This window comes from Acanthopagrus latus, chromosome 13, assembly GCF_904848185.1.
Source record: "Acanthopagrus latus isolate v.2019 chromosome 13, fAcaLat1.1, whole genome shotgun sequence".
NCBI classification, from domain to species: domain Eukaryota; kingdom Metazoa; phylum Chordata; class Actinopteri; order Spariformes; family Sparidae; genus Acanthopagrus; species Acanthopagrus latus.
Genome location: NC_051051.1, coordinates 18,679,507 through 18,823,685, shown reverse-complemented (window position 1 = coordinate 18,823,685; position 144,179 = coordinate 18,679,507). Strand labels below are relative to the sequence as shown.

The 144,179-nt window shown below is 39.9% G+C and overlaps 4 protein-coding genes and 1 long non-coding RNA gene across 22 annotated transcripts in view; 4 read left to right on the top strand and 1 right to left on the bottom strand.

The window, feature by feature from the left end:
* The window catches only part of picalma (phosphatidylinositol binding clathrin assembly protein a), a 58,545-nt gene extending 53,549 nt beyond the window's left edge, over positions 1 to 4,996 (bottom strand). For 13 of the 14 annotated variants that reach the window (XR_005078462.1, XR_005078464.1, XR_005078466.1 and 10 more), the window contains exons 1-2: positions 4,879 to 4,996; positions 4,458 to 4,698 (exon numbers count right to left, since the gene is read on the bottom strand). Coding sequence is in view for 2 of the 14 variants with exons in the window: in XM_037118923.1 (XP_036974818.1) it covers positions 4,458 to 4,587 (130 nt within the window). In the remaining 12 variants the exon portion in view is untranslated. Of the gene's footprint in view, positions 1 to 4,457; positions 4,699 to 4,805 lie in introns of all 14 variants that reach the window. The other variant, XR_005078463.1, reaches the window with a different exon arrangement.
* A 1,612-nt stretch (positions 4,997 to 6,608) lies between these two features.
* Positions 6,609 to 9,205, top strand: LOC119031492 (putative nuclease HARBI1). 3 transcript variants are annotated; one of them, XM_037120011.1, is made up of 5 exons: positions 6,609 to 6,683; positions 6,788 to 7,184; positions 7,262 to 7,321; positions 7,717 to 7,786; positions 8,752 to 9,205. In XM_037120011.1, the coding sequence occupies exons 3-5, from the start codon at positions 7,289 to 7,291 to the stop codon at positions 9,093 to 9,095; spliced, it is 447 nt and encodes a 148-aa protein (XP_036975906.1). In that variant the 5' UTR covers positions 6,609 to 6,683; positions 6,788 to 7,184; positions 7,262 to 7,288; the 3' UTR covers positions 9,096 to 9,205. The 3 variants fall into 3 exon arrangements, with proteins under 3 accessions (XP_036975906.1, XP_036975907.1, XP_036975905.1); XM_037120012.1 differs by having other exon boundaries at positions 6,610 to 6,989; positions 7,072 to 7,184; XM_037120010.1 differs by having other exon boundaries at positions 6,610 to 7,184.
* A 32,848-nt stretch (positions 9,206 to 42,053) lies between these two features.
* On the top strand, positions 42,054 to 52,461 carry zpld1a (zona pellucida-like domain containing 1a). Its single transcript, XM_037119819.1, has 11 exons — positions 42,054 to 42,303; positions 42,804 to 42,917; positions 43,125 to 43,345; positions 43,952 to 44,133; positions 45,236 to 45,308; positions 45,586 to 45,683; positions 46,987 to 47,067; positions 47,169 to 47,340; positions 48,466 to 48,568; positions 48,918 to 48,947; positions 51,221 to 52,461. Exons 2-11 carry the CDS (start codon positions 42,812 to 42,814, stop codon positions 51,394 to 51,396), a joined length of 1,242 nt encoding a protein of 413 aa, XP_036975714.1. The 5' UTR covers positions 42,054 to 42,303; positions 42,804 to 42,811; the 3' UTR covers positions 51,397 to 52,461.
* An 18,089-nt stretch (positions 52,462 to 70,550) lies between these two features.
* Positions 70,551 to 143,315, top strand: alcama (activated leukocyte cell adhesion molecule a). 3 transcript variants are annotated; one of them, XM_037119290.1, is made up of 16 exons: positions 70,551 to 70,899; positions 101,007 to 101,113; positions 104,848 to 105,067; positions 106,130 to 106,194; positions 111,771 to 111,858; positions 112,272 to 112,442; positions 120,120 to 120,244; positions 121,606 to 121,738; positions 122,850 to 122,962; positions 123,638 to 123,761; positions 124,429 to 124,550; positions 125,872 to 126,001; positions 128,125 to 128,151; positions 129,716 to 129,830; positions 131,156 to 131,274; positions 140,410 to 143,315. In XM_037119290.1, the coding sequence occupies exons 1-15, from the start codon at positions 70,842 to 70,844 to the stop codon at positions 131,238 to 131,240; spliced, it is 1,683 nt and encodes a 560-aa protein (XP_036975185.1). In that variant the 5' UTR covers positions 70,551 to 70,841; the 3' UTR covers positions 131,241 to 131,274; positions 140,410 to 143,315. The 3 variants fall into 3 exon arrangements, with proteins under 3 accessions (XP_036975185.1, XP_036975186.1, XP_036975184.1); XM_037119291.1 differs by lacking the exon at positions 140,410 to 143,315 and adding an exon at positions 132,114 to 133,053; XM_037119289.1 differs by having other exon boundaries at positions 70,552 to 70,899; positions 140,407 to 143,315.
* Positions 90,844 to 94,724, top strand: LOC119031098. Its single transcript, XR_005078525.1, has 2 exons — positions 90,844 to 92,557; positions 92,738 to 94,724. It is a non-coding gene; the product is annotated as an uncharacterized LOC119031098 (long non-coding RNA).
* Positions 143,316 to 144,179: the final 864 nt, after the last annotated feature.

Sequence of the window (144,179 nt, the reverse complement as noted above, 5' to 3'; positions counted from 1 at the left end):
TCTCAATGAGGTACCTGTAGTTTTAGAATTCACTCTGTCCTGCTGACAAGAATCAACCTGCTTATTCGGATTAACATTACAATGCATCTGAATATGGCAAGTTTTTCCTCACTCGAATCAAGGGTCTAAGACTTGTTTTTTTTAGACTTTAGACATTTATTTATCTCACAATGGGGATTTTTACTCGTAACAATAGCAGGTGAACAGACATACAGACATACAATAAGTACAGGATTTGGAATGCTAAAGGAATACTATAAAAGATTTGAATAAGAGAGAAAGATAAAATATAATAAAATAAAAATATAGAAAGGACAATATTTTATGTGTATTGTATATACAGGAGGAAAAAAATCTATGGTTCCAGTGCATCTGTTACATTGATTAAGTGATTTACAATAACTGCTTGATTTTGGTTATTCAGGCTTTCTTTCACACTGAACTTTTGGTGGGTGAATTTGCTGCACGCTTATCAAGTGCAACACATGAAGAAGTCAACAACTTCTTGGTAACAAAATCAGACAAACTAAATATCAAAATTAATTTTCTGAGTGATACGAGAACAAATGATACAGGGATTGACGTCGACTATCCGCCATTTATGTAATCTGGTTGTTTTCTTCCCAAAAGTCATGAATAGAGGCTTGCTGGGAAATTTGTTTGACCAATGACCTTGCTTGCTCCCTGTTGCGTTAACAACCAAGAGATGTGCATCAACAACAGATCAAGATGAAAGTGAGATCAAATGAAAACATCAAATAGTAAACAGAGGTGCTGAAAATCTTAGAAAGAAAGTGAGGCAAGCATCAGAGGCTCAGGTTTCCTAATACAAAAAAAGAACAGTTTGGCCATCATGATCTTCAAGTGACCCACGGCCCGTTGTTCTGAACCCTTTATTTGATCTGAGTATAAAATACAAGCGTGAAGTAACAGTTTAACACCAACGAGGAAAAGGGTTATATAAAGCTGCTAGGTTGACGTTCATGCTGGAGGCTGATGCATTTGGAACTTGCAACCCAGTTTGTTAATGTTAACGAATGATAGAAAGGTAGGGCTGGTGAAGAGAAAAGATGGGCCGGGGTAAGCAAGAGCGTCTGATAGGTCCAATAATGCACAGCCCACTGGGATTTGTCCCAATGTACTATATAGCCAGTACACCACTGTATGAAGAAAAAAAACTGCATGGACAAAGAATTATAAAACTTCTTTGAGACCTGTAAAAGGTCACCCGGCAACATCTTTTAACCATCTTGTTATCTTGTTTTCCCTTTTCAATTAAGAAAAAACATGCATATAGCACATATAATTTTTAATACTCAACTGATAGTGGTATATCTGGGTAATAAGCTCGCTCAAATGTTATTGGACTACAGGCTTAAAATGGGTAGAACTTTGGAAGGGTCACCTGAACTATACACACCATTTTGGTGTCACAGCTAGTGTGTCGCAAGGTCTCTAGTTCTACCTGATGTCTTAGAGTGGACAGCAATAATTGAAACTGGGACTTTAAATAAATGTGGTCAGGGTCATGGGTTTAAAGTGGGGAAGTTAGACCCTTCTCAACTTCTTTGCTCCCCAACCTCCACCACCCTTGCTCGGTCCACAAACCCATCCTTGAACTTGTCCTTTATTGTGCTCTATAACTATATATTCGTAAAGTTTGTGACTGGATCATGCAGTCAATTTACGCGGTATTTCCTCTACCTGTCAAAACACAGGTAGGTGAGTCCTCAAAGTCAAATCAGCATATGGGACCTGGAAACAGTATGTCACCCCTCTTCCACTGTCACATACTGTTCCTCACCATCTTATGGTGATTCTTTACTGACCAGACAGCACCATGAAAGTACAGGATGGACTCAGAAACTCAAACATGACTCAAGGGTCAGCAAGGTTGTGTCAACTCAACCATACACTAAAAGAGAATCAGAGCATTTACATGCACAGCTTAGTCGGATTACAGCCATAGTTCGACTATGCTACTCAATCGGGCAACTCGTATATCCTAGCATACATGCCGGTGAGAAAATCGGATTGTTGGGCCGGAGCACGTCATACCCTGGTACGCTAGGTGGCGCTGTACCCATTTCAACTAGTGGTAATAGAGACACCTCCGGCTGACCTCTTTACTTCACCAGCTGCCAGAGAGCGAGGAGAAGCTACATCTTTGTACACTTCGTATATGGTGTTAACACAAACTAGATGCACAATGGCGCTCTTTCTTGCAGTGATTTCGGAGGAAAAACACCGTCGCTGCCGTCCGTCTACTTCCGGCTCACGGCCCCAGGGAAAAAAAATCTCACGCCTGCGCAGAACACAAAATCCTATCCGATCCGCTGAAATGTATACATGCAGGAGTAATGCGACTATCAATCTAATAATCTGGGTGCTTTAATTCAACTATGAGAAGTCCGATCCGGTCCTATTTTAGTCAGACTAAGGTGTATACATGCATCTTAAAGATCCGATCATAGTCGGACTAACCCAGTAATTTAGTTTTCTTGAGTGTCATGTAAACGCACTGAATGACTGTTGAAGTCAATGTAGCTTGATACCTATATTAACAACAGTTCAATAAAGAAATAACTCTATTCTGACAGGTGACAACATTGATCTGTTTGCAGCCCTGCTGAATACTAATTTTGCTGTGTTCCTGATAAAACACTATGACAAGTCCACAAAACCACATCCACTTCCTAAAATAAGAGCACACTCAACAGGCACTGAAAGTGTTGGCCCAGACAGAACACTGACCCAAGCTTTATGTTATGTACTTCTCTATCATACACCTTCTAATACAAACACAGCTCACTTATGTGCAGCCTCGGTATGTGTCATTAATCAAATCAAACAATTTAAATATAAAATTGGGAGTCAAAGGCAGATGATTCAAAAAGGAATAGAGCTATGGTTATGACTTATTTTAAAATAAATTTAGTTTAATTCTGGAAATCACAGCCTAGTTTTGGAGTTATGGTTACCTGATCCATTGTACATAAAAACAGAGTAAGATCCGAGCAATACCAGCTATTGTATTTTCGTTGGAACTTAACTTTAAATAACTACATGATAATTTCACAGGCATTACAAGTCAGCCATTCCAGCTATCCAAATTAAAGCTGCTGTATGTGTTCTTGCCATTTTAGCCAGCATCTCCTCTCTCTAGCAGTTGCTCACCACATAATTGCAGAGCGGTTATCGCCAGATATAGCAGCAAACAGGAGGATCCTGCTTTCTGCACATTCACAAGCAGACAAGACCACCTCTTTATGAAATTTTCTCTCCTAATTGGATAAAATGGGTAAGGATACCAGAAAGATCTTTGCTTTTTTTTTTTTTTTTTTTTTTTTACCAAATGAGCAAGAGGTGTCAAAACATGTGTAACTGACCAAACATTCTTTAACAGTGATTACTGTTGGAACACATAGATGTAAAGATTTTTCTTTACATACATACATACACACACACACACATACATATACATATATATATATATATATATATATATATATATATATATATATATATATATATATATACACATATATACATACATATATATATACACATATATACATACATAGATATACATACATATATATATACACATATATACATACATATATATATACACATATATATACACATACATACATATATATACATACATACATACATACATACATACATACATACATATACATACATATATATATATATACATACATATATACATATATATATATACATACATATATATACACATATATATATATATATATATATATATATATATATATATATATATATATATATATACATACACATACACATACATACATACATACATATACACACACACATATTATATATATATATATATATATATATATATATATATATATATATATATATATATATATATATATAAAAATTGTCACTCACAGCTGCTTTAAGTATTCGCTGCAAATGGTTAATTCTTGTTTTGACATTAGCCACTCTCTCTAGTGCTTCCTTGTCAAGTGTTTCAGACTCTAGTTAAACTAATTAGGGATATATCATGCCCAGGTAATTAATATAGATGTATATAGAAAGTAATTACACATCTTAATAGGAGAAAAGTGTTAAAGCCAACATGTAAAAACGAACTGGCATTAACTCGATTCAACGACGTTGTAGCCTAAGCCCATACGGTTGTCAAAATGCTTGTCAGTTGTAAGTTAGCCTTGCTACCATGTGAGCGAAATGGGCGACTGAATTCCAATTGAAACGCGTATATTGGTTGTAATAGAGGACTACCCCAGTATGTCCAAGATACCATAACGTTAACGTTAGATGTAACGTTAGGTGCAGGCCTCTTAGCCTAAACCACAGTATTCGGATTCCTATGTTAACGGAGATGCCGAGAAAATAACAATTATACCGCTATACCAATCACCAATAAATGTGATACTTACAATCCAAGTGTTTCTTTTTTGGCCCCATTATTTCATGCGTGGTCGCCTTGCACACAGTTTTCGAAATCGCCGACCCGGTGACACTGTGCTGAGCGGCGGTTATCCTGTCAGTAATGCTCTGCCCAGACATCCTGTATCGGGTCAAATATACGGTTACCCTCTGGGAAACGTTTCCAAATCCAGCGGAACAGCCTGGGGTAAGTGGACGGTGTCTTCAAAGACTCTGTGCCACCTGACAATACTGGAGACAAGACAGAGACACAATAAATAATTAGACGACGGCAGGCGGTAGTTACATTTCGCTTGTTGTCTGGCTAGCTTGTAACCAATGGAGATAAAGTCACCCACACAACTTCGGTAAAAGACACCAACTGGACCAGCAACACGAACCATCTACATGTCGAGACTGTAACATACGAACCTGGTCTTTAAATCGATCCCTCACGTCTACAATCTCTTCTCCTCCTCCCGTGCCAGTCTTTCTCACATTCTGTGGCTACACAGCGTCAAAAAATACATGTTGCTTCCGGAAACAAAATTTCACAATAAAAGCTACAATTGAGTGACATTTAAGAGAAGCAAGAACTGACAGTGAAATATTAACATGACGCCCCTTCCCAGTCCACCCGACTGTGTTATTTTCACATATTAAAAGTCAGGTACATTTCACTTTTAGAAAGTGCTACAATGAGTAAACACCGATATGTATAACTGTATTTTGTTTATTATGTAGGTTATGTAGTCTATGTTTTCACAAGCGTGATGTTGTTGGACTGCTACAAATTCAGAGTCAAGATGGTCAACCCTTCATTTGTGTTTTCCATCTCGTCATCTTATCTGGTTTTAACACCGAGCATTTCAAACGAGTAACTGTGGGATAATTACGGTCGACCCTTTATTTTGGAGTCTATTACATCACTTCCGGAAATGTCGTGATTAATTGTGTTTTACTTAAACGGCCCGGTCTCGCTTTCTTTGGTTCCCACGCTGAACTCCGTCCAATTTTTTTCTACAGCGCCTCCCCCCGCTGGGTTTAAATGATCGTTTAAATGGACTGAGTGTTTTGGAGGAAAATGGCGGGCCTGTTTCCTGGCCAGTTCTGACTACTCATAAGTTTTGCACATAATGCACCATTAGTGCATAAGGACCATATCCTTGCTGTGAGGTTTGTTATGGGCCACATCTCCCCTTTACCTATTCCTAGACTCACATAATATGTGCCTTTGACAATAGACTCCTGACTACTTATTGACTTCAGCGACAGATGATTGTGGTTAAGTTTGATGATGTAATGAGTGGTAATTACAAATCCAAAGACAGTTTGCCAAGCAGGCTTCAGTCATTACAGAAGTTTACAGAAACACCCACATCCCGTAAGATCTGAAAGCGATGGAGTTAAATATCATGAGACACATTTATTAGTCTGTACAGTCTTCAGTTCTTAATTATGCCATCGCAGCCTGAAACTCTACACAGGTGATCTGTGATTTCATAGATCAACCTCAATTTTACATGCATTTTCACGTAAATCAGCTTCATGTCAGTTTGCTGCTATTTATAAATGATCTGAGCAGACCTGTCACCCTAGATTAATATATGGAAAACATTCATGGGCAAAGAAAAGGAAAGAAGTAGAAGACAATGGTTGTTTTTTTTTTTTTAAATGATTGATCTAAATCCTCATATCCCACTTATCACAAGGTTTTGTATTATTAAATATTTTACAGGCCGATTGAAATTAATCAAATATTAACAATTATTTATTGTGTGCAGTTTATAATATGCATGTGGGCTATTTAATCTCCAAACCAGCCGCACAGCATGACTTCTGTTGACAGAACCTTCAATATCAGACAAATAAGATCCAAATCTCTCAGCAAAAATACAGAGTTCTATAAAAAAAAACGTTGTTAAGACAACATCTAAACCAGCTGTTAGATCAGGGGCCCGTTTCAGAAAGCAGGTTTAGCGAAAACTGAGTAAGTTAACCCTGAGATGAGGGAAACTCTGGTTTTTTGGTTTCACAAAGCCAGTTTAGCGTAACTCTGAGTCAGTTGCCCGGGCAACACTAACCTGCTCGCTGGCAGGTTTGCTTCAGCTAACCCCGAGTTTTCCCTGCTCTTAGGTTGAAGTCTGTAGACTGAAGGCAGTGGCAGACATGGCATGTCTGTTTCTCGAGGAGCCAGTTGATGTCGACGTGCAAATACTCCGCAGAAATCTCCATCGGTAGACGATCCCTGATTGGATGTTTTATCATTCCCTGATGAGTACCTGTTTGAGTCTTTCCATTTCTCTGCACCATCAATAACATATCTAAATAATATTCTCAGCCCTCACATCACTAACTTGACACATCGTGGAAATACTCTCAGTTCCAAGCATTGGTGATGCAGAGCATGTGTCCAAGGCAACTGTCTGTCAGGCTGTCAGAAATGTGACAGTGGAACTGGAAAGGCTACTATACAAGTTTGTATATGTTCCCAAGTCACAGACCCACCAGACATCTCAAGGAAATGTTCCACAGAATTGCAGGTGTCAGTGTAAGCAATAATTAATGTAATGTCATAAGGCTTTGAGACTCGAAGCAGTAATCAGTCAATCTGATATATTTTAGGGTTTCCAGGTGTGATTGGCTGCATTGATGGCACTCACATTCCCATCATAGCACCTTCAATAAATGAAGGAGATTATGTGAATAGGCGATCTGTCCACAGCATCAAGGCACAGGTAAGCCTAAATAGTAGCTTTTAACATTCCAAATGAAATAATACAGCTACTGCAGCTAACTGCTCTCCACTGTGAAGATCGTGATGCAGCCTACATGATCAACAATGTGGAAGCAAAGAGTGATAGACTTGCCTGTGGTGAGTTTAAATACAGGTTTCCTGTCATTGCAACTGAAATATTAAAGGTCCCATATTATACTGTTTTTCATCAATTTCACACAGCTGTCAGAGGTCCAACAGCTCTGTATTTGATATGCATTGCCCCAAACCCATCTGTAGTCCTGAATTTTAGCTGTCTAAAAGTCGCTCTACAGAGCTCTATTCAGAGCAGTCTGTTGCTGTGCCTGCACCTTTAAATGCTAATGAGCTCTATATGTCAAGGCCCACTTGGAGAGCCCCACCTCTATGCCACTCTCAGGGAGAGGATGCCCCTTGCATGAGCAGTAGCATGCACTAATGTTTTCGTGGGATGTATGTATGTATCGCTATGGCTCACGGAGATTTTTTCGTTCAACCATACCATTTTGACCTAGAATGGGACCCAGAAGGAGAAGCTCCTGAAGAAGTACAGACTCTGCGGCTGCAGCAGGACATTTAAGAATGGTTAGTGTGTCTGCATAATGTTAGTTTGTTTGTATGTGTTGTCACATGTACAACCATGAAGCTAATGGCTAACAGCTAGCAAAAGCTGTGTTTATCTCCAACACAGTCTCCAAACTCTTAGACACTGTTAGCATCATCTCTGTCTCCAGTCTGCACATGTTTCCAGACTCTTTACTGTGACAACCAAGCTCCATTGTAATATCATTAACTTTAAACTCACTTCAAACTCCACTACATAGCGGACCAAAGCAGAACTAACTAGTTAACCGATTTCCAGCTGACTTCACCAGACTCGTAGGCAACTTTAAATACTATTAAACCGTGGCAACGCTTCTCAGTGGCTCGGGTGCAGTTGCTGGGTCCGGTATGGTTGGGACTGATCCTTTTCTGAGGGTCATTGCCAGCTTTGCACTGATCCTCGTTACTGAAGCAGTCTGATGTGAAGCGATTAGCACACACACACACACACACACACACAAGCTAACACGAACTGTAGCCGGCACGTTGTCTTAAAATATGAAACACAACCACTGTCTCTTCTGTTGTTCTGCAGCTGGGGCAAAATATAAGCACTTATGTTGATTTTTACAACCAACAACAGAGCTATTTGTGTGTCTAGCTTTGAGCAACAACATTGTGAAACACTGCTGTGTCACTGCTGGACACACCGAACTTCACCTCAGGGATGAGCGCCCCCCTCTCAGATATCTCCTATCACCGCGCAGAGGAGGTCAGCCTATGATGATGACTCCTTTCTTTACGTAACAAAAGGAGCAGATTCTGAACAGCCTGTAGGAGCGCCGTGTTACCAGTGGGTGGGCTGCAGAGATCATGCAGGAATCACTTGTTTTCCTCATTGTGGGAGCTGGCAGGCTCAGGGAGGACCAGCTTATATATGGAGAGACCAGATAAAATGTGTTTTTTTATGATATGGGACCTTTAAACTGTATCTTGTATTTTCATAGGAGAGTTCGATGATTACTTACTTGGAGACAGAGGGTACTGCTGCCAGCCCCATCTGCTGACCCCTTACCCTGACCCTGAGCCTGGCCCACAGCAACGCTATAACGTAGCTCACTGCAGGACACGAGCCAGGGTGGAGATGACCATTGGGGTGTTCAAGGCGCGATTCCAGGGCCTTTGTAGGCCCAGGGTCACCCCAGAAAGGGTTTGTGACATCATAGTGGCATGTGTAATCCTACACAACATTGCCACAATCAGAGGGGAACAATGTCCTACTCTTTTCCCTGATGATCCAGACAATAATCCTAACCCCCCTGCTGATGCACGAGATGGAAGAGCTGTTTGAGACATGATATGCTTCAGTCATTTCTAACTGACCCATCACCTCCCCAGTGTCAAAGAAAGACAGTATGCCTCATATTTTATGATCATGTTGTACAGATAATCTTTTGTTGTTGAAACAATTAAAAGTCATCCACCTGTGAGAAACAGCAAGATTCTCCCAGTGCATCTCCTGGCACCCACTCAGCAGATCAGAAATGCAAGAATAATATAAACACAGGGAAAATATAACATGATAGTGTCACAGTCTGGCTCAGAAACTGGACAAAAATGGGAGAACACATGAGGGGTTGCAGGATAACAATAATTTATTTACAAAATAACTGTACAAATGGTACAAATGTTGTAAATCTGCAAACTAAGGAAAATGAAGAATAATACAAACTAGACAATTCCCAGCCGGGAAATCGCGAGAGTGGGGTGTGCACCCCGTGACGAGACAAAGAGCGAGAGAGCAAGAGAGAGAGAGCCTAAATTTGTGTGGAAAAGTGCTTTTCAATGCAACACTGTGTGTGTGTGTGTGTCTGTGTGTCTGTCTGTCTCTGCGTATCTGTCTGTCTGCGTGTGTGCGTGGTTCTCTGTGTGTCTCTATGTGTGCGTCTCTCACTCTCTCTGTTGGCCAAGCTGATCTCGGTTGCAACGGGGTTGGTTGTTGCTCGGCTGTAGCAACAGTGACTGAGACAGCTGATTTCTGAGTGGTTTCAGCCTGACATCTAGGACGTCAAACTAGTGCTATATTTTCAAAATCATACATGATATCGGCAATTTTTTTTCACATTCAAGCTAGAAAGGCCTTAAAGAACACAGTCACCAAGTTTTGTGGTCCTCAGAAATGCGGTAATAGGGTGCAGTTTCGAAAATCCTCTTCCCGATTTACATGGGATTGAATGGAGCAGCTGAGAGCTGCTCTTGTCGGTTAGAGGCAGATAATTCAAAAACCGTAAATCCTACCGATAAAGTAGACACATTGGGGGAGAGAAGACAAGTGCGGCTACAACTCTGGAAAATATCACTGTTTTTGAGCATAATTTGTGGCTGGGCTCGTGATGTAAAGAGAACATTTCTGAGCATTTTTTTGAGTCTCCGCCACTCTGTCAGTTGGTCTCCTGCACTCTGCTGCAGGAACATTCCGCCATACACAATCATTGAAAACCCTGAATTTTTCCAAAATCACTCACCGTCATTCAAGGGTCACTGTTCAAAAACTATACATCGAAGGAAAAAAGTTAAACTACAACTCAAATAGCCAGGACTTGTGCTTAGATTTTAAAGTTTGAATGGTGTTTCTAGGTGAATGTTTGCCAGAGCAGGAGATGTTTGAAAAACGTGGCAGATTTGGTGAGCACAGCCCACTAATGAATGAACTAAGAGCTCAGCCAGCATCTGGCCTGCAGTTAGGCGGGCCCTAAGCAGAAGGCCAGCATCAGGGTGGAGGGAGGGAGAAGACTGGTAGCTCCTCAGATTTAAAAGTTAGGCTTCACCAGGCCCTTGGTGTAAGCCAATCAGCAGCCAGCTCTGCTTCCTCTCTGGAACCAGCCTGGAACACAATAATAAAGAGACACCCGGTGCCCTGGTGGAACTCATCAAAATTATAATAAATAAAGGCTTGAAATATCTCACTTTGCATGTAATGAGTCTATATAATATCTTAGTTTTACCTTTTAAGTTGAATTACTGAAATAAATGAACTTTTGCATGATATTCTAATTTTTTGAGTTTCACCTGTATTCAGACAGGACAACGAGTGAAAAAGCACTAGTGGATTATGCACCGGAGTTGAGATAGATTTAGTGTTGTAGTGCCCACACCAGGGCCAGTGCTTCCTTCTCGATTACAGAGTAATTCAACTGATAAGTGTTGAATTTTCGGGAGAAGTAGCTCACAGGACGCTGAACATCATTACGGTCAGATTAGACACAGCACTGGCTCCATGATCACTCGCATCCACCTGCAGTTCAAATGGACGCTCCAAACAGGGGGCTGCAAGGACAGGGGTGGCACACAGGAGACTCTTAAGGCCCCCACACACCACCCAGACGTCCAACTCCCTTATCCGACCACTCTCCGATCACTCTGTTGCCTCTTCGGCAGAAACACACTTCGACATGTTGCTACTGCACACTGCCAATCAGAGAGTCTCTCCAAACGCTTCAGACGTCCGACGGTTGGGCCGGTGTGTTCCTGCCTTTAACATTGTTAAACGCCTGTTGGCAAGAAGTTGACCAGAAATATTTGGCTTGGGCCTTTAACAGATCCGTCAGAAGAGCCATCACTGCAGAAAAGTTTCTACATAAACTGGTCAAACTGTCAAAGAGTTGGCGAATCTGGACATGGTTTCTCCAGGTGTTACTATGGACTACCACGTCACCCAGATACACTGTACAGCCCTCCACACCACCCACAATGGTGTTCATTAAATGCTGAAATGTTGCAGGGAGTCCCAAAACTCATAACTGAGTAAGAGAACAGACCAAAATTGTAATAAATGGTGATATCACTCTAGCACGTGGAGTCAAGAGAACCTGCCAGTATCCCTTTGGCAAATCAAACTTGCTAACAAAGCGGGCGGAAACGACACGATCCACACAATCTTTAATCCGAGAAAGTGGGTATGCATCAGGCTTTGTTAGATGTTGTTAATCTTTTGATAGTCTGTACAAAACCTGGGACTTTTGTCAGCTTTATCCACGATTAAACAGGGCAAAGCCCAGCCAGATGATGAAGGCTGGGCAATGTCGTTGTCAAGCATATATCTAACCTCAGACTCTCATTACTTGTTGCTTCTGTACTGACACTAGAAAAGTTGCCGGATGGGCTCAGCCTCCACAACGTCAAAATCATGTTCTATGAGTGTTGTGCGAGAAGGGACATCACCAAACAGACACAGATATCCTCTGATGAGAGTTCAGCAGAGCGCTGAGGAGAGTGCCCACACACAGACTCAAGATTAGAGAGAGTTTCAGAGTTCTTCAGCTGACCCCGCAATCTACATTCATCCAGAGCTACCACCCCATCATCATCATCATCATCATCATCATCATCATCATCATCATCATCCAGTACAACCACATCACCAGACAAATACCCTCTCACAGTATCCACCATTAGCGCAGGGCTAGCACTTGGCTGCACACTCCCCCCTACCACAGAGGAATGTGCCCCCCACGAGAAATAGAGTTTTAACAGATTTACATGGCACACTTGAGTTTTCCGTCTACGGCCTGGAGTCTTTATCAAGTAGTTCAAAGCAGACAGCTTACGGAGTACAGTGAATGGACCAAGAAACTTTGCCTGAAACGTGGAACTCACAACAGGAGTTCGGTTCAGCTTTTCAGTCATATAGTCGTTTCATCTTGACCTGAGAGAAGGCCAGCAGTTTCCTAGCCTCCTGCCCAGCCAAGTACAACTGATGCCAGAAACCATTAACATAGTCAAGGAACCTCACAGAATCACAGAGCAACGCTAACGGCCCATGCACATTATGCCCAAACAGCAATTCATTTGGGCTAAAGCCCATGCTCTCCTGAACAACCTCTCTGCTAGCTAACAGGAGCCAGGGTGACCCCTCCTCCCAGTCACCTCCCAGTTGAACACAATAGTTGTGCAACAAAGTCTTCAAGGTCTGGTGAAACTGCTCTAAAGCGCCTTGACTCTCCGTGTGGTATGCAGAGGATTGACTTTATTGGACACGGTGCTGTTGCAACACCTGTGAAAACATCTTGGAAGAGAAGTTCGAGCCACGGTCACTCTATAACCTTTGGAATACCAAAGATGGAAATTAATTGTGTAAGGGCCTTAACCACGGACTTGGTCTTAATGACATGCAAGGGATAAGCGGCAGGATACTTCTTGCTCTGACACATCACGGTCAGCAAATACTTACTGCCTGACTTAGAACTAGCCAATGGGCCAACACAATCTGCTATTAGATGATCAAACGGCTGTTCTGCGGCTGGAATAGGAGAAAGAGGAGCCAGACTAATGGTCTGATTGGGCTTCCCTGTCATCTGACAGGTGTGACAGGTCTTAATGTACACAGACACATCCCGTTTCAAACAGGGCCAAAAGAAATATCTCTATGCTCTCGTATGTTTTACGAACACCAAGGTGTCCAGACTAATCATGTGATGTTTTCAGAACTTCCTGTCGAAACTTCTCAGGAACCACGATCTGGAAAACAGGATCACCAAGAAAGTCGTGCCCATGAGGCACCCATTTCATTACTAACAGCCCGTCCTTCAACAGGTACCCCTTCAGGGCACTCTCTCCATCAAGCTCTGACAGCACTTGATCAAAGTACTCGCCAAGCATTGGATCAACTTGCTGTTCAGATGCTAGGTCACTGCAGGAGACAAAGAACTAGGAACAGGCACAGGAGACCCCACATTCAACTTGATCACACACTCCTCAACCTCTAATTTAGGCTGATCTTTACTCATGGCGTGAGTGACTGCACATGCTGAAAACACATCTGGAAAACACTGAGCATTCTTATCAGGCATGTTGGAAATAGGGGAAGCAGTTACTACTAATGCTGGTAACACATTGCTACCAGCTAAATGGTTACCCAACGTCAATGCAGGGCGAACACCCATAGTGACTTCCCCTTTAACAAACCCACAGTCCAGAATCAGCTTGTGCATAGGCACAGGTAAAGCATTCAATCCCATACCACCATACCAAGTATCCTATCCCCAGTATCCGAATACTGGGAAAATGGTGATACATAGCCATCAGACAAAAAAGCTGAAAAATCTGGACATTCTGGACTGAAATCATTCACCACCTGCTGAAAAGGAGAAACACAGAGAGAGGCACAGCGAGATGCACAAGGACAAGTAGAGGAAGAAACTGGCTTCACACAGGGAGCATCAACTTTAGCTGGGTTAACTACTGGTGCTTCAACAGGTGCAGCAGCCATAACAGGTTTTGCATGTCCAAATGGCCCAACCTTTGCTTTAAATTGTTAGGACACTCTGCCTTGTAATGTCCTCTGTATTTACAGTAGTTAAATATTTTATCATAAGAGTTCTGAACAGGCCTGTGGTCAATATGCTTACCAGGATGAGATGTTTATTTGCAGGGAAGGTCTGACTGGAATCCCCTTAATAGTTGTGATGTTGTTGTGAGTTGTGACAAAATTTTTGGCACCCAACGTGGGGCCCCAATATCTGTTGCTCTTTCCACATCAACGGACCTGAAGACCTTGCAAGGTGGAGGTAAAAACTCCTGAAAAGACCTCCACCACGGGGCTCCTAAAGCCTTGTTTGGACAGGGAGGCCAGGTCCCCTGGAGAGTGGGACAGTGACGGGGCTAACCAAAGAGGGGAGACGGACCAGCCAAGTAAACACTGAGTCGGGGACTCAAATCATCAAAAGGGTAAGAAATAACAATTTCTAATAAATAAAGCAAGTCAGGGATCTCTTAGATTTAGGGCAGGAACCCTAAAGTATCTGTCTTTGGAAGGACAAGGCTTAAACTAATCCCTCAGGGCTGAGAAACCAAAAGGACGTCAGGGTCAGGGACTCATAAGGAAAAGAAATTGAAAGACCGGTAAAATAGAATGAAATAAAATAGAGCAAAAAAAGAGGGCTCAAATAAAAATCTGAATAAAAATTGAGATAAATTAAAAAAAAAGGATTAAAATGGGAAATTGTAGTAGTTGTTATAAATGATGTTGTGAACCTGACGAGGTTCAATATAAAGGAGATGTAAAACAAATGGTCCAATAGATAAGCTGCTCTTAAAACTTGTCCAGAGTTTCGTGGAGGCACAGGATAATGTAAAATATATTTCAGAAAGAAGTAGGGGTTTGGAGGAAAGTTGCAGACTGAAGAATGCAAAGAATTGGTAGAAAAGAGAGAGGCAAAGTCAAAGGTAAGTAAGAAAAGGCAGAAGAAAGAAGGTTACACATAGGCAAAGGCATGGTTGGATGAGGCAGATGCAAGACAGAAAGGAATGCAGAAGCAGAAAGTAAAGGAAGTGAGACAACGTAAAGAAGAAATTGAGAAAAGAGAGGTTGAAGAAAGGGAAAGAAAGAAAAAGGAAAAGGAAAAAAATCAGGAATCAGGAAGTAATAAACTTTATCCTGGTTTGTACTCCAAATGAGATAATGGCAAAAAAGTGGCATGACTTTTTTAAACCTTCTGTCATGCCTATAATCTCTCTGCCAAAGAAGTCAGTGAATTTTGATATAGAAGAAGAAATGTATCCGCTGACAGAAATGCTGGAGGCAGAAAGTATACTAAGGTGCACTGTAAAGCAAAATTGGTGTTTGATTAGGGGAACATGGGACCCATTCCGCAACAATGGCACCATACCGCACGGGGACGCGCAATGGACTGTCCGAGTAGATGTTTTGATTTAAAGAATAATAATTCATTTTCAGGGAAAAGCAAATTATAGCAAAATAGTACGGTGTGTACAGAATGCAGATGAAGGTGTGTTGATTTACCTGAAGATAGTGTTTGTAGCAAACAGCGGTATGCAACAGGATAATGTTGAAAATGGTCCCTACAATATGCAGCTAAACAACACATTCCTGAATGGAATGAGGCCAGAGATCTCACAGCTTGTAAGGAAGCACCTAATTGGTGTTTGAACAGCTGGGATACAAGCTATGACTGACCATGCAGTACATGCAGAGAATGTACTGAAAGAAAAGAAAGAAGGAACAAAAAAGGCAAGTGAAGTGTTTGTCATGAATGATGATGATGAGGAGGAAAATTATGCTAATGCATTTACTGATATGTATTTCTTCAAACCTGTGATGCAAGAAATGGTTTTACGACTAGTGTTCTAACACAGCCATTTGGTCGAAAACAGCGACCTATTGCATTTTATTCATCTAAACTTGATAACATCACAAAAGCTATGCCACCTTGTTTGCAGGCAGTACAGGCAGCTGCACTCAAAGTGCAGAGTTCTGCTTCTATAGTGTTATTTCACCCATTGACACTCATGGTGTCACATGCGGTCTCAGCACTTCTAATGCAGAACAAGATAGTTTTTATGTCACCAGCAATACATCTTAGTTGTATGACTATTTTACTGTCGTAGCCACATCTCACTATAAAGAGATGCACAACACTAAACCCATCAACCTTGCTGCCAAATGAAACAGATGGAATAGCACATGATTGTGTTGGAGAAACTAGTGCTAGAGTACAACCAAGACCAGATCTTACTGATGTTGTCACGTCGGGGTAAAGGGGAAAACTATGGAAGGAGAGGGTGGACCCAAAAACAGTTACACACGGGAGTCAAAGATAACGTGGAACAAAAAGCGAGCTTTAATAAAGCAAAAGCCGAAAACAAGAAAAAGCCAAGGCAGGCAAAACGGGACAAAAAGCAAAGTAACAACTGAAACAACCAGGCAAAGTAGCAACTTAACAGCAAGACAAAGTACAAAGAAAAAATCAAAGTTCAACTTAAACATGAAAATCTTGAAACCAAAACATACCAAACTGGGGCAGGAGCATGGGCAGGAGCATGGACAGGAGCACGAACAAGAACATGGACAAGAGCATGAACAGGAGCGTGGACAAGAGACAGAAAACAGCAAACAGAAAGCAATAATGACACTAATGACATGACGAGGCACAGGTGAGGAGAGAGGAGGAAGGAAGCCAGGTGTGATAATGAGGGGGAGGAGCACAGAGGAAGAGACCAGGAGGGAACAAGACAACAGACAGAGGGAGCCAGAGGGGAGAACATAGGAGAAACTTAAAGGACACATGAGGGCATGGAAAATCAGACACATGACACACAAGACATGGAAAAACACAACACAAGACATGATACAAGGACGTAAATCAAATACAAGAAACCAAAAAAAAACAGATACAAGAACAAACAAAAACCGAAGTCATGACAGATGTACCACTTAATACAGCTGATATTGTGATGTTTGTAGATGGCTCATGTAAGAAGAATCCGGACGGAACATATGTAGCTGGATATGCCGTAGTAACATCCGACAAGGTTTTAAAGTCAAGTTCCTTACATTCGCATTTCTCTGCACAAGAAGCAGAACTTGTTGCTCTTATAGAGACATGCAAATTAGGGAAAAATAAAGATATCACTGTTTACACAGATAGCCAGTATGCATTCTCAACACTTAACATTTTTTGCCCAACAGTGGAAAAATAGAGGTATGGTAATGTCCACGGGAAAACCTATTATACATGAAGATCTCATTTTGCAGCTATTGGATGCCATTCAACTGCCAAGAAAAGTTGCAATATGCAAGTGTGCTGCACATGCTTCAGGTAAAGATTTCATTTCAATGGGGAATAAAAAAGCAGACGAGGAAGCAAAATGAGCTGCTGCCTCTTTTCAATCCAACTCAGGTTCCATTGTAGCTATCATCCACAGTCAGCAGGACTGGTGGAAAGAAACAATGGAACTATTAAAGCAAAACTAAGAAAGGCTATGGAGGAAAAAGGGAAAAGTTGGGTAACATGTCTACCAGGTGGAGCATTAAGCCTACACATTCAACCCAACAGTACAGGATTATCACCATTTCAAATATTATATGGAAGACCATTCAGTAGCGTTAATAGATACAAAGGGAGATGATACAGGATTGACTGAAACAATTGGTGACTATATGTCAAAAATGATGAAGAACAAGAGTGCTATGTCTACAGTATCTCCTCCAAAGTCCTGAAGCAAAAGAATTGGTCAGCTCCACGTTGGGTAGGACCCTTTCATGTACTACTGTCTACACCTACAGCAGTCCGTATAGCTGAAAGACATACGTGGATCCATCTCACACATTGCAAAAGAGCACAAATACCACTGTCAGACTCAAGTAGAAGCATTCACCATGCCGGAATTAAAATTATGTGTAATAACTCTTTTATGTGTGACCACAATTGCATTCCTTATCTCAAATTTAGTGACACAAGGTCAGGTACATGATAAAATGAGGGAAAGAGCTATAGGAACACAATCCAGATGGGACACTAGAAGAGGTGCAGTCATAATATAATGTACTGAAGGGAAAAACTGCATTGCTCAGATTGACGCATGTCAGATTTTTCCCTGCTCAGGCCAACACTCTGACTGGCTTGGGTCAAAAAATATATTTGTGTTAACACAGTTGCATGCACCGCATATAGAAGTGTGTGGGGTAAAACTGTTAACAGGTATGGGTGTAGATGTGAGAAGTGGAATTTAGTAATTGCTAATACAGGAACACAGGATTGGGGATACAATTCGAGATCTGAATTTAAAAACCGACTGACAATTATCAAGATGATGCCAGACACTTGTAAATTAAACTCCTGCAATCCTGTAATAATAAGACTCAAGGCTCCAAAGCACACTGACAACGGAACATATGTGTTGGGATCATGGGTAAGTGGAACAAACCCAGTTGGGATATATCATATAACAGTGTCCCCAAACCTGATTAATCAGACAATATCTGTAATGGCTACACTAACCACACCGACTTCGATGAAAAATAATCCTGTAAAATATGTAGACATAAAAAACATAAAGGAAACGTATGCCCTAGAAACAGGATTCACAGATTCAAATGTATTGTTAAAATGGATTGTTCACACAGCCCGAAACAGCAAGTTTTCCTCCACCAGCTGTCTAGCCTGTGCAGCAGCCAGGCCGGGGTTAGGTACAGTGCCTTTTCCCCTTAATCCAGATAATGATCCGAAAGGTTTTCGCTGCATGCTAGATTTATACAAATCAGATACAAACTGCACCACTTTGAAACTTTTGTTCCCACCAGTGTCACCACAGATTAAACCACCTTGGTTTACTCCATACACTGGAAATTACACCTGCTTGACACGAAGCAAAGGTACCGTGTCAGTAGGGATGTTGACAACCTGTAAAACCATTATTGATGTAAGTAAGGGTGAGAACAGTGTCACTGATGGTGTGGTGAATGATCAAATCATGGCCAGAGCTGACGTATGGTGGTTCTGTGGAGGTAAAACACTCAGCAAAATTACCAACTGACTTGAAGGGAACTTGTGCCATGGTACAGTTACTAATGCAGACATACATTTTACCATATGACATCATGATATTGGAGAAAGTGAAGACACATAATTCACATATTACAAAGAGAAAAGCACCAGCAGGATCATTTGATGGTAAAATTTATATAGATGCAGTTGATGTTCCTCGAGGTGTTCCAGATGAATTTAAAGCCAGAAATCAGGTTGCTGCAGGGTTTGAATCATTCCTAGCTTGGTGGGTAACTATTAATAAAAATGTGGATTGGATAAATTATGTGTATTATAATCAACAAAGATTTCTGAATTTTACAAAGGAGGCAATTGGGGGCATACATCAACAGTTAGATAAGACTAGTTTAATGGCATGGCAGAATAGGATGGCATTAGACATGTTGTTGGCTAAAAGAGGAGGAGTATGTAGAATGTTTGGAGCTGTGTGTTGTACATTTATTCCTAATAATACAGCACCGGATGGCAGCATCACTAAGGCATTGGATGGATTAACCTCCCTATCTGCCGAGTTAGCTGAAAATTCTGGTTTCAATGATCCTCTGACAGGATGGCTTCAGGACAATTTTGAAAAATGGGCAGATTCTATAACAGCTATGATGTTATCTGTAGCTGTAATGATTGCCATTCTAACCATTTGTGGATGTTGTTTTATCCCCTGTTTGAGAGGACTGTTACAGAGACTCATTGACACTGCTGTGACCAAAACAACGATGCTGTATGAAAGGGTCCCCACCACCGATGACTACCGGGAGGACTATAAGGATGCAACACAAAAAAAATGTTATATTTGATATGACAGATGATGATTTATATGGTAACCTGTTTGACGAAGATAAGGACACCACAGTTTAAGGGATAATTGCTGTTTATGTGTTTATTACACTGATTATGATGATACTACACAAAATCTAACTGATGTTGTAGTCTTCTGAATTGGCCGACTAGAGCCACTGAGGAGAAAAATACTCACAGCTTTTGTATATATTGAAAGTGACCCCTTTTCATTTATTCTTTTTATGTGTAAGTGATAGTTTTGTTAGGTAGGGATAGGTACGCAGCCAAGCCCGAGGGGTTGACTAGCTTGGTGAGGACATTTATGTTTTGTTTTGGGGTAACAATGTAATCAAGATGTTTTTGAATTGGAGTACCTGTGTGTGGTTGCCGGGGCAGCGGAACCGTGAGAGAGTTTCCCTATCTAGAAAGATAATGGATAATTAGAGTGTATTGAACTGCCTGATAGGGTTTTCGCTCTCACACTCTACAACATTTTTTATAATTATGCTTGAAATCAGCATAAACAGGAGGGATATGTGGTAGAAATTTTGTACTTAAAACAAAGATGTGAACTGTCTTACACAGGAATGTTCAGTGTAGCTGTTTAACATGACCTGTAACTTGTGACCTTGTTTTAGGCCATTTTATTACCTATATGTGTGAGTGACCACTGGAGCTTATCCCTTCCTTCTCTGTGAAGTATTCCTTTAAGTGCAGGTCATGAATTAGGAACTATTGTAGTGAAAAACACACCCACAGAGAGGGATAAATACCATTACTTTTCTCTTCACATATTGAGTCTTCACTTTGTAACAGACCTGCGTGTTGCTCTGGGAATGCCCCCCTTGTACAAGATTAAAACCTTGTTTGAACCTTGAGCTGATTCTGATCTCCTTCCTCCAGTTCTAAATTATCACAGAATTATTTTAATCGTCACCTCGTTTATTGGCAGGGATGGACTGACTGAATTCTCCTTTATAGTCACCTCTGGTTCTGTACTCATGCTCACGATGTACCAAAGCATACTCGGCTAGCAAACTTGGCAGCTTCAAGGGCAGTTTCACCTTATGTTCATTTATGTAGGTAGCTATATGACTAGGAACAGAGTTTTTGAATTACTCCAATAGAATTAAATCACACAGTGCCTCATAACTATGAACTTCAAGTGAAGAACACCACCTATTAAAGTGAGTTGTAATATCTCTGGCAAACTCCATATGAGTCTGCTTACCAGACTGCTCCCGACTCCTAAATTTTAAATGGTAAGCTTCAGGGACCAATTCATAGGCTTTCAACACAGCCTTTTTAACAGATGTATAAACCCTGCTTTCAGCTACCATGAGTGCAGAATAAACCTCCTGGGCTCTCCCAGTCAGTGTACATTGGAGTAATAATGTGCGTTAAACATCAGACCAGCGCCTACTGTCTGCAACATGCTCAAACAGGGAAAAGAAGGTGTCTGGATCATGTTCAGAAAACCTAGAAACCAATTTCAAATAATCCTCCTGAACTATCCAAAGTTGCAGCAGCTGTGCCTGAACTTGAAGCAGCGCCTCCCACTTTAGATTTAAACTCTCCATTTAAATTCTCTTCATGTTGTTCATCATACGCTTATCACCAACATCAACCTCTTAGTGTGCAGCAAGTTCTACAACTTCTTCAGCTCATCCTTCTCGTTCGTTCACTGATTCCTCTCTTGGCGTTCTCATTCTGTCAATCACTCGTTTTTGGCTAACCGGCTTTAGCGGTTAGCTGTTAACTGTTATGTTATCTAAAAGTACACATAATTATGAAGTTGTAGCTTTGTATTATCCTTGAACTACAGTGTTATGTTTACTGTTGGCGCGATCGTTTGAGAACGAGGAGCTGAGAACTGAGCTTTACCTTATTCACTGCTGAATGATGTTGTACCGGAAGTGCGACTGAACGAACGAACAAATGAACTACATGAACGAGTCATCCTACCGAATTGACCAACAGGAACTGAATCTAAACATCGAACGATGAAATCCACCTCTATTTTCACAGTTCTACTTAGTGTTATAGTAGGTTGTGGGTCAATGCTGAACATCTTACTGAGGTAAGCTGTATTGTGGAGGTTGATGGACCCTCTTCTTCATTGTAATTTCCAGCATTGCTCTGTTAGAGAGAAAGAAGCTGCAAGTTGCATTGTGGAACAACAATATCTGTTATAGCAGAAGGCTCCAGGAGACAGATTACACCACCAGTAACTGGTAGAAGAAGATTAGTCAGTCAATGATTCCCCAGAAAAGTGCGCCACTTTGCACCTCCAGGGCGGCTGTGGCTCAGCAAGTAGAGCAGGTTGACAAGTGATTGGAAGATCGCTGGTTCAAATCCCGGCTCCGGGCAAGGCTGAGCTACATGTCGAAGTGTCTTTGAGCGAGATACTGAACCCCACATTGCTCATCTGTGAGGGCCCTACAATGAGGTGGAGACTTGTCCAGGGAGTACCCTTGCGCTTCCTGCATTCTGCCTTCTCTGCCAAAGTAAGCCCACATCAGCTGATCATGTTCGTCCTGTGGGCTCACTTTTGACCAATGACGTTCCTCCCTGTGTGCTCACTTTTGACCAATCAAATTCCTTCCCGCTGTGGCTTGCATTTAGGCCCGCCGCTCTCGCGATCCTTCTCTCTCTATGACAACCCGTCTCTGCTTTGGTAAGTAGTGTATTACTCTGCTATTGAACGTAAACTTTTAAGGTTTTCGACAGTAAATAAAGAGAAAAAGGTGTCGCTGAAGTTAAGGGAATTGTACATACCTGTGGTTTTTAGAATATACTTTTTTTGTCTCTTTGGGGAAAATCTGTTTAAGCATGGTCAGCTATATCCCTCAGGACCCCTTTTCATCTCCCTGCCTGTGCTGAATGCAAAACTACCACACATGCTCTGGTATATTCTACATTTTTTGATATTTCAGACAAAAAATGTCAATATGGTCACAGCTGGGGGGAGGAGGGCCCCTGGTTTCCCTTATTGTTTTGTTTGAAATCACAACCTAAGTTTATATATTGTATTTTATTACATATCAGAGTAACTTAATACTATTACAACATACTTCAGAACTTTAAGTTCTTGTCGGATTGGAAGAATTAAAATTGTATACTTTTTAGTGTGTCTGACGGAGTTGACACAAATACAGCTCTGAAGGGAAACGTTTATTTGTTAAAAATGCATTATTATGTAGAACCTGTTCCTTTACATGGTTAAATAGCTAAGACCTTTCTCTGCAGAAACATATAACTATAATTAATATAGTGTGCATTTAAAAAAAACCAGACTGGCAAGGAACTGACTCCAGTGCTCCAGAACCCAGAGGAGGAGGACAGGCTGGTGGAGGAAGTCAATGATGAGGACTTCCAAGTTGAGAGCTTTGTTGAAGAGAGCATGGAGGACATCATAGTTCCTGTACTGTATGAGGATGACCCCCCCCCCGTGCTCTGTAGAGCAGGCCCTCATCGTTAATGAGTCCTCAGGCCTCTCATCCTCCGCCGTCTCCACCTCAGCCTTCTTCTCCTCCGCCTTCTTCACATCTGCCTTCCCCACCTCCACCCTCTTCTCCTCAGGCCCCTGCATCACCTGCTGATGTGCCGTCCAGCAGTATGTCTGACGAGGCTTGAGTAAGACACTTTAACAACTATTTCAATCCAATCTCAACGACATTTTATTTCACATATATTACTATTAATCAATTGATTTACTAGGGAGCAGTGATTGGACCGGATGGGATCGCTCGGTGGGACAAAGTCCAAGATCTCGCTGTTTACCTGGTGGATCTCCATGAGGCTTCTTACTTCACTGACCTACAGGTGACCCAGATCGTCCAGCTGTGGACAGCTCTCCTTGAGGTTGACAAGCAGCGTGTCAACTATCAGTCTCGCCATCAGGTGCCCTGACAAGTGGCCGCTTTAAGGCTCCGAAGCGGTCTGGAGTCACACCGGGTGTGGAGAGTGTCAAACTCTGCTTGATAGGACATCCTGGGGGTCCTGCACAGTGGCCCAGCACCAGCCGCTTGGTTGAGGCAATATGCACCAAGCAAGAAGTCTGGAGTCTCCACCTCAGATGGTCAAAAATCCTTGGCAACTACCACCACATCTGGGAGCTGGTGCTCAACACTCCAAGGCTTATGGCGGAGACCACGCTCCAGCTCTTTGAGCTAAATCAGAGGACACTCATTCAGTGGCAGGTCAGGCACATTATTTGGCAGCACTCATGTATCCCCTGGAATGCCTTCAAATACCGAGGGTACTAGTTCCCCCATTGAGAACCACTGATCTAACACAAATGATCTTCTCTCAGGTTTCAACGGAGGCAGAAGACCCAGGAGATGAGTGTCCTCTTCCAGGGAATGACTCCAACTCACAAGACTCCCGTGGCACCCGACCAGCTTCCGGCCCCGAAGGAGACACTGGAGCTCCTTCCTCCAACATCTGGCCCACAGCACCAGTTTGTCCTCCCTCCTAATCTGGAGGGACAGGCTCCCGTCCCGCGGCCAGGCAGACGGCCTGCTGCTGCCACCAGGGAGCGCCCCATTGCACCCACCCCCACCGCACCAGGCACTGCACAGCCCATGTCAGCTCATTTAGGGAACTTAGTCCTGAACCCTGACAACATGCTGTCACTGGTGCTGGCAGCTCCTGGTGTCTCAACACCCAGTGCAGGCCCGGCTCAGCTTGGTTCTGCACTGGGTGCTACTGTGTCTCACTTCACAGAGAGAAACAGACGACGGCAGGCCCTTGAGGAGGAGAGTGGAGTGCCCAAGAGGAGGTATGTCAGAGGAGTGGCATATAACACGTGTGGCAAGTGTGGACAGCCAAAAACCAAGGACTTTGGCCATAGCCGTCATGGCAGCACCACCTTTTGTCCACAGGCCTCACAAGGGAAATCTCTGGAGGAGTGGCTGAAGGAACAGAGAGCACCAAAATAGATTGTGAACTTGTGTATATAGTGTATATATTGTGTGTTTGAGTACAGTTCCCCAATATAGTGTCTAACAAAAGTGGGTGCATCCCCCACATTTATAAAAAAAAACAAAAAAACCCCATAAATTACTCTTGGGACAACACTATAGAAATGACACTTTGATATAGTAGTAGTCAGTGTACAGCTTGTATAACAGTTGGCAACAAAAGTAAGTACACATGTCTAAATTGTGCCCAAAGTGTCAATATTAAGTGTGATCACCATTATTAACTAGCACTGCCTTCACCCTCCAGGACATGGACTTCACCAGAGCTGCACAGGTTGCTGCTGGAGTCCTCTCTCTCTCTCTCTTTCTCCTCCATGATGACGTCACAGAGCAGGTGGACGTTGGACACCTTGCTGTCCTCCACCGTCTGCTGCAGGGTGCTTCACAGGTGCTCCACTGGGTCTAGGTCTGAAGACTCACCATCACCTTCACCTTCAGCTTCCCCAGCAAGGCAGTTGTCATCTTGGAGGTGTGTTTGGGGTTGTTATCGTGCCCTGCGGCCTAGTTTCTAAAGGTGGTGCGGCGGGAGGGGACATGCTCTGCTTCAGAATGTCACAGTTACAGATTCATGTTTCCCTCAGTGAAGTGCAGCTCAGTGCTGTGCCCAGACCATGATGCTACAACCACCATGCTTCACTGTAGGCAAGACACAGTTGTCTTGGTACTCCTCATCAGGCTGTTGCCACACATACTGGACACTATCTGATCCACCTAGTTAGCTAATTTAGTACATTTTTTAGTAAACAGGTCAGTAAACAGATTATTTTTGTTAGGTTAGTAAACAGATCAGATGGTGTCCAGTGTGTGTGGCAACAGCCTGATGAGTGCTGGCAGCACTGAGCTGCAGTTTATCAAAAATGTGAGGGATGCACCCTCTTTTGTGAGATTTTATATATATATATATATATATATATATATATATATATATATATATATATATATATATATATATATATATATATATATATGTATATATATATATATAGTGTGTGTGTGTGTTCTTTTCAATATTTATTTTAGATCTTGTGTTCATTAAATCTTATTGTACCAACATTTATGACCCAGTGTGTCCATCATTTAAAAAAAAACTCACAATGTTTTATTTGCTGATGATTAATAACAAACACAACTCAAAATAGTTTTAACTTTAATGCGCTGCTCCACAGGCGCAATAATCTCACCCTTATCCTGCTATGTGAGTATGTCACCCAGGCTTTGCCTTGGCCGGCAGGTCGCAGGTACGAATCCAGCTCACGGCGAGGTGCACGGCGGATGACTCGGTTAAAATACGCCAGAAATATCCATATAGAGATACAGGAGACACTGTCTATGATATTTCACTATTCGATCATTCCCCCGTGCTTTTTGTGTGTCTTTTCCTTTGCGTGAGGGAGCGTAAAAATTGGCCCCCTGCCTTTGCGCGGAAAGGGATAAGCGGTTATGGACAATGACATGACATGAAATGACTTTGCACCTCCCATCAGACTCTGTGTCACCTTGACATAGATTGATATCTGAGAGCAACAACAGCCAGTTACAGAGAACAAGAAAAATCAGTGTGCCAAGTTGTGTCTGTGATGAATGGATGGCCATTACTGGGCTAACACTAGAAAAAGGATGAATGTACATATGCCATTCATTTGAATAACTTATGTAGGGCCTTGTGTCCTGGGGCGTGGCTGGCTCTGATGAGCTCCCCTTAGAGATGCCCTAAGCAATAGGTCACCCACTGTTCTGACTGAGGGCCATCTCTTCAGCCTCTGTGAGCAGTGGTGGTGGTGGACCGCCACCTGTTTAGCGGGCCTCATCCTTTTTTGTGTTGGCTATACTGGAGGTCAAATTTGAACATATCCAGAAAACACAAATTTGGAGACATGCATGTACAACAGGCATTTAGGTGTGGCTTTCATATCGACAATATTAAATACTGGCAGCGATGGGTTGGCTGAAGATTTGGCCTTTTCTTTCTTTAGGGGATTTCCCTAATTACTTAAATATCACTATTACAGCCGCTGAATGTTGTTTAATGAGGGCAGGCTAAACAACACCACAATTTCTTGTGATTAAATGATACCTTACCTGTTCATCTTTAGTTGCAAAATCTAGTTTAGTTCCAAGTCCATTTTGTGTCTGTTGGGCTGCACCTGTGCGCTCAAACACACAATTTTTTGCCACAAGCTCTTGCTATTTTGCTGCTGCCGCAGTATTTTTTTTTCTTTTCTGCATATGTGGTCATTAATATTTCCAACTCCACTGGGGAGAAACAGGAGGGTCAAGGCTTTTTTTCACCTGTTGCCATGGTGGATCATGTTATCTGCATTGATGAGGACTTTCTATATCTTCAAGCACGAGCTTCACTCAGGGTAACCTTGACTCAGAGTTGATTGAACTAATTGTTAACACCTGTTCTGAAACTGAAAACTCTGAGTTTGTCAGCTCAGAGCTGGTCAACCTAGAGTTCAGGTTTTGACAAAGAGTTTGTTAAACTTGCTTCCTGAAACATGCCCCCGGTGACAGCGAGGCATTGGCAGTCAGTGGAGAGCAACTACAGCTCCTGGCTCCAAATCCTGAAGCCGCCTTGATCCAATCAGATTACAGTTGCCCACGTGTGCATGATGTAAGAACAACTTGGCAATCAAAGTTGCATCTTATTTCACTTATTGGTAATTTCCTCACTCCTCACTTGAACTGGAAGTTGTTCCTCTCTGTTATCTTATAGGCTGACCCAGTGCTCTTACTTTGAGCATGCCCCCTTAGTTATTGATTGGATGCTGCAGGGGGTCAGACTGATCCGATAGGTCACAACAGACCTAGTTAAGACAACTAGTTAAGACAACAGATGTGTCACCATTAAGTTTTATATCTAGTTTGTTTTCTGTTTCAGCAGCGAAAATGTGTCCATCTGACAGTAGGAGAACAAAAGGACCACAAACAAATTTCTTAATTTATTAGCTACATTTGTCTTTTCATGGTCTGTTTTAAACACATCAGGTTGATCATTCCTGAGCATCGGCTTTTATACGTTACATCATTTCAGGTTTCACTCAAACATTTAGCCAAGAAATAGCTTCCAGTGTTCAAAAGACACCATAATTACTTTCTTAGTTATTAAATGATGATTTCACAGAGTATCACCAAATACAGGAAAATGACCAATAAATATATAAACACGTTCTGCCAGTTGAAATGGTTCCTGTGCCTCTGAGCAGGACACAGGACACATTACACAACCCTACAGACTGCAGCTTGTTCTTCATGCACAGCTGTTTGTTAAACAGGTAAGAGACGAAAAAAAATTACAGCCGCAATTTGAACTTTAAGGTTGTTGGTTCACAAAGAAAATCCTGAAAAAGTTGAATGTGTTTACAGAAGCTAGATTTGTATGAAAATGAATAATCACGATATAAGCAGGTGCATCACATCCCAACATGGCCAATGAGTGATAAAACTGAGAACAGAAACTGAAATCAAAACACAACAGCAAAGCAGATGCAGATCCAGCCTTTAGAGTTTCTCCAGAAATGAGCCTTTGAAAAACTAAAGAGAACGCCTGTCCACTTCAAAGATATTTTAACAGGTATAAATGACATGACTGGTAATAATGTAGGGCACAGACCACAGCTGAAATAATATGTACTAACTGCAAAATAAATTACATCTTTATTATAAGCCATCTGTTGATCAAGTTCATCACAATCTAATTTTCAAGCGTGGGTCTAAACTATATTCACTATAACTTTAATCATGTAAACACACACACAAAAATTGCATTTTTTACATAAATTCATATGATGTCTCTACAGCTGTTAAGGCAGACTGCCAGCTGGATCCAGCTATGATCAGAAATGGATGTGGCTTCAGTTGAAGCTGCAGAGGAAAGGATGTCTTAAAACAGATTTCCTCGGTCCTCTCTCCTCACGTTGTGTCCTCCAAGCACAAATATGAGAACTGGGATTGCCTGCAAATGGTGGACAGGTACGACTTCCATTTCAAGCAGGGAGCGACAAATAAGAGACATGAAAATTACCCCATGACTCCTCAGTTGGCGGAACGGAAGATGCAGGAAAAGACACAATTGAGAGAAACATGGGAACAATTGAGGCAAAATGAGAGGGACCTTAAGAGCATTGGGATCTATAAAGTGATTGGCACAGCCTGCAAGATGGCGGACAGGAACGACTTCCTGGCCGCCATTTTGGAAGGAGGAGCAAGCAAACAACAAGAGAATTGAGAAGCACCTTTTGCCTCACCAGCCAAGAATTCACGGAGAGACACGAGAAAACCATGGGAGGAGAGAGGACTGAGGAAGTGTGTATTTTTTTGCTGAAGAGACAACAGGAAACAGGGGGAGTGACATGAAGCAAAGGGCTCCAGACTGGGACTCCAACCCAAGACAGCTGCAGCAAGGACAAAGTCTCTGTACATGGGATGTCCGCTCTACCAACTGAACTATAGCTGGGAAATTAGGTGTCCTTTCCAAAATTTTAAAATGCAGAGATATGAGACAGGAAGTCAGGGAGTTAAGGGAGGGAGGGAAGATCCTTGGACAAGAGCCACACTTTTTGACCCAGGGCATAGGTAGGAGCTGGTGCACTGCATCTGTCTGCCATGTGTTAGTTCCGTGCAGCTGAACGGAGGGTTGTCTGCCAAACCTGGTGACACCTCTGCAGGTATTCCAGGACAGACGGAACTGCCACATCAGCTTCCTGCTTAGGAAACAAGGGAGGCTGGAAGTTGACACAATGTAAATAAGGATCCTGTCGAGCCTGAAGACATGGACTAGTAGTTAAGCGGTCTTTAAAGCAAGATGGGGAATCGGGTAGAGCAACAAAAATGTACAGCTTTAGAGAACCTGTCCACAATAGTGCATATAGCTGTGTTACCTTCAGAGGGAGGCTGTGCTGTGGGCACAGACGGACCAGGAAGAGAGACTTCTTGGTGTCAGTGAAGGCCATGATGTGGACCACCAAAAATGGATGAGGAATATGGTTCTTTGGAAACCCAGCTGACATGCCAGTTTGTATGAGTGCCCCCACTAGAGCACTTGGGACCTGGCAGATACCATGACAAACATACGGCTGGGTGGGTGTGTTGCGCCGTAAGGATTGAGCGCTCCCCATCCCAAAAGTGAGATGGTCTTGTCGAAGTGGCTAACTTGTCCTAAATATTATCCACTAATCCCTGTAGAAACATACCCTAAGTTCTGCCTCATCCCACCCACTCTGCCACATATTCTGAAATTTATGGCAAAGTTAGCTACAGAGTCTGTCTCATTTAGATACAGTATCTCCTTACCCTGCACAGGTAGGTTGAATATTTTTAGCAGTTCAGCTGAGAACAGGGGATATGACTGACAAAAAAGTACCTGTGATTTAGAGGCAGCTACTGCACACTGAGAGGCTCTATCACACAATAAGCTTTGAACAAAAGCAATTTTAGCTCCATTATCAGTGGAGTAAATGCAGGACTGCTGGTCAAAGACTAATGAACAATGGTGTAAAAATTGCTCACTACATCCTAACTCACTAGAAAAAACTAGTTGGAATGGAGATGAATGGCTCACGTGACGAAGAAGGAACAGCCATGGTTGCAGGTAAGGGTGCAGCAGGTAGGGTTGAGGGGTTGGTTTCAGAAGCAACATGGGATACTTGAGTGCACACCTGGTCCATGCAGCCTCCCAGTAGAGTAACGCTGGAGGTTAAGCCACAAGGTGCATCCATTGCTTTCTGCAGGGTCTGTTCATGGTGTCTAACCATGTCTCCTTGAGATGTGATGGCATGGCAGGTGTTCGGTCTCTGCTGGGTCCATGTGGCCATATTATTCTGTTTTTTTCCTTAGGACCCAAATGCAGAGATCAATGGAAGGAAGTCAGGGAGTTAAGGATTTTATTTTGCAATTGAGTTGTCTAGAGGGAAATGACACTTTATAGTCACAATACAGGACAGAATATTCTAGCACTGGTGCAGTGGAGAAACCAGGGTAATATAGCTAGAGGATGATGAGCTAATGAGAGAGAGGTGCACCTCTCTGCTGCTGGAGACACCATTGGCACACCCACTGACACACACAGGGAAATTAATTAAATATAGATCAAATTAAAGGGATAAATATATGTAGATTATCCCTTAATATAAAATAAATGCATCAATCTTCACACTCATTCATCAACAGATTCCATTGCTTCAATCAAATCAGAGACCTTGCTATATTTGGTAGAGTACCTATCTAGAGCAGGTATTTACAAAATAATCTATTAATGTTGTCCATGGTTTAAAAGAATTACTCAATTATTTTCCTGTTCCAGAGAAAGAAAACCCATTATATTAAGAAATCACAGCTAGTGAAAGAGTATGATAAGGGTTGCCAGATTCTAAATTGTTAAATGTATGTGTTTCACATACCTAGATCTCTATTTAAGAAAATAGGAGGGTAATTCCTTTTGCAGTGTGATTTCAAGGTAACTAAGATTCCTGTCCACAAACAAATCCTCCAATGTTGGAAAATTATATTTACCCATAACTTTTCTCCCTGTGAATCTACTTTATTGATGGTGATTACATTTGATAGAAAATCAATGGAGTGTTCGGAATGAGAAAAGTCATTGTGTATGGGTATCATATATCAGATGGAAGCCTTTTCCATAGATAAACCACATTTCAAATGATTTTAAAAATCCATCCGGTCACTGACTTTCTTCAAAAGTTTCAAATTTGAAGAAAACCTGAGTATTTTGTGAGGCGGCTGATGAAACTTTGGACACATGACGTGTTTTTCTCTTGCCCTGTGTCCAAAGGCTTCTGGTCCAATTGCATTACTTGCTGTCACTCAAAATCAAAATCCTCTTTATATGGATACTTTAGGTTCATCTGAATCTAATTTGGATAACATGATCGTTTTCATGGGTGAATATCATTTTCACTGTAGTAAGTAGAGCTATTTTAAGCCTTCTTTTGTATGGTTTATGAACAATTGTTGTTTTGATAAATGTCTCCTTGAATGCTGCCCCTAAATTTTCTTTCTTGTCTAGCCTTTATGCTTTAGCCTAGTGAATTTCAATAAATACCCCCTTTTTTGTTCTTTTTTATTCTGTTTGGTTTATGTGATCTCTTTCTTTTCATTTACACTGGCAACATTTGTATGGTACTGTATTGATGTTTCTTCCCCTACGAGGGGTCTGTGTGTTTTCTTGTCATTAAAAAAAAAAGAAAAAAAAAGATGTCCTTTCCTCTGCATGGTCATATGAAGCACAGCTGGATCAGCTGTCCCACCAGTAGTTTATCTGATATTAATCACAATGTTTAGTTTTATGACCTGGACCACCAAATCCACAGATTTTCCATACTGTCAATTGATATACCGTATCTGTGCATTACCAAACCTGTGTTTGCAATTTAAAATGTTGCTGCTGCATGGAGTAGCCCCCTTTCAGAAGGGTTCTCTGTTTTGGCCCCATGCAAAGCAACAAAAGGATCCTGTGACACAGGCTGTTATTTCTAGGTACATTAGAAAAAATTAGGTAGAGTACATGTTTGTACTTATGGCTCATGGTACAAAGCTGGAGAAAAGGTAAAAAACAAAAAACAAAAAAAAAACCCTACTTGATGCCTTAAAAGCGGCTCAGCTGTTGGCTCCTATTCTTTTCACATTCAATCGCTGGCTCCTCCATACTGAATACTCTCATTTCCGCGTCATCATTGACAGTTGGTGTAACACAGAGGACATCTAGTGGTCAACATTTGTGAACATGGACTGCATGCACAGTAGACTTCAGCAATAAATGTAATATTTTGTTTGATGAATTTCATATTTTTTGTTTTTTTTATTCACTTAACCAAAATTATTGTATTGTGCATCTCTCCTAATGATCACACTCAGCTTAGCTACTTTTTTTTTTGATGCAGTTCAAAATATTGCTCAGAATATTCAAACTGCTGCCTGAACATCATATTCTGTGACATTCCTGGAGTCTGTGGTAAATGCTGCCATTGTAGCGGCAATCTATTTATATTATACTATTATTATCATTACATTGCCACCTGAGGGAATTTGAGGTATTTCCAACTGTTCGCTGTGCAAAAAGATGAGGTCTGCAATGACGTATGAGTTTACCGTTTAAATGAATGCGGAGAAAAACAATTTGAAGAAAGCCAGCAGAGGAGTGACTAAACTGAAACGTGTCAATATGACGGAACCAAAAAAAAAAACTAACGTTAAGGTTTAACAGAAAAACATCTCCGACGAACACACACAAACGAACGTGCGGTTGAAAAACTGTGTGCCTCCGTAACTCCAATTCCCTGCACCTATGCACCGGTGACTCCCATATATAGACATCGGCTGTGGGCAGCATCCTTCAAGGACCCATCCTTCGCCGCCAGCAAAGGCACGGTCCTTCAGAGAGACCTGCAGGCCGCATCATTATTAGCTAGCTAACAGTTTGGGGTCATTAACATACCGATACATTATGTTAATGCTGACATATACCGCTGAGTATAGAATTGATTGATACATTTGCCGTCTCCCCAATAAACTATAATAATTAAATAATAATTATTTTAAACTCCTACAAAAAAAAAAGATGCTAAATGTGTATTGTAAGCACTATTCATACATAAAATATTAAGTAAATGAATATGAACCCACCCGTGATTGTCTGTCTTCGGCTCCTGATTCATACTTTCAGCTTGAATTAACATGAAATGATTAGGTTTAAATTTCAATTTTTTGTGCTTAATCTATTCACAGTTATAAAATGAATGACATAAATTATCTATTTTTTGTATTATAGTTAATGCTTCTTCATGTTCTACCTAGGAGAACTAACATTGCCTCTTTCTGTCTTCTTAGGTCCACATGTGAGTTCTGACTTTAAAGTCAGAATTCTGAGAATAACGTCAGAATTCTGAGAAAAAAAGTCAGAATTCTAAGAAAAAAGTCAACATTCTGACTTTAAAGTCAGAACTTAAAAAACAAAAAAAAGAAAAAAGTCACATGTAGCCCTAATCCTCTTCTGTATTTCCTCTATTTTCTCTATTTCCCCAAATGACCGAAAAGGGGTGATGTGCCACAATGGCTGGTAGAAGAGAATTTCTACCAACCACCACTCTTCTCAATCTTCTTTTGTGTAACATTTGTCTTAGTTTAAAAAGAAAAAGAAGAAAATAAAACAACAATACAATGTCATGCAAAATGTTTATTTAAAATTATTACTTACGGTTATTCATTTTTAATTCTCTGTAACAGAAAAAGTACCATTTTTTTTCTGAGTTTTAACTTAACTCAGTGTGTGTGCAAATTCCAAAACTCCACTCAAGCAGCAGTGCACTGTAGAATCATTTTAACACTTTAACACTTTTAACACAGGGATCACTTTGTTTGACTCTTTCATCTGGAATAGGCATCTTACATTTTACAAGAGTTTTGCAGTTAAGAAAAAAAATTCAAATGTCATCCGCTGCATGTCACAGCAACATGGACTGCAAGGAATGTGATTGTGGTGGGGCTAATAACAGGGATTGTGACCTGTAGTTTCCCCAATCAAAACACTACACTCTTCATCTATTGCAGCCACTCCTGACCAACTGGCTGCTCACTCCTCCTCTATTTAATGCGAGAGAGAGTGCATAGGCTGAATGCCTACAACCATAAAATTTACTTATAACACCAGAGGCTGGTTGGTGGATGACTTGAAAGCAAGTGATTCTACTGTAGCTCATTCCATTTCAGCGACAGCTTGCTTGTTTAAAATGTTCACCACAAATTATAAGTTCAACATTATAAAACATTGCCAGGAAAGATCATAAAGATACCAGATCACACTGGAGTGGAGCTTCAAAAAACATCTAGATGAAATTGTTTACAGATCAGTGTTTTATGTAGATTATGCACAATGGAATTTTCCTACCATAGGGGGACTTCAAGCTTGAAATATCACCTCCTTTTAAGGTTTAGAATGTCCATTTATTCATTTATTCATTCATCTAACACAGTCCATTTGCATTGAAATATTTTTAAATATTTGCAAATGTGATAAGATTGTAAACTTGTAATCTACTTGACAGCCCTAAAATAAAGATTACTTACTTTCTGGATCTTAATTTACAGGTAATTTCTTGTAACAAGTAAGAAATGTTGCATTTATGCCACCAAACCAATCAAAACGTGATATACGAGACATATGTAACAAAAATATTAATTCATATTATCTCCATGTTGTAGTTACTTTCAGCATATTTAACTGTAGTTTATTTCCTGCAACAGCTATATTGCTCAGGCAGAGAATGCACTCTCCTGTGTAGTGGTATTTGTCATCTATACAATGGCCTTGTCACCAGAGAGGACAGGCTTATACATGGATACTCTCTGAGGGACAGTGAAAATGATGCAAAGACTTGGGTACTTGTATGCTTGCCAAGTGATGACATTTTAGCCAACAAAAGGTGAAAGTTTTGCCCTTTCATTTAGTCAAAGATGCTAAATTATTTCTTTGCCAGTCAAACTGGTAAAGAAGCTCAGTTTGATGGCACCCAGTCTAGATTGATTTCACAGCAGATAAAGGATCCTCAGATCTTTAACTGCTGAGAGAGGTCATCACTACTTTTATCACATTTGAACAAAATGCAGGGGGTCTGATAAATGAGAAGACTGTCTGTGACCTAACTCAAAGTACATATTGCTGGCGAAATCAATCGTAATTATACATTTGACCTACAATATGATCTTATTATATACAGAAACTTAATTGAGGAATAGAACAGATCTGTCTGAACTATGTCTTACACCTTATACAAGATCTCCCATGTGATACACAGGAAAGGATCTAACATACAGTGCAAGATATTTACACACATATATATTTACACATACATACTTTTGAATTTTTCAGAAGGCTTTAAGGTTTGTCCCTCCTCAAGTGTGCAAAAAGCTTCAAAATTTGGAGGTCTGAGAGGGCCAAATCAGAAGTTCATTGTATCCTTCCATTCATTCATTCATTCATTCATTCATTTATTCATTTACAATCTCATGCTATATTTTTCTTGTATCTTTTAAAATTGAAAGAAAACAAAATTGAATTTACTCCTTTATTGTCAGGATACTCTTTCTCACCCAGCCTGGCCTGAGGTTGGGTCTGACCCAGATTAAGCTCAATATTCCATCTAGTTTGGTATTCTGGGGAGCACCAATAAACAGGATCATTTGGGTGATATTCTCTGAAAGAAGGCAGTGCTAGGTCTCTGTTTTACTTGTTAAGAGTGAGTAGCTTAAATTTTACATTGCCACAATGCTCCAAAGTTGTATTAACTTTGGGGAGTGTTAAATGTGGATTTTGGAGTTAGATTATAATAACATCTGCAAAAAGTCCTGTTATATGTTAAAAAAAAAATATATATATATATATATATTACACATATTAAATGTTTCATCTAACAGCTTGAGCAAGGGCTCTATGGGAATTGCAAAAAGGCAGTAGCTAAGGTAGCAGCCCTGGCGAGTATGTCTAAACACCTGTCAGATGGCCATTGATATGTCTACATATGGATATCATACCCTGGACTCAGCTGGATCATAGGTCTCCTCTGTTTTACTATCTCCTCTTATCTGAATTTCTGTAAATTTTTATGCATCTTCAATTGGATCTTTTCTGTTTTAATCGTGTGCCCTCTTCCAGGTCACCACTTCCTGCTCAGTCGTCTCATGGATCCACACATTTAACATGTATTATATAATTATATGTATCAAATTTTCTGTCAATATGATTTTTCAAACTGTGATTTTGTTGATATGTTTGCATGCGGCATGTATTCCATGTCTAAGGACAGAGGATGTCGTTCACTGTGCAGAGTGTAAAGCCCACTGAGGCAATGTGATTATGATTTGGGGATATGTAAATACAACTGATTTGGTTTGATTTGATATTAATTCTGGCAGTTAGGTCTTTGTACAACGTTTGTAAGCACCTAACAAATTGATGACAAAAGCCCATCCTCTCTAGCACTTTATACAGAAAAGGCCACCCATCTCTGTCCAAAGCCTTTTTAGATCTGCACTTGCGGCACACTCACACTTGGCCCAGTTGCTCCATACCATGCAGAAGCACTATTGTCTCTCCTCCCCAGTCTCCCTCTGCCCTGCATCCACAGCTGCACCCATGCCTGAGCACAGTTATCTCTTGTAAATAAATCATCACATTGTAGTGCAGTCGCATCACAATGGAGAACAACTAAGAGAACATGACGAACTGGACATCGGGGGTCAAGCGTGCTTGGGTACGATAAGGATTGCCTAGTGTGACTGTGCCCTTAGATGTTGTTTATTAGCCAGTTCTATGATGTGTAGTATTTGTCAGATGTCATCCTTTGTGAAACTTTGATAAACACTGTCTGGTCTTTTTTAAGACACGTAGAAAGTGTTTGATTCTTTTGGACATTATTGATGTGAATAGTTTATAATCCGCATTCAATATGAAAATTGGGATAAGATTCACAACATTCTTTATTTTTACCTTTCTTTGGATGACTGATATCACTGCCTCTTTCCAGGACAGTGGGACCATGGCTTGAGTGTCCAATTTAAAGTATTTAACGATGAAGGAGTGTGCTCTACTTTAAATATTTTGTACCATTCATTTTGGAACCCATTGCTCCCAGGGCATATGTTTGTTTTTAGTTTGGAGAGTGCAGTGTATAATTCCTTCTTTGTGATAGGTGCAATTAACTCAGCATTTTGGCAGGCTCAGGCTGAGAGTATTAAGTACCATAGCAATCTTTGAGGACTATATGAATTTCTTCTGGTTCGTAGGCTATTTTGTTAGTTACTGGGTCTTGGATTTTATGTTTTGTAATTTTAAATTGCTGTGCCCTGAGGTGTCTTTGTAAAAGTGTCGTCTCCTTAATTAACATATTGAGGTCTAAGGAATTTATATCTACTTGTACTGTACTGTATTGATAAAGAAGTTAAGAATCATATTCCAATCTCCACCACAATTTAAAATTCCTTCACTTTCAGAGACTGTATGTAAGATGAAGATTTTAAGAACTTTCTGGAGGGATGTATACGTTGACTAACGTGACCAGGATGTTGTCTATGATCTCTTCAGTCATTTTTGTAAATGCCCTCTCTCTATTCTATATTAAATCAAAGTAAATGTAATTTTCTTGTTTCAACTTGTGTCCCATAAAATGACTTGTGTTTTATCCTTTTTAATTTTAGCTATATTGCTGCTCAACTGTTACCCCATTGGTGGTTTGAGGGTGAATCCCCTTGCTAGGAGAATGCCCTGGTTAAAGGATATGTAGAGAGTCAAAAAACAATAACTACCAACAAAAGGCCGATTTTTAAAGCACTTATTATTTTTATAGTCTCAGAATATTCACAGTCAAACTGGGTCACGTAGATCCCCTAGTTACATTTGCTCCATGCTTCCCCTATGAAACCCCAACCTCTCTGGGCCCCAGCCAGCTCTCCCATGGCCCTCAAAGTTGTGTTTCCAGTCTACTCCCTTCCGTGGATGACTCGGGTTTTTCCATGGAGAATCTACGTCTCTTCAGCTCCTGCTGCACCTCATGTGCACTGTTATATGTTTTGGTCCCTGTTTCCAATGGATTCGCATACCCATGTAAGGTGTTTATCCTGCTGTATTCTCTGCGCTTCTTGACTATCTCAGTTGCATAGACATGATTGAAAAAGAGGAGTTCTCTGCTCCAAATATCATCTATTTGGTTGTGAATTTAGCCATGTGTTTCAGTTTGATAAAGGTTATGAATTTCATTGTCTTCTGTTGTATTCTGTTTAGTTGCCCTTAAAGGAATACGCCACCCCTAGGTGAAATTGAGTCACTCCACGCAGTCCCTAGAGTTGGATGAGTGAGCGAAAGCGTTTTTTAGCCGACCCAGCCATTGTCCTAATCTAGAAACGCCGCGGTTAGCTTTAGTTTAGCATAGTCGCTGTAATCCGGCGTGTCCAGCTAGCATGTCGTTGCAAAAGTGAATCAAATAACTCAAGATTTGTTTTGTAATTATTTCTCGTGACCTATACATTCATATCGAGTACACATATAAATGCAAATTAACACGAAGGGATTTACTAGACCAATTTATATCTGGAACTATTTGCGGCCGCAGCACAGGCAAAGCACCACTACCACGCGACCTGAAACCTGAGACCAGCACCCGAAAACCCTCAACTTCCGTCCATACACTGACAGCACGCAGCACCACAACTTCCAGCGTTAGTGTTAAAATGGTTATTTGCTGTGTGAAGGGCTGCGATAACAGGCAGAGGACGTACACGAACATAATGTTTCACAGAATCCCAAAACCAGTGGAACGAAGAAATCTTTGGCTTGCTGTCCTCGGCATTCCTCCAACAACACCAGCAGATAAAATAAATCAATATCGTGTTTGCGATGAGCATTTTATACCGGACTGCAGGATGGATCATTGCTGAGAAGTCGTCGGTAGCAGTGACACAAGTGCGGTCACGCTCCTCTTCGGGAGCGTTGCTCACCATCGACGGCAGTATTTTATCCCACTCTGCACAGCACAAACACTCCATTTCTGGCACACAACCAATCAGAGAATCCAATGGCTCAGACATCCGACGGCCCTCCTCCTCAGGCTTCGCATGCTCAGTCGGAGCCGACAATGACCGCATGGCTACGAAAGCTTCCGACGCAGCTGAACACACCAAACATATTTGTTATCGACCTCGTCCGAGTCTCTCCAAACGCTTCAGATGTTCAACGGTTGGGCCGGTGTGCTCCTGTCTTTACCCATGAACCATCTTATTTTGCCCACCAGATGTCCCTATTTTCCCTGTTTGTATATTGTACCTCATGGTTTTAAGGAGGTTTGTTTAAGGTTAAATGTTTTCCTTTCAATTTAAATAGGTCTGTGCTAGTATTGTGCACACTGAATGGAGAATTTATTGTAATGTAAAATTTATGTATGTGTACTTGGAATAAAAAAAAAAGAATGGACTGATCAGACAGCCTTGTATTGCTGCAGGAATTGAAGTGCCAAGAGGACCAGAGGGCAGTTAATGTGTATTACTTTCTGCTGTAGGAGCAACAATAAATGCAGGAAAACAAGTCTGTGAGTCATCTCTTTTCATGCCCTATCCACACCTGTTCACAGTGTCTATTGTCACAGTGACTATTTTTACTAATTCAAGGGATGAGGTGAAGATGTATTTAGCTATTTAGTCTATAAACCTATAGGTTGAAATTAAAAAAAAAAAAAACAGGATCATAAAACAAAATTATGGAGGGAACTTGTCTTCAGTATATCTGTCACACTTAACCCTGACTGTCATCAGCCCACTCCCAGAGTCCATCTCATTTCAACAGACAAGGAATAAATATATATGATAGGCCATCCTTGATCAGATTGTGGTTTTAAAGTCCTTACAGTACAAACTGTTTGGCAGGTAACGGCCATCTCAATGTCAAATCCCTGGTGTAATCTGGGGTGTTTTCCTGTAGAAGTCTATCACCATCTCCTTTGTCCTGCTGGCATTTATATGAAGATGGTTGAGCTCATGCTAGTCAACAAAGTCTTTTCTTGTTTTCTTTGGAAAATGCATCCACCCATTGCTGGGAAAATAATGACAGCTGCCAGTTGCTTTGTTCAGAGTAGTGTAAAACTTCAACACTGATTAAACAAGATGTTGGCTCACCCACTAAGTTATTCAGAAACCATAAAAGATTTTCATGCTTTTGCCAATAGATGGTATACTGTCAGTGAATCCATATATTTTACAGCATGGCCGGTCATTAAAACACCACAAGTGGCTAATAGGAAGCTATGCATGTTGTGGTGTGATGTGGTTTTACAATGTCAGACAATCTGTTCATGCAAGGTGATGACAAGTTCCAAAATGATGTCTTTAGCCTCCATGGTTGCCATGTGCTATGGATCCAATCCAACTAACTGGCATATAGAGTGATGAAATGAGTTCTGGATAAGTGAGATCCTGGGACACTCTAGATGGCTGTCAGTCTGCAGTGAAGTGGTGCATGATTTCCAGTTTTTGGCCAAGATTCTTGTAATTACAATTCATGTAGATTAGCAAAGTCTTTGGAAATAAGAAGTTGCCATTCACCAGCTCTCAGTTCTATAAAACCTCTCCCCAAGAATCTAGGATCAGACAAGAAACATGACTGGATGTCTTAAGCTACGAAGGGTCATTACTGTCAAGGATTTGGCGTTAGCAGCTTCAACAAGATTCTTATACAGGAGGACACAGTTGGACCAAGGGGATCACAAACCTTGCTGAAACACCCTTGAACAATGGATTTAAAATAAAATCATAGTGACTGCTGAAGCTGTGAAAAACTGATGAACACCAAAGATACTTTTAATCCAGTGAGACAAGGTAAGGGCTGATTACACCCAATCAAGTATAATCAGGTGAATCCTGGCAAAGTACAAAATTGAGTGTCAAATACACATAGGCTGTTTTCGAGACGAGATATCATTCATTCGCTGATAATGCAATACAGGACAGATTGTGAACCTTCCACAGAGGTAAACCTCTACTGAGGCTTTTGTGAAATTATCTTAGTGATGTGCAGAGATGTGTAGAGATGTGTAGAAAAAAAAATATCCATGCTTTTTCACAGAGGAGAAAAAACAAGTGCCTTTAGTTTTTCCATTACACCTAAGTGTGCTCAAAACTGCCTCTGCAATGTCCATTCCATCTCATGTTCAGTATTCACAGGATCCCTGTTTGGCTTCTGTCTGGTTCACACTGTGGCAAGTTTGTCACATATACGGCTGTCCATATGGAAAATGGGACAGTGAGGAGAAGCTAATCTCTTGAAACTCCATGCACTTTGCTTCCTTTCTCTTTGCTCTCTTTATGTGTCCTGTAACCAGCAATCAAAGTTTGGGGGTCAGGTAGGAGGCCGGCAGCAGCTCGCAGCCCAACCAACAGATTGCCTGCTGCTGTGCTGACTGAGGGCTGCTTCAACAAAGCATGAAGAGTGTGGATTCCCGGGGCCAAGGGTCCGTGGGCTCTGCACTCCCCGACCGGCCTTGGGAGAAAGGAATGGCTCAGTCAGCAGGCCAGGGCCACTGGAGCGATGAAAAGATAATTCTCCCCCCCACTGCTGCTGGACCTCATGCAGCGTCAAATCATTTGTGAGCAGTGACACGGCTAGATAGGACCAAAAGGATATGAGTGGGAAACTTCAAAACCTGCTCATGTTTCTGCGATCGTGAAAGGATTTGTATAACACATTCAGATTTGATGGACTTTCCCATGTTCACTCTGGACAGCCCTTTTTTGTTGACATGTTCAAATAATGAATCTCTTATGTGTAGGATCCCTTTTTCCCCCCCTGCTCCTGAGTCCTGTTTCTAGTTGTCAGGTAGTGATGCTGTGCAGACCATTCCATCGTCTGTCCCAAGCTTATGGAGAACCGCTGACTTGCTGGCTTCCAGGAACCAGGGTGAGTTGTTCTAGATCACGTAGAGCAATGCTCTGCCTTTTTAGATGCTAACTTCAGACTTTGTGCAATTACCCCTTTAATTTCGCTGTTTGGTCGGGACTAAGACTCTGTATCAGTGGCTGATGGTGGTGATAAGAGGTTTTCACAGGACAATGAAGTGTGCACACAGTGAAAAGTCACAGCACATGATCCAGCATTGTTTGTAGTTTGATGCCAAAGTTGAAGGTATCCAAACATAATTCAGTGTGACATTTGTCAGTTTTGATTCTGTTTGCAAGCATATGAAAGATATTCCTCTGAAATCAAAACTGTAACAAGATAGCTGAAATGTTCTGGGAAAATCCTCTTGTCACATTAGCATAGAATGTCTGTGATTTTTCTCAGCAAAGCTAATTTCATTTGTGATGAATCACACTTTCTGTATTCCGCAGTCTTAAAGATGATGTTTTGTGCATAAAATGGATTTCTTTAATTAAGTGCAAATTCTTGCTCTGTTTCAGGTGCTGAAATGGAACATATACTTTTGATTTTTTTACTGTTTAGTAAGATCTTATCAGTTGGAGCTCAATTCAATGGATACAACTGTGACGCCAATTTTCATAGCCGCTTCCCGGGTAAGGGACTCAAAGAAACTGACACACATTCACACTTTCTTTAAATGAATTACTGGATAGCATTTAAATGACATTATCTTTTTAACACAATCTGCATTTATCTACATATAATAATTACAATATTACATCACTGGAGATTTGGACTATCTTGTGCCTTGTTTTATGTCCATGTCCACCTTTCTGTGTTTGTGTGTGTATCTGTTGCAGCGGAGAGGGATATCAGCGTGTACTGCGGGGTGCAGACCATCACCCTCAAGATCAATTTCTGTCCTGTCCTATTTTCTGGCTACACCGACACTGACCTTGCCCTCAATGGTCGCCACGGAGATGCTCACTGCCGGGGATTCATCAATAACAACACCTTTCCCACTGTTGTAATCTTTAGTATCAGCCTGGCCACGCTAGAGTCTTGCGGCAATTCCCTCGTGGTAAGAAGAATGGTAATGGGTATCACTGATTGATTTAAAGATTTGTCAGCATTATTGTCAGCATCACTGACACTGCACACAGTTCATGATGGAGTTGGATTTGTTGCTTAAACAGGAAATGTTGTTAAGGTAATAAAATAACTGAGAAAATATCATGTAAACTGTAAGGTTTGCACTATGATTCAGAAATGAGGCATGCATCAAAGAAACTTCCTATTGAAAACTTTGTCATAGAATGACCCATAGTTTTCAATGACTCTGCAATTCTATTTTTATGCTAACTAATAAAAGGCCAAGCAAATACAAACAGAAGTAGAAAACTTGGCAGGATGATGAATAAAAAAACTCTTCTTAGAATGTTTTATAGGGACTTAAAAGGGAATCTTCGCTGAGTGAGCTATCGCTTGCCAATGTTTTTGCTGAGTCTTAAGCCAGATGGAACAGGACAGTTCCTGAAGGGGCCTGTTCTCAGTTATGGAGTGATTAAGCTATGGATTATTGAGGTATAGTTGTGTGCTATTTATGGCTGATGCTATCAACCCCTGTGTCTGTCATGGGTTGGTGAGGGAGCAGAAGTGTTACCTACACTGATGATGTTTGCTGCAGGTCTCCACAGCTCAAGGACCAAATGCTTACGGGAACCTGTCACTTGTTCAGATTGGAAACATATCAGGTTATATCGACACACCGGATCCCCCCACCATCATCAGCTACCTGCCAGGTCTGTTGTACAAGTTCAGCTGCAGTTACCCACTGGAATACCTTGTCAACAACACACAGCTGGCCTCGTAAGTGTCACTGACATTATCATTTCCACATGAAATGATTTAAATATGCTCTAATATGGTGTAAATGGTACTAATGGTAACACATTATAATAAGTTTAATTAATAAATAGCACATTTAGTTTTAATTAAATGTTATTAATTGTTATTTCACTGTTAAGAAACATTTACCATAAGAAAAATGTATTCAGCAGTTGTAAAGGTTTATAAATATCAGTTGAATCTTTATAATGACCATCCAGACAATGTTTATGGATAAACTACACAGTATTTGCTGTTGCAAGTTTAATCAATTGTTTTAATACATGGTTTATAAAGCATTTAATTGTTTGTTAATGCTGTAATAACTTGACTAAAGTTTGAATTAACTATAAATGTACAATTTATTAATGACAGTTATTATAAAGTGTTGCTTAACTAATTGTTGGTTGTTTTTGCTTTAAAAGTCTTACACTGAAAAAAGTCATGGAGCTACATCGTGAATACTGATATACAAGAGGATGTACAAAATGCCACCATTAATAAGTACAACATATGGACCAGCTGACAAAACACTGAAGTATAAAATCACTATTAGTATATTCAGATTGCATTCAGAGACAGCATCACCACAACAAATGGTAACAAATTTTAACCAGTATTAAAACGTTTACATTCTCAGCTTCACATTGATTTTCAGAGCTATTAATTCATACTATTCATCATATTTCATAAGTTATTTTGCCTCATGTATGTCAAACTTGAAATATAAAACTAGCAACAGATGATCTGATGGGAGAAAAAAAAGTTTTTCAAATGAGCAAATTTGGTTGTGAAAATAGAAATTTTTGATCATGAATTCAAAGTTTAAGATTATAAAAGCTCATCTAGACTGAAGAATGTAAATCAGATATTGAGTAATACACAATGTATACCAACCATATACAGTAGCTGAATTAACCAAAGTGAGAGATTGAATTTAGGTATGGTTTCAATATGTAGCAAGTTTGTTCTTATTTATTAATATTGTTAATATTAGTGAGAACGAAAACTGATTTGTCAGCATCAGGCAAATATCACTGTAATTGCCTTTCCAGGTTTGACCTATGCTTTATCTTTACTGAAGGTCAGCAGCTGCGATCTCAGTGAAGGACAGCAATGGTACTTTCATCAGCACATTGAATCTACTGCTTTACAATGTAAGTTCACGTCAGTCCTTTCGTTTTGCTGCATTTGGGAGCTGAGGCTGCTGTAGTGGACAAAGCAACATACCAGAGTTATATTTAGTCAGCATGCATCAAAAGTATTAGAAGCTCTGCAATTATGTGAAGTTAATCTGCACTTTTCATTCATTTAATTCTGCTGATTTCTGAGAATGGTTATATATGTCTGAGACAGGGAAGATACCATGATATTGGTGGATTCATGGACTTAAGTGAAACAGAAATACTGACTCATACTCATGTTTATGCGCAGGACTCATCATACATTCAGCAGCTGTCCATCCCCATGGCAGGACTGACCCTAAAGACACGGGTGTTTGCAGCTGTAAAAGCTTCTAACCTGGATAGGAGGTACTTAATCAACATCTTGACATTCAGTACAAGTGAACCACCAGCAGACTGTATTCACCTTATACCAAACTGCAGGTCTTAATACAGATCACTCAATAGAGTGAGCAACCACATAACTGTAACTTTCTTCTGCCAAATTGTTGGATGTACAGAATAAACACATATCTGTAAATGATGGATGGAGAAGGGAAAAATTCTGTGGTCAAAACTTCAAAAATGTAATGAAGAACCACTTTGAGCCACTATGTTAGACTTTAAGAATGACTTTTTAATTGAAAACAAAACTACAAAAAAAACTGGCTGCATATGAGTGTGAGCTTTGAAATCAGCATGATCTGTATGTTCTCATCAGAAGGCTTATGCTGTTGACAGTCATTTTGTTGATCTGAGGAGGATTGTTACGAGCCGATGATCCTATTGATGATATACAAAGGACAAAACTGCACCATGTAAATGCCTAGTCTTAAGTCTGAACTTGCTTTGATCTTTTGACATTTTTTTCTTATACCTTACCTCATGAGTTCTGACAAAGTTACCTAAATACTAACAAATAGTGAATATGCATGACGATCACATAGTACAATAAATGGCTGTTCTTTGCAATGTTTGAAAAAAACATTCATGACACATTACATGAAACTTGAAATTCCTGTTTCATAATATGGCTTGTGAATACTGTTTCTCTGGTTACCAAACTGATCAAATGTACTCTGTCTGTTACAAATGTCATTACATTCTGTGATTCTTCAGGGATTCCATGACCAGTGGCAACACTTTTCACATTTATGACTTGTCTGGGCAATTACACTTTGTTATTGCTTGAAAAAAAACAAAAACTTTTGACCTTCTTCAGTCAGATAGACAAATCTCCTTCTGTTTTGAACATGACTTTGGGAAGTCCTTTGTCTTGTGGTCATTGGATCTTCCCTGTGGGGTTCATGTTGGGTAGGAGAGGGCCTGAAGGGAGGGTGTTAACAAATACACTATACACATTTTGGGTGCCTTTTGGCTCATTGTTTATCTTACCACAATCTTACCTCCTTAGTCACCACAATAAATTAACACAGTTGATGCCAGCGACCAACCCTGTCTCCCAAAAATTAAGTTAGGGAACATAATGCTGGCAGCAATTACATTCCCCATCAAAACATAATCAGGAAAACAAATTAGCTGTAGACACATGTCATTTCTGGGAGACAGGGTTGTAATGTCACATTATAGTTCTGTCTGTTGAAAACACAAAAATAATTTTGGTGAAAAGGGTTGCTGAATTCTGGATTTACTAATCTTTAATGTTAAATAGATGGAACATTCTAATGGACTACTGCTATACCACGCCCTCTGGAAACCCTAATGATGACCTACGCTATGATCTTTTTTTTAGGTAACTTCAATATGAAAACAAATCTAAGATTTTGTTTAGTTCTAATATTTATCTTGCTCTCCTTTCTAATAGTACTTTCTAATTTTTCCTCTCTGAGCCAGCTGTGAAAAAGACCCACAGACCACCGTCTTTGAAAATGGGAAGAGCCAAATGGGCCGCTTTGCCTTTGAAGTATTTCGCTTTGTAAAGCACAAGAACCAGAAGATGTCCACCGTCTTCCTGCACTGTGTCACTAAGCTGTGTCGAGCAGATGACTGTCCAATGCTTATGCCAGTGAGACATACAAAGGGCACTTTCACACATATCACAAACAATTCAGATACAATATAACACACATAATTTGTCAGTATCTCTCTTAAACCCATCTAAAGGTTCATTAGATTTCAAGACTCATTTATTCAGACTTCACCTTGACCCTGAATAGCATGTCTCCCCCCCCCAAAAAAAAATGAAAATAAAAATGCATGCTCGTGTATGTTGGTATTATTAGCACTTCAACCATAGCACTTATGCACTTAAAGAATCTTTGACAAATAGCAGTTATGATCCTCAGATGAGGGCTCGACAGTTGTTTCTATATTTCCTTTTATTCTATCAACGGTGATATGTTGTGGTTTCTCTCTTGTGACAGATGTACTTATTGTGAGCTGCTTTGGACAAAAACATCTACTAAATGCCCTAAATGTAAATGTGAATGTAAATGCAAATGAGGAAAGCATTTGACACAAAGACTCGAAACTTCACTTGCATTAACCTGTTCATCGTTCAAACAGTCACCATAGACATCTTAATCTGTCATGCAACAATTTCATTTTTCTTATACTCTTTACACTATATTTCAGAGAAATTAGGGGAAATATGTTACTTTTTACTCATTTTGAATACTGTACATGACAGACAATTTATATTCCAGTAGACTATACAACTGTTTGATGTCAACATTTCCAAACAATGCTTTATCAGAGCCTAACTGACAGTATCTGATGGCTGCTTATAATCCATAAAAGAGGTGAGTCCAGCAGCTACATGATTTAAGAGGTAATCAAGCTTAACCTTCCCTCAGCCCAAATACTTTCTAAGAAAAGACTGGGATGTTTCCTCATTCCACCTTCATTTTCAAATTATAAATAACTAAATATTAGAGCAAATAGACAAAAAAAACATGTCTGTACTGCACATTAACATTTCAAATCACCATGACATACATCCACTGTTTATTCTAAAATAAAGTAATTAAAACATCCATTTTCAGATGACATGATAACTGAGAAAAGCAAAGAAATACAGTTTATAAAATGTATAAATGATACATTAATGTCTCTTGTGTGTTTCCTAAATACCTTATCATAAAAAAAGTGTTTATTTCTACCACTTTATCTCCATATATACTTTTTATAGATCTGTGGCAGCAGGAAAAAGAGAGATGTCTCAGAGGGAAAGGAATCAAGCAGCACGTCTGGGAACGCTGTCCTGACTGCCGGGCCAATCATCACTCGGAGTGGTACAGTTTCATAACACTCCTCCTGTTATACCGTTTCCACAGTATCTGTGTCCCACTAACCAAGCTTCTCTCTCTGAAATTACCCAAACAGCACATTTATTAAGCAGTCTGTTCCAAAACTTATATAATACTTGTGATTTTTAGTGGTTCCACAAGATGAGTAAATATGCAATAAATTCCAGATTAGGTACTTTGTGTCTATATGTATCTGGGTTACCTATAGTCAGTGAGCACCTGAAAACATCCTGTTGACTCCTGTTGTACTGTAGAAGCAAATGACAACAGACAAGTTACCTGTACTGTACTGAATACAGTAAGTTACTTACGTGTCCTTTCCTTTTTTTCACAGATGAAACACCAACCAACAACTCTCAGCTGGGTAGGCCTTTACATTCTGTCTGTCGTGTGGAACGACACTTTAAATGTGGTATTACATTTCAGTTATGTGAAAGGGAGCCATTTAAATATGTCAAACCCTTCAAATGAAAGTAAAATGCCTCATTTATTCTTCCTCTTTCTAGGATGTCCTGTTGATTGATTAATGTAAGGGTTTACATTAAGTGCCCTTTTCCCTGCTGTTTCCAATCGTATTTCAATGTATTTTTTGCTACATAAATCGTAGCTACCTTGATGCAACTACAATTCTGTGAGAATATGCATAGCCCTCTGACTGGCTATGCTATTGGTTTACCTTTACAAGGCACTGCCTCTGCACCTGAGAAAAGAAATGTTTTGCTCCTGCCAGCAACATTTGGAAGTCTGTAATCACCAATGCAAACACCTCCAAAATGGATGAAGCATGATTACTATTGAACAGGCCATGCAGGATATCCAGGACAATCTATTGTTAGCACAAACATGGATTGAGATCCCTGGCCTCACATCAGTCTCATTGAGGTAGGCTACATTGTGGCAACAGACAGGGGGAGACGTAACCATAAGACATAACTCTTCACCCAGTTGCAGGGCGAAGTGTTGCAGCACCTTCTGCACTTACATATGCTCCAGCAGGTACCTCACTGGTACCAACCTTAGCATACCTCAGCATACCTCACGTGCCGGATCAGCCATAATGGAAGGAGCATCCACTAGTGCAGTCATGGTGTGGGACAAGAGGATGTTGGCTTGGCTGCAGGGCACAGTTGTTGGGGTTGATGGCAAAGTGCAACTGTGTGATATACTGGATGCCTAGCACTATGTAGGCTTTCACCTCCTGCAGAGACATGGTGAGAATCAGATATCTGTCTATGTAGGTCAGGATACTCACGCATCTTTCCCAGAGCAGTGCCAGCACCATCTCCATCTCCACTTCAGAATATTTGGAGAATCCTTGTGGGGCCAGAGAGGTGAAAGGATTACTAGCTGTGTCCCCCAACCATAGTACATCCTGTGGCATGGGGAAGTTTTTTCTCTCAGGTCCAGGGATGTCATCCAGTTGTCTGACTGGGTGAACTCTAGAAGTTGTGACTGTTAGCATGTAAAAATATGCAGTTTGATTGGTCAGGACGTGCAGGTCCAGGTTGTGCCTGCATGAGAGAGGGCCTATCCAAGCTCTTCTCCATCTTTTCCATCCTGGGAGATGGGAGCATTGGCTGACATTGGCCATCCCACAGGGAGATGAAAGGGATGAGGCAGGCCTTGACCTTATTCCAAGATTGGGGGCCCCTCCTTGTCAAATTCCAAGCCCTCAAAAGTGGAATATTAGCTCTTGCAAAACTATCTTGCTCTGTGGAGAGGCCCACTCACACCACTTGTAGACTAATAGGGCTGCCATCTTGAAGGCAACATGATGATGGCTTGTAGGCAGGTTTAGATTGTAGCAGGGTCACCATAATGTCGTGAGCGGAGGAAAAAGGCTGGGAAGGTCGTCTCAGGGGTAGCTGTGGGGTGCTGACATGTCATCCTCCTCCTTGAAGGAGGAAGTGGGGTCCTCCTCTTCAAAGACATGATGGCAATCCTCTTCACTGTACTAAGCCCATGCCTTGGAAGTCAAAGAACCGGATGCAGTGAACCAAAGCCGCCACTCAGCTTTTGACTGTCTTTTAGGTTTAGAATGATTTAAAACACATAAAAGTGCAATTTTTAATGAATTTTGTTCTGAAGTGTCAATATTAATACCAGTATTGATGTGCTTTAACAGGGTACAGTCACACAATTTAGTTTTAAAGTTAAAATGTAAGATGTTAAACTGTGCGATATCTCTTAAAAAACCCTAGATGTTGCCTTCACACAGGTTTGAGATAGCAAAAGCAGTTGATTGCACTTACAGGGAGTGGTTTTCAGCTGAGAAAAACTGCAGGACTTGCAGGATCTGTGCTCCAAATATAGCATATCTTGTGGCTTTGTAATATTCTGTTATTTTTTACTCTAATGTCAGTGAATTGATATCTCTATATTCTCCTTCAAATAGTGATAGTTTGATAGCTGCTGGCTGAAATGTTTTCTGCTATAAAAGTAGTTGAGCTGGAAATGTCTTGGTTTAAATCTTAATGACATTCAAAGTTTTAAAGTTTTCTTAGGTACAAAAGTCAAACTGGACTGAGAAATGCTTAGTGCATTACCTTTACTTGTATCTGCATCGGGGATTTGTACTGAAAAGTTGGTAGAACTACGACCAGATTTGATTGTTTCTTTGTGTTTGTGCTGCTCCAGCCCATCTGAAAGTTCCAGTCTTCCAGATGAACACAGTGACAAGTGCACTCATCTCAGGCGTGATCATCCTGGGTGTCATGAGCATTTGCTTCTTCATCTTCTCCCTCACACTCCTCAAAGGCAAGAGCACTCCTGTCAGCAGTCTGTCTGGAGTCCGCAACCCATCCTTCAACTGAACCCAACTCACTGCAGACACTTCTCCGCAAGTGTCAGAGCTAAGCAGGGGACACAGCTGATGTGACATGATGTTTGTGCATGTAGTCATTTTACAAGAGAATGAAAGTTAATGCTGTTGTAGAAAGTTCTTGAAAGGTCTGTACACTGTGCATTAGTGTAGAAGTAAAGCAGAACTTTTTAAATATTGTTCTCTACTTTGTGTGTCAACCTTCTGGCAGGCTAGGTTTAATTTGCATGTGGTTATTTGTTATGCAGCTTTAATTCACACAGCGGGGACATTCGTAACTTATATCAATACCTCAGCTGTACAGCTTTCAGTTGCAGGGTATAGGATCAACTGGAAGGCTATCAGTATATTGTAGCATTACATGACCCGATAGTAAAACTCACACTTTATGCAAGAGGCCAAAATATAATAACACTTCATTAAAAATATAAATTGAAATATTGAGGGAAACTCCTTTGATTAAGTGATTATATGAGCTAACAGGAACCCTTGGGCTTGGATGTTTTCCAAGTGCTTTTCTGGACATGATACCTAACTTTTAAAAGTATATTGATATGATAGTTGGAATAAATGTTTAATTTATTAATTTTGCTCCATATTAGAGTGGTAGCCTTGTGATTAATCAACTCATAGGTCTGTTCTACCCAAATATGTAATTCACTCACTCACTTTAAATATTTTATGCATTGTAGTAGCAATAAACTTGTTTGTTAAGTGTGTACCCAATTTAATTGCGTATAACTTTCCCAGAATGTGTTCTTTAAAGGTAAAGTGTGTAATATGTAGTGGCATCCAGCTGAACAGAATTGGCAGAAGTACAAAATAATATTTATTAGCATGTTTTAATTAGTGTACAATCCCCTTAGAATAAGAGTCATTGTGTTTTCATTACCTTCGAAAGAGCTTTTTATATCTACGTAGGGAGCTGGTCCCCCTCCATGGAGGTCGCTCTGTTGAACCACCATGTTTCAACAGTAGCAGAGAACAGACAAACCTGGCTCTAGTGAGGGCCTTTGTGTTTTTCAATGTAGTTGGTGGCTGCCCAAAATGTACCAGTTTGGAAAATAAAGAAGAAGAAGAGTGAGTGACTACTGTTTCCTGCCAGACAATTTGTATTGTGAGAAGTTTTAAACCATTTTTGAAACCACAATCTGACAAATAATGGGTGATCATATTTATTTTGTTGGCATCATCGCTTCAGCAAAGCGGAACAACTCTGCATGCACAACTTGTTACATTATAGGACATGTAACGAGCTGGACACAGTGACAATATCATCCTGTCATTCACTCTGTGTGCAAGAGCTGAGCTGCATTTCACTGACCTACACATCCAAAACAAATAGCTGTCACAGCACAAGAACAGAAGTAGCAGCTTTGTTGAGGACCTGAGACAGCAATGAATTAGCATACATTAATTCAAAACATGACATGTCCTAGAGTCAATTGTGAGTTTCAGCTTGGACATTTTCAGTGGCAAAAATACTCATATACTCATAGTGGGATAATAATTATCCCAAAAGTTACAGTGCATAACAGCAGCTCTGAATAAACAATCAGCCTATCTTGCAGTCAGGCTGTCTGTCTACCCCAAAATTGTCCCTACAAGGATTTATGCAAGTTTTACAGTGACAGACATGGAATGACCCATTACCACAAGTTAAAGAAAAGGATAAGATGACAAAAGGATAAGATGACAACCAAGCTTGATGGTGAAATATTCCCATGGTTAGTCATGCACATGTCCGCATTCATGAGTGAATCTTATGTGCGCTCCTGTACTGAAACAAATAGCACTACACCCCTAATTACAACTGACTATAATATATACTTCCCCGCTGCCAGTGGTGCACAACCTAGATAATGTAACATATACATTATCTCACAAAAGTGAGTACACCCCTTGCATTTTTGTAAATATTTTATTATATCTTTTCATGGGACAACACTGTTGAAGAAATGACACTTTGCTACAATGTAAAGTAGTCAGTGTAAAGCTTGTGTAACTTTTAAAATATAAAATGTACTGTTGAGCTGAAAAGGGACACACTTTGTCCGGTATTTCTGTGAGAATAAAAATGGTCTTTGAAATGTCAATAAAATCAATAAATGACAGGGCGTTTTATATGAAAATTTACAGTAATCCTATTACTATTGCTATTCCTATCTTCTGCTCTGTGACCAATGAGCTGACAGCATTCTCACACATGAGAATAACAATGCAGAATCCGGCTCTTCTCATGGATTCACAGGACACTGCAGATGGTACGCCTTCCACCAAGACCAGTAACGTTATTCCTCCGAGAAAAAAAAAAAAAAGAAAAGGCTGCAAAAATACAGACTCGAATGGGAAAAAGAAAATGTGGCAGGAAAAAATACAGCATAATATCTACAAGAAGCACTGCACTGTCTGCCAGCGCACTTTTGCTGTAGCCCATGGTGAATTGTTTGATGTGAAACAGCATGCTTCTAGTGATCTACACATTAAAAATGTGAGGGATAACCTTTGACCAGTTTGTTGTCCACCAGGCAACACCAGAGGCAGATATGATATGTAAAAAAATTAGAATGTTTTTTTTTTAACTTTCTGGTTAAGGTTAAAATGGGAAAGTGCAATTAATGTCATTATTTTATGGCCAAAAGTGTGTTTAGTTTATCAAACACATACAATTGATAGATGAATTCACAGAATAGATAAATAATACATAAAAGTAATACATGAATAATAGATAAAAAATACACACTATACTGTATACATACATATGTACAACCTTACACATGTCTTACACAAGTTAAAACAGTCCATAGATAGATAGATAGATGTAACGTGCAAAATTTATACTGCACAATCAGTTGATACATGATCTATACATATATACACTGTAAAGTATGCTTTAAGTTACAGTTCAGCTGACTGTGCACTCAAGCTGACTCTCCAAACACTGAATGACTCCAGCATTGCCAAGAAGATGTCCTGTGGGAGGACGAAAGCATAGGCAGTGGTCTCATATGTTCTGTCTCCAAAGGCAATAGAGGAGGTGATCAAAAAATTGACAAGTGGTAGAAATCCACTCTCATTCTCTCTTAACACTGATGCCTCTAATAAGGGAAATCGGAAGATGTTTCTCTTGGCTGTGCAGAGAATGGGGTAGTCAACAATTTTGTTGAAAATCCGGATGAAACTGCAGGAATAGTCAAAACAATACAAAACTCTCTTCAAAACATGTGTTTATCCCTAAAAGGACCGGTTCCACTCAGAACAGGCCTTGCCATGGTTGACAGAAGAAGTTGAGTGCAATAGAGTTGTACATCCATAGGTTGCTCCATTGAGCGTGCATGTGTAAAAAGGTGTGAAAATATGAGTGCACATGCAGGGGGTGTGACCACACCTCCTGAATGGGTGTATCCATCCCTTGTGGATGTGTGACTGCCCCTACTGGGTGGGTAACCACCCTTCCTACATTGTTCCCTCCCCCTGTTTAAACGTGTATATAGGACCTGATCATTCAAGTTCATTTCACCCCTGGATTTCTTCTAAGCAGAAGGGACCCCATCGCAGTCATGGCAAACAACGGATGGATCTGGATGAGGCCTGCGGTGTTGATGGTATGTCGCACTGTTAGTACCCTAGTGCTGCCATTGTGGATGTCCCCCTTCCAAAAAGAGTCATGTGGTGGGTGGCATGACTATCAGTGCTAACGCTGGAGTACGCGGGTCTAAATGGCTATGTTTACTCTGAAGTATCACGATGGAAGTGATGATGTAACACAGGGCGGGAGCATGTCTGTGAAAGACCGGAAGCAGTTTCGTTCTGTTGTCTGCTCAGTCCTTGACCAGCCTGGCATTCCTGAGACGGTTTATGTGTCGCAGATGGATAGCGCTACAGGCCCGGAGTTTTATTGGGTTGTTTTTTTTTCATTGATTACAGGTTGATTGCGACCAGAGGTCGAGAAGAATGGAAAAACCCTCATTCACCACTCAAGCCTAAGTCACTGAGGTAGTTCATAAGCTCCTCAGTGACAGGGCACCACGGGTGGATGAGATCCGCCCTAAGTACCTCAAGTCTCTGGATGCTGTGCTGTCTTGGTTGCCACATCTCTGCAGCATCGCATGGCAGTTGGGGACACTGCCTCTGGACTTGCAGACTGGGATGGTGGTCCCCCTATTCAAAAAGGGGGACTGGAGGGTGTGTTCCAAATACCAGGGGATCACACTCCTCAGCCTCCCTGGGAAAGTCTATTCCAGGGTACTGGAGAGGAGAATTTGGCCAATAGTCGAACCTCGGGTTCAGGAGGAACAATGCGGTTTTCGTCTTGGCCGTGGAACACTGGACCAGCTCTATACCCTCCTCAGGGTGCTCTGTGCTTTGTGGACTTGGAGAAGGCATTCGACCGTGTCACTCGTGGCATTCTGTCGGAGGTGCTTCGGGAGTATGGGGTAAGCCCTCTGCTAAGGGCTGTATGATCCCTGTATGACTGGAGCAGGAGCTTGGTTTGCAGTGCTGGCAGTAAGTCAGACCTGTTCCCAGTGCATGTTGGACTCCGGCAGGGCTGCCCTTTTTCACAGGTTCAGTTTACTATCTTTATGGACAGAATTTTTAGTTACAGCCAGGAGCCGTAGGGGGTCTGGTTTGGGAGCCACTGGATTTCATCTCTGTTTTTTGCAGATGATGTTGTCTTGTTGGCTCCTTCGTGCCAGGACCTCCAGCATGTAGAGGAGCCAGCTGAGGTGGCGCAGGCATCTGTATCAGATGCCCTCTGGACGTCTTTCTCGGGAGGTGTTCCTGGCATGCCCTGCCGAGAGGAGACCCGGAGGAACACCCAGGACTGGAGTGTCTATGTCACTTGGCTGGCCTGGGAACACCTTGGGATCCTCATTGAAGAGCTGGAGGAAGTGTTCGGGTAGAGGGAAGTCTGGGTGTCCCTGCTCAGACAGCTGCCCCTGCAACCTGGCCCCGGCCCCAGCCCCAGCCCCGGCTAAGCGGAAGAAGATGGATGGATAGGCCTTGTTTTTGATGATATATCACCTCCTTTACCAACAGCTCCTGTACCTCACCCATATCCAATGTTACAGACACCTTCTTCATATCCTCCTACCCCTTTCACTGTCCCCCCTATTTGCGACTCACAAGATTTGACTGGCAACCAGTCAGACAGGGTACTGTCTATTGCCTTCATAGACGGTGTAAAAAACATTGTCCTCCACCTCCTTAATAGTAGTATTGGGAGGAGCTCTGTTATGGCTGTCAGATCAACCACCCCAGCCAGATGTATCATGAGTGTGTGTGTGTATGATCCCCAATTTTTTTCTGTGAGAGCAGGTTTGATCAACCTACAGAGAGACTATGGACTGATCGTTTTACTCAAGCCATTCAGCGTTTCTTAATCTCAAAGAGAATCTATGTCCATGAAGCCAGAATCCAAGGAGCTGTAGACGCTATACTACAAGCACTGAAATAGTGTGTGTGTTTAAAATTGATCCATGTTTGTGATGATTACTATTCCTGAATTTAATGTCTGACATTTTGTCTTTGTAAGAAACACATACTGGTTATTCCAGTCTCATCTCTAACTTGGAAAGCACAGTGCAAAAGATTTATCATAATCCTCCTAATCCAGGAGGTCTCGGAAATGTCTATAAGCTTTGCAATGCCTTCAGGAACTCATCGGGGGTTACTCCTTGGCTACACAATGTGAAATGCTTTTTATTGGGGCAGCATGTCTATATACTTGCCAAAGCTGCTAGACATTTTCCCAGAAACAGGGTTTTGGTTAACAATATTGATAAACAGTTCCAGACTGATTTAGTAGATATGGTTTGGCTTATGTCAGTGGCAGCACTAGGGTACTGACAGTGCGACATACCAACAACACTGCAGGCCTCATCCAGATCCATACATCCGTCGTTGCTTAGAAGAAATCTGACGTTGAAATGAACCCAAATGACCAGGTCTTATATGCACATTTAAACAGTGGGAGGTAACAATGTAGGAGGAGTGGTCACATACTCACAAGTTATGGATACACCTATTCCGGATGTGTGGTCACACCCCCCGCATGTGCACTCATATTTTGACACCTTTTTACAGATGCAGCATTGCTGCAGAGGTTGAAGGGGTGGGGGGGTCAGCGTCAGTTTGCTGAAGACAAGCAGACTAAGGACATGGATCACTGTGGTCTGATGAGACCAAGATAAACTCATTTGGTTCAGATATGGTTTGGTATATGGTTCAAGTATGTGGGGGCAACCAGGTAAGGAGTACAAAGACAAGTGTGTTTTGCCTACAGTCAAGCATTGTGGTGGGACTGTCATGGTCTGGGGCTTCATGAGTGCTGCCAGCACTAGGGAGCTACAGTTCATTGAGAGAACCATGAATGCCAACATGTACTGTGATATACTGAAGCAGAGCATGATCCCCTCCCTTTGGAAACTGGGCCGCAGGGCAGTATTCCAACATGATAATGACCCCAAACACACCTCCAAGACAACCGCTGCCTTGCTAAAGAAGATGAGGGTAAAGGTGATGGACTGGCCAAGCATGTCTCCAGACCTAAACCCTATTGAGCATCTGTTGGGCAACCTCAAATGGAAGGTGGAGGAGCGTATGGTCTCCAACGTCCACCATCTCCGTGATATCATCATGGAGGAGTGGAAGAGGATTCCAGTGGCAACCTGTGAAGCTCTGGTGAACTCCATGCCCAGGAACATTAGGGCAATGCTGGAAAATAATGGTGGCCACACAAAATATCATTAAGACATCATTAGACATTAATGGCTGTGTGTTGAGGTATTTTGAGGGGACAGCAAATTTACACTGTTATACAAGCTGTACACTCATTACTTTACTTTGTATCAAAGTGTCACTTCTTCAGTGTTTTCCCATGAAAAGATATGGTAAAATATTTGCAGAAATGTCAGGGGTGTACTCACTTTTGTGAGATACTGTATACAATATAAAGCTGAGCTTACTTAACTCAGCTTTAGCAACTCCACAGTTACCATGATGCTTCAGTCAGCTTGTGTGGCACCATCCCAAGGGACAGAGAATCTTAAATAATAACTAATTAGAAAACTTTTTAAAGAACTCAGTTGGTAGCCGTCTGGGCCAAGTGCTGTAACACTGTGTATTGCCATTATCGAATTGATAGATTCTGTAGATGGCTTGAAATGTAACATATCAGGACTGTCTTTTGATAGACAGTACTGATACTCTGTTCTGACTTAAATAGCTGTTTTTTTATCATAAATTTCCCTTGGGTCAATAGTTTATTCAATATTTGGTTTCCTTATTTGTGTGATCTGTTGAGCAACCCTTTGGACATAAATTGGCATAAAATTGGTCATTTTAATAAGAGTCATTCTGTCTTTGCAGTTAACAAATTGTACTGAGTTTTGAGGTCAAACTTGTTTTTATATTTTTATAAGTTCAGGGGAAGGTGAAATGGAGTTCTGAGCATCTTCTGCATTTCAAGATTTAATGGGCTGGTTGTGTTTATGTCTTTAAATCTTCTTGATTCTGGCTGAATATGATATGAAGTTTGGTCTAATTTCCCTAGGCCCACCAGAGAGTTAACAGGAGAGTGACATCTGGTAACACAAGCCTGTGATCTGATTCTGTTATAGTTGAATAACCAAAATGGATCAGTAAAGAACTAATCTATTCTACTGTATGAACGGTGTACACAGGGAAGCAAGGACAAAGGTTTACCTTGTGGAAATGAAGAATTCAAATGGTCAGCACTTCCTGTTCGGTGCATAAAAAGTGATAATGACCTGACCATACTTGAAGGGTTTGAAATGTTAGGATTTGAATAGATTAGAACATTGGATTAATTGTACAGTTTTGATTGCCACCAAAGATCAGCTGGTGAGTTCAATTTGGTTTTATCATGATCTGAATTTGGAGTGCATACATTCACCAAAACAGTGTGTTTGATATCTGGGCAGCTATTCCACAATGTGTCCCTAGAGCTCCAAGATAACAGTCCTTGCATTGAACTGAAAAGTTTAATGTATTAATGAAGTAGTAAACACTCAGTGAACACATGAAATTTCTCTATGTGAATTATACAGACATGATTTTATGGGTTTTGCTGCACCATTGTCCAATTCTTCTCTGCAAAGCCTCAGAGTCCCTTTCTCTGCATAGTCCATGTCACCATTAAATTTTTCCCAACTGGAAATGTATTGGGTATGCCATCATTATGAGCGTTTCAATATTCTTATTGTCTGACTGAGGAGAGGATAGAGGTACAAGTGAGGCAAAGATGGAGTTACAGTAAAAATGGAATTGGCCTCTGTGTATTTAATTTATAGTGCCAGTCATGCCAGCCCTGTCCACCAGATGTCTCTATTGACCATCGGACTGCACTGTTAAATCTGCCTGCTCAGCTGCTCCTCATTAGCTCCCCTGTACATAGGGACTGTGGGTTCCAATATAGTTTCTGTTACGTTTCTTGATAAAACTGCTGATTTATAAAAAATATATATATGGACAACCTATTAGCGTAATTGTAATAATCAAAAAAGGAACTGCACACCATCAGGTTCTAATGGCCAGATGTGTTCACAACCTTTACACACAAAACACTTGTAGACGCCTTCTCTGACACAAAACTAGTATTTATGAAGGTAGACTGTGTAGTGAGAATATGCATACCTCAAGCATACTTCATACCATGCTTACACACCTTTTTTCTAGAGACAGCTGTAGGTAAATAAACTGAAACTGAAACTGAGGTGAAAGGTTAATTGGATATGAAACAAGAGATAGAACCTTAGAGTAATTCGTTGTTCATTTTGTTTGCCAATTTTACTGATGGGGTATTTTTCAGTCTGTACTGTGTTCATTAAAAAGTCTAACAGAGGCACATTTATGAACATTTTTAAATCATTGTTGAGTGATGAAATTTATCATCATATTTACTGACATTGGAGCCATTATTTCCTGTGGAAGATCTTTTCATTTAATCCTGAATTGTGAAGTGTGTGTCAATATGAGCTTTGTAGGTCCTTCTTAAGTTAAATAATGACTGAGATATTACCATGTTGATGACACTGATTGCTAATTCAGTTGATCTCATTAACTTGTGTACTTCTGGCCTATGTGAGACCATTCTGTCTCATTTGGAACAGAGGCAGAGTATCAGGCTGGCCTTCATGGACCAACCTTTGCTGCCTGTGTTCGCTGGAGGATTTGACCCCTGAACTGATATAGCTGCAGTGTCTTTATTTGGTCCTGTTTGCTCTTGTTGCCTGCAGGTAGCATGTGAAGGCAAATGGAATGTAACTACAGACTTCATTTGAGCTTGCAGTAAGTGTGCAGTGGAAGCCGTACCCTAAAGCTCCTGGTTATTACTAGTGAAGATAGGCTATCATGTTCAATCTCTTCTTTGACTAGGAGCTAAAACTGTTCAGTGATATTGAGGTGAAGAACAGAACTTTGTTTGACTGCCTTCACTAATGTCTAATCAATACCTTTCATACAGACAAGTCAGTGTTTACATAAAATTTCCATATAATTCAGATGAATGCCCTGGGTTTTATATCTTGCTTTAGGAAATTACATTTACCTAAAATTACAGAAATTTCAATAAACATATATACAGAGAGATTCAACTCCATCCATGAACACCTAGAAATTAGAAGCCCCTGAAAACACTTGAAACACAAGTTGGATAGTTTAGAGATGTGTTCCCAGGGCCTCGTATGTAAAACTGACTTAGGATCTGTGTTGATATTAAGTGGGACTTAAAGTTGTAGCCTATAAATATTTTGTTGTTATATTTGATAAAATTGTCATGATCTGACAGTAGAATAAGATACAGGTTAGCTGTGAATAAATCCACAGTCTGTGGCTCCACCCAGCTATAATTTGATTTAAAAGAATCCATCACTCCCGAATCAACACAACCATCACAGCCAAGGGGAGTGTCTGAGAAGTGCTGCTGGCAGCCCCCTTCCCTCATGCAGCCTGTACTGGGCAGTGCCCCTCCCCCGTGCAGGTGCAGAGCCTGCTTTTATCTGGTCAGATATGTTCAAGCTCAAACTGTAAAAAATGGCGGAGAACAAACAACAACAACAGAGCAGAAAAAATACCCTACCATTGCCCACATCAAAGAAAAGAAATATGAAGTCTGACGAAGAAAAGCAGTGTAAAAACAAATAACTGGACCAAGCCAGAGGGATAAGGGATATTGTAGCATCATTTCAGAGATGGAGGGAGCTCCGGGATTTGTAAGGACTCATGAGCTACACAGAGCTGCTTTTTTGCTGGACAAGTAAGGACCACTGTTTGATATATGTTTAATTCTATGTTTAACCACAAGGCTATGGTGGCAGTGGTTACAGTAATAATCACAATAGCGCATATGGCCATACGATGTTGCAGTCAAGCTACGTAGCTTGTTGGTAAATCTAGCTTGTTAGCTTGAATGCTAACCACAGTATTTAGCTTTGTCTTTATGGGTACTGGTTAGCAAAAGTGTCAGGCAGTTATAATAATGTTAGTTTGTATTCAGTAGCTCTGAAGTGGTTGAATTGATTAAAGACATAATGTCTCTCATGCTTTCAGAAAGGCAGCATGGCAAAAATGTTGCACCTGGTAATGATTACCGGTAACTCCGTCTACCACAATGTGAGGCATATTGTTACTCGGGATATCTACAATGATCTGCATGAGCCACTTGTCATTTTAATTTCATTTTGTTGATCAGAAATACATGTCAGCATTATGCTAATTACTCAAATTGCCCAACATGCAACATCCAACAACTTTCAGCAACCAAGCTTAATCTCATCTGCTAAACCTATAGATGAAATTCTAATCATGAAAGTTCGTAGAAAACCACATTTCTAGGTTTAGTATGGGTCATATAGGGGTTTCCAGTGGATTACCTGTCATGCTGGAACAGGGAAGGTCAACCCAAATGCAGGAGATGGCAGGCAGGAAGTGCAATGGATGAGGTTTAAATCTGGATGGTGGCAAACACGAAAAATCATCAAGGAAACATTACCAGCAGGATAACAGAAACTAAGCAACTGGAACCAGAAATCGCAGGATTATTGAAACAAAGCAGTCGATTTGACTGAACAAAAGACTGGAGAAACCCAGGATAATGAACCAAAAAACACTTGGAACAGGCAAGATGCTGAAAGGCAAGAAAGACACTGTGGAGGGAAAGCAGATGGGGAAGAACTCATGTAACAGGGCTGGCCTAGTTAAACAGATGCAATACAAGTGTGGGGGGAAAATTCATTGGTGAAAAAAAACAGGAGTGAAAAGAGAACGCTGGAAAAAGGCTAAAGTATCCCACAAAACTGGGAGAAAAACACACAAACAGACCTACAATGGAACTAAAATGACAGGACCATGATACACCCACTATTCAATCCACTGAATAATACATGTTGCCTGGCTTCAATCTTTTCTGCCATCACTGTATTTTTAAACAGTTTGATTTTCTCTGTAGGTTACCTGCTTAATCAATCTTTTTCAAGCTCAGCATTTTTTATGAATCTAATGGTTGCACAACTTCAGAATTGATGCCAAAATAAATTTCATGGTACAAATCTAAAGACATGTTAAAATACTAAGATTTGGTTTTATCTGGTTTACAGTAAGAGTGGCTTGCTGTAAACCAGTAGCAGTAGTGGCTGAAAACAGTACAAATGCACTATTTCATCCTGTTTAAATAATGCTTGCTAATAACCACAGCGAACAGCTGTTTGTGGAACCAGTGGGCTTAAGAGTAAGAGCCTCAGAAGAGCTGGGGGGTGTTCCAGAAAGTGGGTTATGTGAAAACCCAGAGTAAGTTAATCCTGAGATGGGGGAAACTCTGGGTTTTCCATTCCAGAAAGAGAGGTAACTGAAACTCTGGGTCGGTCACCATGGTAACAGACTCTGTGAACATAACCTGCTCGCTGGCAGGTTTACTTGAAGAAATGCTGAGTTTCTACCCGTCTCCTCCCACATGAAGACAGATGACATGGATTGTCCATTCATTCCCAATCTGATTGATATCGAAGCTCAACAAATTTGTAATGCTTTACGTCACGAGAGAATCTTCCGACCCACATTAAATGTCCTGTAATTTCCAGAGAAATATCTGTTTGAACGCTACTGCTTTTCATCAACCAGTATAATTTATGGACTTCTGGGTTGATGGCTTGCTGAGCGGACATGTGGAGGGGAGCTCCCATGTACAGTTCGTTTTAGCTCAGTGATTACATCTATAAAGTGACCATAACTTTACGCCAACAACCTTATCAGGTTAGATTTACATTCGAGATGTTGGAAGGAAAGAGAAAAGAGAGGCTGGCTACAAGAAGCACCGAGGCAGCGGTGGTAGCAGTGGTAGCAGTGGTAGCAGTGGTAGCGACGGCAGCGGAGCAGCATTTAACGTTAGCCACGTTGGTAACTGAGCTCAAGAAAGCCTGGAGTAACATCACAGAAGCACTAACAACAGCGCTCTTGCAGATTCAGGCAGCACTGGAAGCCATAAAAGGCCAGGTTGAATCGTTTGAGGCTTGTTTTACCAAGACGGAGGGCGCGCTTTCAGACCACAGTGACCAGATCGCCATGCTGGAACCATCAATAGAGGAACTGCAGTCCACCATGCAGGTTGTCTTCTGATCAGCACTCATTACTGCATTGCTATGTCTCCATACTGTTTGACTAAATAACTGAGATGGGAGGTGACAGGGACAAAATCTATTTGAGATATAAAAAGATACTCTCAAATCCCATTTCCAACACGTTACATTCTGTTTTTAATTACACTATTTTACTTTCGTCCCTTTCTTTCTCTTTCAGTGTATATTGATATTGAGTTTAGCATTATATGTTAAGAATTTAAACTTCGGAGCTCTATTAGGTAGGGTAGATAGCTCAATAAGGGTTACAATGAAGCTATGTGTATATCAAAGAAGGGGGGTACACACAGGGATATTATACTATCACATATCAGGATTACATTTCATTCTGATCAGGGGTCACTTGGATGGCTAACTACACTTTACAATCCCTCAATGTTAGGGGATTAAACTCACCATTTAAATGCTCAAAAGTTCTAGAATTATTGAAAAGGAAAAATGTTGATGTGGCTCTCCAATCTGAGACTCATCTACAACCGTCTGATGCCCATCATATGCAGAACAAACACTACAGAGTAGGAGCATACTCGGGGGATGGATCTAAGACTAAAGGGGTTATGATTGTAATGAAATGTAAACTAAATCTGGCAATTGATAAAATTAGTTGTAATAATTCAGGGAGATTGGCAAATGAATATTATAGGTCCGATCTGGTTAGACACTATTAATTCCCCTATAAGAAAGGGCTATTTCCATAAAGATCTTAACACAGAACTTATTTCAGTGCTTCATAAGCCCGGCAAGGATCCCCAGAACTGTGCAAGTTACTGCCCTATATCGCTTATTAACGCAGATATCAAATTTACTCCAAAATTATTGCTATGTGTCTGGACAAAGTCGTAGGGAAGTTAATCAATCCGGACCAAACCGGTTTCCTTAAAGGATGGTTAGCATCAGACAATGTCCGCCAGCTTTTACATGTCATTGCTGATGCCAAAAAGACAGGCTTGCCAGGTGGACTCCTATTTCTTGATGCGGAAAAAACGTTTGATCGCTTGGAACGGGGATATCTGTGGAAAGTCTTGGAAAAATTTAAATTTGATCCAAATTTTATTAAAATTATACAAATTTTATATTCTAATCCTTCTGCTAGGGTTGTCACAGCTGGGCACCTTTCTGATCTTTTTAGTATAGGTATGGTTCTAGACAGGGCTGCCCAGCATCTCCTGCCATTTCCAATTTGTCGCTTGAACCATTAGCCCAATACATACGACAAAGCACATTAGTTGCTCCAATTCAAATAGGCTCCACATCACACTCCATTTCAGTGTATGCCAACAGCACACACACACACACACACACACACACACACACACACACACTACCTCTCCAACCTACAACAGTCTCTCCCAAGTGTGCTGAAAATCATAGAACACTTTGGTACACTTTTTGGTTATAAGATTAACTACTCGAAGTTGAGCCTACTATTGTTGAACACAGATCAAGAAATTAAAAATCCAATCCTGCACACCAGTGGCGCAAAAAGCAGTAAATTTAGGTATAGAAATCAGTCCCTGTATCCAGGCAACAGCGGAAAATAATTACTCTTCCATTTTGAAAAAAAATTGAGGATGACCTTGAGAGATGGGCAGCACTCCCTTCGTCAATGCCTGCCCGTGTAGCTACAATCAAAATGAATGTGCTCCCATGCATTAACTTTGTAAGTTCTATGCTCCCTTTACCAACCCCAGCGGGGTTCTGGCAAAAACTTGACTCAAAGCTTAAAAAGTTCATTTGGAATGGGAAAAAAAAACCTTGCATTAAATGGAGATAAACGAGATAAACCCCAGGGTGAATGGGCTTGTCCAAAATTTAAGTTATATCATTGGGCATTTGTCAGACTTGGGCGAAAAAGAGGACTCAGATGCAGTATGGCAGAAGTACAATCAAGTTTTATTAATCTGATTCTTTGACTCTCAGGAATGAATGAAAACCAAACACTATGAAAATTCTGAGACAGACACAAGACAAACAACATGGAACACAGAGAAACGAAAAGCGCTCCCGCAGGAGGAAAACTACACTGAACTGGGGTCAAAATAAAGTATGAAAATTACAACAAAAATACACTCCGAAGAGGATGCACGATGGCTATGAAACTTATTCTATCGTATAAAAATTATCAACAAAAATTCACTCACTTGGAGGAGAACCGAAAGGGCTAGAAAATCTCAAATTACAAACAAAACCTTAACCAGAAAATTACAACAAAAATTCACTCTTCAAGAGAGGGCAAAAAATACAGATAAATAAAACAAGAATAATACTTATCACAAAGACGATCAAGACTGTGGATTCAAAGGGCTTAGGCATACGACATGAAGACGAAATACTTTGGCACGGAGACAGGGGAAGACAAAGACTTTATACACATGAGGGAGGGGAGCACAGGTGGAAACAATCAGGAATCAGGGATGACGTCAGACCAGGGACACAAGAGGAAGGGCAAGTGACCTGAAACGAGAGGAGAATTATTTTCAAAATAAAACAGGAAGTTCACGAGACAGAGCCCAAGACAAGACAACCTCACCGTGCTGTGACAGCATTTGTTCTGCGTTCCTTGAAACACTGGTTTGATGCAGAGGTAGCTTCCCCCTGGAAGACACTAGAACAGGAGCTGGTTCATCCTCTAAGACTTCGGGATGTGGCTTTCTCTGGACTCAAACATAAGAAATGTAATTCTCAATTTGGCCTGATAACATAATATGTAATACAAACTATGGTGAATGTAGAGAAATATATGGGTTTTAAATAAAATGGCATAAACACCCCCCTATTTGGCATAACACCAATTTATTAACGGGTGGCGAACCATTCATTTAACAATTATGGGCTCAACATGGCATTTGGACATCGGGGGATATCTCGGGCCAAAACGCAATTCTGGATTTTCCTGATCTAATGTCCCATTTTGGTATCTCAAGAAACTCACAGTTCGTCCATTTTAGAGTAAGGTCAGCACTTAATTCGCTCAAGGTTCCTTAGGGGGCTGATGTGGGGATTCACCCTTTAATATCACTGATGGAGAAAGCTCCCCATAAGAAAACAGTCTCTTATGTTTATAATAATCTCCTATCATACATCCTTGCAGATCCCCCAAACGCAGTTCTTGGGAGGCGGATGTTCATCTAGGAACAGAGACCATTGATTGGGATACTGTGTGGGAAAATGTCTTGCGGTCATCTAAAAACCCAAACCACCAATTAATGCACTACAAAATTTGTCACAAGACCTAGCTTCCAATCCTGACTGTACGTTCTGTAATCAAGGCCTTATAGGTACATTGATGCATGTCCTGTGGGAGTGTCCAGATGTACAATGGTTCTGGGTTAAAGTTGTAGATAAGGTGTCTGATCTGATAGGAAGGAAACTCCCACTGGAACCGGCATTTCTTCTCTTTCTACTACTCCAGGTTCAAGATTGCTGAGGTAGAACATAAACTCTAGTTAGCTGGCATAACTGCAGCAAAAAAATAAGGTGGCTTCCAGTGTGAAGGTTGAGTTCCTGCGTTATTAATGTTTAAAATCAATTTAAAGTTGATTACAAACAGTATTTTGTATTTTTATTTTAGTAATTTATCTTGAGAACATTCTCCGGCCACACATCACCAACCTCAAACACTGCGGACGTGTGCTCGCATCACTGCAAATTTTATGCATAGCGCTACGTTTTTTTTGCAAATGGTAGTTTTCTCTACAACATTGGGGATGCAGAGCACTTCAGAAAGGCAACAGTGTGTAGAGTGGTGAGGAAAGTTACCCTCGTGCTGAAATGCCTGTTACCAATGATGGTAGTGTTCCTCAGACACAAACCTGTCAGAAACATCAAAGAGGAATACCACAGGATTGCAGGTGACTGATGTAGAAATATTCTATTTTTGTTTTAAATTATGATATACATTCTGCTGCAACCTCAGAGTGGGGTAAGTAGCTTAATCAGGTGTCATTTTTCAGGGCTTCCTAATGTGATAGGATGCATAGATGGGACACAAATTCCTATTACTGCACCTAAAGAAAATGACTGCTAATTAGCAGCAATTACTTTTAATTAAAACAGTCAAATGAAGATTTGTGATTTGGTTCTTCTTTATTCCCTATAAGTACAAAAGCAACAGTTCCAGTAATGGAATTTCAAGGTCCAGTTAGACCATTTCCTTTTCTGTTTTTTCAATAGTCCTCATGAGGTGCACTCTGAAAAACTCCTTAACTGGTAACTGCCAAACATATGGACAACATTTAATTGCTACAGTTCTACATATAGATTTAACATGGTATTGACCAAAAATCTCACTGTGCTGTGGAAGTTGATAGACCCTACTTGTGATGCCCAGTTGAAGGACAAGAATGTGCTAGTTGTTTGTCCATTATCTATGCTCATCACTTAAGTGTAGGCTACATGTCAAACTATATTCCACTAGACAATGTAAAGGAATATATATATATATATATATATATATATATATATATATATATATATATATATATATATATATATATATATATATATATAGCCTACTTTTCATATATATATATATATAAAATAGGTTTTATTCTTTTAAAAGACACAAGTGTGTACTTGTATCTGATGTAGGTGCTTGTGTCCTGGTGGGTGACAGGCTTCCTGTACACATCGTCACATTTTAAATGAAGCCTACATATAAAATAAAAATGTGTAAACATTGTATCAAGTTTCAATCCACTTAGTGGTGTATTAAGTGGGAGGATGTGGTTAAACAGAATTTGGTTAGGGGTTTACATTACTATTTGAAGGAGCCACTGAATTAATATTTACTTTAACAGCCTAAGTCAATTAAAAAAAAAAAAAAATCAGAGTGAGGTGCAATCGCCTTGCGAAACATGCCTTGCCTTTTTGAATGATGTTTTTATATTTCAGTTTTAGCTGCATCCAAGTCTTTTTTCCCCTTTTGGACTGCACCTAAATGGAAATCAGATTTTATTCCTATTTACATATAACTAGGCCTATGTGCTATGTTCTTACAGTTAAATGTTAAGTCAGTGGAATAGTTCAAACTTACGTGTTGACTTGGGCAGCAATTTCCTCCCATGCTGTTTCTCTCTCCTTCGCCGCTGCAGCGGTATTAGATTTTCGGAGAAATATGTGCTCATATTCTACATAAGCCTGCAGTAGGACCTCCAGCTCCATTGGGGTAAAATAATTCAATCTCCTTTTTTCTGTTGTGGTGAAACTCGTGGTATCGGGCTCCATTGAAGATTGATTTTTATAGTGGTTGTGCATGCGCGTAACTCAAGGTGAACATATTCAGAGTTGATTGAACTAATTCAGATCATCTGCTCTGGAACAAGATATTCACAGTTTCCCATCTCAAGGCAAGTCAACTTAAAGTTCAGGGATAGACTCAGAGTTTTTTGATCCTCCTCTCTGGAACACCCCCCTGGTGTCAGTGTGGCAGACTGATATGTTTATTTGAGTTTTTCATGTGATTGGTTGAGAAGAACAAAAACACTGAATAAAGACACTTTTGTCTTTTAAAGAAGTCAAGCGATCTGTGCAAATGACTGGCCCATCTTGTACTCTTTTTTAGACATGTGCAATGCACTTGAAGTGTTTGAGCACATCCAAGTCAGCTGGGAGCACATGATCTGGCTATGCTTTCACATACCAATTTGACAAACAACAAATCCAGTAGAATTTTTAACTTAATGCAGTGATTGAGCTGCATTCTTGTTCCAGCTTCTGCTAACTCTCATCATTGGCAGGAGGACAGAACAGCCTGCAGGAATGCTGGCTCCCCTGTATTGTTTAAATTATGTAGCGGGGCCTATGATTTTCTGCGTCTACATTCTTTCAAATGTTCACAACTCTGTTCACATAAACCATGTCAAACTACTGTTATCAACCTGCCCTGGGGCCTCGATTATAAAAGTATTTCTTAAATTTATCCTTGAACGTAAGTCTGTTTTGTTTTTCTGACGGTGTGTGTACGTTTGCTGAGTGTACATAGATCATAAAAGTCATGCAAAGGTTCCAAGGTTTTCTCAACTTGCAATACCCATACAAACCAGCAGGAGAATCACTCACTTCTAGTCAAGGCTACTTGGTCCTCAACGGTGTTTGGATGTGTAGTGTATATTAAGAGGTGTTCAAATGAATGCCAAGAATATTGCAATATCATAGCTGTGGTTGCCTGCGTGTGCTATTTGGAAGTCCACATAGTTACAGAGAGATGTGAAAGGGAAATACCCTCCGTCCACAGAGTGATAAACCTCTTGAAATTCTGTGTGAGACGTCATAATGTTGCCTCTTTGGCAAAACTTGTAGTCTACTAAACATGTCCTGTAAGTGTTTGTGTCGTAAATGCCTCACAGGTCTACACTTCCGCAGTAGAGACTTCCCAGACTTCTTTCTGTGGCGCTGTGCTTTGTTTACTGCCCGCCACGTGTATGTGGGAGTGTCCATATTTCCGACAGCACCTTAAGGGGCCATACAGCAAAAAGCCCCGAAGAGCCTCCTCCCTCTTTTCCTCCTCCTCTTCCCCCTGTCCCTCTTCGTCCCTCTCCTGTCCTTCTTCTTCTTCCTCCTCCTCCCCCTCCTCCTCCTGCTCCTTTTGCAGCCGCATTGAGCTCTCTGTATTTCACCTGAGTTCTCTCACTGATCGGAGGACTTTGGCATGTTCGGGACTTCCCCCGCCTCTTCCACTCAACAGTGACATATATTATTCCCTTAGCCTGCTGCTCACACGGACTTCAACTCGTCACTTGAAGCTCGGCAGAGCAACAAACCCCGACTGCTACTTAACACAACGATGGATCCTTCTGCCCTGCTGTGGCTGACTTTCGTGAGTGCCGGGACGTTTCTCCAAGGTGAGCTCGTTAATACTGCAGAGAATACCTTTCCGAACACGTATAATAGCCTACTTTAGCTATCTTATGACTTTTGCCAGAGACTTAGTCCCCGGTGTGTCTTAATGTAAATACCTGCAGTGTGAATCCACTAATGCCTGAGGGTACCACTGTTACTGTAGGACTGATGTATGATCATATTCACTGCTGTGGGCGGTGAATCCCGTGGTTTCTTCGGCTTCCTCCTTCATAAACATGCAATCATTGAGAAACTAAAGGAAATAACATGACGTATATAAACTTGATCACGCAATATATATTAGGTTAGATGAATTAAATGAATGACGAGCTCAGTCAGCAGTACATTTTTGGGTTAACTTCTAATGCTTCTGAATAAACAGGTGGTTTTACCCTCTATTAGCCTCCAAGGCAATAACTTCTAGTAAAGCCACCTCCCTGCTCAATCCCTCTGGCTCTGTGTCATGGAGCAGGATTCTGTCCCCAGGTTACAAATTTGCTGCCTGCTGCTCTCAGATCATTTGTTTGTGCTTAGGGATGTGGTTGCTTATATTCTGCTGTAATTCAAGCCTCTGTTTATGTGGATGTTAGTGTGTGTGTGTGTGTGTGTGTGTGTGTGTGTGTGTGTGTGTGTGTTTTATTGCATGGGCCAGGAGAAGCCAAAAATAACACAGTCATTCACATGTAATGACTTTAGTCACATAAGGGAGAGTATGTCCGCACTTTCTTTCAAATCAGTTGACTTGTATTAGAAATAAAAAAGATTGAAATACTTTCTACTTGTGTGTCTTGCGAATATATCTAATGTGAGCTTTCCATATATAAAGCAAATGAATAATCTTCATTCTGTATGCCCCTGAGGCTCACAAAGCCCTGTTTTGGGAGTCAGACGATAGCCCCATAAAATGTCTCTGGTGGTGAATGTATAGTCTTGGTGAGATTCAAGGGCTGGGCCTTGAAATAGTTCTAACACTTACAGAACTTCAATCGGCACCGGCATCACTGACGGTGTTGTTTAGCTTGCACAGAATAAGTCAGAATAAATGTTTTGTTTTTTTATCCTTTCTCCCAGCTCTTATCTCTGAGTTGTGTCTGTTTAACTAGCCATCTCTCAGTAGTGCTGCTCTTTGTCAGAGCGACTTGACGTTGCTGTGTGTGTGTGTGTGTGTGTGTGTGTGTGTGTGTGTGTGTGTGTGTGTGTGTGTGTGTGTGTGTGAAGGAAGGTTGTGCGGGAGGGGTTGACACTCAGCACAGCCAGGGGCACCGTCTCCATCACTTGATGCTATCAGCTATGTCTCTGGCTCAGTGACTCCAGAGAAGGAGGGATGTTTGTTTGTTTTCACAAGACTAGCTGTTATGTCCATTCAGGATGAATTAATCTGTGTTCGTTGTAGGTTCGTTGTTGGTAATGCCTCACTGCATGTTTAGTATGCAGCTGTTTTTGCCTGAAATAGTTAAGTTTTCGAAAGTAGTAGAGTTGCATGCATAAACCTTTCAACCAATGTCTTTTTTAAACACAACACTAGCACCACCCACTTATTGCATCTCATGCAAGCACAGAATGTGCACGCTTCTGTGGAGTTGGCAGCACGTCAAAGCGGTGTGTTTAATGCAACTTTTCTGCCGAACGGGTCAGACAAGAGGCAACGGAGTGGTCAGATATAGGCAGTTGGCTGTTGGTTTGAGTCTGGGTGGTGTGTGGGGGCCTTTAGAAGTTTGAAGCCATAGCAGTCTTTCCAGGGTGACTTTACACTGGTAAAACTGCCAGCATAGATGTGAGAGAATACAGCATAGTAGGGCTGTCAACAAATATTCTGAATTCGAATATTGTATTTGAATATTTTAAAAAAACAGGAGGAAGAAAGAAAGAAACTTGCTTCGTTCATATGCAAGGACGTGAGGCCGATCAGTATCACTGATGACATGGGCTTCAGAGAGTTTTGTCAAGAATTGGAACTGAGGTACTGTATCTCGAAAATACCTATACAAGTAGTAGTCTCGTTGTGCTAGTTTGTCCTCCTGGTATTGACAAAATGTGCAAATATAGATATTTGAAATGGTTCGAACATATGTATTTTTTTTAGAGTGAATATTTGAACGTCATTTTGGAGCAATTTTGACAGCCCTTACAGCATAGTGTGGGTGGGCAATATATTGATATTAAATATTTTAGTGATATGATACCAAACATGGTCCTAGATTTTGAATATGTTTATGTGGCGATATGGTATAAATGTATTCTTTTCCTGGTTTTAAAGGCTGCATTAGGGTGAAGTGATGCCATTTTCTGAACTAACCAGACTGTTCTAATTGTTTTAATACCTGTCTTTTACCCACTTAGTGATTGCATCAACAGTACTGTTGATTATTTATCCAACATCATGTTGTTTGAAACTTTTGTGAAGAAACAATAGTAATCCCTACATTTTTTTTTGATTTCTCTAGTAAAAAATATTGTGAAATATTGAGATACTTGAGTTTGTTGCCCCAGTCCTAGCATGACACAGCATTTGGAACCCTAACCACCATTTTGTTCAGCTCTTCCAGACACACACACAAGCACACACACACACACACAAGCACACACACACACACACACACACACACACACACACACACACACACACACACACACAGACAGACAGAGATTTCTTGCTTTTATAGAGTGATAGGCGTGAGCTCTACTGTTGTTGTGGTTTTTTTTTCACCATTTAATTAAACAAATTTAATCAAATTTCTACTTCGAAGATGATGATTCACCTTAATCCTTCCAAGTTTTAACAATGTGTCTGAAAGTTCCCAACCCAATTTTTGTAGTTTCAGTAATCTCTTTAGTTGTTTTCTTCTTGATGCAGGCCAAGAATTTGACACTTGACCTGAAACAGAGGAACATCTTTTCCAAGATCACAGGGTTTGTCTTCTGACATGGTTGATTAAGAAATGAGAAGCTACTCACTGCATTGGTTAGGGTTAAATAACTTGGTGTAATCACAGATGTAATTATCCAAAGGAAGGCTCTTACCTATTTACACAATTAAATCTAGGTGGTGACCTTTTTTGGTATGAAAATGAATTGGTTATCGTTCCCTTCTCCAAGGGTGGTGCCCCCATGGCGGTCTGATGTTAACTACATCTTATTATTCAATATGATCAATACTTATCTCTGATAATAAGTCATTATTGTTAGCCATATTCAACCTAAATTAAAAATTGTTGCTTAATGTCCCAAGGTAAGTGATTTGTTTGCGTTAGGCCAATGCTTAATTTGTAAATAAAAAGGTCCCGGAACACAGACAAGCAGCCTGTGTTTGAAAAAAGTCAGGGCCAGGGGTAATAAAGTCAGAGGTAACCAGCTTAGCTTGTGTTTTGTGCATAAAGCTCACACACTTAATTACAATTCAGACGTCACTTCCTGACATGACTGCTTCATCTGTCTCTTTGAAATTAAACATATGGCTTGTATCACACTTTCTGTTAATGTAACTTGTAAACTGTGATTTGTTGCACTTTTCTGTACATGCAACATCTATCGCATGTCTGTCCGTCCTGGAAGAGGGATCCCTCCTCTGTGGCTCTTCCTGAGGTTTCTGTCATTGTTTTTTTTTTTTTTTTACCCTGTTAAAAGGGTTTTTTCCATCAACATGTGAAGTTTTTCCTCACTCGAATCGAGGGTCTAAGGACAGAGGATGTTGTTCACTGTACAGACTGTAAAGCCCATTGAGGCAATGTGATTGTGATTTTGGGCTATATAAATTAAATGTATATTATTTGATTTGATTTGAAATAAAACTAAAAATGCCTGTGACACGCTGGCGATTTTTGAGAAACTTCAGTTTGAAATAAAAGACAGACCAGCCAGATAACATTACGTTCAACATTTATTTGATTGTTACCAAGGAGGTGTTAGATCCTATCAAATAGATGCTGGTCCCAATTTGAAATGTCCTCAAGACCTATGACAAATGAGATGATTCTTAAATGTTTTTGCATTACCGGTCTGTCTTTTCCCTTAATTAAATACAGCTTGCTGGCAGGTACTCACAAATATGTTGCACTGGTTAAACCAAGAGGGCACTGCAAATTTGAATTGAAATCACCAGGAGGATAGGATAGGATTACATGTTAGTTTTGAGCAGCAGAGTGCTACAGGGCTGCAGAATGTAACAGTAAACTGCAGTTTATTGTAAATGTACTGAAGTACTTTGGCCGAAAAGCTGCAGTTTGGAGATAAAAGTACTGTGAGTTTGGAGTTACAAACACTTTTAAATAATTTTACATTTGACCAAACTTCTGTCAGAGATTAAAGTATTCACATACAAGCAGTGACCAGGATATGGAGTGGTAGCTTCAGGGCACAAAGGCTGAGACAACTGACCAAGACATACTATTGTCCTAAGACGTTTTTTTTTTTTTTTTTTTTTTTTTTTTTCCATGAATAGTTTCTGGAAAATTATCTTCTCATCTTCACATGGCAAGGTGTTCAGATTTTACCCTCTAATACAGCAGAGACAAAAGTACCTTGTATACCTCATGCTTCTGCTTCTTAGAAAGATCACTGTTAGAACAAATGGAAAAGCACAGGAGGAAGTGAAAGTAGTCAACAGAAACTAAAAAATGGAGAAAAAAAAAATGGAAATGAGGCAGGAGTTCAGCCCTCTGTTGCAGGCCAGATTTGTTTTTAGTGTTCTCTTTGTTGTTGATATCACAGACCAAAACTGAATTCATGCAAGGGGGGGTCTTTAGATAGGTACTTTCTCAAAAATGTTGTTTTGCCTCCCATTGTACTTTGAAAAGCATGCCTTATATTTCCTGGTTTATTTAAATACTTCTACTTGTAAAAGCCTAGATTTAATGGTCAAGTGTGTAGAATTTAGACACATTTAGGACGATCTATGGCAGAAATGAAATATAATATTCATAATAATGTTTTTATTATAGGTGTATAATGACCTGAAACTAAGATTCAGCCTTCTATAGCTACCAAGGGACTGGGTCCTCGTCCACAGAGTCTGACACATTATATAGGCCTGTTTCTACAGTAGCCAAGTACAGACAAACCACACACTGACCCAGGAGAGGTCCTTTCATATTTTTCATGTTTCTAGCAACCACGATGACTCAATGAACCCACTAAATCCCTTACACTGGTCTTTAATACAATACTCTGCCACTGCATCAAATTGAGCCTCCCTAACAAGCATCTCTCAGATTAGGAGTTGTAACTTGTTGAGAGCTACTGGTTCCATGGCAACTGGTGGCAGCCAAGTGCATTTTGCAGTTATTATGTTTTGTCATGAATGGTAGTGCTGCTAGCTAGAGTTTTGGATTTTGATGGGCATCTTGGTGAATGAATGTGAGATGGAAGAGCCACCATGAATAAATGCTGTATGGGTGGGAAGAAAATGAGGTTTATACCAAATTGGTATATTTCTATATAAACAATTTATCCTCCCAAAGACATGGTTTCTTTCCATCTTATTGCAACAGCATTATTTAAATGTATTAATATGATTCTATGCTAGAACCCGCTCCTTAGTGTCAAGCTTTGATTCTTTTTTAATACAGTTTATAATTAATTCTTTGAAAACAAAACAGAATAGGGAGCCAATATTGCTGACACTGGGCCAGCCAGACAGGGTAATGATGTGGTATGCAGCTGCACTTTAAATTGCTTTAGCTTGGGGGATGGGACGGTTAGAGATGCTGTCTTAATCTGCCTTGACATGTAAAATAGCTTGTCTTTTTCTGGAGGGAAAATACCTTACTGTGGGTTGGTGGTGGTGAAAGAGGACCGGAGGGATGAAGCGGTGGATATGTGTAGACAGACAAGGGGGCAGCTATCTTCCTCTTCCTTCAGCCAACATCCCCAGTAGCAGATTTATGAAAGGTCACAGTCTGTTTGAAGCCCGACCTAAATCTCTCTGTCAGATGGCTTTAGTTTGATCTGTTTTTCAGAAATCCAACCTCCCACATAACCCCTGCCACTGTCCACACATCACATAATCATCCCATCACAGACTATTACTAAGTGATACATTGAGACTTTGTGTCATCACGTCTTCAGTTAGCAGCAGAGGACCTAGTGTTCTCAATGTATATTATTATCCTGATAACTTTGTACAACAGTGAGATATCAGGTATCTCTAAACAGCACAGAGCCCTCATACTTCCAACCTTGCCAGGCCTAATGACAAAGGACCATGACATAACTTATCACCACAGTTTAATTTACTTGCTCAGTGTCTGTTTAAAATGTACAGTTTGGCACAGAATATCTGGTAATGTGAGGGGTTTACAGATCCAGTCTTAAAATTGCTGGAAGTTATATTTTTGATTAGACTTAATGTCACATTCTCTTTTAAAAGAAAAAAAAACTAGTAGTGGATTGGTAGCAGGTATGGGAATGGATTTAGGTAGGAAGAAAATTGTATCAGAACATCTTAAAAACTTGTATCTTCTCTGACTGAACATATTACACAATCTTGAAATTACACTGTGTTCTCTGTAGGGATCAGACCTTGCAGTCAACAAGGTGAAAAGTATGTCTAATGTTGGGTCATTCACATTGTGTTTGGCAGCACAGTGGGCTTCCCCCTACTGCAGTTTCAAACAACTCTCCCAGTTAAAAGCACATTGCTCACCAACATAGTCATAAACAAATACCAAAAGTGAAACTTAATTGGTAAATCCACTAAAATAACCACTGACACATACCATTTGTCACATGAGACAGTATGACTCGTGTGTATGACTCATGTGTATTACCTTTTCATATTGTGGTGAGTGTCAGGTGGTTTCCATCCAGTGACAATGTTGTGGTGTTAGTCATGGACAGGTCTAGGGAAGAGTGACTGCATCAAACCTAAAAGTTAAACACTGTGTTTGCCCAAATCAAAGTGGGAAGGCTGCAGCTTTGTTTAATGTGCAACAAAATTCAAATTCAGTGAAGTATACCTTGCCAAGAAAAAACTCTGGGAAAATGCTTATGGAATGAGGCAGTAGTGAATAGAAGCAGTTAAGTAACATCATGCTTCTGCATATTGATTTCCTTACTGCTATTGACAGGCAAAACAGTCAAGCTATGTGTTCTGAAGGGAGAGGTGGGGAGGATTTTTTTTCCACGTGCACCAATAAGTAAGGGATAATGCCTGATAAGATGTCCATAATCAGGAATTATTAGATGACGCTGAGGCCATTAATTCCTGATTATGGACACCTCGAAGAGCATTATTTATTTATCCGTTTATACCATGGTCACTTGCCAAAGAAAAGAAAGTAAGACCATTAATTTATATTTTCTTGCATTTTACAATCAAAATATAAAGTTTTTTACAAGCCATAACTTAGTTTCCCTGGTAATGCCTGAGGGTTTGACTAATACCTGGAACAATCATTACCCTCCCCATAAGATTTTTATGCAACGGAAACTTTGTTCACTCCTCCAGTAAATAGGATGGACCTTAGATACGACATGATAACAGGAGATATTCTAGTCTGCTCAGTGATGAGCCAGAAAGCTAACACTATGCTAGCAAGATTCAAAGTCAAAAACATTGACACTGTGTTTAACAACAAGACTAGCTAGCTAACCAGTCATGTCATTATCCCCAAATCAATATCAAGATTTTCACGAACAAATGGTTGGCCGTGTGTAACGTTACTGTGGCAGCAGCTTGAAGTAGCGAGTTGAACAGCAAACGGGATGTGAGATTATTCACTTATGTGATACTAAGTATCAGTAAGTTTAGAGGGGAAGTGTACTTTCTGCAGCTTGTGTGTTACAGTCGCCATCCTGTGAAGTTTAGAGGATAAGGCACTGAAGGACTGACGAACTGCACTCAGTGTTGGAAGAGACAAGCTGATACACCAGCTAGCACATTAATTTAGAACGGTGAACAGACAATTTGACTGGAACTACTTAGTAGGTGGGTTAGGGTTAGGGTGTCCATATATCAGGGATTAATGGACACCCTGCAGCCAATCTGAATCGAGTATTCACCCAGACCATGGTATAATGGTTTTTATCTCCTGAAGAACTGCAGTTGATTCTGTTCATTGATGCTAAAACTTTAACTGTACTTGACAGACTGAGCCATACTTTCCTCTGCCAAGCTCAGAAAGACATGTTAGAATAACCTGGTTACTGAGGAGTTGTTATATTATCTATAAAGGAATGTCAGTAGATGGTAGTGACAGGTAAACTTGGACGCTTGGGCAGTGGGAGTTCACTGGTTGGACGTAGGCCGTTCAGCTTCCATTGACAGGTGAAAAGAAAATTCTAGAAAAGCCATCTGACAAACAGTTTATTTGCCAGTGTGTGTTTGAATGGGTTTACCCACAATCTCACTAAGTTGCTGATAGAGGAAGTTGGTGGTGGTGTTTCAGCACATAGTCATAAAAACCCTTTTACACTAACACAGCATGACCATTTTGGAAAATGTTGGGCCCCACAGTGGGTCTTGCACTGATGAATCCTCCCACTTCCCAACCTGTCTGCAGCTGCTATTTTTTTCTAAATGCCCTCAGGGTGCATTTCCCCTGGAACCACACTTCCTACTGTATGTCCATGTAAATAATGAAATGAATACTGAATAATGAAAGATTGTTTTTTTATTTTAGTTGGCATGTGAACAAAGAGATTTTTGCTGTGTTTGCATATTTGTCTGTGCTGTGTGTGTTTGTATGTGTCCGTGTTTGCATGCATGATGAGGGTCCTGAATGGATGACTTGCATTTATACAGAGCATGCAGAGTGCAGAAAAAGTATTATTTATGTAGATAAGAGGTTATTCCTTCCCAGAGATCATCTGCTCATGGTGCAGAGAGGGCCACAGAGAGGCTCTGTTAGATAAGTTTAAAATAAGATATAGAATAAATGTATTTGCAATGTGCTGCTCACCTTGCTGAATAGATTTGCCAACCAGCAGAGAGAAGTGGTGGAACGGAATATATTCAGTGGGCTACCGGAGAGGTCGACAGACTTGTCAGTCTGATTAGTCACCCTTAACTAAAGATATTTGTAAGATTCTGTATCCTTCTGTATTCCACACTGACCAAACTCCTTTGTAGAGAGCAAAATGTTTTTCAAATGAATGGAGAAATGGCTCAACCAGAATGCAGATTTGTTTAAACACGGGTGATGCCTGCGAAATAATCATTGAGAGACCTTTGCAGTTGCCAGGAGTTATTTCGTTTTCAGGTCGTCCGTCTTTCTGTCCATCTGTTCGTCCATTTGTCCAATTCCTGTCAACGGCATATCTTTAAAACGCCTTGATGGAGTAAATGCTGATTGTTTTTTGCATCTGTTTTTGGTCCAGTCGATGCAATAACTCAATGCCAGCCCAAAATAGAATCTGTTTAGCTCTATCTTCATGTGCAACTGTGCAGAAATAACCAGGCATAAACATAATAAAAGAAGTTAAATAGAAAGAAGAAAAAAAACTGCATAGCATTTGAATGTCACCTTTATGAATTAGGTCTAGTGTGAACACAAAATAAGATAGCCATGAATGAAGTCTTAACTGGGCATGGACTCCTATAAACAGTGGTCCTTATTGCAGCCTTAGATATCAGTTAGCCAGATCCAGATGCTGAGAGTGGCCTTCTTAATAATTTCACTGAATAGGCATCCTGGATACATTTATATGCAGTCCCACCAGGATTTCCCTTTTTGTGAGTGTGGCCTGAAGTAGAAAAAAATCTTTTATTTGGTGTTAATTTATCTTCCACCACTGAGTAACTCATGCATGTGCACGTGTGCGCGTGCACACACACGCACACACACACAATTGTTCAAGCAAACAGGCAAACATGTTTTTACTTCAGCATTCACATTTCAACTTTTCAGTACTTGGCTTTGAATGAAACAGCCTTTGTCACGGTGATTTGTCTTGCCTGTTGTGTCCACATGTTTCACCAATTCTGGGACTGTGTTTTGCAGTAAGGAAATGTTTGTCAAGCAACGACTTATTTTGTGTCCCACCATAATGTTGTAATACTGTACAAAACAGTTTACCTCTGCTTTCAAGGAGAGCATGAGTGAATAATTTTTCATGGTGTTTAGCAGTGAGTTTTGTTAGTAAATGTGAGACGTGTGCTCAGCACATCTCTATTCTCAAATCCAGAAGTGAGTTAGCTGAAGTTTGTGTATGACGTGAACAAAGAGAACTGCTATGATTGGTGACTGTCAGAAATCATTTAATCAGTTATTTATCCAGTGAACATCCAACAGATGGAGGATCAAACCGGAGTCCAATTAAGAAAAGAACAGTTCTAGAGAACTATATTTATACATTTAAAGCATTTTTTTTTTTTAGATAAACTAATTTGCCTTCAGGGATTAATAAAGTTAATTTTAGCAAACAAGTACAGTCAAAATACAAGGACAAATAAAGACACAATGAAATACTAGATAGACTATGAAAAATCAATAAAATACTGTATACCAGACGATGCTTAAGTTAAGCTATGAAACAAAATAAGATAAATGGTAGTAAAGTAAAATAAAATAAACAGATTCTGTTCAGTAGAAAAGTCTATGAAATCTAAACTTGCACACTTTGTACAATGGCGTGCTTAAAAAGCATATGCAGTGGTTAAAAGATTGCCAAGCAGCCTGTACCAGGTTCCCTTTAAGTTACACACACAGACTTGCTTTCATGAGTCTGCCTGATATTTGAGATACCAGTATATGACTTATTGTTTGACCTGCATTCCAGAGAGGTTCGGTCAGCAGGGGTCTGTTCAGCTAAAAACTGAAAGTGATGTAAGCGAACACATTAGATACTTGAATAATTAAATCATCAGCTGCTTTTTATTTTAGCGGTAAGAATGTTAAAATCCATCGGGCTGAAAACTGGCTGCCTAAGTGTGCATATCTTATCAGCTGAATTCTTATTTCTCTATTAAAGAAATGTGGAATTTTGAAAAAGGACACCATTCCACTCTTATAATTCTGATAATTCGATTACTCAGTGGGGCATCTGCTCTGTGACTTCCTCCTGCTTTTATTTCATAGTGTCATCAGTTAAGAGACTAGGCCTTAAAAGCAACTGGTTTTGACATGGAAGCTTCCCTCTGCATGCCAAGGAATTGTGTTACACAATGTATATGTAGGTAGGGTACAAACATTCCTCAGGGAGAGAGGGCAGTATTTTAGACTAATACAGTAAAGGCAGGACAGCGTGTGTTACAACACTTGCCTTGCTGACAGACAGTGGTAGCTGACAAAATGGGCACCAGAGGAGACATAAAGTGGGTCATGTTGACAGTGTTTGCTACTTTTAGTTGTTTTGTCCCAGTGGCTTCACAAAGCAAGCATTCATTTTGTGTTTTCCCCTGACAGCCCCCAATGTTTGATGAAAGCACTACAGTTGTAGATCACCATGTTTGTCTTAAACCACTTACACAGCCACCTACCATGCCTTCAGTAGCTCAGATTTGGATAATTTTTACTGTAAGCATCAAAATAATGGTGGTGTTGCTTTTGAGTGTTGTAAATAACAGTTGAGATGCTTTGGACTCAGACTGACTCAATGAGCCTTCATGTTCTCCTAATCAGGACATTTAGCTGAAGACATGATGAATCATTTCTGATTTCTTTTATTTTGAAACTATTATTTCCTAAGCCAAGGAGGTTGTTCACCCTTGCTGGTTGGTTATTTGTCAGCATGATTACACAAAAACTACTTCATGATTTTCCACAAAACTTGAATATAGGATGGGTATCAGCCACAATAAGAGATTTTTCAATCCAGTTTTTTCCTTTTTCCTTTTCCTTTTCCCGATACCAATTCCTATACCTGGGCTTTGGATTTCGGCCAGTGCCCATACCACTGTGTGTCAGTCAGTCATAACCAAAAAAGAATAAATAAATGAATCTAGAATTAAATAACTATTCTGATTTAAAAAGTTAAAGTGCTGCCACTATTTAAATAGAACAGTTCAAAGAGTAGTGCAACAGCAAATAAAATAAATCTAGATATGGCCACCATTGGGGAATTACTCTCATTGTTGGAATGCAGTTTGGAAATGAGGAAGACCCTTATTCCCAAAGATGAAGACTAATGAAAAAAACATTTGACTTATTCAGGAAGGCTGGAACCTCAGGATATGCAGCAGTTGCGGACAACCTTGGAATAAAAAAAATTAGATGTATACAAAGTAGGAGGAAGTGAATGTCCCGGCCTTGGGCTGCAAAGGGAGGCATAAAGCCTAGATTCAACCTCCTTTAATTGGGTTTCTGGTTTACTGTTGACCTAACATAAAAGGATGCCCTTGGAAATCTTACCAAAAAAAGTGTCAGACACCACTGGTGTCTGACATTTTGTTTGGTAAGATCAGGCTCAGTTCAGGCGTTTTCAAAAAGAAAAAACATCCCTTATATTAAAGCTTTTGCCTATTTTTCTTTCTGTGTTTAAAACGGCTCAACCGTGAGCGTGTGATGTTCTTACTGTAATATTCTGTCAGGATCCTCTCCAGCTGAATGCAGCTGTGAAATAGATGAACATGGAAGGTTTCTACCCTCGCAGACAAAAACCTGTACATTCTGTCTTTAAACTCAAATGTTTTTAAAATGAAACAATGTCAAAAACAGTTCAGTCATGACAAAAAGTCAGATAAACTCACAACATGTTAGAAATTGTCATTATTTTTGCAGTCTATGTAAGGCAAGAGCTGTAATAATACTCTTATCTACTTTTTTTGTATTTGCTGTAATTCCACCAAAAAAGCAGTTTTTATATGTTATCTGATACCTCATGCAGCCTGAAGCCCAGGCTTTTGCTTTAAAAGCTGACAGCCCCCTCTGTGCTTGTGAAGCAGATCATCGTTCAACATGGTGCCTCACATTTGACATTAGTTGTGGATCTCAAGTGCTGTCAAGCTGCTCAGGTTTCGTTGCTATGAATCAGGAATGCTGCCCAGTCTCACTCTCATGTTCACACAGGAGTTTCAAATTAATACATCTTTAGGGAATTACCACTGAATATCAGCTTTGAAGTCTGCTTTTATCATCATGTAAAATGTTAAGTTCTGAAGATTTGAAATGAAAGGGTCTGTGCAACCTTCTGATCTGTGATGACACATGGATGTGTAACCACATAAAGAGCAAGTTGAAAAGACAAAAAAGTTGTGTGTCTCTTGGCATATTTCATTAGGAACACCTTAAAGTCTTCATAGCAGTATTGTTAGGATTTTTTGGACAGGCAATATCAGAGTCTCAAAAAGGATCCCTGGTCTTCCAGGTGACTACCTGAACAAGATGCAAGCGTGGTTTGGAGCTCCATCTCAAAAGTCCTAAAAGTTACCAAATGTCCTGCAGTTCAGAAACCATTGTGGTACATCTAATTGTAACAGTGCAATGTTGGGTTCCAAAGGAGCGAAAAATAAAGCATCTCAGGAAGATCTTGCAACTAAAAAGAAAGCACCACGTGATACAGACGGACAAAAGGAGGACCCATCAACTGCGGCAAATTTGTCAGCGTTACAGGAGCAAGAGGACCAACTGACCAAGAAAGTTAAGATGGCCATGAGAGAGACAAGAGAGTCAAGGATATGCTCTCTGGCGAAACTCAAATATGCGAGTTGCAGTACCAAGGTTGGTTGTTGTTGTCTGAAGACTGTTATACCACTTTTTCTCTTTTGTGTGTGAAAGTTGCCTTTCTGTGCAGGTCTACATGTTGTGTTATTCTAACAGGATAACACAAACCCAATTATGAATGAAACCTAATGTGATGTCACAGAATTTCTGGGGCCTAAACTGACTGGTTAGATGCACTAGGTGTTTAGAATGTCTTAACCTTAAACAGGTTTCAATTGCTCTGAATCCGAGATCACATTTGAAAACAAAATACATCCATAGATTTCAGAATAGGTTTTACAATGTGTTGCTTTCTCTTCTGCAGCCAGTAGCTCAAAAGGAGTCACTATCACAGTGAAGAAGAAACTGTGTGTGAGTATCTACAGTTCTGATAGAGATGATACATGATTACCTTGTAGGATCAACAAATATATTTCTGATTTGAATGTCATTGATTATTATTATTTTTTGTGACAAACTTTTTATTGAAAATTATATTACAAACATAGTGCCATTGCCTTATCGCTAAAAAAAATGTAAGGAAAAAGCATGTGCATGTGTATATATATATATATATATATATATATATATATATATATATATATATATATATATATATATATATAAATATATATGCACATACACATGCCCACACGCTGACCTACAGATAAAGTAAGCAAAAAAAACCAAAACTGTATGGCGTGACATAACATTTGTGCAGAAACTTGTAATGAATAAGTTGATCACTCCCAAAGGTTTAACACTTTTAGTGAGCAGTTCATTGTAAATTAGGGACACTAATCCAGAGGGTGTTCAAAAGGAAATCCAAATGTCCAACGGATGAGAGGGTAAAGGTGAATCCCATGGAACTCCATGGACACAGATTGCAGATCTCAGCTGGAGATAGAAAAACCACGGACACCAAGGGAGAGAATAATGTTCTTTAAACTCTTGGAGTGAAATCAAACCATTTCTGTCACACAGATCCTGGAGAGTGTGAATTCCTCCAGAAGCCCAACTGTCATTAAAATAGGGACCAGAATGCTGTAATAAATTTTAGTTATACCAAACAGGAGAGCGGTCACAGAGCTTTACCTTACAACCCATATGTTTATCTTGTGTACCTTGTGTACTGATGGGCGAAATTTGCGGGTCTAGTCTAAATGTCTGGGCTAACGGTTTAAGTGACAAAGCAAAAAGGAGTGGGGACAGTGGGCAGGCTTGCTGAGTGCTGCAGAGGGAATGTTTAGGACAGAATATTATTTGTTTGTACTACTGCACAAGGATTGGTGTATAGTGTTTTGATAATTGATATACATTTTTTGCCAAATCCAAAATTCTCCAAAACCTGCCACATATATATCTAGCAGACTCAATCGAAGGCTTTTAGCACATCCAAGCTGAATATAGCTTCATGGCATGTATCAGATTCTGATGCATGTAATATATGGAAAAGGCATTGGATATTGTCTGATGCAAGTCTCCCCTTTGAAAAACCTCACAATTAATTAATTTACCTACACATGGCTTCAGTCTTCTGACTAACACTGTGTCAAAGAGCTTCAGTTCTGTTGTGATAAGTGATATCGGCCTGTAACTGCTGTATCTCAAAGGTGGTTTATCTTTCTTTAGCAGGACTGATAAGAGAGATGCATTTTGGTAACGATAGAAGGAACCAATGTCTAAAGCATAGCTAAGAGAATTTAAAAGCAATGGCCCAACGACATCCCACAGTTCCAAAAACAAGGCGATTTCCCTTTTTGCATTGAGCTAAAAAAATTCTGCATTCTGCAAAAGTATTATTTATTTCACCTTGGCCATAGGTGACAGGTCCAGATGATGTTTGGATTGCACTAATAGTGGTAAAGGATTCATTTTGTTTTAATCTGGCAGCTAAAAGCTTGCTTGATCTTTTGCTCTGATCATAATGTGTAAGTCTCCTATGATGAATTATAAACTCAGCTTTTGCCTTGAGCAAATTATTCAGTTCAAATTTCAGGGCCGAGAGAATTGAATGTTTTAGTTCAGAAAACTGCTGTTTTAGGTCAGATTCCAGAGTTCTTATCTCATCTTCCAATTGCGTAACCCTGCGCCTCCTGGTCACCTTCAAATGGGAAGCAAATGACAAGGCCTCTCCCCTTATAAAACATTTAGTTGTTTCCCAAAGTATTTGGGGTGAGGCTGTCTCTAAGTTAATTTCTAAAGATACTAATAATTGTTGTAATGTTGTATTGAAACGCCACCTGTGTGTACCTTTACACCTTTACCTTTACACCCCGACTATAAGCTCATGACCTGGAAAGTGTAAAAGAGCATTAGAAATTGTGCTTAAGAAATTTGGATCACGGTTGTTTGGGCCATATACTGATGCAAGACACATTTTTGTATTGTTAAATGCTGATGTAAGTCAGTCTGCCAGTACCATCGTTGCCTAATTTTTCCACCTTCACCTCTAATGTACTACTGAATAAAATAGCCTCTCCCTTTGTTCCATTTGTTGCAGAAGAGTGAGCAACACACTCATAAAATCTATTCTGAAACCTATGAATATCAGTTGTTTTCAGATGCGTTTCTTGGATCAGAGCAATGGAGACCTCTTTACGTTTAAGGAATTTTAGGCACTTGGTGCGTTTTAGTGGAGAATTTAGGCCCCATACATTCGACGACATTACATTAAAGGAGTTATTCATATTCAAGTTTGAGCCATCTTATCAACTGGAGGATATCACATGTAGGTCTACACAAAATGATGCTCTTCAAATGTAAAGCATGCAAATCAGAAAAAAACATGTAACAGTCTCTACATAAATGACAAGGCTCTGGCAACAAACACAGAACAATTACAACAAAACATTCCATCCATAAGAGATGATAAATGGTTTCTTAGAATGGAGAAGAAAATTAAATAATAATAGTAATAATAACAAAAGGGGCTTTCTTATTGACTAACTGTCGCTTCAACAGTGATACACATCTCCTGTCTGATTCGGTATGGGTATCAAAAACATTAACTCAATAACCGTCCTCTTGTAAAGCAAAATTGGGCTCTAATCAGGATCTCTCCTCAGAATCAGTCTGTATTAACCTGAACTGAATACTTACAGTGACTTAATCAGTATTAAGAGGTAGTATACATGTATAAAAATAAAAATAAAGAAAAGGGAAAATTATATAAAAAAGGGAGGGGTGGAAAAAAGAAGTACCAATCATTGTTTGTGCAAGATCACCACTAATCAAAACTATAGTTTATCACAATGTCCGCAGTGACCTGTAATGGCATTTATAAACCATCAGAAATATCAGTGATACAGCCATAAACCTGTAAAATAAAGTACTATCCACATTACCTCTTTTAAGTAAATGTAGGTCAAATACTTAATACAGTCGAGAGGAGAGTAAGCAGCATGAAACCTTAAGTAATCCGCTGTTTGAGTCAAGTTGGATGGTATGGTGGGGAAAGAGACGCGGGGGGTGCCGGCTTCACTGGATGTTGAGCAAGGGCTCTAGTCCAGCATGGCCACAAATGTCTATGCATTCGCCGCCCTTTCGAAAAGGTGCAGCGAGCCATTGTATCTAATCTTCAGGGTTGTTGGATATTTCAGGAATGGCTGTAGACCTCTGTTGGCAAGCTGTTTTCTCACCGGATAGAAGGATTTCCTCCTCTGCACGGTATCGTTGCAGTAATCATGTGAAAACAGCAGCCTGGATGTTGATGTCTGCCCATCGCCGGGTATCTGGCGTGTAGGCACGGACGCGAGGGCTCTGGCTCCATTGAGAATTTTCTCCCTGTCCTGGTAACGAAGTAGCCAGAATATGAGTATCTGGGGAGGGCGGGTGCTGTCCTGGGTGGTGAATATACGATGGGCACGATGGGCCCGTTGAATTTCAATCTTCTCCCCAGCCAGGGAGCAGTTTCCACACAGGCAAGTTATTTTGTAAAAATTGAATGGCATTTTTTACCGTCCACTGACTCTAGCAGGCTGACAAGATAGTTAGACCTCAGTGATCTGTCCTCCATCCATCTCAGTGACTTTATGGCAGAGGTTCAGTAGCTCTTTCTGGAGGTCACCCACATTGTGTTTCACTGCTCTGATGTTAGTCGATGTGGTGTCCATCGTCCCCTGCAGCCTTCTACAGACCTTGGCTTGCTGTGCGATATCCCCCCAGTCCTCGACTGCCTCTCTCACAGCCAACTTAAATTTTCCGGTTAGCCTGTCTTCTTGCTCTTGGCCCAAAACTTTCTTTTTGCCCACTGTCTTGTCCGTAGATGATTTATTCTTCATTCCTCTCCCTCTTGACATTTTGTAGCGATACTTAGACATAATTTAAACTAGAATAGTTTCTGAATTGCAGGATATTTTGTGTATTATCAGACTTTTGAGACGGAGCTCAGAACTATACACACATCACGCCTGGGCAGCCACCGGAAGTCCCCATTTATTATTATTATTGAGTTTTTAAAATTGACTTGGAATTACACCTTTTTTTCTGCCAGGCTTAAGACATACTTGACTTGACTTGTATTAATACTTATCAATTATCATAATATTGGAACATCCGCCAGTGATACATCATTTTCAGTTGCCTCAGAGCTAAACTAAATGCTTTCTAAGGGGAGAATCCACGTAATTAACTTCTTATTTGAGGACTATAAAAATTAGTCTTCAAATGAGAAGGCCAGAAATTACAGAATCACAGAGGTAAAACACTTGGGCATCTGGAGTAGGGCTATATAAAGTTCATCTGAAGTTAATGGTTTGTCAAGTGTTTCTGCATCTTGTTTGGATAGTTTGGGTAAGTCCAGGTTATTAGAGAATGATTGTATCTCCAATGGGTCAGGGTCTGTGTTTAAAAATTTAAGTTAGTGTAAAAAGTTATAGATGTCATTTATTTCTTGCGGGTTTTGGGTATTCTCTCCTGTTGAGTTTTTTTTATAGTTGAAGTTATTGCTTTCTCTTTTCTATGTTGTAGTTGACTAGGTAAGTATTTGCTTGGTTTATTGCTATTTTCTAAGTTGTATTTGAGTTGTTGTATCAAAAATTGTCTTTTTTGCTTATGATTTCATCCAACTGAAATTTAGTGTTTTGTAGCTCCTTTTATTTGTTCATTGGGGTTGTTTGAATAGATATCTGTAAGTTGTTTCATTTTTTGTTCCAGACGTTTTTCTAGTTCCTGTTCCTTTTTTTCCTGTTTGTTGAATATGATATTATTTGTCCTCAGATTACTGCCTTACTGGTTTCTGATTAGTAATACATTTCTAAGTAAGGTATCCAAGACCATCATATATCTAATCGTAATTAGGGACCACGCTCCAGTATCCCTCTCCAGAAGAATTCAATCAGCTGTAAAACACTCTCCCCACTGGCGCTTTAACACCTCATTGCTCAAAGACTCTGATTTCACTGCTCTTATACAGAGAGAGTGGGCATCCTTCTTGGAATTGAACGACTCCCCATAAATTTCATCTTCAATGCTTGTATGCTAAACGAGAGAACGATTGATGTAGTGGAGAAAATAAGTGTATTCTCTTGATGATGGGTTGCTCAATCTCTAAGAGAGAAACAGAGAGAGAGAGAGAGAGAGAGTAATCGAGGGTGAGCAAGAGAGGCGAAGTTCATTTGTTATTCAAGGGGTGGGATGGAGTGTAACATGGAGTAAGATTTTCATGTATTCATCTTCAGTGAGAAGAGTTTGAGCACTTTGGCTCAAGTCCACATGTTAAATGAGCCAGGGTGTGATGGAGGAGTCCCAAAATACTTGTCCTTCTATGTAAAGTTTGTCTGCAACCAGGGTGGCCCGTTCACCTTTCTGCCTGCGCTGTTTGAGGATGGGTACAGTGTTTTACGTCTTTTGGTTATTTCCTTTGGGAACTGATCGTTCATCCCAAACGCGGTTCCTTTCAGTTCCCTCCCTTTGCTTTTCACCAGTTCTTTTTGTTGGGAGGGTTCAAACTTTGCAATGATGGGATGGGGACGTAATCTGGTGCGGGCTCCAAGGCGATGTATGCGGTGAAATGTGATTTTGTTAACAGCGTCTTACGAGAGTTTGAGGGTGGACTGCATGAATTTGTGAATGAGTGTGTTAGGGTTATCTGTCATGCTTTCCGGGATTCCTGAGGAAATTAGGTTGTCTCGCATGCTTTGTGTTTGAATGTCCAGAATGGTTTCTTTCAGGGTCTTATTTTCTTTTTGGATAGTGGATGTCTGGGAGGTGAGTAGCTTGACAGTGATATGCAGTTGTGTGTTGTCTGTTTGGAGATCAGTTATTTGATTATATGTGAATTCAAGGCTGGATCTGAGGTCTTTTATTTCCTGATGAAGCATGCTGAGAATGTTTAGTTTTTTGTGTATGGATTGGAGTACACTGACCTGTACATGTGTGGTTTGAAGATCAACGGTGTTGGTGGCTGAATCTTTCTTTTTCCATTTGTTTGGATTGGAAGTGTGGTGAACCTGGCTGTTGTTTTCCATTGCAAGGAGGTAGTAGTAGTTGTCCACATAATCCTCGAGGTCCTCCACTCTGATCAGCATGTGGTATCTTCCTGTATGTTATTCCTTGATAATCCTGAATTTTTTGCTATGTTTTAGGTTATTTTTGGTTGAAAAGGCAGGAGAAAATTTGTAGTCTGATTTAGCAGCTGGGCACTGCCATGTTTAATCCAAATCTCATCTCAGCGGTATCGCGATCTCAGCACACCTCAGACATCTCAGTCATAATATATGATATATACTTAACATTTACAATAAGTCTTTGCTGTAAGTGGGGGTAAGAACATCAGTTAAACATCAGGGATATCAATCTGTCCATTAAGGAAGCACGAGTGATTGTGAATGAATTTCAACTTGCAAATGAAAGTGACAATGGAAGGCAAAAGCAAGACAACCCCCTGAACAAGAGAATGGTTTTTGCCAGTGGTGACCACAGACAATTGCTCTCTCCTGATCCTTCCTGACTGATTTTCTGTGATCTTTTTGTGTCCTTGTCACTACTGGTAGCATGAGGTGGTAGCTGCAACCTAATCAGGTTGCTACCTGTGCAACCTGTAGCCCAATCAGGCTCAGACTCCATGAAGTTGGTATGAAGGCCCAATGTCCTCTAGTGGGACCTGTGGATCTGCAATCCCTCCCTGTGATTGGCTTACACTGATAAATATTCATTGATTTAACCAATCATCATAGTCACTTTAAAAAGGGCGGTAACATTGGTTCATGCAGGGTAAATTATACACAAGACCAGAATACAGCAACGAGAGACATGGCAGAAAAGGCAGTAGGTGACAGACACACATCACACGTATGGAGGTACTTCACTCTAGACCACACAAACAGCATGGTGACCTGCACAATCTGCAAGTCGGTCTTAAAGTACAATAAAAATTCTAGCGTTATGCACGGCCATCTGAATCGGCATCCGCTAGCTAACCTGAGTGATGCTGGCACTACAGGGAGTCGTCATTTTTTTTCATCCAAATTTCATTGTTAAAGATGTGAGACCTTTGGCTGCAGTACAAGGCGAAGGCTTCAAAGAAATTCTAAATGTTTTTGAACCAGACTACACAGTCCTGAGCCACACCACACTCTGGACTATGATCAACCGGCAATGTGACGCCCTGCGAGAGAGCGTCAAGGAGGAGATGCAAGGCAGGAGTGTGTCGTTAACAACCAACCTGTGGACATCTCCAACCATGGAGCCGTACATTACAGTAACTGCTCATTACATCACAAACACAGCTGATTGCTGTGTTATCTCCCCTGGCAAAAGCTACAAAAGTGATGTGTGGCAAGTTGCATGTGGGCCTGTCTTTCATCTATCCAGTGATGTGCAACGTGATCATCACTGCCCTCTGTGTCCAAGACTCAGACATGGGTGGAATCCGCTCCTTCAAGAAGACTGTGCGAGAACAGCTGGTCACTGGCTTCAAACTGGAGTCTGATGGTCTCGCAGAGTCAGTCCCAGTAGTCACCTTCAAACATCTCCAGTTCCTTCCAGAACGCATAAGAGATTATGCCCGTGACCACCTGCATGAGCTGCTTCAGGATGAGATGACCAGCACCCAGCCCCTGACCCCAGACGGCTGCTACAGGTTACGTTAGTTCAAGGCCAGACCAGACTATTAATTAATTTGTCCTGTGAAAATATTGTTATTTAGTCATGAGAGCTTATTTCATTAGGTTACAACTTGAGCTGATATTGAAATCATATTTGAAACAACTTGGCTGCAATTTGGCTGTGTGAAACTGAGTGTCATTAATTTTCCATGCAGTTGAAAATGATGATGATGTCCAAGCTGCTGAAGATAAAGCTGATGAAGTAATCAAGACTGGAAAATGATTTTGAGCAGCTTTTTGGACCCCACTTTGAGAGCGGCGCAAAGAGGCTCACTCCACTCCAGATGCCGAACTCCGTGCATATTGCGTAACCCCTCAACTTCCAATGATGGAGAATCCACTGCAGTGGTGGGCCCGCAACCAGCCCGACTTTCCTTGTTTAGCCAAACTGGCTTACCGCTACTTGGCTGTTCCAGCCACGAGCACCCCCAGCAAAAGGGTGTTCTCTCTGGCCAGGAATACTATCACCCAACAGCGTGCAAGCTTTCATCCAGCACATGTGGATAATCTAATCTTTTTGCATGAAAACCTGCATTGCAAGTGCGCCAGGACTGTGAAAGAGGAATATGAGGGCGACTGTGAATAGGGCTACTTTGATTTTAAGCAAGTGTGTTTTAATTTTTCTGTTAATTTGTTAATAAAAGTTACTCATTGTTGGACAGCCGTGTTCCTCCAATGTGTCAATGTGATGACGTCATCAAACGACTTGTCGACTCGACTTCGACTTTATTGACAGATAAGTCGACCTGAAAAAGACTTAAGTCATTAATACCCTAGTCCACTAGAGAAAGGACTATGACATACTGCAAAGGTCACCACATGGAATAAAACAAAGGAAGTGGTGTTATGCAATTCCTCCACTTAACCACTACATCATCAGTATGCCCCTCTCCTTTTCATGCACAAAGCATTAAATAAGATGCTTGCTTTGGTATATCATTTAACAGTTAATCTGATCCTGATGAAACACTCAGTGGGATGTTTTTGAATTCAACTTCAATAGAGCTTAAATATTTTTTTATATTTTTCTCTTCTTTTGATGTGAATTTGAATTTGAACTGCTTTTGCATGGTGGCATTTATTCATTCCCACCATGTCCTGCTATGAATAATGCCACCACACCACAGACTTTTCCTTGCAATCAGGCTTTCAGAATAACCTGTAAACTGATACTGAGTACTGGGTGTCTATGTGAAAGGAAGCTGTTCAAATAGGTATGAAAGAATAGGTTCATGTGTAAAAATCAATAAACATTTCAGTGTGTAATGTGCAGCTTGGTATTCAGTGGTGGTGTGAAACCTGTTTCATGTTGGGAATCAGGAAATGATGGTGAGCATTTGAAAGGCTCCCTCTGGACAAACAGCCCCTCATTTTTTTTTTACCTTTTGTATTACTTATTGTGTTTTCAATTAAATAACACCTGTATCTCATTGTGAATGGCATAATGATGTATTCACAGAGGTTATGAGGCAAATTATACCAAGTTCATGCCAGTTTGACTATGGGGTCATTCGTGTTTATTTGTGTTATTCTTGCGAATTTGACCACAGGATTATTTGTGTTTAATTGCTCCAAACATGATTAAATTTTCAAAACTTCACCTGGTGTAAAGTCACATGTATTCACGTCTTTGCATTGACTTTGCAAGATACATTTGCTTTATGTTTTGTTGAGAACACACCATCTTGATTTGAAATGATGATGAAATGTAGAAATAGGTCATCATATCCAAAGTTAGAATTCCAAAATTTTCTTCATTAAAGATTTATCTGTTTTCATAACTGGATTAGGGTCTTGCGTGATAGCTGAAGATACATTTGATACACTTGGTCAGTCTTATGACTGAGACCTTCACCCAGTTTCTCACTTTATAATGTAGGTAGGTAAGGATATGCTGAGATTAACTGCCTGTCTATAGTGTCATGTATAATCAAGTCAGCAAAAATTGTAGCATGTATGGTATTAGCTTGTTAGCCTCACCCTCTGTAATTTTTCAGATGTTTAATGACTTTATGGATAGTTAGTGCACAGTGATATAGGACATGGTTGGGTTAGCATGTTTGCAAAAAGAATAATATGTTGATATGTCATTAATGTTGTGTAAATCATGTTTTTCTTTAATAAATTAATGTTTACTAGCAATTTGTTGGATCCATCTTAATGTGTATTTCCAAAAACAATTAAATATTTGAAACTGTAGGAGTCATTCCCCCCTGCAGAGTGAGAAAACCCAAGCTGTAAGCAATAAGAAACTAGGGATGTCCCAATCAGGTCTTTTTTTTACCCCAATCCCGATCCGAGGCATTTAATATTTAATATCTGCCGATACCAAGTCCGGATCCAATACAATAAGAAAAAAAGTACCAGCATTCCTTAATAGTTTTTATTTTATTTTGTTGAAACAAAGTATAAGCATTCATATGGCTCTTTCTTAATCTGCATATGCTACTGCAACATTGGCCTCCACCTTCCTTATGTTAGCAGGTTAATTTAACAGGTTGTGTTAGTGATGAATTTAATTACCCTCTAATATTTTTGGCCATGTTGCTGTCTCGAGGATCTTCTCTTAACTTTTGAAAGTATCTGCAAGTGCCTGTTGCTTTTGGGTCTTTGCCTGTGTTGCTTGAGTGAACTTGTTGTATTCTTTGAGTGTTTGTTTTTTATTTGCTGTATCAAATGTGTAGTATTAAATGCAGCTCTTTTGTTATCCAATCCGATCGAGTCTGAAACAACATCCCTACAAGAATCCTGCAAAGTCATATGTATTTAAACTTGGGTTGTTTATGACATGGTCAGATAGGAGGTGTTGGAGAAGTCCAAAAGTGGCTGGGCGAGATTAAAAAGGGGGAGGAGAAGTCAGAAGAACAGATGATTACTGTATAGGCTCCCAGCCTGTCTGTTGTGACTAAAAAAAATTAAAAAAATATCATCATGAATGTTACATCATCTATCCTTAAATCAACCTCTGCCTGTCAAATTGTTCCAGACGTAATTATTAATTATCCCTCAATCTGCTGTTAATATTGTTTAAACAGGTGCCATCACCTTGAGGATATGTCTTTTCCAGCAAAACTTTTGCTGTCACCACAGCTGTCTTTAGTCACAAACCGGTAAAACCTGAAAAACCTGCACTGCTACATTTTGCGTTTTGTTCCTATGCAAATGAAAACCTTGTCATTTGACCTTTGTCCCATTTCAGGCCTAGAACCATTAGAGAGATGTGCTTATTGGATGAGAGCAAAGAAACTGAATATGTGGAAAGAAAAAAAAAAAATCAAAAACTGCATCCAGCTCACAATTTCATGTGTTTGTGCTCTTGACATTAGTTTGATCCCTTCTGCTATCATAAATTCAAGTTATATTTTTATTTATAATAAGGGGCACAGTGCCACTTGCTACATTGAGCATTCAGTAAGGCTGTCTTAAACATACAACAAGGAATGTTTTAGGGGTTAAGACATTTAATACTGATGCCTCTATAGGGCCTACACATAAGCAAATTAGACCCCTAGTGAGAATGCTTGAAACAAGATCCCCAGTACAATCAGAACATTTGTAGGTATTGGTGATAACTTACGCTTTCTCAACAAATTACAATTACCATACATCGGAATCTGTTCCCTGAAAGCTTATAAGCAGATAGATATAAACAGCTGCTAAAACAAAATTTACTTTGTTTGACCATCCTAATACCTTACAACACAACACTGTAGCATGTATGACTCAAAATGAATTTAAAAAAGTAGTTAAAACAGTGTGTTTGTGCAAGGAGCTACATACCGGTTTGTTGACATCCGTGTCTTCCGGTAGCTTGACCAAACTAGACAATAAGTCTAGCGTACGCTTACTCCCTCACTGGCAGAGACAGAAACGTATTCCAGCATTTTCGTTTATCTGTTCATAATGTACTTGTCCATGTTACAGCCTGTCATGAGCCTTACAATAGCATGTTAAGGCTGTTAAGCACACGCTCGACGGATCTACTAGTTTGGTCTAGCTACCGGAGGACACAGATGTCAACAAACTGGTATGTGGCTACTTGCACAAACACACTGTTTTAACAATTTTTTTTTAATTCATATTGAGTCACGATACAGTGCTGTGTTGTAAGGTGTCTGCTGATGTTGCATGGCTTTTGGGGTGAGATGTGGAGCATGTTAAGATGCTTAAAACACAATGCTAACAATGTAAATGTCAATGCTAACACTTCGTTCACGGAGCCCTGTAATGATTGGACCAAACGCGTCTTCGGTACTGGCAAGTCAAGGGTAGCTTGAGCAAAGAAGCTGCATGTTTAAATCGACCGAAGTTCTCTTCCATATCAGCTAAGCTTGGAGCACCACAGCATTTAGCTGCTGATGGGCTTTTTTTTAAAAAACTATTTGCTGGAGAGTATCACTTGACAATCCATGTCCATTAATGTCCACTCTGATGAACATGGAGAGCTGCGGTGAGTTGACTCTTTGTTTTAAGAAATGGACGTCCACTGAGAGAGCAATTGTGTAATTTACTTTGCGCAACTGGCAAGCGCTCATCCTATTCATGCACTTGCTCTGCTTGTCTGTCAGACTCTGTCTTCAGTTTAGAAAACAAATGCTTTCAGTGCCTATTGTTTTTTGGAAAATTAAGTGGTTAGTAAATAATGAAGGGTTTATTTTTTTTAACAAGAGGCTTGAATGTTTGTGTCCATCTTTGCTGATGAGTGCTGCTCATTGCTTCTCTCCAGACATGCTGGTGCCTCTGCAACCTGCTGAAGCAGCAGAGTGCATTTTCCATATAGAATGAATTAGCCTCAATTCTCAAGCGCACTGGCTTTTCCATCTCCACCTCCTACTACAGGGCCCCACTCTCTGGGTACACAGAGGATAAGTTAAAGCCGATCAGGGAGTTCATATAAAGCATGTGTATTTCACTTAGTGAGTAGATCATTAATAACACAATGTCCCCTAAGAGAGGCAGTAGTAAAAGAAGCAACCAAGGTCCTTGGCATGTTATCGAAATTAGATGGAGCTCTTCCCAATGTAAAGGAAGTGTTCTCCCGAGTCAGCCTGTTCCAACATTTGGCCCACAAGTGATTTCAGAACAGTTGACTGTAAACTAGGAGAATTTCAACACCAACAGGGACTCTTCATGGACCTCAGTATTGAGGTGTCTCAGACTGATCATCACTGTTGAACAGTAGCTGAACAAGCAGCTAACTTTTTTTTCTAGGAAAGGTTTGTACTGACATTTTGGTCTGTATGAAAGTCACAAACAGTAGTTGATGAAATATGATAAATAACATCTGATAAAAAAGACAGCTGGAGCAGAATAACAGCCTAACTAAAAAAAAACAAAAAACAAAAGACAACTCAAATTTCCTACTCATGGTGTTGTGATATTTACTGTTGGCACTGCTGTTGAAAAGACAGCATTAGCTGCATGGCTAGCAGCCCGGCTGCTGTCTAAAGTGAAAGAGAAACCATAAGAGAGGAATAGACCCTGACACAACACTGGAACTCTCCATCAAGTGAATGCCTCTCCATTCACTCTTGTTTTAGCTAAGTTTCTGTCGCTCTCCCTCCTCATCTTTTTTGCCTTTTCCATCAGTGGGCTTTTTTTGCAGTGTACTTCCAACCATTATTCCAGTTCTTCCATTGGGAGTTAGGGACCAGAAAAACAATGCCATTCCATAGTTTGGCTGCACAATTGTGGACACCATTGGGTATTTTATCGTTAATTTTTGTGGAAAAAATCCAGCATGAGGGCAGATCAAACAACGTAGAATGTCTTCCACTTTTCACAAGTCTCTGTCTTCATCTTACCATCTTGTACTTGGGTCAATAGGTTTTTAATCACATTTGCCTTTTGATCTGGCTTGTCTCAAACCCACAAGTCCCTTAATCAATCTCTCTTTCTCTCTGTCATGGTTGAAATATAAATAGCCGACCCCCTGAGACATCATAGTGGTCTGCATTCACCAGCAAATGCATGGATGCCATATGGAGCAATGAGCACGAAGGGACAGCATGTAGGCTGTTACAATCCATTTTTCTGAGTTGTGGATCTCGGTGTGTCCCAGGTGGCATGCTAATGACAAAAGCAGTGGTCAGGAAGAGGTTTCTGAAGCAGCCTGACCCCCCCCCCCCCCCCCCCACCACAGAGGCACTTCAGAGGGAGGTGGAAGAATTTGAGTGACTTCCATGACCTACCCTATCCATTTAGACTCATGGCTGGAGTGAGAGATACTCAGAGAAAGGGGCTGTTTTTCTCCCAGCCACCAGTTCAACTTGTTCTTTTCCAGGAGAGTGTTTGTATGTATGTGTACATGGTCTATATTTGCATAGCCAATGTTCTGACTTCACCAGCATTCTACAAAACACCTTTTCAGTTCAGACGGTATGGTAAAGGGCTGTTATCCCTCACTTTAGTACCATTTCTTTTCTAACAATACAGTTAGTGTAGGAGCAGCAAGACACTGCACAGCACGTAAGAACAAGGACACAAACATCAAATATAAACAAAATAAGGCAGTGCATACTGAAAGATAAAGCCAAGCTTTCCCCACTAGAGCTTCTGTAGCACAATTTGTCTACAGATGGCTCATCCAGCAAGGTGTAACTAATCACCAACACGTTTTTAATAGTCATATTAAGTCTACATTTAAACATCAACTAGTGCATTGCCTGTAGGAAGTATGCATAGATAAGTGGGAGCTTAAATAGCTTTTTCATGCCAAATGAGGCTGTATTTGAAGGTGGGACATCAGGGATATTTAGGTTTGTTGTGAAATTCGATTTGAGTTAACTCTCTGGGGTCTAGGGTATAACTGGCTGTTTTTGACTATTTTTGATTTTGCCATTATATTTCACCTTGCCTTGTTTGGTGTCATTATTTTGAGCACAACCTCACATGTGTAACAGTACAGTTATTTTTTCATTTTGACATATTGTATTAACACAGTGGACCTTAAATCACAAAAAACATCAAATCAGAGTAGGTAAAAGTTAGATTTTTTACTGTGAAAACCACAAAAATGTTTAAGGAACCATTTTTATTACAGGGTTCCACTGCATGTAATTGACTGTGGCGCACCACCACGGCAAAATAAAAGCCACCACACCTTAAAAATGTGGTGTTTCCCATACATTGATTAATATTTCTGCCTTTCCAGCGCATACCGTCGTTTCAGTCAGTCTCTTTTGTTCTCATTACTTTTAATGACTTCAGTAATGCTAATTCAGGGCTGTATTAGTGAAATAATATGAAGCTGTTTTTGGACCTGGAGCTGTGCGCTTCACACGCTCAGAGGCTCCTCCACTCGCACACGCACACACACACATACACATACACACATGGTGACAGATGGTGGGTCTGTGTGTCGATCTGAAGCAGCCATGAATTAGTTACAAAATGACAAAAAAGTCGCCTATGACTGACTGTATGGTGAGTTGAATAGTATCAGAAACATCTAGTTCGTTCACCAAAAAAATCCGATTTCATGTAAAACCATTGGCATAAATAAATCCAGTGTTAGAGAAAGGAAATATTTTACCGTCGTCTTCCACTGCAGTCCTTGATGTTAACTAGCATGATGGATATTTAGCTTGTTGATTAGCTAGATGATTAAAATGGTCACTTAGATCAGAGTCCTGCACGGGTCTTATTTTGCAAACCCGCACCCGCCTGAACCCAGCATGCTTAAAACCGCATCCGACCCGTTTACCAACAGCAGCACAAATTACATTCTGTACCCGAGCCGACCCACTATAAATTAATCCCGACGCCCGAAGGAAAATTGGACGGACAAAATTTTTTAAAAATGAAAGTTAGCCAGCGTGGGCAGTGGGAGTTCTGGGAGGGTGCAAGCACACATGAATGAGCTCATATGAAATATAAATGCTTATAATTTGTGTCGCTAATAATGACTGATGATAAGTGACGCCTTGAAAATGGCAGTTGTAAAACCTGACCCGCCTCTCCAGGCGTCCGACCCGATCCGCATCGGTGTCCGACACAGTACATTATTATTCACCTGTACAGGACTCGAAATAAATAATAAAAATTGCATTTCTTTACAATAGTTAACAAATCTTCATTCCAAGCCCATGCAGGGGAGTTCAAGATGGCTGTGTGAAAGCATTATAACCAGAGAAAAAAAATGAAGTAGCCTATGACATAGGTATAAATATTACAGTATGATGACATAAATGACTCCCCCAGCGCCACAGTATCAGAAAATGCTGGATGTGTGAGCACATATTGCTCACTTCATCTGTCAAGATTTGGCCAGTGAGGCTCAAGACCACTTGCACTAAGATCCTACTGTTGTTACATACATGTGACTTAATCAAGCAGTAAACATTGTTACTCTCTTCAGCAGGTCTCATGAAAGCATAATGTGTTTTAAATCATAGTTACAGTCAGTTACCTTTTGTGTTGCAGTGTGGGGTTCAGACAGCGTGGCTGCCTTGTATGGAGAAACCATTGTTATACCATGCAACGGTGAAGCTCCAGCACCAGAGGATCTGATGTTCATCAAGTGGAAATATGTAAGTTGATGCTGACTGTCAAAAATGTTTGTGAAGTGTTATAGGTTTACTAAATCCACAACTTTCCTAGAGAAAACTAGAAGAGGAATTGCTGAAAATACACTACCCAAATCTGTCACACATAGCAGGGACATGCACATGATTATAGAGGGGCAGGGGCTCAAAGTCAGAAAAGGGCAGTACGTGTGTGTGCATAATTTTTTCGGACCTTAATAACACAATATGTTGATTAATTTAAAATTAATAAACCATATACTTATAGAAAGCTAGCTACTTATCTGTGTATCCTGTGTAGCTGTGAGTGATATGCAATTGCCATTTCTTTTGTGTCAACAAATTATTGTCAACATGAGTTTATTCACATTATCATAATATTGAGGTTTAGAAGACATGCAATTCAGCTTCAGTTCTTAAAAAACAATAAAACACTGGTTTATTATCTGGCTATTTATTGGAGGGCAAGTAGACGGCATGAAATACATGCTACACATCAAAAAATGTGACAAATCCAAGAAATGACTACTGTGACTGCTAGAAGGAACAGCAATGATTACAACAGCAAAGACACAGTAAGCTCAATATCTGGAAGAAGTTTAAGATAAACAGCCAGCTCAGACAGCAGTCACACTACTAACTCTCATTAACAAGCAGTTAGCTTGGGCACTTTTCTGAAATATGAGTAATACACTTTTGATACTGAAATATGTTATTTAAGCACATGGACTAAGTGGAAGGTGACTCTCTCCCCTGCTCTTTCTTCCTCCCTCTCTCTCTCTTTCTCCCTCTCTCTCTCGTTAGATAACTGTGGCGTTTTTACTGCTGTTTTTTTTTTTTTTTTTTTTTTACATCCCCTTGCACAAAGGGAATTTATTTATTCATTTAAAAAACACACAAAAAGGGCATTTTTTAATGTGAGGCAAAAAGGGCAGAGGCTCAAGCACCCCTTGTGCCATATGTGTGCACATGCCTGCACAGTAGGGTATGCTTACTATAACAGGTTGACAACGTGGACTACAACATACTGTTGCTCCTCTGTCATTCATAATCAAAAATTAAAAAAACGATTGAGTAGACTTCTTAATTTTTCTTTTCCTCAGGTTGGTTAACAATGTTATGTCCTCTTTGCTATCCAGAGAAACTATAGGAGCATTACATTGATGCCAAATTGGATAATTTTCATTCTTTACTTTACGTCATACGTTAATACGTTAATTTTATTGATGGGCTGTTGATATTCTGTCATCTAGAAGTAATGCAGTTGTCACACAAAAATAGTAAAATAATTATGAAGATTTAAAAACAGGCATATTTATAGATATTCTGGATTGGTCAGGATTTCCAAAGGCAATATAAGGGAGGAGGAAAAACTGTGCATACCATGATCACTAGTAGTAAATAAGATAAGGGCCATTGGCCCAAACATTTTTCCGCATAATTCAGCCTTCAGCATCTACTATATACTGGAAAAAACAATTTTTTTCACTTGAATTTATTTGCTCTAGAAGCTCTTTCAGGGAAACCCCTCACTGTATACAATGCATACAGTGGATCTGATTCAATTTAAAAAATCACACTGTGTACAATACATCTACTGATGCCTCTCTGGACACATGTTCAGTGATGTTCCTGTACTCATCAGGTGTTTCGGGTCTTGCAACATCATACACCCTCCTCCAGGTGACCCAGCCAGGGCTGATCAGGCCCCAGCTTGTGTCCATATGGCCTAGCTACCATGCCTCCATGGCTCTCCTCTTTTAAGCCACAGCCATCTTGAGGCCCTCTCTGCCGCTTCGGTGGCACTGCTGATGGCTTTCCTTCTCCTCACTCCCTCAATGCGCAATGTGCTGAACGCTCTGGCCGGGCTGCAAAACCTCTATATCCGACCTCCACTGGGAGGCATTTTGTTCTCCAAACAGCCTGTTAACAGTCGCTGACCAGTCCCGCGTACTGGGAGAGCTTTCTTTCGAAGGCTTCTTCCAGGTGGTCTTCCCACGGAACTGTCAGCTCCAGCAGCACCACTTGTTTGGTGGACTCAGACACGAGGACCATGTCAGGTCGCAGGGTAGTTGCTGCGATGTGGCTGGAAAACTTCAGCTGTTGCTCGAGGTCCACCAACAGCTGCCAGTCTTTCGCAGAGGTCAGGATGCCTGCTGTATTTCCTCTGGCAGGGGTTGCCTGATCATCAGCTCCTGACAAAGGCGATTGAATTTTTGGAGGGTTGTGACTGCTTTGCCCACACAAGTCCTGCGCTGATGGCTTCAGCGATGGTCTTGAGGACTTGGTCATGCCTCCATCTATACCGGCCGTCTCTAAGTGCCCTAGTGCATCAGCTGAGGATGTGTTCCAAGGTTCCTTGTTAGGAGCACAGGGGGCATGCCGGTGTCTCTTGTATACCATGTGTGCAGGTTGGACGGGCTCGGGAGCACATCATATACCACTTGGATGAGGAATTTTATATGATGAGGCTCGGCTCTCCAGAGCTCGGTCCAGGTTGCTCTCCTCTCAACCGCGTTTTCCCATCTGGTCCAGGCTCCCTGTTGTTTCAACCCCACTGGTGACACACAAAATGCAATGTCAACACGAATGCATTTTCCAGTTGTTTGACATTGAAAAGTTTACTTTTTAGAGATAAAGTATTTAGTACAAACAGGACAAACATATGATGAACTTATAGAATATGTACATTGATGTTGATTAAATGTCCAAATGTTATTGGACCGAAAGGCTCAAATTCTGACAGTGAAACGAATCATTTCATAGGATCTGTGATGCTCAGAAATAATTATCCACTGTTGTACAAGCACTTCTTTCACAATGTTAGCCTATCGGAAAAAGTTTTTGGGGGTTACAGTGAGTTATGTGATGATTTAATTATGGTTTGGCCACTACTCATCCTAGGGGCTTGGTCTTGATGATGAGGCTAGCTATTTTCTTTGCAGAGGAAGTTCCGGTCAAGCCAATCACATTAAATACTCCTCCTCTCCTTTTTTGTTGGATTAACCGGCACACCAAAAACCCCACCAACATCCACTGTATCGGAGTATAAAGCATCAGGCTAATCACTGGGTGCGCTGTCTTGAGTGAGAGAGTGAGTGAATGAGAACGGGAAATAGAAAATCAGTATGTTGCAGTTGGAAACAGTGATGTTTGCTGATGCAAAATTAAATTGTTGATTGGAAAAAAAGTGGAATTAGGATTTTATCTTCATGGGTGGGTCTCCCAAGTAGAGCCTATAAATGGGAAACACTGTTCTCAAAATGGGCACCCATCTGACTTGATAGATCTGAGTGCTTTCTCCACCACTCTTTGCATGTGCAGGTGTTGAACTCATGATCATTCTGCTCCTGTAACTAAGAGATGCTCCTGTAACTTCAGTAAACTTCAGAAATATCAAGAGATCATTTCAGCAGAGGTTTAAAAGATTGTGTCTTATAATTGTTAAAATTGTTATATGTCATATAATTGTAATGTATGAAATTGAAGCATTATGGATAATCCTGAGTGTAATTAGCCTGTATTGCTGAGGTAAATTATGATCTGTCATGCTGAATCTACCAATATTTTGCAAGACAATTCTACTGATGAGAATGGCTGTACCAGTCCTAATTAACAATGGTATTTCAGGTTGTTTCAACTCTGAATTAACAGTAAGATGTTCTTTGGAGGTTTGTTGAATGTCACATATTTGTATATCTAAAAGTCATTTGTCTCATCTGTGTCCTGCCACATTTCAGGAAAAAGACGATGGCACACCTGGTGATCTGTTGATCAAACAGGCCCGCAGCGAACAGGCCACAGTTCAGGCGACAGACAGTTATGCACAGCGGGTCAGCATTGATGACAAGTTCAGCCTGGTCATCACTCGTGCTTCACTCAAAGACCAAAAGATCTTCACTTGCATGGTGGTGTCAGAATCCAACCTGAAGGAGTTCCCTGTCTCTCTCATTGTTTACAGTAAGCTTGTGATGTTTCAGTGCTATCAATCAACAATATGAATATAATGAAAACTTCTTATAACCATCACGGTATAGTGATCAGTCACTTATATTTATAAAAAACCTGGGGCAGGGTAATTCCTAGACAAATGCTATTTAAATAATAGCGATTGTGTTTGTTTTAAAACTAACTACTTTGGAACTTTCATTACATATTCATGTAATAAATGTCACACTTACATTAAACATTACATTAATCTGGATTTAATGCAAAAACATTAATGTGAAGACTGCAGCAGCACAAATTTAAACACACACACAGAAAAACACACATTTGGCCTAATTAAAATCACTGTCATGAATATATACATTATTTTTCATCTCCTGTGCTCAGAGATAATGAAACTATAACAAACTCAAACACTGAGACACACTTCGTTCCGACTGTATAGGTGGTATAACACTTAACATACAGCCAGTTGGCCATTAGGAATTAAGTCCAATTTAACATCTAGTTATTTTACATTTTTGCTGTGTTGGACATTATGGATAAGGCAGTAGAGAGTGAGATTTAAACTTGACAGATAGGGGCTCCTTTTTAAGTCTGTCAAAAGAAAAACAACAATTAATATCCAGATTCAATTCTTTTCTTGATACAATCTGTAAAAATGGCAGTGTGTACATACTTAGTCCCCTTGGTGTTTCCTCTTCACGAAAATATGCTTCTGAATCTTGCATGTGTTTGCTCCACAACACTGTCCATGTATCGCCTGAGAATGGGCTTTGCAAACTCTAACATTAGATAAGACATAAAGTAACTAACACCATAGGCCCTGAGAGAGAATAAGTTTGAATTTGAAATGGTGTCCTATACTTGAATATTAACAAAGCAATATGTTGGCAGCCAAGCTTTTAGATTAACTTCAGTGTCGATTTGCCAGTTTCCAAAAGGTATCAGTGAAATATTAGTTTTCATAATGTTTTCATTGTGCCCCACAATTCTGAAGATGTGTATTGAAAATAATGCCACAGTATGAAGAAACAAATTCAAAAACCTAATCCCCCTTTTCTGTGTTTACAGAGAAACCGTCATCAGTTCAGATTATGGACAAGTCTGAAATATTGCAGAAGGACAAACCAGTAACGGTAGGATCCAATACGGCATTTACATTTGCACGTTGTGGAAGTATGGATCGGTCTTATCACAAACACATTAATTCTGCACATGTTGTAAGTGCTGTGTACCGAATAAGGTTGGGAACTGTTCACATTTGAACCGATTCCAGTGCCTAGAATTCTGTAATGTCAAAAGTTATTTCAGTTATAACCAGTTAAATCTTTCACTTCCAAAGTCAATACATCATAAGTATATGTATTATTCATATTTCCAGTTACCTTGCACATCACGTCAGTCTTTCTTAGTTTTAATTCAGTAATAAAATGTAAATAAATACATTTTTTGAAGTAAACATTTAGCTTTTCCTGCTCATTAAACACATTAGCTATACGATTAAATAGATTTGAAAACATCAAGATATATATGTGCTGCCCTCTCCTGGCAGACAACATCTCCACTAGTGGTGACTCTATTTTAAACTCATTGGGAATTTTGAGTTTGCGTTTTGACTCCTTGAGCTTGCTGTAACAGCTCAGTGTTACAGTGATACAGCACCAGATTAAGCTAATTATGTGAAGTCAGCTGTTATGATATCTCTTCCAAAACACACCCACGACTAATGAGTCTAAATACCACCTCTTTGCTGGTGCATTTCTAACAAAATGGATTTGGTCACATTCTAATCGCACTACCGCTTCGGGCCATGTGCTATAGACTAAATTGGGTCCCTAGTGTTATATTTTTCAGACAACAGAGATATTGGGGTGCTTTGTTTACCTCCCATATATTTGCATTACCTAAATCGGCCTTAGTGAAGAAATCAACTGGATTTACTATAGGTAACTGGAGTACTTCTGTAGCCCTCTAACTGCATGTTATCACAACCACAATATCATGGTATGTGACACGGTTGACCTAGGTTCGAGTTATGTTGGAGCCATTGGGAGCTGAGCTCCCATAATGTACAGTCTGAGCTCCCATGAAAGCAGCAAAATCATTGATCTGTGGGGGTCCCAAATACTTTCCCTGCCATTTTTTTAACATTTACATTGTACAATGATATGAATAGGTTAAAAGAAACATGTTCTCCAGAGGAACTACAACTAGTTTGGCATGTGAACATCTTAAACCCTAAATTGGGGCTACAGGTGGATGCTGAAATACTAACGAAGTGAAGCAGTGTCGTTGGCAGGCAAAGGGAGAATTTGGAGATTTTTGCAGTTTAAATAGAGCCCCAAACAGAGGGAGTTCATTGGTAGATGCTGATGGATAGTGGGGCATGACATATCAGTGCAGCTAGAGTTTCTGCCTGAAGTAGCTTGTACGCGTCACTCCATTTTTGACTGTACTTTACAAATTACACCTTTAAACCATTAGTAAAATTACCTTCAAAGCATGCATCATAGGAATTGTACCATTTGTGTGACATGTGTGTCATGAAAGCAGTTGTGACCAGATGTTTATGCAGACCAAGAAAAACTTGTTCTACAAGTTATCATTCAGCAACCATGACTAGAGTTATTGATTATTACTGCCTTGTTATGCCCATGGAACTGATTTGAGATTCTAAATTGGTTAGACCAGTGGCAGATATGGTGATGTGTATTGGTTTTTTCTGGTCTTTTTTTGACCATCATCAATGTCAACTAAACCAGATGAGATCAGGACTAAATCAGGTATATGTTCTGAAGAAAAGATATGCCTTTAGCTTGGTAATTTGCTTCTCCTAGTTCTTTGAGGCGCTTTCGTGGAACTAATGACTTAAGTGATGAACAGCAGAAGACTGATTGTGCTGGGCATTTTAACTGTATATTATTATGTTATACAATGCAGTTTGTGGGTTAATTCAACGTAAAAAACTTAAAAAGGAGGAACGAGGAAGAACCTTTACACATAAAACATAGTGAGACTTGTACTCTGCCTCTAACCCACCTAGAGAGTGTAATTATGACCATTTTATCTGTGAAAAGAAGAAATGATTTCAAAGGTGAAAAGGTTCTAGTCAAAATGTGTTTGCTTAATTATTTTTTCATATGGATATTTGAGTTTCACTTTGCAGAATGATGCTTATACAGAGTTGTACAATAAGGCAATAAGGCTCTAAAATCATCATTTAAAGTGACACAGTCTCGGGATTCCTCTGAGGATTATAAATGATCTGTAAATGCAAATTAGACCATTAATGAAAAGACTGTTCTAACACAGCACCACCGGCTTGTGCGAGCAAAGATCTTTACAACAGCAAACGCTGGTGTCATACCCCTTTTTCTTAAAAGGTGCCACTAGAATCAACAATTAACTGAAAGTTCCTCCTAGTCAATTTAATATCTGGATGTACCAGCAAAATGTATAGAAATACATTTGGTTTAGGAGCCGGGTGTGGTACAATATGCAGCTTACATAAGCATGATGTGTAATGTCTGTATTGTTATTGCACCATGTGCAATGAAATTTCAGTGCAATTCCTCAGTGGTCATACAAATCAAAACCCCAGCACACATCAAATGACATGTAATATTCATTCAACTTCTTCCTTGTCTACTGCATTTCCTGACTGGCCCATTCCCTATAGCTCAGCTGTGAGCTTTTAGTCTCAGATGGACTAAGTCTGTGCATATTATTGCATATTCAATATGCACATTCATAGAGTCTTGAAGGAGAGAGAAGGAAAATATGTAATTTTTGTGCGGTTTATTGAAGTTTTTGTGGATAACCATATTGGTGCTTCTTCTGCTGAATGACTTGTTTATACTGACAAAAGACAAGAATGTTTGTAGTGGGTCATGACTACTCAGAGATGCAGACTGTTGTGTAGAATATGAAACCAGGCAGTTTGGGAAAAGGAATGTTCTTATGACTCACTCCTTATCTGGTTCACAAACGGTGTATCTCTGCTACCTTTGCAGACCTTCAGTCTTTAAGATGCAACAAAGAGACAGTGGGAAACAGTATGTGTATGAAAACAAAACCTAGTTAATTCCTGAACAAGGTAGTTGTTTGTCTTTCCTGGCTTCTGTCCAACATTAGACTAGTGCATTGCCTGTAGGAAGCATGTATTCCTATAGAAAAGTGGGAGGTTAAGTAGCTTTTTCATAAATGGCCAAATGAGGTTGTGTTTGAAGGTGGGACGTCACAGATATAATTGGCTGTTTTTGACTACTTTTGATTATAACATAATATTTCACCTTAAAACCTATTTACCTTTTCTTGTTTGGTGTCATTATTTTCAGCACAACCTTACATGTGTGACTTTACAGTTATTTTTTCATTTTGATATACTATATTAACACTATGGACCTAAAATCACAAAATAACATAAAATCAGAGTAGGAAAAAGATTTTTTTAATGTGAAAACCACAAATATGTTTAATGAACCAATTGCATTAGTTATAAGGCAAATGTAAATTGTTGTTTGCTAAATTTGTGCATAAGTTTTTGAAATTTACAAAGTTACGTGTAACTATTTACATTTAAATGCAGGCAATGCCTCAGGCTCAGGGCTCCTCAGCTCATTCCTGCCTGTTCCACATTCAGCAGTCTCCTCCTTGTTTTGACTCACAACACAAAAAAACGGCTACACACTAAACACTCTACACCAAACACTACATTACACACTAACTATACACTCCAAACACCCTATTTGTCACAAATCTTTCAACTCTCAAAACTCGCCACTTTGTCGCTGTCTGTATCACTGCCGGCGTCCCTCACACAACCTCCCCTGTTCCTCAGCAACCCAACTTGCTGCTTGTGGTCACTTTCGTGACAAAAGCCTGTTTTTACCAATTCTTCCTGCATCAGACACAAAACAAATGTGACGGCAATGTTCGCGCAAAAGCATTGTGGACATTTTTTACCCTAAGTCTGGTTTTGGACATGCCAGTGTGTCCGGTCCCTCGACTCGGGAGGTGGGCCGTGTGAGGGTGGGCTGGCAGCTAGCTACACACAAACATCCACAGATTCCAATTCCACTTTGTTGTCCTCGCATATCCTGATCTCCTCCGGAACAGACTCGGTCCAGAGTCGTTTAGTCTCATTAATCCACTGCAGTCGGTTGAGATGCACAGAATGGGATGGAACTGCCAGCAAAATCCTAGTCCAGCTCGTGCCGCTGCAGGTATAAATCCGGTATGCTGTGAGCTTGAGCTCTGCAGTGATTGGCTCTGGTGCGCACGTGGCTATGATGTGCAGTGATTGGCTCTGGTGCTCACTTGACTATGGTGGCTATGGTTGACAATGCTAGCGGAATTTGTAAAGCATTTATGAAATACTTCATTAACAGTATCATTGTAGTCCAAACAAATGCAACGTTGCACACCCTTGAACAATGCAGCAGCCATATTGAAACTCTCAGATCAGTCTGATCCTGATCTGCAGAGATATTTGAGGCACACATACACAGACAGACAGACACACACACACAGGCAGAGATTCCTTTCTTTTATAGAGAGATAATATTAGAGAACAGACTGTACGTTATGCAAACACAAGGACAGAAAAGATATACATAGAAATACATAGATAGAAATGGGTTTGTAATTGCAGGTTTACTGAGCACTGAATTAAATAAATTCAGATTTCAATTAAAAGACTGAAGTCAATTCACACTTTCTTGGGAGTGTGAAGACTTTGTTTTAGGGATGTCCCGATCCGATCTGAAGGGAATAGGAATTGGGCGGTGTGGGCATTTTTCCAGTGATCAGGATCGACAATTATGAATGTGGATCTTTTTTGTCAGAACACAATTTGTGGCAGAATTCAGATGCGTAACATGGATCTAGCAAACCTGTGGATAAAATGTCTGCAGTGTGGAAAGATTTTAATTTAGAAAGCGAAAGCAGTCTAATGGCAACATGTAACATCTGCAAAACGACTGTTTCGCGAGGGGGTTACAAAATAGTTGCATTTAATACTACTCATTTGATATGGCACATAAAAAACAAAAATAAAAATGAGTTCACTCAAGCAGTACAGGCAAACACACTGAAGCAGCAAACACTTGCGGATACTTTCAAAAGGAAATATCCTTCAAGATATATCAAGATAGCGACAGGACCAAAAATATTACATATATTATTATTTTTGAATCCCCGGTATGCCCTATCATCTCGGCATTACATTACATTGACTCCACTTTCGAGTTACAATGTGCCAGTAAGCACACTAGTTACGTGGATCTCATACAGCTGAGCATGTAAAACAGTTAATCGAGGAGATGATTAACGCATGTTAAATAGACAAGCAATGTCCACGTCATTTTATGTGACAACGTAACGAATATGAAAAAAAGCAATGGATGATATGGATGTACCAAGCATGGGCTGCGTCTCACACACACTTCAACCAGCTGTACACAAGGGTCTGCTGTCATAGTGCAGTGTCACAGACTCACCAGCTAATGCAAGGAAAGTGATAGGCCAATGTTGCAATAGCATATGCAGAATAAGAACAAGCCATATGAAAGTATATACTTTATACTCAACAAAACAGAAAACTGTTAGGGAACAGCTTGGACCCAACCCTTCTTTTTTATTGTTTTCTGTTTTATAATTTATTCTTTGTTAATAATTTATTTATTCTCGTTTTCCCCTCTGTTTTGTTCAGCTGGGAACATGTGTTTCAGCAGATGCAAATCCTGCAGCTACAATCACATGGAAAAAGAATGGCGAGCCCTTGGTTGCAGATGGAAAAGGTAAAACATCACATTTGCAGACACACCCAGAAACAGTTGCACCACACATGATGCTGTCAAATGGAGATCTCCCTGTGGACAAGTGTTTTTGTACAGTGGAAATGGAAATGAAATCCCTGAGTGTACTATATTTACCCAAGATAACAGCTTTAACAACAGACAAAACAAAGTATGTCGTGCACTGTTCTTCATTTCAAGAAAGGATGCATTAACGTGATACTGCATCTTGACTTTAGTCTCAACTCCTGGATCATTGATACAATGAACACATCCTAAAGAAAACTGTTCAGTAACAGTATTCTTTCAACTATCGCCGAATGCTACACATGCAGCTCTAAATATGTTGGTTACTCATATTTGTGTGAGTATGTGGATGTTGTTGTCATCTTCACTGTCCTTCCCTTCCGCTGTAGTTGTGGTGATTACCCACAGCATGAAGCTGGATCCAGCCACAGGCCTTTCCACCACTTCCTCTACCCTCCAGTACACAGCCACCAAGGAAGACGTTGGTGCAGTCTTTGCCTGCTTGTCCACACATGAACTGACCAATCAGGAGACTGACCTGGAACCCTTTCCCATTCATTGTAAGTGCTGCCATCAGGCTCCATGACCGAAAAGCAGCAACACTGAACTCCAAATGATGATTTATTCAAAACACTGCTCATTTATCACTGCAGACTGACCACTGCAGCAGAGAAAACTGTGAATCTGAGAAAGTAGGTGTAAAATCTAAAAATAATTTTATTCATTTAGTCTAATTTAGTCAGCTCCAAGTTTAAGAGTGCCTTTATCCATCCATCCTTTCCACAGAAACATGTTATTTAGACCTTTGAGAGGCTGGTTATACAGCACCTCAGGCCCTATGGTTCATGACTACCTTCACTAGGGACAGGGGGGACATGTCCCCCCTACTTTCCAAAATCCCGTTTTGCTCCCCCCCTAACCCTAATAACTCAAAACAATGACTGTATTTGCAGCTACAAAACGCGCATCTCTCTCCTTCCTCCATTGTTTTGTGTTCGTGTCGGTGTGAGCTGTCCTCATGCTGAAAACGTGACTTGTTGGATATGTGACATCACTCCCCAAGACACAAGAAGAAAGCAAAAATATATATTTTTACTGAGGAAAATGACAAAAATAATAGTAACACACAGTGACTTGAATAAGTAACTTCAATCTTATCACTGGTTTGGAAATATTAATGTGTTAGATTACTTGTTACTGAAAACAGTGGTCATATTAGAGTAACGTGTGGGCAGTGACAATATGTATTGGCTTTGTCGAGTGTGTGAAGTGCGGCACTTGTTGCATTATTCATTAAGATTTCTGTAGTTCAAACCACTCGCAATTGTAGTTGAGAACATCAGTTATAACAGCCCACGTATTAAAAAAATGTCAGGTTTAAATCTGTCTCGGGCAGTGGTGGTTCTAGACAAATTTTACTGGGGGGCCAAGGTGGGGCCAGTGTTTAATCAGAGGGGCACATTTAAAAATGGAAATAAATGATATTAAAAATTAAATGCTTTAATTTTGCTTCACATTACAATCATACAAAATTCTATTTTGAACATAAAGAGTGCATCGATTGAAACACTGAGGTAGGGCCATCAAAAATCCAAAATTAACTAGAAAAATTTGTATTTCCTGCGAAAATACAATGTGAATGCTGAAGGCTGAAACGGTTTTGGAAATCTGCTGAACATACTGCCGAAAATCTGAAAAGGGTGAACATTTGAAAAAGTTGAAAAGCTAAAGGCCAAAAGAGCTTAAAAAGTTGAACATATTGATAGCTGAACAGTTTCTGTAGCTGAACATGAAGCGGAATGTTTTAAGGAGTTGAAAAGGCAGAAAGATGAATATCTAAAAAGGCAGAAAAGTTGTAGAGTAAGAGGGCAGAAAGAGATTGAAAAGGTGAAAAAAGACGGAAAAGGCCTAAAATTTGCAGAGCACAAGGACAGAAAGAGATTGAAAAGGTGAAAAAAGACAGAAAAGGCCTAAAAGTTGCAGAGCACAAGGGCAGATGAGCTTAAAAAGGTGAAAAAAAGACTGAGAAGGTGGAAAGTTGAAGGCAGAAAGAGCTTAAAAAGGTTAAAGAAGACTGAAAAGGTGGAAAGTTGAAGGCAGAAAGAGCTTAAAAAGGTGAAAGAAGACTGAAAAGGTTGAAAGTTAAAGGCAGAAAGAGCTTAAAAAGGTGAAAAAAGACTGAAAAGGTGGAAAGTTAAAGGCAGAAAGAGCTTTAAAAGGTGAGCAAAGTCAGAAAAGGTGGAAAATTAAAGGCAGAAAGCGCTAAAAATGGCTGCATCCTCTATGTAAAGGAAAAAATGTGGGATCCAAATCCAGCTGAAGAGAATTCTTTCTCCAGATTTTCCAGCTGCTCCCCATTCTAAAGATGATGTCACACACTGTAGCTCAGGCACTACACACGCATTCTTGAGATACACACGCTGGAGAAGTAGCAGAGACAGAGATGATGAGGTCCCCATAAGAATGAATGGGAAAACTCCTCCCAAACCCCTGCGATTTTAGAAAAAAACGTAACTGTAAGGGCAAAAATATCTATATGGTAAGTGAGAGGAGACATGGCCGAACTCGTTGATGTTGTTTTTATTTCTGGAAAGTGAGAAATGAGGGCACAAACGCAAGAGACAAATCAGGTACCGTCTGCTCTTCAGCAGAAATTTCGGCTCAAAATTAACATTGCAGCTTATGGGAGAGCTGCTTGACTTCGTATCGCTCCAGGGCTTCCACATCCAAAACTGTAAGTATGAAAGGTATAGTGGAAATGGAAATGAAATCCCTGAGTGTACTATATTTACCCAAGAAAGATTTCCTACATTTCTATGTATGCATTGTCTATGTTGAGTAAAAGGTTTGGGATCTAAATCAAGCTGAAGAGAATTTTTTTCCCTGAACATTTTAATAGTTGAACGGTTTCAATAGCTGAACATATGCTGAAGTTATAGCAGAATGAAAATTCCCCATAAGGATGAATGGGGGAAATTTCGCAGAAAAAGCTAAATATTTCCAAAAGTATAAAAGAAAAATAGACACCTTCATGTCCTTAAAAAGCTGAACATTTTGATATTTGAATGGTTTCAATAGCTTAAGATTTGTAGGAGACCTGTAGTCTCATGTCCCTCATCACAGTGGTTGAGAATATGTTTAACTTGGGCTGCACTGCTACATCATTCTTGGACTTGCTGATATCTGTGGAAGATGTAGTGCTGGGTTGTATACCGGTTCACACCGAATACCGGAGTATATTTTCGTTATGATATGAATTTTTAATATACCCCCATACCGCTGTATTTGATTACACAACGTTCCAAACGCTACCCTGGACACTGTTTCAGATCGGACCGTTTTCAATGTTCTATCAAGTGTCGCCACATTTCTTCCGATGCATATGTTGTATGTCTCTGTTCACGGCCAACGTCCTGCATCACGTCACATCACATGTTTATGCCTACCCCAGTGGCGGCTTTTTGGGAAAGAAGGAATATTAAACCTCCCTTTTAGATAGACAGGGCGGCAGAGTGCAGCCTTTACCTTGCAGCAAATGTGCCACCTTGTCTATCTAAAAGGGGCTAGTAATTCCTCTCTCAACCAGTAGAAATTGCTGTGAAAACCTGATTATGCATGAAAAAAAAAATACCTTCATATACCGTGAAACCGTTAGAATTTTGAAAAATACCTTGATATACATTTTTGGTCATACCGCCCAGCACTAGAAAGATGCACAGTAAAACATTGAGCGCAACTATAAACCACATTTATTTACTGTTGTCTGCATTTATTTTAAAATGTAGGCCAAGTATTTGTTTATTTTTTAACATAAGAATCACGCGTCAATGACGCAAAAAATAATTTATGGCAGAAAGCACCTGCATGTTACAACCAGGTACCCTAACTGCAACACAACAATGACCAAAGTCAGAAGGAATATGTGTGCAGGGGTATGTATTTACAAAATAATGTCAAACAGGGAATTTAAAGAAATCAAGAATGAACAAGAAACAAAAGCAGGAAAACAGCAGGCGCAACAGTTGGCAAGGAGGCACTCCTGGGATGAGAGAGAACCTGAACTCTGCAGGAAAACCCACTCTTATAGGTAGTTGCTCCAACCCATGATTGAAATTCACATCTGAAACATGTGAAGGAGAGGCAAACAGGGAGAACTACACCACCCAGAGGTGGAAGAGGACAGAACACTGCAATGTCCCTTTCTCATTTCACGATAACTATGAGAAGTAGAAACACAACGTAGAGGCAAACATCTCATTGTACAAGGAACCATCCTTCCCGACTTAACATGGGTTGATACTATTGACTACTTTACTCAATAAACGTATTATTTATCAAAATGCAACAGCCAAGACTGATAAAGTTACGTGGTTAACGTCACAACATTTTGTAGAACTAGCTAGGATAACGTTACTGACATTCAGATTCTTGCTTCTGCTTCGGTGAGTTTGCCTCGATATTTAAACATAATGAGACATTTACAAACTAGATTTTCTTATCAGAGTGACAGGGTCCTCCCCAGACAATGGAACGGTGGCGCAGCGCCGCTATACTGCTAGCTCAGTGCCACTATACTAATTTTCAATGTTAGCTGCTTTGTAGCGGATGAGGGTGACCAGCGAGTGTCCGTATGTCCGAATCCCCTGGTCCGATGATAATGACCGCCCAGTCCGACAATAGCGATAGCGGGTGAGGAGCGAGCGAGTGTCCGTCCGTCTGTCTGTGCCCCCCATCCAACGATAGCAACCAACTATGGCCGCCCCGTCCGATGATTGCGACCGTGACGAAAAATTTCTGGGGAGAACCCTGAGTGAGGAACAACAGTAACACGGTTACATGCAAAAAATCACTTTACAGATGAAATTGTTTTGCTTACCTTCACGTCTTGCACCAAGACATTAGTAGTGCCATCTCTTCAGAACCTGTTGCTGCCATTCTCATTCTCATCTCGCACCCGGCAATGCATCGCTTGGGTGCGTCACTCTAATTACTCCGTGTAGTTCCGCTTTTGCCGCTAGCGCGTAAAATCGTGGTAACTTGATCAATTTATTTTGTTTTAATTTTATTACTCAGTCAGCTCGGGGGGCACAGCAGGGGCCAGGGACATTTTTACAGGGGTACTGGCCCCTGTAGGCCCCCGTGTAGAACCGTCACTGGTCTCAGGCTCATAATTACAGTTAATGTGTCGGGCCTGGCCGGGCTCGGACACAACGTGCATGGATTCGGATCTTTAATGAGGTTCTCCCAGTGTCAGCAACAGTAGGACGGTTAGGTCACCTCCCAGAGCCTCATGCTGAACTGCTGGTAACTGATTTAGGGACTTAAATACTACTTACTTGCTTAAATATATTAATACAATAAAAATAATACAATACAATAATACAATACATTAATACAATACAAATAATATTGTTCAATATCTTCAGTATGTCATGTGACCTGGTAACTCCAAACCAGCAGCAGATTGTATTAGTAAACTAGAGGAATGAGACACAGCTTTAGTGCTTCCTGTATTTTATATGAATATTAATATGCACAAATTATGTTTTTTTTTAATAGCTTCCATGTCATGTGACCCACTGACTTCTGAAACAGACACTGTTTCCATAAAAAATATATAATAAAGAAAATAATGGTAAAAAAAGTTCTCTAATGCTCAAGAGATTAACATATTTTCAAGCAGCAATGTCAGCTTCTACACTATTTTGTCTCATGTCTTAGATTCTGATTCTGAAATTCTGAATATGTAATAGTCACCATTTAAAGGGTTATTTTTCAAAATATTCTTCTGGGGGGGGTGGCCCCCAGGACCCCCCCTAGTGTTGCTAGGCTACCAAAACAATCTAGGGGAAACACTGTGTTCTAAGAATTTTGGACATGTGGGTAGAACTATTGCTTTCTTAGCTGAGGCTGACAACGGAACAAAATACATGTAAAGAGAGACATAGTGGAGCCGTATATTTTCCTGCTTTTTTGTCCTTTGCCAATCACACCTATGACTTAGCATGACAGCCATGTTCATCATAATGTGTTGCTTTTAAGTGGGTGAGAATGTGATTAAAAGCATCTAGAAATTTATAAAATGGTATTCAAATCAGACCCCAACTTTTTTGTGTCCCCCCCACTTTTCAAACCGATGTTATGCCCTTGACTACCTATACCCACTTCAGTTTGCCCACTGTGCTGACATCAGTGTGTAGGATGCCACCATGTACTTGCTTCACAGAGCTTACACACACCTGGAGAATCCGTGAAGCGCTGTCAGAATTGTGATCTTCCTTCACTGTGGCTAGCTGGGAAGCTTATTAATGATGCAGGTGGACCATTTATAACATGACAGACAGACTGCAGCAAGGCTGTTGTCTGACATGGTGACGTGCAACACCGGCATACTTCAGGGAGCTGTACTGCTACCATTTCTGTTGACTTTATACACCTCTGACCCCTGCCTCAAAGCAGGAACATACTACATGCAGAAGTTTTGGGATGAAACCTCCATTGTTGGCTGCAGCACAGGCCAAAAGAGTATGGATACCTAGTCAAGGACTTTGTTGGACGGTGTGACAGGAACTGTCAGTGGCTCAACATCAGGAAAACCCAGGAGCTAGTGTGCCTCCATCATAGCAGGAGCCCCACAACCCTGTGCACCCATAAATGGGGAGGGGGTGGAGATGGTTGACACTTTCGCGGGCTGCAACTGAACAGCAAACTGGACTGGTTGGACAACACTGATGCCCACCACAGACCTCTTTCTGAGGAGGCTTAGGTCCTTCAGTGTGCACTAGGCTGCTACAGATTTTCTACCAGTTTGTGGTGGTCTGTGTTATCTTATGTACTGTGGCATGCAAGGGAGGTGGCATTGTCAGTTGTGGCACAAACAGACTGAATATTCTGTTCAAGAAGGCCAGCTCTGTGTTGGGGATGGAACTGGACAGTGTGAGGGTAGTGTCTGAGAAGACATTGAGGCAGCTCAGGAGCACATTCAGCAACAGACTTATCCTGCCATGTGCCTCAAAGTGCTTTGGGGGCTCTTTCATACCATCAGCCATCAGCCTGCCCAATACCTTAGCACCCTGTGCCTCCTAACCTATCAAAACTCACATCATAGACATCATACACCGCTTAGTTAATGACAGATACTGCACCTGTATCTACACAAACAGCCTCCATATGCATCATATTTCTCTTATTTGTTGTTTCATCACTCCCCACTCATAGCTTGCCTTGGAGGTTGTAGGATGTCCCAAAGCTTATTTTGAGTGAGGAACAAGGAGCAGACTCTGAGGAGTGAGGGCACATGAGCCTTAATGGAGGTCTTTCACCTTAGTTATTGGTTGATCTAATAGGTCACAATATGACTAGAGATTCATATGGAGTGAGGACAAACAGATTCAACTCAAGTTCAAATGTGTGACCATCAACTGCATCCAGTGTGAACAGTCAAGTCAAAATGTCAGTTTGACTGTAGGAGAACAAAAGGACCACAAACAACTTTCACACATAGGCAGAGAGCAAGAGCAGCCAAAAGAAAACACAAACAGGGAGAACTACACCACCCAGAGGTGGAAGAGGACATAACACTGCAATGTCCCTTCCTCATTTCATGATACCTACAAGAATATATATATATATATATATATATATATATATATATATATATATATATATATATATATATATATATATATATATATATATGTATATGTAGGCCTGATAGATTTCATTATTTACATCATAAATGACCAGTATGAGAACTACATGCAAAACAAGTTTCAATACTTTTGACAATCCCGCTATATAGTTCCATATTTACAGTATGACATGTTAATATGCAGCATTAAATTCCTTGAAATTACATTTTCATGTAGATCACGTTTTGCCTATCAGCGCAATATGACAATAATTAATATCATCTCTCTTTCAATAAAAGAACAAATTGTCAAAATTATTACACAAATTTGTGCTTTGTGACATGTTGATGTTGTAATCTGGTTAAAGAGAAGGTGAAAAGACTTCTTAGATGTTCATTACAAATATCATCCAGTTTTAAGTTATTCAAGTACAACTACTCAATGCTGAAATTCTTGTTGATGCTCACTGGGATGTTTCTGTGCTGCAGCTTGATGATGTAATTGATTTAGTTAATCCAGTGTAAAGGTGAATCATTTCAATAGAAGTCAATGGAAGGTGTTTGTGAAGCTTTGACACTTATGCTACCTTTTCTCCTTTTTTCTCAGATTCATCAGAGAAAGTCAGCCTTCAGATTATGTCCAAGGGTCCTATCATAGAAGGAGATAACGTGACGTTGAAGTGTCATGCTGATGGCAACCCTCAACCCAGTGCTTTCTTTTTCCACGTCAAGGTCAGTCAGAGCCCAAACGTCAACCTCCAGGACCATACCCAGAGCTTAGAGTACTTGGGTGTGGTTCCAGATTTCTGGCATATGAATATTTGCAAAGGAAAAGAAAGTCCACATGGGATTTGTTTTTGACATGGTTTACCAATCATCTTCAACAAAGCAAGGGGTAGTTCCACCTACCAATAATATGAACACTGAACAACAGGTGCTAGCCAATCACAAGTAGAGTGCGGTGGGTTTGCCAAAAAACGTGAGTGTGATGTGGTAACCCTCCAATTCAGCTCAAATGGAAGCAAAGTTTATTAAACCTGGAGAAGATACAGACAGATGGTGCTGTGCACAGATAGAGGAAAATGGTGGAGATGGGGAAATGGTGGAGATGGGAAGCTATTCAGCACTTGGTGCCACAAACTGAGGGAGCCAGGTGCTTGCCTCTGCAGCATGTGTTTGAAGAAGCTACTGTACAGCAGCAATGGGAGGAAAGTGCTTGCTCGTCATGGATGCCAGTCACAACGCTTTGGTCCGTCCACTGTGTCATTAGAGTACAATACCGGCAATGAGGGCTACAGTTGCCACTGTGCCATCAATGACCGACTTTGTTTGCAACCAAAAAACATGTTTGTGGACATTCATGGCAGAAGAAAGCACTTCATAAGCGTCAAATTCTCAGCTTCTCACTTTAAAGTTGCTTCAGCATTGTTTAAAGCTGCCATTCTCATGCATACTGCAATGCATACTTCAATAGAGAAATAAATTGTGCACATACTGAGATATTATAACCTAATACAAGTTTAAACCATTACCCTAACCCCCACCTCTACCTCTCTTTTAAAATTGAAAGTGGAAAAGATACTTTTCAATAGGAAAACTAGAGTTTATGATGGTTAAATTTAAAATGGTGCTTCTTTTGAGTCAGCAATATTGCTTCTCAAATAAGTAAGTTGACCTCTACATTGCATTCCTCTTTTAAGAAATGACTCTTGTCATCATACTCCCCTCTTTCTTACGTTCTTTTTCATTTCCTGATTTGGGCTGCAGAATACATCAAAATATTATCAAAACCGCAGTATGTGTATAAGTGTGATATCCTAAGAGAAGATGCTATTAGTAAAATCTGTGATAAAATGGCATTATGATGAAGTACTACAGTTCTGCAGAGATGTTTTGGCCCACAAATCTTGTTTTCCACTTGTAAGAAAACATGTTTGTTTGATATTGTGTCAAAAAAATCTAATCATGATGTAACATCTTTAGAAATAATCCCCATATGTTTTTAGCCCTCCTGATATTACATCTGAATGAGAGAAGCTAATAGTTTCTCTCTCCTCTCTCCTCGCCTCCTCCTCCTCTTCTCTCTCCACCAGGGCGAGAAAAAGCTGGTGGAAAATTCAGACACCTACACTTTGACTGCCATCAGCAGAGGGGCTGCTGGTGAATACAAATGCTCCCTTGCTGACAATGAGAAAATGGAGGCCACCGAAAACATTGTTGTTAGCTGTGAGTATTCATGACATACGCACAGTCAAGTACACTAAACCACACCAAGCACTGCTGCAGTACAGACAAAAACTTCCAGCTTTTGTCCTATGCACCCCATAGTCCAGGGTTACTTAAACATTTTCTAACACTGAATCAGCAAAAGTGACCACATGTTTGGGTGGGCAAGGGGCACAGTCAACTGATAAGCGGTTGTCGCGTTCTGACATCAACCAGCACTCCTTCAAGTATGTACTCCCCTCTTCCCTATGATTATAATAGAAATAGGTCTGACACATTTCCTCTCCTGTCTGTCCCACATTGCAGCTTCAGTGCATCTTCCACATGTTGTAACAAGTACACACCAATTAACACCAATTAATAGAGTAACAGCCCGGTAGAAGAGTCACAAAAGTATCCACACAAACAGGTGGAAATTCATAAATATATTTCCACTGAAAAATACTAAGTTGATGAACAAATGATGATATACAAATTGCAAATTAGAGGTATAGATATGGATCCAACTTTACAGATGCAAATTACTCTGGCACAGATACGGATCCAGCTTTATGGATACAAATTAGTCTGGCACAGATACAGATCCAGCTTTGCAGATACAAATCCCCCTGCATTTTTTTGTGAATAAAACTGAGACTGTTCTAGCTCCATAGTTACTGTCCACAGGATTTATATGTTCTTTGAAGGCTTCCACTTCCCTTGCTCTGATTTTGCTCCAGGTTGTCCATATACCTGAACCAGTGCCTAGGAGCAGTACCTATGAAAGTAATCAAGGCTCTGCTTCCAAGCACCCAAACAAGGGAAGTGGAAGGCTTCACAGAACATTTAAATAAGCACATTGATGTTGTCAGAGCTATAGTGTTTAGGCAAACTATGGTTTGTTTGCAAATGTTATATAAGGGAATCATTTGGCTCTTCAAAGAGTAGCTATAAAAGCTGAACCCTAAGCAGAGAACTGTCTGGAAGTTGACCTTGTGAGTTTATTAGTCCCCTTTCAAGGTTACCACAACATGGCTGCTCTGTTTCCCATGAAAAAAGACAGCAAAATTAATGCACTTACCTTAAGCCAACTGCCACACAGAACAGTCCTTTTTCTGTCCTGTTTTTTCAGACCTGGACCTGAGTCTGAGTCCCACTGGGAAGGTTGTGAAGACAGTGGGGGACACTTTGCCTCTGAAGATGGAGAAGATCAGCTCAGGTGACGTGAAAGTGTCATGGACAAAGGTAATGGTACTGCAGCGTTATTGATCACAGAGAAAGTGAAAAAGAGAGTTAAAGAAGAGGAAAGTTTGTCTAACTGCCTGTTTACAATATATTTGGTCAATGAAAGAAGAAGAAAGTTTGTCTAACTGCTTCTTTACAACATATTTAGTCAGTGATGAAGCCTGACTGCAGCAAGTTTTTACACTGTGAAAACCTCAGTAGCTGGATGGCACAGTGTCAAACCATTTATTCCTCCCTGTGCTCAAAGGCTTATCTACAACCCAAAGTAAAAATCCTTGAAAGATATGGGTGATATTGGTAAGTTTAGTCTAGTATGAAATGTAAGAAAAAGTAAGATGAGGTCATTCTTAAGTCTCTGTCATCGCAGCTGCAAAAATAGGATATACTGCAGAGATGAGAAAAAGCCAATAATTACTGTAAGTACTTTAGATAAGTGTTCTTATCAAACTGATTGAGATAGATTTCAGTAGGCCCACATAATGGTTGCTGTGCTTCGACAATGAGTTCGGAAACAAACATTCCTGTGACCCTGAAAATGGGAAAATACTATACATACAGATGAATAGGTAAGACTTGAATTGATACATACTGTTGCATTTGAATTAGCAGTTAAGGTACACTTTGCTATAGCACACAACACAACACACAAACTGACAGTTTAAGTCTGGCTTTTAGAATGGAAAGACGGTGAAGGAGCCGGAGTTTATCAAGTTGACGTATGCTGATGCAGGAATCTACGTATGTGAGGCTTCCATTACTGGTCTCACACAACATCAGAGCTTTGAACTAGTTGTAGAAGGTAAGTGTGTGTTTGTCATCATCATCTCCTCTGTTTGCCCAACATTAGTGGAACACTGAAAGTAAATGTCTTACTCTTACTTACTTACCCTGGACATACCATGGGGGAACTTCAGTATTTTTTGATAAATGTTCTGACCTCAAAACTGGATTATATTACATTTTCAGATCACTGCCTACAATGTTTATTGAGAAAACAAATTGTTTTATTCTCCAATGAATATCAAGTTTTTAAAATTCCCTTACCTCCAAGCCATTTTACAGCCATGTAGGGATTATGACATTGTTTATGATTATGTTTATGTTTTAGGAACATCGATCAATAAATCAATCTTTATTTGTATGGTTTCAATTCAAAACAAAATTCATCTCCCGACACAGAAATGACTTTACAGGGGTTTAATTAATGCCAGGATAGGGACTTTCCGAACACCGTATTTAAGAATGACTTTGAAACAAATTGCATTCTGTGTGCATCTCTTCTGTAACTAAAACAAAATCAGTTGTTGAAATCCACAAGGGCACCCTGCTTTCACCTGGATTCTATCAGTTTTTCTAATACAACTTCGAGGTCATGAGATTTTGAAACCATCACATGCAAAATTTGCAATTGATAAAATGTTACTGAACTTAAGTATGTCAGTAATAACATGATGTGTTTGTATCAGGAAAGCCTGTGATCACCAGCTTAACAAAACGATATGCTGATGATGCTCAACACAAAGTTCTGACCTGTGAGGCTGATGGCGTTCCAGAACCCAGTTTTCAATGGAGCATCAACAGCACAAATGTAAGTGTGAATATGAGTGAGTAACTGTGTCAAGTATCTTTAGTAGAGAAATAGAGGCTGCAGCAGGCGGAGCAAAAGCAGGGAAAAAAGTGGGCTAACAGCAAACAGTGATGATGATTGTGGTGTGATTAAAGTGGTCTTTGACAAGCCTGTCACACTGAGAATTAGAAGAATGCCTTTAATGTCATTGCATTTAAGTACAACGTCTGTGCATTTAAGTACAACCAAATTGGAGAGCTGCTCTAGTAAGGTGCCTCATTAATCATAAAAAACTCATTCCACACTTTCTTTTAATGCAAAACATTCACACAATACACACACCCACACACAAAGAAAAATGATGGTTCAATGTCAAGACCCTGGCCCTGATTCTGAGAGGTCTGTGGAAATAAGAACAATCTTGTACAAAATGTTACATTATAATGTTGTTATTTTTAAGATAAGAATAAGAAAACAATATGGAAACATGCTCTTTCAAATCTCATTGTTTAAAGAGAAACAGTGTTGGGGTAATGCACCACAAAAGTAATGTGTAACAGTAATAAATTACTTTAAACTGTAACAGAGTAATATAACATATTTCTAACAGGATATCAGTAATATGATCACAGTTACTGTGTGCAGTAATGTGTAACCTCCAAAAAAGTAAGCCTATATAGATTTATAGATTTTCCCACATAACGCCACGTCTACCAGCGTGTTACCAGAAAGAATGTCCCTCAGAGAAGAGTCATGCTGAAATGCCAAAATGCCTCCAGAGTCCACCTTTTCAAAATGAATAAAATCACATTTATTTGAGTTTATTCACCCCCCCCCCCCCCATTTGGATTTGTCATGAACTGCAATTTGATATTGCCTAGTTGTGCTAGTTGTAAATTTTGGCAAAAGTAACACAGAAGTAATCAGTAATGCATTAGTCGCACAGACAGCAATATTGTAAGGTAACTTACTAAGTTTATAGAAAAATACATAGTAGCTTGCCCAACACTATTATTATATAACAAAACACATTTTGAAGACAACCTTTCTATTGTGCAATACATAATTCACTAAAAGATAACATGTCTTTACTGTATCCAGGTTTTGTTGCCAAGGAAGAAGATGTTTTGTGTTTTTTTTGCATTCGGTTAGTATTTCTGTGTTGACTGACCCCAGTGTATCGAGTTCAGCTCGATGTCGACGATGCAGTGAACAACATACCTGTCAAGCAATATATAAACTATATGTGAATTGAAAAGTCGATAATGTGTCTGCAGCTTAAGAATGTTATCTATATTTTTAAAGCCTCTTCATCAAAAAATATTTTTTTCTCTGTCTCCAGGAGGAGGGCACTTACATCAATGGCAAGGCCACCCATAAAATCACTGTGATCCCTAAGGTGAACTTGACTGTCACCTGCATTGTCAGCAACAAGCTTGGAGAAGATTTCATGACCATCAATGTTTCTTCTGGTAAGTTGATGCCAGTCAAAAACTTGGTTGGTTGGCTTGCAGTGATTAAGAGAGAGATGCACTAATGCTTCTCTTTTAGTTATTTTTTATTTTTTTGCAAACAAAACAAACAACCACAAACAAACTACCTAACACACACACCCCACTTAAAAAAAAAACAACAACAATAACAATCCCACGATCCCAACCGTATATTACATAACAGAGACTTCCACTAAGATGTGAGCCTTTCAATATGTATTCCTGAGACAAGTTCCCTAATCCATCAAGAAAAGCAAAGAACAGTGGTAGCCTTCCATTCCTTTAGCATTATTCTCTTTGCCAATGACATACCAAACGTGTGTGCTGCACAGTTTGTGGCAGTGAAAGAGAGGCTTCAGAACAACAAAACAAGGCAATCAATGCATCAGGCTCAATGTTTAGATCACAAATTATGCAATACTCACTACTCTGTAGTTTGGGAAATTAGGAAGTGATGCAGCAGTAACATGTGGATGGCAAACAGAAACAAACCTCCTTAAGCAAACCTCCTTAGCATCTTTGCTACCACTTTTTGCTCATTGTTTAAAAAACTCAGGGGTCTATACACCAGCAGATCAAAGGATTGTGGAAAAATGTTAACATTGGAATATTTAAACATTCTCAACCGCAAGGAGGGTATATAATATGCAAATTATTGAATTACCTCTTTAATTTCTCTTAACAGTGAAATTTTCATATAGATTACTTTTAGGAGATTCACAAAATTCAATTAAATCAAGAGAATCCAGGAATATCTCTACATCATCACCTGATGTAGTACAGTTATTAGTATATAACTGTTAGTAGAGATCTTTGAAATGTTTTTTTTTATATCTTGTGGATTGATTAAGATTTACTCAAATGAAGACTTTATTTTAAAAACAGACCTACTTGCCTATGCACCTCGTAGTTGTCGGACCAACAATTTGCCTGACTTGTCATTCAGTTCAAATTGCTTTTGTCTCGGCCTGTTGACTTGATCACTTAAAATGGTGTTGTCTTCATTCTTCAATGTCACTATACAGTAAAGCTTTTTCATGGACAGAGATGATATGTATGCCTTCTCAGCTTCAGAGAGATGTATTTCTATTCCGACAAGGCAGTTATGCTTTACTACAGCTTTAAAAGATTCCCACAAAAGATTATCTGAAACAGCACCATTATCGTTGACTTGCAAAAAAAAAAAAAAATCCATGCTTTCATGTAATCCTGGAAATTACTGTTAGGAATAAAAGGTTTTAGGGAAGGCCCAAATAAGACACATGCTGAGAGGACTGTAATCAGAAAGAAACATATTGTATGTAGTACACTGAAGATCAGCTTAGAATCAATGATGCAATAATCAATGAGAGTATCTGTTTTGTGCACATGTTAAAAAAAAAATGGACTGATCTTTGTTGGGTGCTGTATTCTATATATATTTATTACATTTAAGGATTTAATCAGATTTCAAAGTGACCACTGAATTACAGTCAGATTGGTAGATTTAAAGTCTGGTAGCAATTTAAAAACCTTTCAAAAGAAGTCAGTTTCATCTATATTAGGACCATAAATATTAGGACAGGTGATAGGAATATTGTTAATGTGTCCTGTAACTCTCTGGTATCTACAGGAATGGTCAGTATTGAGACCAGATAACTGAAATGGTACAGATTTTCTAAACAGAATAGCATACCCCCTAGCTTTGGATGAGAATGTGGATTGATAAACATTTGTAAACCAATCTGATCTTAGTCTACTTTGACCAGAAGGCTTTACATGCATTTCCTGTAGAAATATGTAACATCAGCAGACAAAGGTTACATACAGGTAACAAAGGTTAGTGTCTCTGCCTTAGGCTATAATTAACCATTCCTGCCATTGCAAAAACATACACATAGCAGAGAAAACAGAAAACTCACTCCTAGACAACAAGTTGGCAGTATGCCCATCTACTTAACAATCAGTAAAATGTTTGATTTCATTTAGTAAGGCTACACCTGGCCAGGCTTCTCTCAGTGCCAAATTTGACTTCGGGGTTTTTGGACTAACAGCATAAGCACAATTTGACTTTTATATGGCTTTTCTTTTTATGAGTTCTAATTATATATGTTTTATTTCAGTCTTTAAAGAGGACAGTGAGAATGAAGGTAAGAGTTTGTTTTCCCTTTTCTTCAAATTATCAAACTTGTCTTGAGGTAAAACTTGTTATCATGGCAGATTTACCGATATCTTGGTAGATTATTTAATTAAGCATCCAGTAAACACCTTTCCCTCTCTCGTCATTTAAACCCATATCCATCCTTTCACCTTCAAACAATAGTGTGTGTGACCATGCACCCATACCTCATTACCCTCTCTTTCAACTGACTAACGCATTCAGGAGCTCTCAGATGCGGAGGCAATACATTGAGCACCTGATGATTATTAAAGGACTGTTGACAGTTTTGTTTAATGAGGAAACACAGTCATCAAACCCATGGCCATTTGGTAACACTTGATAATAATCATCAATATATGGTAAATTTATATTGAATTGAATGAATTATTGAACACTGATTTATATTTCATGACATCTGTTGCAAATTTATAATGGCCATCCAAATAAGAGATGTACTAAACAATATTCATCCACTGTTTACAAAGTATTATTAGTAACTCATTGTTAGTTAACAGTGAAAGTTTGATTACCATCACATTTACCATTTATTATCAGTGGTTGTTATGCAGTATTACCGTGCACTGTATTTAAAGTACATTATTTGATCCTCCATAAATAGACATATTTGAGTTATAAAGCCTATTTAACAAATGAAACTTAAGTAACTTGATGTATCTGATGTAGATGGTTCATTTCAAAACTAATGGATGAGTGATAACCTTTCTGTTCATTTAAGCTGCAGTCAGTCTCCCATCACCCACCATTTACAATTCCTGTAACCTGCAATTATTCTGTAGTTGAAAAAATGACAGTCTCCATTGATCCTGCACACACGCTCTCCTTTGGGAAGTCACATGTAGTGTCTCTCCATACAGCTTGTCTGGCCTTATACAAGACTCCAAAAGTCCAAAGATCCCAAATTGATTTAAAAAGACGTTTTTGCATCCTTTTTTCCAAAGCTAAAATCTTTTCTGTTGCTGATACGCTAAACGCATTACCTCCCTCTAAAGTGGGTGTATGAGCACATATGACTACATTGAGGATGTAAGCAACAACTTTTTTACATCAATAAGGGATCTTAATGGGACATATACATTTTGTCCCCAGCTACTTCAGTTGTTTAGGAGAATGTTGTTTTGCTGTGAAGCTTATGAAACTTCTACCAACTTTGCATCACATTTGGGTGTGTAAATAATGACTGAGTTATCACTTTTGGGTGACCAAAACATTTCATTTTACACTGCTGTTCCGAGACTATAAACACAACTCAACTCAGTATGGTAAACTTGAGGCAAAGCAATAAAGTGTTCGCAGAAGAAAGTTTATTGTGTGATTTATGGAACTGTAGTGAGTTTGAAAAGGACTCTGGCTCTCTGTAGTGTAGCCCAAACTAAAATGTTCACAAAGAGCAGCACAGAGAATAATTTACTGAGGAAACTTTTTTCCTAGTTCTTTGATTTTATGATTTCAGTGTCTGTGTTTGCATAAGAGCCTGCATAAGTACTCCGTTGGGAAGCTGAAGCAGAATACTGATTATGCCTATCTATTTTCAGACTTTCGGCAGGATTCAGATGACCAGGCAAAGCTCATAGTTGGTGTCGTGGCAGGCCTTCTAATAGCTGCCACCATGGTGGGACTCATCTACTGGCTCTACATGAAAAATTCAAGGTATAGAAAGGCGCACTTTTACATTTTAAGTTTGAACCGTAAGTGTCTTCTCAGTTCCTGGTAGCACTGCTTTAGGGTAGTTGGCAAGCCTTTCTAAACAGAAGGAGAAACCACAATTTATAGTCTTGAGAGTAGATTTGGTATAATAATCACAAGAAAAGGTGGTCAAGTTACAGCCACTGTCTCTGACAATAGATTGAATAATGTCTGCCCTGAAATTATTACACAGTGTTTCCTCTAGTATTTTCTGGTACTGTGGCGGCAGCGGCGGAGGGGCTTTTATATGAGCTTATTCATGTGTGCTTGCGCCCTCCCAGAACTCCGATTCCTTCGATTCATTTTTAAAAATTGAGTCTGTCCCATTTTCCTTCGGGAGTCGGTATGATTTTATAGCGGGTCGGCTCAGGTACGGAATGTGATTTGTGCTACTGTCAGAAAACTGGTCAGATGCGGTTTTAAGCATGGCGGGTTCAGGTGGGTGCGGGTTTGCAAAATAAGACCCGTGCAGGACTCTGATCTAAGTGACCATTTTAATCCTCTAGCTAATTATCAAGCTAAACATCCATCATGCTAGTTAACGTAAAGGACTGCGGTGGAAGACGACGGTAAAATATTTCCTTTCTCTAACACCAGATTTATTAATGCCAACAGTTTTACATGAAATCGGATTTTTTTTGTGAATATACAATAACAAACTAGATGTTTCTGATACTCTTCAACTCACCATAACAGTCAGTCATAGATGACATTTTTGTCATTTTGTAACTAATTCATGGCTGCTTCGGAGCGGCACACAGACCCACCATCTGTCACCACGTGCATGTGTGTGTGCGAGTGGAGGAGCCTCCGAGCGTGTGAAGCTCACTGCTCCAGGTCCGAAAACAGCTTCATATAATTATTATTTTCACTAATACAGCCCTGAATTAGCATTACTGAAGTCATTAAATGTAATGAAAACAAAAGAGACTGACTGATACTTCGATATGCATTTGAAAGGCAGAATTATTAATCAATGTATGGGAAACACTGAATTTTTAAGGTGTGGCGGCTTTTATTTTGCCGTGGCGGTGCACCACAGTTAATTACATGTTACGTATGTCAAATTACTGATATTCAGCTGAGGATTTAGGGTTGGAGGTTTTCAGGGCCAGATGGAAATACAGCAGATGCAGGTTTGAGTTCAGAGGAGAGAGTTCTTATGAGGTATGTGCATACTGAAAAGATGAGTTTGCAACCTTCTGGGAAGTGGCTGACTATGCTGTCTGGGGTGAGAACGTTATTCTTTAGAGGTGCATCACGATCTTGTAATCCTGTATTCACCACAGACAAGGGAGCTGGAAAACTAATGAGAAGGAGGAGGGAACACCTGAGGAGAGCAAGAAATTAGAGGAGAACAACCACAGCGTGTAACAGCACTTCGGTTTTACTACATGGAATAAAAGAGGTAAGAATTGTCATTTTTGATATGCATAGACAAGAAGGCAGTCTAATGAAGTTACAATTAAATTCAAGTGCAAATTTTGAAATAGTTAAATGTCATTATACAGGTGCTGGTCATATAATTAGAATACCATGAAAAAGTTTATTTATTTCAGTAATTCCATTCAAAAAGTTAAACTTGTATAATGTACACATTCATTCCACACAGACTGATATATTTCAAGTGTTTGTTGCTTTCAATTTTGATGATAATTTTGGTGACCAAATTCAGTATCTCATAAAATTAGAATATTGTGAAAAGGTTCAATATTGAAGACACCTGGTGCCACACACACTCAAAACACCTGCAAAGGCCTTTAAATGGTCTCTCAGTCTAGTTCTGTACAATCATGTGGAAGACTGCTGACTTGACAGTTGTCCAAAAGACGACCATTGACACCTTGCACAAGGAGGGCAAGACACAAAAGGTCATTGCTAAAGAGGCTGGCTGTTCACAGAGCTCTGTGTCCAAGCAAATTAATGGCGAGGTGAAGGGAAGGGAAAGACGTGACAGAAAAAGGTGTACAAGCAATAGGGATAACCGCACCCTGGAGAGGATTGTGAAACAAAACCCATTCAAAAATGTGGGGGAGATTCACAAAGAGTGGGCTGAAGCTGGGGTCAGATATATGCAAGACATGGGTTTCAGCTGTTGCATTCTTTGTGTCAAGCCACTCTTGAACAAGAGACAGTGTCAGCAGCATCTCGCCTGGGATAAAGACAAAAAGGACTGGACTGCTGCTGAGTGGTCCAAAGTTATGTTCTCTGATGAAAGTAAAGTTTGCATTTCCTTTGGAAATCAAGGTCCCAGAGTCTGGAGGAAGAGAGGAGAGGCACAGAATCCACGTTGCTTGAAGTCCAGTGTAAAGTGTCCACAGTCAGTGATGGTTTGGGGTGCCATGTCATCTACTGGTGTTGGTCCACTGTGTTTTCTGAGATCCAGGGTCAACACAGCCGTCTACCAGGAAGTTTTAGAGCACTTCATGCTTCCTGCTGCTGACCAGCAGCATCTTTATGGAGATGCAGATTTCATTTTCCAACAGGACTTGGCACCTGCACACAGTGCCAAAGCTACCACTACCTGGTTTAAGGACCATGGTATCCGTGTTCTTAATTGGTCAGAAAACTCACCTGACCTTAACCCCATAGAAAATCTATGGGGTATTGTGAAGAGGAAGATGCGATATGCCAGACCCAACAATGCAGAAGAGCTGAAGGCCACTATCAGAGCAACCTGGGCTCTCTTAACAGCTGAGCAGTGCCACAGACTGATCGACTCCATGCCACGCTGCACTGCTGCAGTAATTCAGGCAAAAGGAACCCCAACTAAGTACTGAGTGCTGTACATGCTCATACTTTTCATGTTCATACTTTTCAGTTGGCCAACATTTCTAGAAAACCTTTTTTTTTTTATTGGTCTTAAGTAATATTCTAATTTTCTGAGATACTTAATTTGGGATTTTCATTAGTTGTCAGTAGTAATCATCAAAATGAAAAGAAATAAACATTTGAAATATATCAGTCTGTGTGTAATGAATGAATATAATATACAAGTTTCACTTTTTGAATGGAATTACTGAAATAAATCAACTTTTTCATGATATTCTAATTATATGACCAGCACCTGTATATGTTATTAGTATACCACACAGGGCTCCGGATTATGGGCATAAAATACTGCTGTAAATCATGCAATAAAACTGTGTGCGCAAATAAAAGATCCGTGTGTGCAAATTAAACATCAGCACGGGCATTGTTTTTTTCCGCTTTTCCAAGCACTCGTGAGCTATTTTTTATCCTGCATCTCTGGCCCCTGGAGAAAAACAGCTCAAGCATGCGCAGAGTCCACTCACAATACTTTCCCCTGCTCGCGCACGCACAGACTGCTCGCTCAAGAAACTCTTCTCTCCTTGCTCGGAAAACTTTCCCCCTGCTTGCATGCAAGTGATTTTTTTTAGTGGGCGGTTTATTTCAGTAAGGGGGCGGGCCTGGGGGCATGCCAATCACCATTGTATCCCCGAATATAATTGGTTGAGCATATTCACCAATTGGATAGCAGGGTACGGCAACACCACTAGGACAAATGGGACAAACCACACAGCCCTGAATGCCTGAATGACATGTATTGTGATTTGGTGTCTTGATTTGAACGTTTGCAAAAGTGTCACACAGAGCAATGAACTTCAGTATGTTTGTCTGAGTGCTGTCTTGTCTTTCCTCCATTGTTGACATTAATCTGATAAAATGCTGATAATGTTTTGTAACTTGAACCCTGTTGCACACAGGCATTTTTATTTTGGTAAAACTGTTTTGTTCATATTCTCAATCTAGGCTACTTCTTTCTCCCTGAAAATTATAAATGTAATATTAAAAAAATAAAATAATAAATGTAATAATAATAATTATACAGATAGAAGGCCTGTAGTTAATAATAGGCATCAGCAACTCGAGATATGAGAGCAGCACATAAGCCTATAGCAAGTACCACAATATGTATTAAAGTATCTGTATTGTCTGTCAATCAAAGTAAATGATACAGCAAGCTATGCTTTTCTTAGATATGAAATTAATGTTACCTCCCTGCAGTCAGCCATGGTTACTGACGAACAGGTGGAACAAGAACAATTGTCAGGTGCATAACGCCACCTGCTGTACGACAGTCTCATCATTTTACATTATTTCTTATTCTGCACATCAATCTTGTGTCTCTTAAAAAGAGTGTCCATGGCCATCTTTGCCTAACTCGCATTGAGAGCTCGGACTGACCCAAGGAAAGAGCTGGAGCCTGTATGGCTACAGTCTGTGGTTGGAACAACACATTTATTTATAAGTTTAATCGCTAGTAAACTTAAATGAATGTGTGCTCCAGATCCGGATCTTTGTCTCTATAACTCTTTTAAACAGCAATAATGATTATATTATATTTTTCCATCTTTGCTGAGCATAAGATTTGTTCAGAATTAAATAAAAGCCTCTCCCATACACATCTGCACCTGGACATAGGCTTATGTGCTGCTCTCATTCCGAGAGTTGCTGATGCCTATTATTAACTACAGGCCTTCTATCTTTATTATTACTCATGCAGTGCCCGTAGAAAATATGTATTCCTATAGAAAAGTGGGAGGTTAAGTAGCTTTTTCATAGATGGCCAAATGAGGCTGTGTTCGAAGGTGGGACCTACGGGATATTTAGGTATGTTGTCAAATCTGACATTCCAGGGTATAAGTGGCCGTTTTTGACCATTTTTGATTTTGACATTATATTTCACCTTAAAAACTATTTACTTGGTGTCATTATTATTATTATTATTATTATTATTATTATTACTGTATTAAGTAGTAGAAAAAGTTCCTTTTTTTACTGTGAAAACCACAAATATGTTTAACAAACAATTTTTTTATTACTTATAATGCAAATATAAATTGTTGTTTGCTAAATATGTGCATATATTATATATTATATTATATATATATTTTTTTAATTACAAAGTAATATGTAACTATTTACATTTAAATGCAGGCAATGCTCAGGTCTGCCTGAGCTTCTTCTAGCTGAATGAAGAGCTGCACTGCCTGCTCCACATTCAGCAGTGTCCTCATTGTTTTGACTCATTAAACAAAAAACCGACTCAGCTACACACTAAACACACTACACCAAACACTACATAACACACTAACTATACACTCCAAACACGCTAAATGTCACAAATCTCTCAACTCTCAATATTGCTGTCTCTCTACGCGACAGTTGTTGTCATTCATCCGTTTACGTCCCTCCCACTACTTCCCGTTCCTCAACAACCAAACTTGCTGCTTGGACACTTTCGTGACAAAAGCCTGTTTTTACCGTTTCTTCCTTAACCAGACACAAAGCAAACGTGACGGCAATGTTCGCGAAAAAGCGTGGCGGACATTATTTACTCTAAGTGTAGTTTTGGACTTGCCGGTGCGTCCGTCGACTCAGAACTTGGGCCGTGTGGGTGGCCTAACGGCTAGCAGCAACATCCAGGTTCCAATTACATTTTGTTGTCTGCATGTCTCCGGATCTCCTCAGACACAAACAGACTCAGTCCGGACTCGTTTAGTCACTTTACTCCACAACAGTCAGTTCAGATACACAGAACAGAAGGAGACCGAACCGCCAGCAAAATCCTGGTCCGGGTCGCACCACTGCAGGTATAAATCTGCTTGTTGCATGTCGTGGAAGCGAGCTCTGTAAAGCATTTATGAAATCATTTATTAATGGTATCATTGTTGTCCAAATAAATCCTACGTTGCACACCCTTGAACCAAACAGCAGCTATGTTGAAACTCTCAGGTCAGTCTGATCCTGATCCGCAGAGATATTTGAGGAACAGACACACACACACACACACACACACACACAGATTCCTTGCTTTTCCAGAGAGATTATTATTATAATGTTTATTATTTTATGTTTTAATATTATAAGAATATGAATATGAACAAAACAGCTTTACCAAAATAAAAAATGTCTATGTGCAACAGGGTCCAAGTTACAAAAAATGATCAGTATTTTATCAGATTAATGTCAACAATGGAGGAAAGACAAGCCAGCACTCAGACAATGGTGAGTGGCATGCCCCCACATAGACATAATATACATAGACGCCTCATGGCGTGCTGGAACGTAATCCCACGTCTCCGCCATCTTGGTTGGGTCTCCTCACTGTAGGCTAGCACCAGAGTAAATCAGAATCAACGGAGAGTGAGCAACTATGACTGTATTTTGTGCAGTTTAGGGCTAATAACTGGTGCAGTGTTGTTACCAGATTGCTGGAGATTACCTTTCACAAGTAAGTTTTTTTTGGTTTTTTTTCAAATGATTTTTGTGAGAGCGCCCTGTATCATAACTAAATCTCTGTGGTTTGTAACCGTGTGAAAATCCGGTAAAAATTCGGGAGGTTATAATTATTGCAGTTGTGGATGCACCTTCCTCAGTAGAAATAAATGCAGGGGGGTCGCATTGGAGACCCATGCAAGATGGCGCCCACACTGATACGTCAGCTCCAATAGGCAGCATCAGTCTATGAGGTGTCTACATATATTATGACTCTGTGCCCCCGAGCATTCTGTGCGCGCGCCGAGCAGGGGAAAGTATTGGGAGCGGACTCTGCACACGCTCGAGCTGTTTTTCTCTGGGGACAGAGATGCAGGATAAAAAATAGCTCGCAAGTGCTTGGAAAAGTGCTCGGGGGGGAAAAAAATGCGGATGTTTGATTTGTGCTCGCAGGTCTCAATGCGTGCACGTGTGATTAATGGCAGTATTCTATGCCCATACCGGACTAATGTTTGGTGCTACAAGCTTTCTCACGATTCAACACATCCTCATACCTAACATCGGATGAGGTCATTTGCCAGTGACTCCCAAAGCGACATGTATCACTGTTCCCAACGTAACTTGACCTGTACCAGTGACAGGCTCCCCAGCCCTTAATCATACACTTGCAGTTTGGTTAAGTTTAGACAACAAAAATACTTGTGGTTATTATTGTGGTTTGGGTTAAAATAGCTACAACTAACTAAAATAGCTACAACTGCAAGTAACTTATGTCACATACATTAAGTAACTTAAGATATGCATATACATACAACACATACATAAGTTAACTAGTAATTTCAAATAAGTCACCATTGAATTTTGGTTTCACACTAGACATGAACAGCATCCACCATACAATTTGCCAACTAGCTTTACTAATTAGTCTTACTAATTTTAGACCGAAGAAAATGACACCAACAGCTACTCTTCTTGCAAGGTGTGCTAATGTGAGTGATGTAGTAATGTGGTGTGTTACAGAGTACAGCTTACCCAGTTGATAGTACATAGCTAATGTAGCTTCAAAATATTAAGCTAACCACTGTGTAAGGTTATCAAAGCATTGACAGAGGGCTGACTGGATCTGTGGGTCTGGAACTGTAGTGTCCAAAGCTCGGGGCTCTCTAACTCTGCCGGGTGGTGTTAGTCCCACATTGGGCCACATAAAATTCTATCCTGCACATTGCACCACTTTGGTCACAGTCTAGAGCCCTGCCACAACATGTACATTATTTTTATAGGTTTTTATTGGTTTGGCCATTGTCAGATACTGTATCATAGATCCCCACAAATCAATTGTTGAGATCTCATGACATGATGACATTGTTAAATAGAAGTCAAACAGGGCACACAATCAGAGGGTAAGACAGATGTTTTTAACAACTTTAACCTCAGACTTTCCTCTGTAATGAGGGGTTATTACTGACAATTCCAGTGTGCTCAGGTCTAAAAAAATTTTTAGTTTGGTTCCGGTTTCTGACCGTCAATTGATGTGCGACACAAATTATTTTATGAGCTTGATACGGTTATGAGACGGTTCAACACCCACACTTTTTCTGCAGTTTTTCCGTGGTTTTGCACAAACGGCTCACTGCAGTCACTCAGTTTCTCTGGCCGCTCTGTGTCTGCTCTTGCTGCGGTTTCCTCTCCCCGTCCCTCTCCTTTTGCTGCTTCAAACATGACACCGGCTTTGGGTCTGACCGGCTGATGATTGGCTGTTCAGCCTTAAGTCCTACCTCTCTTTTTGTGTTAGATTTATTGTTCCGCCTATGTTAATGAGGTGGGAACTAGCTAGGTTCATAGACACCGGCACAGATCCACATAGACAAAGACGCCTCACTGAGCGGGTTGGCCCGCGGCTGCGATATGTCGCCGGCAGCTCTGCCCCGTGAACTGATAAGAGTCCATGGAGTGAACTTTATAAAGCTCCCTCTAAAAAGTGCTATTAGTTATTGTCTTATTTACATATTCACACACGTACGGACATATTCAGGAAACAGATAGGAAACAAAAACAACATCTGTAACATTCTCTGAAGATTATAAACGTTAGCTACTCCTTATGTTCAGTATACAGGTCGACACCAAACCGGTTATTATGTTTTTATGTGTTTACAGCTGCCAATGTATGTAACACTGTTACTGTGATGATACATGACAGTTAAATATTGAATATGTGTATAATAACTTAATCCTGACAAGTAACTGTGATTTTTGATAATTTAAGTACTAATAATAACAATCATAACAAAAAATGTACAAAGTCTGCCGATCAAGATAAGAAGTTGCAACTGGCAGTGAGCAGCTCTCTTTTCTGTTAGCAGTGAAGTGATAAACTCCATGAAATAACATTACAAAATATGATAATATAAACAACATTTAATGGCAAAATAAAAGTAAAGTTGCAGTAGGCTTCTATCAGAAATGTGAGCTGTATATATAGTTTATTATTATCATCATCACCATTATTATTATTATTATTATTACTATTCTTCTGAATATTCTTGACTTTGAATGGGAGTAGCTGTAACGCTGCAATTTCTCATCGTGGATCAATAAAGTATTCCTGTTTCTGATTCATATATTATGCAGTCAGTTGTCCATATTTAGAATTGAATTAAATGAACCAAGACAGATGTTACATTTACATGTTAGGCTGTGGTTATTATAGACACAGATTCAATATTTAAGTGTTATTTATCATCACAGTAACAGAGTTACATACCCCCCGCCCCAATTTAAAAAAAAACAAACAAAAAAAAACACCACCACCACATCATCCCCCGTACTTTTGAAAAGCTTGCTACACCCCTGCTGTAGATCTACCCTGGCTCTGAGCGCTTCTGAATTGCTACAACGCTAACCTATGGGGACAATCGTTTTAACCACTTTTTGAGAATCATTCCAAGACCTATCGAATGCAAGTTAGCTCCTAAACAAAACACCACAGTGCATTTAACTCAAATAGTGTGGAAAAGACGTATAAAGTTTATATTTCTGCAGGCAGCCACTCACCTCTGTTTATTTCTGGAAAATCCTTTAGGGTAAGGTGGAGCGGCTGAGATCCCACTATAGCCACAGGAGCGAACACTTTTTTCTTGTTGCCTTGTTTTGTTTACAAAAAGCAATGATTGAGCAGTGTAGATGTAATGTCGATACTATCTCCATGTGTAGATGTCATGTCCATATTTATGACTATGTAACAACATAGCAATGGCTGCTTGCATAGCAGCTAGCTGCTTTTTATATATCAATCGCTGCCACTGGAAAAATGAAATAAAAAAATTAAATAAATTCCCTACCTACCCATGACCTCAACTGACAACCAACAGGAACCAAACTTTTGTTTTTTTTAGGCCTCAGTCTCAGCTATACCTCACAATAAAATGGTTGGATAAGTTGTTGCTACCGTGTCACCCATCAAACAAGGTTTATCCTTTTTGTTCCCATTTATCATATTGGATTTATTTCCTCCAGCTGGAACCACACATTTAGTTAATGTGGATAAAATGTAGCCTTGTTCCAGATACAGTATATGAATTGCTGTCCATATCACTTGTTCAGTGATTCATATCTGTCTGGTGTTGTGCTCATTGATTGCAGTTTTTGTAGGCAGAATGGGCATATTATCTAAAAATTGACACAAAAAAGGCAGTGAGTGACTACACTGTTTGTTTAATCTTACCATCTTACTGTGCATTAATGCATAAAACAATAAAATTAGAAAAATGACACTATGACACTAGACATCATTGGTATTCAAGACTGCTGTGATGTACATGTTCTTTACAAGTGTGTGTAAACCCTTGACCTTGACTGTGTGTCTGGCGCTTGGAGTTTTTAACTCCTCTGTGCTGGCAACAGCTGTGGTGGGAGGCATTCTTCTGAAGTCGCTATTTCAAGAACCCCTTGAATGCGTTAATTTAAACTTGGCACAGATATCCACGTGAAATCAAGGATACACTGAACCACCATTATTCAATACCATAGCTCAGGAACAGCAGTTGTTAATTCTAGTTGGATTTTATTTAAATTGTGAAGTCACCATCTTCCTATATCTCAGCAGTTACTTTGGAGAGTACAAGGTTGTCATATTTGGTTGGACTTATGGCCAAAATAAAGGGAATAAAGATATAAGTTGTAATAAAATGGAACTACCCTTCAAGATAAACATGATTGTAATGTGTTTGCATTAAGGTACTTTGAATTATTTTCATTATTGAAATGATTATTAATGACTACATGTCTTTGGGTTGAAGAAGCAGTTGGAAGTAACAGATGTGGACTCCCAGCTGGCTGCTGACATGCGTCATCAGGCATCAACAATCAAGAGTACTTTTCCACCAAGTCCTGCCCACAACCTGTTTTCCACCCCACTAAATGATGTCTGCACTGAGGCTGACTCGTGTTACTGTGTCATTTTGTTTTGTGTTCCTGGAGAATGCTCCCTTGTTTTTTTGTGTGTTTGTTTTGAGTAATTCTGAGGCTGTGTAGTAGTTTTGTGTTTTGTTTAATTTTTGTTGCTTTGTTTTCTCTTTAAATGTTTTGGTTTGGGTGGTTTTCTCTGTACAAAGCCTGTATACCAAAAAAATATTATGTGTGCCCTGGCTGAGCATACCAATTTTTATTTTATTTTTATGTGCGATGTGTTGAAAAACCTTTGTTCTGCTGTGCTCAAAGACAAAGAAATGTCACTGCTGTATGACCCCAACGAAACTGTCCTCAGACTTTTCAGAAGATAACCTCAAAATTTTGTTGGCTGGATTCTAAACACTGGCAAATTGATTGTCTAAATATCTAGTTATAGACATGATATTAAATGAGGAACTGGAACTGTGAATGATTTCTATAAATACAGTTTATTGTAATCGTGACACCAAAAGTCAAACTTGCTGTGTTTTAAACTACATTGTGTCGATGTAAATTGGATATCAGCAAATGGAGCATTATGACATACAAAACCACCAGTGTAAATAACTTTTTAACAGTGTCAGGAGAGATTTTTTAATCCCTTTATGTTTCAAAGAAAATGAAAGGCAAGAAGTTATCTAGAAGGACAACAAATTGTAAGAAATGCAAAAGTGTGTTCTAATATAATGTTTCTTTTTTTGAGCACGTTTTAAAACAAATGTGTTAATCTAGGATTTATATAGTTAAATACACTACATTGTTTTTCATGTTTTCACTGCTCTACAGTTCCTGTAACATCCTCTCTAAGTTAAGACCAGTATATTTAATATTTGCTGTTTTGATATTTTACTCATGTCAGGTCTGAATTCTGTTTTTTTGTGTGTGTTTTTGATGTATTTATATTCTGTTTGCAACCTACCTGGATGGCAAAGGTACTTTGTTGGGAGAATTACATGGTAGTAAATAAAGCCCCATTCATAACTGCTTGCAGTTCTAGTTATTTTATTATTTTCAGCTCACCTGTGTGAGGAATGACCCAAACCAAAAACAGTGTAAAACAGGACATAAATAGCTTGACAAAATATGCATCAATGTGTCAAATCTGTTAATTATGATTATTACCAAGACATATTAACGCCAATCAACCACAACACTAAAAGGTCTAACAGGAGACCTGAACACCATTTTTCATCTCATTATAGTGAAATGCTCTGGATTTTGTATGGATGTCACTTGACTACAGTATATTTGGGTTGTGCCAGCACTAGTCCAACCAATTGAGGCCCCACCAAGGTGGACTTGGCTCTGAACTGCATGTTCCTGTATGGAAAAGATGTTTGATTGGATTTGGATCCAGCGTTGTTTTTCGTCAACGGTGACAATGACAAAATTGTTTCGTTGACGCCCCTTTCTTTCATGACGATAACGAGATGGCGACGAGATAAATATGGCTCTTTGATGACTAAAACATGACGAGACGTGTGTGAGTTTTCGTTGACGAGACGAGAATGGACGTAAATGTTAGTGGATGGTCTGTCAGGCGTTCAAAATGCATGACATTTCTGCTGTCTTCTTCTGCCAGTTCTAAACTCTAGTGGGGTTCAATGTAAAGCTCTTAATTTGAAAACAAATTCGTTGTCACTGTTCACTGCCCATCTTCGAGCTTCACGTCACATGTTTACGCCTACCCCCAGATATATGGATGTATTATAAATATAATGCATGAGTATTGGAGAGTGCTGTTGGACAGAAAACTTTTATCTCCATATTTCAACTTTTCAACATTTTTCCAACATATTTCAACTGTTTCTCTCATGAAATGATGCCCTACTTCATCATAAAAGAGTGTCACACATGAGTTGTAAAAATTACAGATCTAGAAGTTCAACACATTGTGAGCTTGTAGATCTTATGTACATGACCTAAATTAATTTGTTAAAAGACTATACTTCTTTCATTTTTTTTAGCTAAAATTAACTAAAACTAGACTAAAACCAGTTTGAGTTTTCGTCAACTAGAACTGGACTAAAACTATCACATATAGAAGTGACTAAAACTAAAAAGTATTTTAGTCCAAAAGACTGAGACTAAGACTAAATCTAAAATGGCTGCCAAAAACAACACTGTTGGGATCTTGAGAATGTGGATGCCAGTTAGGTGTCTTGAGTTTTTTGTGACATTTCTTGGGTCATTCCTGAGCAGTGTTGAGATGTATCCGTGCGCATTGACCTCATGGAAGTTGCACTGCTATTGGGGAGCACCATTGCCATTTGGGGTGTTCTGATGTTGTGGCTAATAAGTGTATATTACATTTGAAGAAGAAGCAGGAAAGCAGTGACTGAAATTGCCAAAGTTATGACATTCCATTTTTTTACTTTACTACTTTTTTGGGAAACCTAACTTTGATGGGAAATGGGAAACAGTGATTCCATGGGGAAATTCATTTTCACAGCACTGTACCTGTCACTGTATTTAGAAGTTACCATTATTGCACACTTTTTTATCTAGTATGGTCAAAATTACAGTGGTATACATGTATTAATGAATGGTTGTGAAACGACATTATATGAATCCAGTAGGTCAACATTGCAATGCACCTAGTCCATTGTTTTCTCATGCCTTTGTTCCTTTTCAGATAATCAGGTCAGCAGTGAAACCAAAGAGGATAAGACGAGAAGGCCATAGTAGTGTTGTACAGTATATACAGATTTTTGTTTTTGTACTGTTGTTGATAATAAAGTGTACATTTTGCAAAAAGTCCCAATCCAAATGTATATGCACGGACACACAGCACATTTTTGCTGTTCTATAAAGCATATTGATCACATAGTGGTGTGTTTCTAGTGATTTGGCTCTTGGTTTCATTTAACCAGCAGAGCAATGTATTTAAGCAGTGAAAACCAACACTGACATGTATGGAATAAATGTGGAAAATGGCCTTACTAGTCATTCCTGTTCCATTATCATGCAGGGATACAAATACACTTTTTTTAAATGGCCAAGATTGCATCCTGGTGGCAATTACTGTATTCCCCTCCGCTGACGACTATAGTAACTTTCAGCAGACCCCCAAGCTCAATAAGAATGTCTATAAAGTGCAGTATTTTACAGAGAATGATTTAACCACTGATGCTAATAGTCTACACCCACCCCAGTCACAGATTCATAAGTATTCTCTGTCATACTTCCAGACAACAGAGCAACTTCTTTTATCAGGCTTGAAGACTCCTGACAACACAATCAGCAAAATAAATGTTGGGAAAGTATATTTCCCCAAACCACTAGTATGTTTAAATTTTATATTTTGTATGTTGCATTGTCACTTAACACTGTGTCTATGCTCTGTATAGATTTTAGGGCACTTGGTTGGGGAAAAAAACAAACTGTTTTGGTTACCACAAACTAATGCTTAAACTTTTCCCCATGGCTTGTTTTAAAGATATCCAATGATGTCAAGCTGTGATTGCAGGTTAAACTCAAAAAAATTAGAATATCATGACTTATTTTTGCTGGCCTTACTGCAGCTAAGAAATTACAGCTATGAGGTGGAAACACCCGATAAGCTGTACATGACACAATTGGATCCTCACATTTCTTGGTTGCAGTCGAGGAATCCAAGATT

Bases quoted from the DNA above. Each gene is read 5' to 3' on its own strand.
- LOC119031492 (XM_037120011.1), top strand. From the start codon at position 7,289: ATGTGGAAGCAAAGAGTGATAGACTTGCCTGTG. The intron at 7,322-7,716 runs GTGAGTTTAAAT...ATTTTGACCTAG, and splicing joins GAGTGATAGACTTGCCTGTG to AATGGGACCCAGAAGGAGAA. The intron at 7,787-8,751 runs GTTAGTGTGTCT...GTATTTTCATAG, and splicing joins CAGCAGGACATTTAAGAATG to GAGAGTTCGATGATTACTTA.
- alcama (XM_037119290.1), top strand. From the start codon at position 70,842: ATGGATCCTTCTGCCCTGCTGTGGCTGACTTTCGTGAGTGCCGGGACG. The intron at 101,114-104,847 runs GTAAGTTGATGC...GCCACATTTCAG, and splicing joins TGTTCATCAAGTGGAAATAT to GAAAAAGACGATGGCACACC. The intron at 111,859-112,271 runs GTAAAACATCAC...CTTCCGCTGTAG, and splicing joins CTTGGTTGCAGATGGAAAAG to TTGTGGTGATTACCCACAGC.
- zpld1a (XM_037119819.1), top strand. From the start codon at position 42,812: ATGGAACATATACTTTTGATTTTTTTACTGTTTAGTAAGATCTTATCA. The intron at 45,309-45,585 runs GTAAGTTCACGT...GTTTATGCGCAG, and splicing joins TGAATCTACTGCTTTACAAT to GACTCATCATACATTCAGCA. The intron at 45,684-46,986 runs GTACTTAATCAA...AATGTTAAATAG, and splicing joins GCTTCTAACCTGGATAGGAG to ATGGAACATTCTAATGGACT.